This window comes from Erpetoichthys calabaricus, chromosome 5 (genome assembly GCF_900747795.2).
Source record: "Erpetoichthys calabaricus chromosome 5, fErpCal1.3, whole genome shotgun sequence".
Classification (NCBI taxonomy): domain Eukaryota; kingdom Metazoa; phylum Chordata; class Cladistia; order Polypteriformes; family Polypteridae; genus Erpetoichthys; species Erpetoichthys calabaricus.
The window spans coordinates 13,047,310-13,191,488 of NC_041398.2; the positions used below are offsets into that span (position 1 = coordinate 13,047,310).

The 144,179-nt window shown below is 41.6% G+C and overlaps 5 protein-coding genes across 5 annotated transcripts; 3 read left to right on the forward strand and 2 right to left on the reverse strand.

Moving 5' to 3' along the window:
- Positions 1–18,336: 18,336 nt before the first annotated feature.
- LOC114641715 (tripartite motif-containing protein 16-like) lies at positions 18,337–64,300 on the forward strand. Its single transcript, XM_051927939.1, has 7 exons — positions 18,337–18,948; positions 23,704–23,799; positions 28,639–28,872; positions 29,910–30,069; positions 32,698–32,763; positions 36,141–37,187; positions 63,976–64,300. The coding sequence occupies exons 1-6, from the start codon at positions 18,370–18,372 to the stop codon at positions 36,677–36,679; spliced, it is 1,674 nt and encodes a 557-aa protein (XP_051783899.1). The 5' UTR covers positions 18,337–18,369; the 3' UTR covers positions 36,680–37,187; positions 63,976–64,300.
- LOC127527818 (E3 ubiquitin/ISG15 ligase TRIM25-like) lies at positions 43,728–57,609 on the forward strand. The gene is made up of 4 exons (XM_051927706.1): positions 43,728–44,303; positions 49,237–49,332; positions 55,829–56,062; positions 57,348–57,609. Exons 1-4 carry the CDS (start codon positions 43,728–43,730, stop codon positions 57,549–57,551), a joined length of 1,110 nt encoding a protein of 369 aa, XP_051783666.1. The 3' UTR covers positions 57,552–57,609.
- A 15,759-nt stretch (positions 64,301–80,059) lies between the features above and the next one.
- LOC114641716 (uncharacterized protein F54H12.2-like) lies at positions 80,060–81,364 on the reverse strand. The gene has a single exon (XM_028790739.2). It carries the CDS (start codon positions 81,362–81,364, stop codon positions 80,060–80,062), a length of 1,305 nt encoding a protein of 434 aa, XP_028646572.1.
- An 8,419-nt stretch (positions 81,365–89,783) lies between these two features.
- Positions 89,784–117,527, reverse strand: LOC114641717 (E3 ubiquitin/ISG15 ligase TRIM25-like). The gene is made up of 6 exons (XM_051927664.1): positions 116,868–117,527; positions 108,849–108,944; positions 102,516–102,749; positions 96,645–96,804; positions 93,978–94,043; positions 89,784–90,412 (listed from the first exon to the last, which is right to left on the reverse strand). Exons 1-6 carry the CDS (start codon positions 117,444–117,446, stop codon positions 89,874–89,876), a joined length of 1,674 nt encoding a protein of 557 aa, XP_051783624.1. The 5' UTR covers positions 117,447–117,527; the 3' UTR covers positions 89,784–89,873.
- Positions 117,528–128,412: 10,885 nt separating this feature from the next.
- On the forward strand, positions 128,413–134,995 carry LOC114641718 (gastrula zinc finger protein XlCGF57.1-like). Its single transcript, XM_051927707.1, has 4 exons — positions 128,413–128,579; positions 128,748–128,887; positions 133,644–133,772; positions 133,890–134,995. Exons 1-4 carry the CDS (start codon positions 128,413–128,415, stop codon positions 134,993–134,995), a joined length of 1,542 nt encoding a protein of 513 aa, XP_051783667.1.
- Positions 134,996–144,179: the final 9,184 nt, after the last annotated feature.

The following is a 144,179-nucleotide window of genomic DNA, read 5'->3' on the forward strand; positions in this document are numbered from 1 at the left end:
AATATCTCACGGTCAATGGTGTCAAAGGCAGCGGACACGTCAAGGGGGACAAGGACTGCAGCGACACCTGAGTCAGTAATAAGAGAGATGTCATTGAATACTTTAAGGAGAGCTGTCTCAACACCATGATAACACCTAAAGCCAGATTGGTAGATCTCAAATAAATTATTGGAGTTAAGGTGATTGTCCAATTGATTATAAATAATTCTTTCTAATATTTTAGTCAGAAATGGCAATTAGGAAATAGGGCGAAAATTGGCTAAAACTCCAGGATCTAATTCTGCCTTTTTTAGACAGGGACGTACCGCAGCATGTTTAAAAAATGAGGGCACAACTCCATCACTAATAGAACCATTGATAATGGCGAGTAAAGATGGGCCCAGAACATCAAAGGCTTCCACTAAGAGGCGTGGTGGTACAACATCCAGAGGTCTGGGGTCTGGTTTAAGGGTCTCAATAGTACTTTTTAACTGTGAAAGTGAGATAAGACAGATCAAAAGATTCCAAGACAATGCCATGATTAACAGTAGGACCTTCATAACCAGTTTGAACAATACCACAGTGGATTGTATCAATTTTACTGACAAAGAATGAAAGAAACTGCTCACATGAAAGAATAGCACTATTTAATCCCATCATAGAATGAGGGTGAATGGCCGCATTAATTGAATGAAATAAGACCCTAGGATTCTTAAAATGACAGGATACTAAATCGGCAAAGAAATCATGTTTAGCTTTCTTAACTGCAGCCTGGAAGGTGAATAGAGAAGTCCTAAAAATCTGTTTAGAAACAATCAGACCATCTTTTTTCCAACGCCGTTCCGCAGTTCGACAGGCGCGGCACGGTGATCGTGTATCATTTGGCCAGGGACCAGGACTTCTCTTATTATAGCATATCTTGAGTGGGAATACTAAATCTAAAACTGTTTTAGAAGAAGAATTAAATTCTAAGACACAATCATCTATACAATCATATTGGACATGCACATCAAGACTACAGAATATGGTTTTAAAATTAGATATAATAGAAGAATTTAAAAAGCGCGAGCAGCGTGGAGCACAGCTAGCAGTAGGGACATCAACAGTAATATTCATATCCATCATTATAGAAAAGTAATCAGTAAAGAAACATCGCATAAATCAATATTATTAACTGAAATATCACGAGTAAGAACGAGATCAAGGGTGTGACCGAGAGAGAGCTGGCGTATTAATATGCTGGATAAAATCAAATGAGTCCAATAGTGATAAAAAGTCATTAACCAAAGGTTTCGATTGACAACAAACGTGAATGTTAAAATCACCAACAATAAATACTTGGTCATGGGAGAGGGTGATATCAGCCAGGAGATCAGAGAATTCAGAAATAAAGATGTCATTAATTACAGGAGGTCTATAAACCACAGCAAACAACAAAGAAGGGGAGCTGTACCCTTCGAAAAGTTGCAGTTCAAAGCTGCTAAACGGACCCTTTGTAAGGCTCCGACACGAGAACGTACTTTTAAAAACAGAGGCAATGCCCCTACCACGATGAGTCAGCCAAGGAGAGTTTAAAAATGAATAACCTGATGGTACCAAGTCAGTAAAACATGACGAGTCATCATTTACAATCCAGGGGCCTCATGTATAAACGATGCGTACGCACAGAAATGTTGTGTAAGAACGTTTCCACGTTCAAATCGCGATGTATAAAACCTAAACTTGCCGTAAAGCCACGCACATTTCCACGGTACCGCATACCCTGTCGTACGCAAGTTCTCCGCTCAGTTTTGCAAACTGGCGGCACCCAGCGTCAAGCAGTGCTACTGTTCCTGTGTGGTTACCCTTTCTTGCTTAGACCCACATTCCTGATGCGGCTTTATAAATACACTGAAATTAACCGCATAATGTTTATTAGTTTAATGCATTTGATTGTAATTAACCAGTAACAATATAATGGTCCACAGAATGGTCAAACTATTCCAAATACCATAACTGCTTTAACGTTGTTACTCTTACTGCACCTTGTTCTTCTTTCAGCTGCTCCCGTTAGAGGTTGCCACAGCGGATCATCTTTGTCCATATTACTCTAACTGGACCACTCGGAGCAGCTGATCGGAAAGAGAATTATTGGTATACAGCATCAAGCACATGCTGCCTCAGCCATGCTGTCTTATTGAACTGCTCTCATGTGGCAAACGCTTCACAGCCTTTCCTGTACGGACCTCGCAGTTCAGAAAGAGTTTCATCTCAAGAGCTCTAAGCGCACTCAATCAGTCCATCAAGTGCTCCTTGTAGAACTGTTTGGACTTATAAGTACAATCACCTCACTGGAAACTTGCACTACAGTTATAATATTGCACAACCTGAGCCATTTTATAAAGCGCGTATTTACATATGATGACTATATCATTTTTAAGATGAAATGCAGCAAAATATGTTGATTATATTATACAGATAAAACTTTAATTTCATTTAAATAATCTATATTGTTAATAATTAAAGGACACGGTGTTACTACGCTAGCAAGGATCTGGCGACCCGCTCACGAATTGTTCCTGCCTCGCACTGTATGCTTCACTGGGACTGGCGTGAAGGATAAAATAATTAAATACGTACTACAAAGATATTTCAATGTTCCTTAAAAGTTTTGAAGAATCAACGTTATAAGCTTACAGATGGCTTAACGTCTATTACAGAGCTGATTGTGTGGCGATCGGTTACTTGGAGAAAGAAAAGGAAGGACAGGAATTGGAGGTTAGTACGTTTGAAAGAGACAGAACTGCAGGGGCGGCCTTAGGCCTTTGTGCAAACTGTGCACCTGCACCGGGCCGCCAAGCCAATATATACTGAATATAAAACAGAAAGAGAGAATAATGACACAGCTAAAAACACAAAGTTAAACGCTTGTGTCATGAGCACGAGACGGCTATGCAGTGACCAAAACGGATGTGGCCATCTGCCGTGCATAAGATACCATATTGACATTGGCGGGCGAAGGGGCCACTGATTGTGTCTCTGCTGAGACAGTACTTGTATACCCACTTCGAGTACTGCTGAAATAAATTATTTCATCGATGGTCCAGCACAATCACTGCGCCACCTTGAAACCCATGTTTCATAACGTTTTTCAACTCCTATCATCATGAAAATGATATCACGTATACATCTCAGTATTTTAATTATTCAGAGAGCTCTAATACCACTAATGTAATGGATTCTGTGTCCTGTCGGAGGAAGAGAGCCGGTTTAAGAAACACGTAGTGATTCACACACAGAGCACATAGAAGATCAAATACAAAACAAAGCATTTAACGGCTACTTTACTTACAATGTGATTTGAGAAACTGGTTCATTAAACGATTTTAAGTTGAAGTTTATGATGTTCTACTTTAATGACAAAATAAACTACGTGATTAAAGTGGAAATTTTGAGATTGAAGTTGACATTTCGTGCTTTTTTCCCCACTGTGTGCCTATTTGTTTGTCTGTACCCTAATAAGCTTTCATATGACACTCAGACGGTGGGCTACGACTCGCCTTTTCACGGCGACTTTGATATGTGATTTCTTTTTTATTTCGGGCACTGTGCGACTTTGTGAACTTGAGCTTTCGAGTTTCTTCAACACGCTATGTCAGTTGATCAACTTCCTTTTGTTGTTTATTCCACTGTTTAAACCAACAAATAGTACGTTTTTCTTTGCCTCCAATTGGTATTCGCTGAAATTCTTCCATTTTCTCGCTTGCTTTTCCCATTGTCTTTTCACAGATAGATAGAACACTGCACTTAAGGGCTATTTATATTGATTTGCATATTCAAAGAGGTGTAATTCTGGGAGGAGTTGGGGCGGAACAGCAGGCGCGTGCACGAGCGTTACTTTTCACGCTGACCGGAATTTATGTAGTGAAAGAACGCGTAAGTTGGCGAACGCACAGATTTATGCATTTGGATTTTTCTGTGCGTACTCATATTTCGGCTTTTGTGCTTACATCATGTTATAGTGTGAGTTCCACGCATGGCGTTATGCATGAGGCCCCAGGTCGCAGTGATGAAAACGAAATCCAGATTATTTGAGGTAATAAAGTCTTGCAGAAAGTTTTATTAGACACTGATCTCACGTTCAAGAGAGCAGCCTTGATAGAAGTAGAAGAGCACGCTGCGGGATGAGCACGGGTGAGCGTGTGAAGATTAGCAGCATTTACTCCTCGAGAGTACACCGAGGAAGAGTGATGCCGCCTTGAGATGGAGAAATTTAATCCGGTATCCAGCGCCCATGGACCAGGGATGGAGTCCTGTGCAGGAGAAGATGGGTCATAGACGACTCGCAGGCATCGGGAAACAAAGCTCTGGGACTTGAGTTGGCGTTGTTTAACAGCAATACCGGCTCTTCTTCCACGGCGGGTGCGTTTATGTCTCCGAGAGGAATTCAGCTCACTGACACAGATGAACACCGGCGTCCAGGTGAAGAAGTCAGGGGATGAATAAAACAAAGGTGGAGGTTCACATAATATCCCAACAGGAGATGAAAATATGTTAAATAAAGAATCACGATCGTACGACAGTGGCTGCTGAGATAAACTAATACAAAAAAACAAAGTTAAAACAAAGATTAGCGAGACGATCAAAGGGCCAGCCACATCAGTTGGCGCCATCTTCCAAGAAGATATTAGTGAAACGTAGATGTAATAATGAGGTAGCAAGTCATATAATTATGAGATGATAAGTCATAATAATATAACTAGCAAAATACCTGCGCTTCACAGCGGCGAAGTACTGCTTTAAAATTTTAAATAATAAAGTGAGGGAAAATGTACCAATAATTATTTGTTAAGGATCTCTTTGTATACCATGTTGTCAGTTCGCCCCTCCGGTTGTAATATGACCAAGCTGTGCGCTGAGCTTACTCTTGAGCATGCAACATACAGTTGGCCATGTGAAAAGCAATCTTGCCTCAAATCAATGCCAACCTTTTGTAGGGTCTGTCCCTGAGACTTATTAATTGTCATTGTGAAGCAGAGCCTTACTGGAAATTGGAGGTGTTTGAAATGAAATGGGAGATCAGAGGGTATAACGGGGATGCGAGGAATAAAAACTCTCTCCCCTGAGCCACCGCCAGTAAAAATAGTTGCCTCAATTAGGTTCTTTTGCAGGCATGTGACCTAAAGTCTTGTGCCATTACAAAGTTTCGGTGGCTGTAAGTTTCTCAGTAACATTATTGGTGCCCCAACCTTCAAAATTAGATTATGCTCAGGAGTGCCTGGAGGATTCAGAGTGTGGACCGAGCTGCAGGCTATGGACGTATATATGTACGTAAGTATGATTCAGTTAGCGTTGGAAACCCGCCTACCAAATTTCTTGAAGATGGGCCCATTAACCCTTTAACCGCCAACTCCCTAAATATTCCCCATGCCAGGCGAAATCTGAACAATTTTCATTTTTTTACTTTTTTACATTTTTTTTACATTTTTTACATTTATTCAAGCAGTATTGACCACTAAATGTTGTGCAAGTTCTAGAAATGGGCAAACACATAATAAAACACAAAATGTACCTTTTCTCAGGCTTCTGGATTTATTGTCTACTACAAAACGGAACAATCAAAAGTAGTTCAGTCAATCATAGTTTCATTCCCAGTATTTGAGTTTGCTGTGCCACAGGCCAAAGCAGGGAACTGCACAAAGTCCTGGATTGCTGGGACACTTTGAGCAGAAGGTCTTGACGTCTCTACGCTGACCCTTCTTTGAACAGACACGACAGCGTTTTTCTGAAAGTCCAAAGTCCTTACATTCATCTGGCAACACTGCTGAAATACTACTCATAGGATCCTCTTTGCCAGTGTATACACGAAATCTATAAATGTAACCTGAATTCTCAGCTAAGCAAAACATCTTGATACCAAACCGTGCCCTTTTCAATGGTAGATACTGTCGAAACTGTAAGCGGCCCTTCCACAACAATAAACTTTCATCAACTGTAACTGACGGTCCTGGCATGTAGGGCAACTGAAATGCTTCAAATAAATGATCAATCAAAGGACGTAGCTTGAACAAGCGGTCGCGGTTTGGATCTTTCTTATCTGGCTCATTTCTGTTGTCATTCAAATGAAAGAATTTCAGCAGCAAAGAGAATCGGTTACGTGTCATGACAGCTGCAAAAATAGGTGTTGCATACATAGGATCTGTAGACCAGTACATCTCAATATCTGGTTTTCTGATTATTCCCATCAACATCAAAATCCCAATGAATTTTTTTCATTTCGTTTTCATCAGTGTCTACCCAAGCACGAACACGGGAATGTGGAGGTAAATTGGGATTTTTCTCAATAAACTGTGCTGCATACAGATTTGTCTGATGAACAAAATGTCTGATCAAATCAGGTGACACAAACAGCTCATAAAACTGCTCAGCAGTGTAATTGTTTACATCAACAGTAAAGCCACACGTTGCCTCAAACGGATGCAGAAAAGGTAGTTCACCTCGGGCAGCAGTCCAGTTGAGATGCTGGGGATACACCCACTCATTGCCGTCATCCGATGTGTCTTCATTTACAGTATCATGCAGCGCACGTTGCTCCTCATTATTGTCGCTAAAATCTTCTTCAGAACTGCTACAATCATGATCAGAACTGTCCAAAATCGCCTGCAAAGCCTCACTTGAAGTCAGTTTACGTTTCGCCATATTCACAGCTTTCACTTTCGAATCACATCACGTGATCGGCAAATACAAGCGCAGAGTTGTCGAAATACAACGTAGTAATAATACCCATGCCAACTGTCAGTTGTACTACGTGCCAGGCATTCACATAACCAAAGGCAAATGTGCCGGATAATTCCGGCAGTATGGCGTTAGCAATAAAACAACAGTGCCGGATATATCTGGCAGAGGGCGGTTAAGGGGTTAAGTAAGAAAGACCGTTGGAAAGTTTAATATGGTGGCCGAAAATAACCACCGAAATAACCATTGAAATAAGTACGTACTTCAGCTTTGGGTAGCGCAGAGAAGCCGCCTACCAAATTTCAAGAAGATGAGGCCATAAATATGAAAGTTTAACATGGCGGACTTTGTCGACTGTTATGACCGTTACGTGTAGAATTTCGAAATGATACCTGCTTAACTTTTGTAAGTAAGCTGTAAGGAATGAGCCTCCCAAATTCCTGCCTTCTACCTACACGGGAAGTTGGAGAGTTAGTGATGAGTGAGTCAGTGAGGGCTTTGCCTTTTATTAGTATAGATGTATATGTGTAAGTATGTGTGTGTGTATATATATATGTGTGTATATATATATATATATATGTGTGTATATATATATATATATGTGTGTATATTTATATATATATGTGTGTGTATATATATATATATATATATATGGTTGAAATAGTTTACTGTCAAATAAATGCAAAGAGTACACGACACGTGTTTCGCCCTCATTCTGGGCTCATCAGGCGTACACACTCCACTGCACTCCCTCTCGGGAATCGAACCTCGGACGTCAGCGGCGATGCCCTTAACGTTGCGCCACGGCGTGTGGTTCGTTTATTTGACAGCATGTAGATCAGGATAATTACATTCACGGCATTCGAAGTCTGTGTCACAATCTTGTACAACAACAACAACATTTATTTATATAGCACATTTTCATACAAAAAGTAGCTCAAAGTGCTTTACATAATGAAGAAAAGAAGAAAAAAAGACAAATAAGAAATTAAAATAAGACAACATTAGTTAACATAGAAAGGAGTAAGGTCCGATGGCCAGGGTGGACAGAAAAAAACAAAAAAAAACTCCAGAAGGCTGGAGAAAAAAATAAAATCTGTAGGGGTTCCAGGCCACGAGACCGCCCAGTCCCCTTTGGGCATTCTACCTAACATAAATGAAATAGTCCTCTTTGTAGTTAGGGTTCTCACGGAGTCACTTTATGCTGATGGTTATACAGACTTCTGGCTTTTAATCCATCCATCATTGTTGGAACATCATGGTGCTTTGGGTAGATGGTGGTGGCACAAGCCACCACCAATAGGACACCGGAAAAGAAAACAGAAGAGAGAGTAGGGGTTAGTACAAATTTTGAATGAATAGTTATTATAATGAATTGGATATACAGAGTGTCAGGATTAAATTACAGTGAAGTTATGAGAAGGCCATGTTAAAGTAATGTGTTTTCAGTAGTTTTTTAAAGTGCTCCACTGTATTAGCCTGGCGAATTCCTACTGGCAGGCTATTCCAGATTTTAGGTGCATAACAGCAGAAGGCCGCCTCACCACTTCTTTTAAGTTTTGCTCTTGGAATTCTAAGGAGACACTCAGTTGAGGATCTGAGGTTGCGATTTGGAATATAAGGTGTCAGACATTCCGATATATAAGACGGGGCGAGATTATTTAAAGCTTTATAAACCATAAGCAGAATTTTAAAGTCAATTCTGAATGACACAGGTAACCAGTGTAGTGACATCAAAACTGGAGAAATGTGTTCGGATTTTCTTTTCCTGGTAAGGATTCTAGCAGCTGCATTCTGCACTAACTGCAAACGATTGATGTCTTTTTTGGGTAGTCCTGAGAGGAGTGCATTACAGTAATCTAGCCGACTAAAGACAAACGCATGAACTAATTTCTCTGCATCTTTCGATGATATAAGAGGTCTAACTTTTGCTATGTTCCTTAGGTGAAAAATGCTGTCCTAGTGATTTTATTAATATGCGATTTAAAATTCAGATTACAATCAACGGTTACCCCTAAGCTTTTTACCTCCGATTTGACTTTTAATCCTAATGCATCCAGTTTATTTCTAATAGCCTCATTGTATCCATTATTGCCAATCACTAAGATTTCGGTTTTTTCTTTATTTAATTTGAGAAAGTTACTATTCATCCATTCTGAGATACAGGTTAGACATTGTGTTAGCGAATCAAGAGATTTGGGGTCATCAGGTGCTATTGATAAATACAGCTGTGTGTCATCAGCATAGCTGTGGTAGCTCACGTTATGTCCCGAGATAATCTGACCTAATGGAAGCATGTAGATTGAGAAGAGCAGCGGACCCAGGATAGAGCCTTGTGGAACACCATATAGAATATCATGTGTCTTTGAGTTATAATTACCACAAATAACAAAGAATTTTCTCCCTGCCAGGTAGGATTCAAACCAGTTTAAGACACTGCCAGAGAGGCCCACCCATTGACTAAGGCGATTCTTAAGAATATTATGATCAATAGTGTCAAATGCGGCACTCAAATCTAAGAGGATGAGAACAGATAAATGGCCTCTGTCTGCATTTACCCGCAAGTCATTTACTACTTTAACGAGTGCAGTTTCTGTGCTGTGATTTGTTCTAAAACCTGACTGAAATTTATCAAGAATAGCATGTTTATTGAGGTGCTCATTTAACTGCATAATGACTGCCTTCTCTAGAATTTTACTTAAGAAAGGCAGGTTAGAGATGGGTCTATAATTTTCAAGAGAAGAGGGGTCGAGATTATTTTTCTTAAGTAGGGGTTTAACTACCGCAGTCTTAAGACAGTCTGGGAAGACCCCCGTATCTAATGACGAATTTACTATGTCAAGAACATTATCAATAAGCACACCCGATACTTCTTTGAAAAAATTTGTTGGTATTGGGTCAAGGGCACAGGTGGATGGTTTCATTTGAGAAATTATTTTATGTAAATCAGGTAAATCTATCCTAGTGAAAGACTCTAATTTATTTATTATGGAGTACTGGGGTTTCGGGGGATCCTTAGTGTTGGGGAGATATACTATGTTATTTCTAATATCATTAATTTTTTGATTGAAACACCTGATGAGCCCAGAATGAGGGCGAAACACGTGTCGTGTACTCTTTGCATTTATTTGACAATAAACTATTTCAACCATTCTATGATATGCTCCTCACAAACTGAGGGCACCGTGGCGGATGTTAGCAGATTCCTGGTCAACCACAAGCGTTGCCTGGTAGGTAACCACCCATACAATCAGATTGTGACACAGACTTCGAATGCCGTGAATATATATATATATATATATATATATATATATATATATATATATATATATATATATATATATATATATATATATATATTCACGATATATATATATATATATATATATATATATATATATATATATATATATATATATATATATATATATATATACATATATATATATAGCTGTACCCGGCCACGCGTTGCTGTGGCTCAGTCTGGTTAAATGGAAAAGAAAGAAAAGAGAAAGCGCACGTTTCTAATATGTTTAATTTCACAATGCTTGTGGGTATACAATATTTTTTTTTGTTCATTGTCTGTGCAGAATGTTAGACTGAATAATATTGTTAAGTTCGTAGACGTCTTTGTTTTTGGCCGCAAGAACAGCTCGTTCACTCAGCCAATCGTGATTCTTATAATTGGTTTGAATATTGGGAAATACTTTTTCAACCAGTTCTTCTTTTGACGTCACTAAATTGCAGAAGTTATCAGGCAATGAAATTCGTCCTGAGGTCAGATCAACCGGCACCTTTCCGTTCCCAATTTCCAGATTTCTCCAACCCCGTTATTGACAGTTTGCATTATTTGATCGTAAATGCCTTTTTGCTGAAGCGTTAGCTTAGGAATATTTGATTGCACAGACAACAAAAGATCACCCGTGTTGTAATTTTGTTCACGACGCAATTCTACATCGAACGAAGCAGCAGCAGATCGATTCGGTGATGACATTCCTAATTGATTGAGAACTTTGTTCGCGATTTCTAAGCACAAATCTTCAATCATTATCAGTGCTTAGTTGTAGATTTCTGCTGTGAAATCCATGTTTATATTTGAATTTTACTTGCGTATTCGACTGAAAATATCTTCAGCCATGTGCGATTTATATTTCTCCCATAACTGTGTTGGAGATGAAGGAGAGCAGGCGGTCAATATGATTGCAAACAATAAACGAATTTGATTTGGATGTGACGTGTTGCAAGCGTCATTAATGTATATATCCCAGTGTCGGTCGTTCTCAAATAAATTCAGAACATGATATGTACTTCGGAAAGTGGCATGTGTAACACCATTGACAATTATCAATTGCTGGAAAGACGTTGGATCGTACATTTACCAACAGCATGTGAACAAATAATCATTCATCTTGATTGGGAGGCACGGTGAACAGTCTGACTGTCGTAGTTTCTTTGAATATGGCAGGTTGTCCGTTGACTCGCTCTCCTCGTTTGCATTGTTCAAATGATTTTCTACTCGCATTCCATGTGTAATACGTAGGCACTTCCGAATACAGCAGTGTTTTCGCAAACGCGTCATTTTGACATAACGTAAAGAAAGCAGTTAACGTTGTAGCCGGTGGATTCAGGGCTATGTGGTGCACATTTGCATTTCATCGATATGTATGACCGCATTCCTATCACTTCTTTCTGGTTGAACGCCAAAAACTGCCATGTCGCTGCCTTTATTCACGTACTTACAAATGTATTTGATCGAAGCATTGAAATGGAATCGTAAAATATTTAGTATGGCGTGTGTTGCTTTTACGTCCAACAGATGGCGCTGTGTTTTCAAAAAAGCATGTTTTTACCTGTCACAGGTGTGACATCTATATAATATGTACATAAAAACACGCGCGTATTCAAATGCAACGTTGTGTCAAAATTTCAAAGCAATCGGTGAAGAACTTTCGGATATTTAAGGTTTTGAACAAACGAACATTTACATTTGTATATAGATGTACCAGAATCTGTATGATTTAATTTTTGCTGTGCGTCTTCATAAACTATGGGAGGTTTGTAAAGAAACAAAGCACGAAGGAAACGAAGCTGCTCTTCAGTGAGGTTGAATTTTTTATCAGCGTTTAAACTGTCATAGACATGAATTACAGCACCATCATAATAGGTACACACCCAGTGAGTCACTCGTTCAGTAGCTGCAGAAGGTAATATTTGAATATGTTTTGCATTTTGTGGAATGGGCATTATAGGTATGTCAGGAGTCCACATTAGCAAAACCTCTTGAGGTTGGGAAATTGTATGCGCAGCTAAAATTTCGTTGAATTTGCTCATGTGATCTGTTGATAAATAATCATTATTTACCAACTCATTCATTGCAAAATCTGACAGTGGTAAGATCACTCCTTCCATAACACTAAACACAAACACTAAGTAGACACTAACACTAAAAAACGGCAACACCGCCGGGAAGAACACTAAATGAGATAAAGTAAAAGTCTACTAAACTTCTTTATTATAACTGCTTTATTATAGCAGGTGAGGGGACGGTGGCGCACGCTTCTTGTTGCCGCTCCTCCCTGTTAAAAACACTTTTCGCAAAATTCGCCTTAATTCTGCACTTTCTTACGCTTGTTTTATTTCGTTTATTGTACGTATAGTTCGTGGATACAGCAGACTCGAATTGCATGGATTTTGCTTAATATTTACAGATTTTATGAACTCCACTTTATTGGGAACAGCTGAGTTTGTGGATCACGGGACGAACATTTCTTTGTACCTGGAGATCTAGCACCTCGGGATGATCTGTCTCCGTGATTATATTCGCTATGCTGATCTGCTCCCATTTCATCTTACCCTACGACCGGGAATTGATCTGATGTTCATACTAACCTGGCTTATGGATCCGGGGCGATCACGCCTGAAATTACCAAGCGTTCCTGTTTATAGCTGTGTATTGGAACATCCAAATCCTGCTTCCTCCTCCTGCTGCTTGCTATCGCCGCTCACCTACGCTACCACACCCGCCTGTCCTACCGGCTCCGTTGTGCTGTGCTGCTTCTACACTGCTATCAGCTAAGTATCACTCACTATTTTAGCGCTTTGAGTACTGAGAAAAGCGCTATTTATAAGTAATGAATTATTATTATTTATTATTAAACACTAAAGTACAAAAACGAAGTAGAAAGTAACACTAAACCGAATTTCTTCAAGAAATTTGGTAAGCGGGTTCCCAACGCTAACTGAATCCTACTTACGTACATACGTCCATAGCCTGCACCTCGGTCCACACTCTGAATCCTCCAGGCACTCCTGAGCATAATCTAATTTTGAAGGTTGGGAAACCAATAATGCCACCAAAACTTTGTAATGGCACGAGACTTCAGGTCACATGCCTGCTAAAGAACCTAATTGAGGCAACTATTTTTACTGGCGGTACTCAGGTGACACAGTGTTTATTCCTCGCATTCCCGTTATTCCCTCTGATCTCCCATTTCAATTCAAACGCCTCCAATTTCTAGTAAGGCTCTGCTTCGCAATGACAATAAGTCTCAGGGACAGACCCTACAAAAGGTTGGCATTGATTTGAGGCAAGATTGCTTTTCACATGGCCAACTATACGTTACATGCTCAAGAGTAAGCTCAGAGCACAGCTTGGTCATATTAGAACCGGAGGGGCGAACTGACAATGAGGTATACAAAGAGATCCTTAACAAATAATTATTGGTACATTTTCCCTAAGTTTATTATTTAAAATTTTAAAGCAGTACTTCGCCGCTGCGAAGCGCGGGTATTTTGCTTGTCTAACATATATCTGTGTGCTCATATAAAAGCCTGCAAACGCACACAGCGGTGCTGTTCATTCTCGGCGCTCGGCTGCTCACTCGTCTGTCAGGGCTAAGCTGCTGCTAACTTCACGGACATCGATGTGCAGTGAAAGGTCCGTAACCTTGAATAATCAGCTCTTAACCCCTATATACAGTGGCACAGACTAGGTAGATATCACAATGCGTTTTATTTTACTGTTATTGCCCAAAGTATAACTGAGCCCTAATAAATGTAAATGCCTTTAAGTGCTTATATGTTTGATGTGCCAGCCTAAGAGCCTGCCCAGTACTCTCACAGCCAAAGGCGCTGCCTGCAGTTTGTTTGTCTTCTGTCAGTGAGCGGCTCAGCACCGGCGTTCACAAAACAAGATCTGCCTGTGAAGAGGCTGGCAGGCCAGGGCCCTTCTGCTGGAATAAATGGTGTCCTTTTAAAGTTACCTCAGGCCTACACTTTTCATAGCTAATAACAATAAAACTAATAATAAAGCATATGGATCCCTAATCAAAATTCTCAACATTATCCACCTTAATAAAAGGAAAAGTGTCTCTGTGTCTGCGTGTCAATTAGGTTTGTATGTCTCTCTCATTCCAACAGATGGCAGCACACAAACATTTGTAGTAATAATATTAATGTCACTCCAGCCAATGGTACATCACAAATACTAACACTGCTTTTACGAATCCAATACCAAATGGTGTGTAACAGAGACATCATGTTAAATTCGTCATTCCAACAGATGGCACATCTCAAACATTAACTTGGCTTTTACAAATCCCATCCTGAATTGTACAGTACACCCCCAAATTTCACGGGGGTTACATTCCTAGAGCACCCACGATTTGTGAAAAACCGCAAATTGTGGATGTGGTTAAAAAATTGCCTATTTATATAGTTTAAACCCTAAATATGCCCCCAAATGAGTTTACTTTAATTTCATATTCATCTTAATACATTACCTAAAAATAAAGAATGTAAAGGTAAACCTGCATACTGCACAGTACTGTACTGATATGTCACCTGCAGTGCTAGAATGTAAAATCCCGATGTTACCGCTATATGTACTGTAATTCACACAAGCGCGTTTTTTCATTGCCAGAAGACTTAGAAGGTGCCGGGCATTTCAACGGCATTTTGGGGCTTTAACTCTTAAACTGCCACATACTTGGGGGTTAATGCCTCCTTGGATGCCAAATACTTTTTTGCTGCTCTTTAAGTAAACGTCACAATTTACAATGAAAAAGTGAAATATTAATGGAACTCATTTTTTTTCATGCAAATATTATCACAATTACTGCAACACTGATCATTTCACACCCTGCTAATGAACTGTATAAACTATTTAATAAACTACGTGAACAATATGTACAAAGTGTAAGTGACGCCATGGATGAAATCACCGAGCCAGCGGCTCTTGAAGTGCTGCACTCGAGCACACAGAGGTAAGCGCTGACGCTGGCAGGCCAGTCTAGTGCAGCGGCTCAATGACAGGGACAGCGAGGCTGCAGTGCTGCAGGGTGTCACACTTGGGTCACAGAATTGCACAGAAACACAGGAGATTGTAGAGACAGGAACTTTATTCAAACACTTCAAACAAACAGGTCTCTTTCAGAAGTAAAACGAGCTCAGTATGCAGTTAGTTATCGATTAAAGAATAGACAAACATCATAGGGGAGCACAACGGGAGCAGAGGATGTCTGGAGGAGGAGAGAGAAACAAAGCAATCAGCCCAATAGGACAGGTGCTGTTCAGGCTTTTAAGTAAGCGTAGCGTCACACGAGAAGCATATCACGTGACAGACCAGCCACAAGTAAGCCCAGCAAGTAAGGGAGTAATGTGAAGGTAGTCTATCAGCGTTTTTTAAGACGGTTTTTTTGAGGAGCGTCCGTGTCTTCTAGGGGTGCGTTCAGCCCCCCTGCTCACAAGGGGCTAGCAGTGGTCATGAGCTGGCTGCTCAACAAATGTACTTCACTGACTGATCAGCTCCTGCGTGTTCACAAATGGCACTTTGAAACAACTATAGCTGGTTGTGGTGGTTTAAGGGTTAAGAGAAAAAAAACGGAAAACACGAGAACACTCAGCTGGAGATGCATCACAGCCAACCAGCAGCAAGGAGAAATGAATAACGCTGTAGCGGTCCGGTGCCGCTGAGATTCACACCGTCGAGAATACAGTGATTTATTTTTATGGTGGAGATTCCAGGGACACAGCCAGCCTTGGGCCGACCCTCACACACTCACAAACAGAGACAAAAACAAAGCAAAGCGGTAATCAAACAGCAAATAAAGAATGTAATGAAAACAAATGAAAACAGCGATACCACCCCTGTTCACCTTTAACGATGAAAACAGAAAGTCCAGAGATCCGCACGTTGAATGGGAATGTAAAGATAGTCCTACCGCTAGTTCCTGAAATGGTGAAGATGGGTGGACGGGTTCAGGAGCGCTCCTTTCTTCAAAGGATGGCCATGAATCCATTTACAGTCCTCATGTACAAAGGCAGATGGCAGATAATCCAGACGTTCGAAACGATCGAAGACAAAATGAATAAGTACAGGTAACCAACAGAAGGCAGACAGACAGACAGGAACTTAAAACACAAATTACAAAAAGGTTTTTTTTTTGCTTTTGGTCACCGGCCCCCTTTTTAAAAGCCACGCTGACATCATTTGACCCCAACAACCCCAGCAGCCTCAGCAGAAGACCAATCAGAGACACTGCAGAGACTGCTGGGAGTTGCAGTTTCAAATTCTATTGGCTACTTTCACCATCCCAAGCCACGTTTTACTCTACAGTTGCTCTCAGTTCTCTCTACAGCACAGGATTTCAACGAAAAAAGCCATAAAAATTGCGGTGTATATTTGCGGTTTCCCTAATAATTATTAGATTGGTTCTCAGGAAACATCCGCAAATGACTGACTCCACATTCTCTGAACCGCAACGTCGCAGGGATCTACTGTTTATAACAGAGACACACACATTGTATTTGTCATTTCAACATTCTATACATTATATCACTACAAATGTTTGTAATGTGCCATCTGTTGGAATTGAAAATATAATGCATTTTATGAATACATGACTTACATTCCAATAGGTAGTGCTCTGAATATGATAACGCTGAGGTCCATGCTGATCACTTATATTAAATCACAGATTATTAAATGACACATTCCTTTGACATTTCTATACTTTGTCTTTATTTCTTGAGTGACTAAAGTAAATATTAGGGCAACGGATGTTGGAAATGACTGCTTTGTTGCCCAGGGTGTTATCAACGCTGAGAGGTTGCACTTGAATAATAATAATAATTCTTTATATTTCTATTGTGCTTTTCTCACTACTCAAAGCTCTTCTACACAGTGAGTGGGGAGCCACTTCAACCACCACTAATGTGCAACATCCACCTGATGATGTGACGGCAGCCATTTTTGTGCCAGTATGCTCACCACACATGAGCTATTAGATGGTGAAGTGGTGAGAGAAACAGTTAGCTAATGAGAGACAGGGGACAATTAGGGGGCACAATGACAAGGCCTTGAAGGGGAATTTAGCCAAGACATCTTTATGGAGGACACAAAGGGATCTTTAATAACCACAGAGAGTCAAGACTTCAGTTTTATGTCTCATCTGAAGGACAGCACCATTTATACAGCACAGTGTCCTCGTCACTGCACAGGGGCATTGGGATCCTCATTCAGACCACCGGGTAAGCCCCCTACTGTCCTCACCAAATCCTCTTCCAGGAAACACCTAAGCTTTTCCTAGATGGTCTCCAATCCAAGTACTGGCCAGGCCTGAATATGCTTAGGGTGAGGTAGATGACCTGATCTGAAGTGCATGTGGTGTGTCTGCTGGCTGCAGAAGAGCAGGGGCGGCAGAAGAAAGACCACCTTGGCTGGGAACTGGCATAACAGCAAATGTTATATGAGCCTTCATGTGTCTCAGAGACATCTGTACATTTGTTAGTGCTGGTGACAACGAGTCCCAGTGTGGGACACTGAGAAGTGAAAGGCTGGAGGGGTCACTCTTATGTACTTAAATGGAATGAGTCTGAGGTGGGCTATAACAGAGGGACTGGCATCAGGGCATCACTTATACCCAATTGTGTGACTCGGATCTGTGTGTGTTAATTGTAGGGTGCAGGAGTAGACGAGCCTGTTCAACAGACTTGATGAAGTCTCACAAATCCTGAGATAAAACGACTTGAATAACCAAGAAAATCTAAAAAACTGTGAAGGAGCCGAGAGCGGCGAGCGCCTGCTGTGTGTTACATGTGTGTGTGTGTGTGTGTGTGTGTGTGTGTCTGTCTGTCTGCTATCAGTTTTTAAGATGTTTTCATATTTCTACTATCCTTGTGTTTATTAATGTATCATAGTATTCTGTTTCTTAAACTGAGTGGGCTTCAGTTGGGGTCTTTACTGAATAATCTAATAAATTCCTGGCATGGACAAATGAAAACACAAAAAATCATTACTGATAAGCAGGAAATGAGAACTTATTATGGGATGGATTATTTGTTTAATTAAGAGTACTAATGTGGAGTCTGATGTGGACTTCAGTGTGTAATAAATGAATAAGAAATACTGACATGAATGAAACTTTAGCAGACCCCCTGTGACAGGTCATCTCTTCTCTCACTTGGTGGTCTTCACTCTCTGAGCTCTTGTCTCACATTAACTTTTCACCCTCAGTGTCTCCTCAGATGTTCTCTCTGTCAGCTCTCAGCTTTCTCTTTAAATCTCCTCCTCCTCCTCCTCACTGAGCACAGTCAAACTTTCACTTTCGTTTCTTCACAAGTCACTTCCTTGTTCCTCTGACTGATTCTCTCTGCCTGCCTCTCCTCAGACTGACGATGGCTGATGCCCAGCTGTTTGTGTCACACGACGAGTTCACCTGCTCTGTGTGTCAGGACACCCTGACTGACCCCATCACCATCTCCTGTGGTCACAGTTTCTGTCTGAAGTGCCTCACAGACTGCTGGGATCAGAGCCAAGAGTACAGTTGTCCTCAGTGCCGACACACCTTCACCACAAGGCCTGAGCTGAACAGAAACACTCTGCTGAATGAAGTCATCAAGAAATTAAAGAAGATGGCACTCAGTCCTCCACCTCCTCAGAATTATGCCAGCTTTGGAGACGTGGAGTGTGACTTCTGTACTGGTGAGAAGTTCAGAGCGGTGAAGTCCTGTCTCACCTGCATGGCCTCCTACTGTCAGACTCACCTGCAGCCTCACTATGAAGGAGACGCCCTGAAGCACCACAAGCTGGTTGATCCTGATAGAAATCTAAAGGAGAAACTCTGTGAGAAACATCAGAAAAGTCTGGAGATATTCTGTAAAACTGATGATTCCTGTATCTGCACAATGTGTGTGGTGACTGAACATAACGGGCATAAAATGGTCGAGCTGGAGACGGAATGGGAAGAAAAGCAGGTGAGTGATGTTTAGTGTTTAATGGAAACTGTTTGAATAACTTTGAGTTAAGGAATTTGTACATTTAATGTGACAGAGAAATCTCTTCATCTCCAGTAAAACTCGATTATCTGTCACTTGATTAACTGTCAGGACTAAATAACAAAAACCCCACGTTGTGCACGCCAGCGTCTCCTGATTACTACTGCGAGTTCTGCACATTGGAACAACAGAAATCCCAGTGTCCGTTACGTACCTTCAGCTTTAATGGCGGTTTGTAGCTTTTCTCTTTTGTTATCCATATTACTAACCGAGAATGCTAAACCGGATGATGGACGCAGGGACATCCGGCAATGGGCCGTAGCTGCAAAAAGACGTACTGCGCAGGCGCAAAAAGAGTCCGCGAGAGTCGGCTGAGGAGCCGAGAAAGGCGGACAAAAGAGGGCGAGAGAGGCGGATGAGGGTCCGCGAGAGGCGGACAAGACCACAGAAAAAAGGAGTGAGCACATACAAAAAGGAGTCACAGAAATGAGGTGCAACAAGCACCGAAAAAAGGAAAAGGCACATAAAAAAGTAGTCAAACGCGGGCAAAGCACGAAACACATTGCACACGAAACTAAACACACCAAAAAAAAAGAACAGACGAGCGCACAACAGCAAGGCACGACCACACCCCCCCCCCCCCTCACCCTACAGGCACGGGACGGGACGGGACACACACCAAGAGGGGGATTCAACAAGCCCATGGAAGACAAAAAAAAAGAACACAATACCGCCCCACAGACCCTACAAGCAAGGGACGGGACACACACAAAGAGGGGGATTCAACGAGACACAGGAACACAAAAAGAAAGAAGACGCTCGCGCAACAACAATCCTCACCCCCCCCCCCCCACACACACACATCCATAAGAAGTGACACCCAAAGCCACATATTCTAAAGTGAACGTCAACACCTTCACACTAGGCAGCATAGGTGTCAGCATAGGTGGATCTCCTTACAATAAAGCACTATTAACCGTTCAACTGCAGAAAAGGAAACATATTAACAGTGAGTGCGATCCTCCTTATTACTTATCCATATTTCGCATGCTGAGAAAGAAACAAGTCATGAATACACGATCACGGGTACAAAACGATTCGGAAAGGATAACAGGAACAAACACATGAACACGAAAGAAACAACAAAATAGACGGCGGAGCATAAAACGCGCTTCTGAAACTCCTGCAGAAAAAATGTCGCGGATCAAAAAACGCAAAGCACAAGTAACACCGTTACAGAGACGTGCCCAAATGGACAGACACGATGAACGTAGGGTCATACAGCGCGCGTCTCAAAGTGCTGCATCGAAACAAGCACGATTTCAAAACGAAAGAGCTCGCGTCTCAGAAATACAAAAAAGAGAGCGAAGAGAAAAAATAAATGAACGCTGACGTGTACAAAGCGCAAATGAACTGCCAGAAAAAAAGAAAGCAAGACTCCAAAAGGAGAAAGCTCAAATGACCGACATACAAAAACGGACAAGGCTCGATACAAACAATGCAAGACGTAGACTGAAATGGTCTTTGCGCGAAGCGGAGGCGAATAAATTAAAAGAAAAAAATAGCGCGTCCCAAATACTGGACATGCAACAACGCGGCACTCAAACGCCAAAAGCAAAACATGCACGTAGCGGACATCAACGCCAGACACATATTAAACGCTTAAGCCAAATGGCTGAAAACGCCTTCAATAATGAATCCACTATTGAGGAAAATTCATTGGGATTAATGAATGTCTTTTGCAATCATTGTCATTCACTTAACCTCCCAGAAGAAACAACTGGCAATACAAATAATGAATTTACACGTTGTTGTCAAAAGGGGCAGATTAGACTGACTCCTTTACATTCTTATCCTGAATATCTACAGAGGCTTCTAACTAACGATGTGCCTGAAAGTAAAAACTTTATATGAACTGCATTAGATCCTACAATAGTTCATTTGCTTTTGCATCTACCGGAGTAAATATCAGGCCACCAAAAGGCAATGGCACATACTGCTTTCGCATATGTGGACAAATATGACATCACATTGGAACAGTGCACCCTGAAACAAATCAACAACGCAAATATGCACAAATCTACATCCTAGATTCAGATGAGGCAATCTATCAACGAATCAACCTTCCTGAAAACAAACAATGCACAAAGCTTATAATGAGAAACGTCTCTCATGTCATAAACAATCACCCATTGGCTAAGTCTATAAAAATGCTACATGAAGTTGAAAAGGAGGCCGATACAAAAGCAAATGCAGAAGGTATAGCGGCAACTACAATTGCTTTGGTCTTGATAAAGGACAAAGAACAAGATCCAAGACTAACCCGGCCGGATTATCACAACACAACCTTACCCTTAAAAACGGAACAATAATCATGCTATTAAGAAACCTTAACACTAAACAGGGTTTATGCAATGGCACACGTTTAGTCGTCAACACCATGACACACAATGTTATTCAAGCAACAGTTCTTAGAGGATCACATGCTAACAATACTGTTCTCATTCCTAGAATTGACCTTACGAGTTCTGACCTAGAATTACCTTTTACATTGAAACGCCGACAGTTCCCCATTAAACCTGCATTTGCAATGACCATCAACAAATCACAAGGACAAACCATGGACAAGGTTGGCATGTACCTCTCTGAACCCGTTTTTGGACATGGACAACTTTATGTTGCCTTCTCACGTGTTCGACGTTTATCTGACGTTAAAGTTAAAATTATAAATGATCCATGCCAAGGAAGACTCATTCAAGGACAAGACACCATCTTTACTACTAATGTTGTATACAAAGAAATATTCCAATAAAACATTACTCTATGCCAAACACTCTATTTTTTATTTCTATACGCATCATCCAAACCTGCACACTGTACTATATCTAAATCATACATCTCACTCTTTGTCATGCCCCAACGCCAGGGGTTGGCGAGCGAAGCGAGCAGGGGGCGAAGCCCCCTAGTAATTAAACTAAACTACTATACATTGTTATGGCCTATCAACATATGTGTGTGCTGTTTGAACTTATTAAACGTTTACAAAACAGCAACAGCTCTTCAAGTATCACTGCAATGACGGAGTAGGAAGGCCAACAGTGAACGATAGAAAGCGGGATTCTGAAATAATTGAAAATTGTGTTGAAAATGGAAACCAGTGACGGTAACGTTATTCTGTATTAATGTTAATGGTCGTCTGCATTGTCATTTTCTTTATATATTCTGTTATATCAGGTTGTGCTGCTCCAGTGTTGCTCACACGGTCCTTTAGTCTGCGTGACAGATAGTCCATCATCAGGACACCACAGGCTCACCGACCTGCACATCTCTGAGCTGACCCCTTAAAAGGGATGGCTGGGTGGTCTTGAAGGCTCTGGAGAAACCAAAACACATAAACATAATAAACATCTCTCTATTATAAGAGACGAGACGTGATCTTTCTGAAGAGACTTTTTGGAAATCCAGAGAGACGGAAGTATGATCCGTGAGATGGAGACTTTGGCCATTTCGAAAGATTACAAAAAATGATCATAAAGATCGCATTTGTGCAATCAAACTGAAAATACTTGTTGAAATAACAGAACAACGAAAAGAGATTCAATATATTGTTTGGATTTAAACTTTAAGTCTGAGACTTGTAGATCATCTAATTCGTGTTGCCATCACTGTAAAGTAGTGTTTTTTTCCCAATGAAGAGGCATCTCTGCGAGAATGAAAAGATTTGTGGTTTGATGAAAGTGAAATCCACATACGCGGTCACACTTGGGTCACAGAGTGGCACAGATACACAAGTGATTTTAGAGACAAACGTTATTCAGAAACTTCAAACAAACATAAGTCTCTCTCAGGAGTGAATCGAGCTCCGTGTGTAGTCGGAGGGGACAGTTCCGTCTCTCAATAAGAAGAAGAGCAAATCTTCCTGTTCATAGGGGTGCGCCTCGGGAGCGGGACCACCACAGGAGCAGAGGATATCTGGGGGAGAAGAGAGACAAGGCAGTGAGACAAAAGGACAGGTGCTGTACAGGCTTTTAAATGTTTGAAGTGCCACACGAACCAAACCTGTGGGTGGGCGAGCGACTCGAGCAGGGGGCGGAGCTGTCTAGTTTTATTAAAAATAATAATCTGTCACCTAAACAAAACACCAGAGGTAAGTAACATATAAAAATATAATTTCTGAGTTTAAGAATTCCTGTAAGTTGCCTTCTTCCTGAATTCAACAGAATCATTTGTGTATTTCGGTATCTTACTTGACTCAAGAAATTGACAACAGCAGACAACGTCCTCAGATGTCTGACTCAGGATATCAAATGGCATTGTAGATCCTATAATTACTGACATGACGTGTTTAAGTCCTCCTGGCCTTTCACCAGTTTCTTTACTTTACACTCCAGTTTGTTTTTATTATTTTTGGTGTTGTGTAAACTTCACATTTCCCAGTTTGTCATTGTGATGTCTTCTAAACGTCAAGAACTAACTCACACACCACTGTGCCTTCAAACTGTCTTCTGGATTTGATGCACTCTTCAAACCCAAACTCAATCTTATATCAATTAAATTAAACCTTTCTTTTCATCTTTATTGTCATTCCTGTTTGTTAAATCAAATCTAAGTTGTGTCATGAAATATGAAACAAATGTGTTGTGAAAATATCAGGACTCAGAAAGAGAAGAAGAAATCACAAAGTGAACCTGAATTCTGATCTGACCACGCGTGTCCTCTTGTGTGTCCAAACAGAAACAGCTGGGGGCGACACTGAGTGACATCAAGAGGGGGCTTGAGGATAGAGAGAAGACACTGAAGGAGACGAGGAGGACGATGGACAAGATGAAGGTGAGTGGAATATGAAGAGAACACTTCATATCAAAGAGAGGAGAAATAAATGAGAACTTGAAGAGCAGCAGAGCTTCACAAGTGATGATGAGTAGGGACACGAGAAGGGAGAGTTAGAGAAGATGTTGTGTGGTGTCCTTCATGGCCTTTCACTGTTGACAGAATCCCAGGTGTTACTCAGTGGAGACTCAGACAGCATCACCCTAAAGTCCTCTGATATTCCATCCGCTGCTTAAAGGGGACTTAACTCTAATGACAAAAACTCACACTGAAGATCGACGCTGATGTTCTGAATTAGATCAGCGGGCACAACGTCCATTAATGGTCTAAGTTGTTTTTATTTTAAAAATAGCATTGCATAGAATCAAGTTCAACTTATACAACAAATGACTTTCAATGTCAAAAAGAAAAATAATAAAAAGAAATCAGAAAGTTAGTGAGTTAGGAGTGATTGTGACACCAAGGCTGTCTGATAAAACAATCAAACATTTTGGATTTAAATGATGTTACTTTGTTGTCCTCCCTAAACATGAGGCCCAGTGAGGCTGGAGCTCGATTGCCACACTCGTATGTTGGATTCTTCCGAATTTTAAATGAGATAAATGTGATCGATGAAAGAATCGAATTCAGATGGTTGAATACTTCGGACATATGGAGCTGGAGATATTGTGAGATATTCATTAAAAGGTCCTTTTCCCGCTGTATCCTAGGACCCTTAAAGAGGAGATTCTTTAAAATGTTTTTAAATGTTTTCTGAGATGCTATCTCAGGAATGATCAGGATTTCTTCTGGAAAAGAAATGGATGAGAGGTGTGGAAAATTGGGTATGTTTTTTAGTTGAATTGTTGTTGTCTGTAGCTTCTGTAAACTTTGCTAATAATAGTGGAGCTAACTTTGTTGAAAACGTCTCTATAAAGTTCTACTGGTTGCCATCAGGGCCTGTTGTTTTCCCACTTTGGAGTGAGTTTACAGCATCCAGAAGTTCTGAGAGTGTCAGAGGTTTGTCCAGTTCCTCTTCACTAAGAGTGTCCAGCTGTTGTATGTGCAATACATCAAAGAACTCCTCAGATTGTGTCTCGTCTTCTTTAAACTGAGTAGAAAATAAAGACTTGTAGTACTTGCTAAATGTGTGACTTGTGTTTTTAGGCTTCATTACTTTATCTCCAGTTATGCTGGTAATTTCTGTTATTGCGTTGCAAACTTCCTGCCTGTGGATTGCTGAGCTAAGATCTTATTAGCCTTCTCTCCATGTTCACCGTAATGATGTTGTGATTTAAAGATGAGTTGTTCAGGTTCTTCTGTTATCAAGAGGTTATGTTCTGATTGGAAAGCCTGTCTTTTCTTGCAAAATACCTCATTTGGAGAGATGGGATATTCTTGATTTATTCTGGAGATCGTAATGGTCTTCTCTTCTTCTTTCTGTTTTTTCTCAGTTTTATTAGACTCCACAACTTAAGGATCTCCACTGTTTGACTTAATACATACTTTACATAACGAACACCTCCAAATGTTTTACTTAAGCTTTAATATTTTATCACAAAGGACAGTACAGTTGTCCAGTGGTGGCATCTGCTGAATCTCAGATCCACTGTGCTCCATTCACTTTCCATGTTGAGTTTACCCCTTCTTCCAGTATCTTAGTGGGTTTCTTCTAGTTATTCCAGATCTTGCACCAAATCCTCATATTTCAGTTTGGTTACTTGGCAGAAACTTCAGATTGGCTTCCATTGTGATCAGTAGTGTAGCTGTGACCCTGGAATGAGCTATCAGACTGTCTATGGTACCATGCTATTTGATGCCCAGTTTTTCCAGGATTCATTTATAGGACAGTTCTCATCCAGCAGACACAGAACTCTTCACACATATTTCTGTTGCCCAAACAGACCAAACTTATCCAACCTAATTTATTTAACACCCACTCACATTAAACAGACCAACACCATCCAGTGTACTAATGTACTAAACACAGCCGGTCCAGACCAGTGGGGTGTGTCTTTAGTTCAAAGAAAGTAGGCGGGCACAATCTGTCACTCAATGCTGTGTAGTCCAATCCAGACACAGAGGTGACAGCTGAAGAAGAAGAAGTGAAGGAGAGCCAACCTCACAGACCGACATTCACTTCGGTTTATGTTTCTACGCTCGTCTGCTTTTGTTGTTTCCTTCTAGAATTCCTGCTTATTACTGACGCATGAAATCCCCTCTCTACACCCATGATTACTGTGACATTTTTCAGCCAGGGTTCCTTCCACTAGATGTTGGTCAAAGTTTTGTTTCATGTCTTTTTTGTTTATTTACGAGGGGGGACCAAAAAATAACCGGAATTTGGAAATTGGAAAACCGCGAATTCTCCTCGAGCAAAAAAAGCTCGGCAGGTGAAATCAAAAGTGTAAACAATGTTGATTTCTTTTTTTTTGATGTCAAAGGTCTAGTGTTTTATGAATTTGTTCCAGCAGGTCAGACTGTAAACCAAGCATTCTACCTAGAAGTGTTAAGAAGGTTGCGCAACAGTGTGAGAAGGAAATGCCCTGATTTGTGGGAGTCAGGCGATTGGTTCTTTCATCATGACAACACTCCATCTCACACTGCTCTTAGCATTAGCCAATTTTTGGCAAGAAACGGTATGACAACCCTGAACCACCGACCCTACTCACCGGATTTAGCTCCGTGTGATTTCTTTTTGTTCTCTCAGATGAAAAAAGACTTTATATGAAGGCGTTTTGCTGACGTCGAAGACGTAAAACAAGAAATGACCAGAGCATTAATGGGCATTACTTCAGACGAATTTAAAAAATGTTTCGATCAATGGAACAAACGGTTAGATAAGTGTATTTCCGCCAATGGAGAGTACTTTGAAGGAGACTAATTGTAGTTTGTACAGAAAATTAAATTAAACACATTTTAAAAATATTTCCGGTTATTTTTGGGTCCCCCCTCACATTAATGTTAATGTTGATTTGGTTGAGTATCTGCTTTATTCTTTGTATTTGACCTTCCCTATAAGCTGACTTTCTTATGTTTCATGTGGTTTGTGTGTGGCTCACCAAGAGGTGGACCATCTGCCAGTCACCACCACGAGCTTTCCTTCCACCCTATAAACCCCGAGGATCTCCTACAGTTTAATTGTGAATGTGCTCTGCGAGTTTGATGAGTTCTTGTGTTCTTTCAGCTGTGCCTTATGCTTTTGTGATTTTTTGGATTTGTAAGTCCGTGCTTTGTATTTGAACAACTGTCTTTGGATTCTGTTTGGAAACTTTGTTTGTTTTGGATTGGCTTGTTTGGCTCCAAAGAGTGTCTGTGTATTTGGAATACAACTTTATGAAGAATAAATCATTAATTATATTAAGATTATATGAGGGCCATTATCTATCTATCTATCTATCTATCTATCTATCTATCTATCTATCTATCTATCTATCTATCTATCTATCTATCTATCTATCTATCTATCTATCTATCTATCTATCTATCTATCTATCTATCTATCTATCTATCTATCTATCTATCTATCTATCTATCTATCTAAGTCTTATGTGTGGCATAGGCTGAACTTCTGATCACTTTGTCACTTCTGCTCCTCAGCTTTGTACCAAAGTCTTTAAATTGTTCTGCAGTATTGGTGGTGTGATCCATCCTCTTATATTTGTTATCTTAGAACTGGACACATGACAACTGGATCTATCGTTTCCTGTTCCAGCCAGGAGCCTATCCCCCCAACTAGGGAGATTTTCTACATGTGTCCCAAAAGGCAAAACTCTCTGTATTTGGTGTAAAGCTTCATCTAAATTCCCTAATAAACAAATATCATGTTATCATTTCTTCCTCATTCTAGTGGCTGGTTAGGAGATGACCTTTTAGGTCTTCCCATCCTTAACTTCTATCACAGAGTTATGTGAGTCACTGTCCAGATGTGCAAAGTTCAGAGAACAGTAGAACACCTCCAGCTTTGGGATTGATGATCTTGGACAGCAGGCACCTTTTACCTCACATTTACTTCCCTCATAGAAAACCCCACCAGGTGTCATCATACAAGTATGAGTCATAGTCACAATAGCAAATTCATTAGTAATAATGCAACGTTCATAAATGAAGTAGAAATACATCAGACATGGAAGTAAAGATTCACAACTCTGAGCTTTACAATGAAAAAGAGATGGAAGAAGGTAAAAATGCAAAGAGTTCATGAAATTTAAGGAAATCTGAAGCCCCTTGACCAACAATTACACCGTCTTTTTAATATCTCCATCTCACAGGTCTGCATTGGTGACGACTAACACATCAAACTAGAATACGACTAATATACACAAGTCTCTGGTCCAGAAATACTTTTATTTTAACACAATTAACTTCTAATAATCAAATTAACTCCTCTTTACAAATACTTCTTCTTCTTCTACTTCTTCTTTATTCCTGGTTTGTGTTGTCCTACTCCACTCCTTACTTCAGGCAGAGCAGGAGATGCCATTTTTAAAGGTAGACTTTTATATAAACTATCAGGTCAAATGGAGTCCTCACAAGACAGTAGAGGTGTCCCCAGCAGCTCCTGCTAATGGCTCTCAAGATCCTTCACAAGGAAGCCTTTCATGACTGCGTATCTCATAAAGTCCTGCAGTTTCCTTAATTGCAGCATCACCATAGTGATGATGTTACTCTGCATAATGGAGGGAACATATTGTATGAGAGTCAGTCTGCAACTGACATTCCTTCTGCAAATAAAGTACCACCATTCACTCCAGCCAATTCAAACTGTCCTTCACAACATCAAAATAAGAACAAATGTGCCTCATGATTGGATATTCTTAACAGGTGACTCAATTCTAAATCTTTATCCTACTTATTCAGATGTCTGTGGTAAGAGAGGTGGAAGAAAATGAGAAGAGCTTCACTGCTCTGATACAGTGCATTGAGGAAGCCCACAGGAAACTGACTGAGAGGATCAGAGAACAAGAAAAGAGAGAAATGGAGAAGGCTGAAGGAGTCATGGAGCAACTGGAGAAGGAGATCGAGAAGTTGAAGAGGAGAGAAGCTGAGCTGAAGGAGCTTTCAGAGAGCCAGGACCATCTCCACTTCCTACAGGTGAGAGCGACACTTCACAGGGAGTCTGATCAGAGAGGGGTGTGTGGGACCTGAGAACATTTAGAGAGAAATTTAAAAGATCTGAGGAGTTTGTACAACATGACAAGAACAAGCCATTCAGTCCAACACAGATTGTCTTTTCATATTTCCTTAACATTTCAAATATTCTTTTTACAAATATGTCAAAGTTGGTAACTTCATGTGCATGACAGACAGATTAATCCACAGCTGTCTATGTGAAAAAGTGAATTTTTTATGAAGTGTAAAACATGACATCTAATAAAGGACGGTGCCAACTCTTCTACCAGGCCACCTCTTGATGTCTCCATTCTTAAATTGATGAGATTCAAATCCTTCAGCATTTCTTCACAGCTCAAACCCCACAGTTCAGTCTCAAATCTCATCTCTCATCTTTCTCATGTGCTTTTCTCTCACACTCCACACAATAGTCCTGATGTCAACTGTGTTTCACAGACGATAGTGAGATTCACTTCTTGATTTACATTCCACACATAGTGGTTGCTAAATAATTCAGGTTGTCTCTTTTGTATGGTTGATGATGTTGATGAAGACACAAAAGCTCCCAGGATTTCCTCACAAGTCACACTTCTGAGATGCAGACCTTCAATTGTATAATCAATTTAAAGAGCTTTCCCCTTACAGGTGTTAGTCTTTACATTTAATTTAAATAAGTTTGTCTCAGAACCATACAAAGTCCAACGTCTTGTTTTGTGTGCCAAGTCAATTCTGGACTCACCAGCCCCCTCATTCCCTTTATCTTGACTGTCCGCTCATGGAGTCCTGTGTGAAAAGCTCATTGATAGTTAAGGTTGATAATCTCTGATGCTCCACTACACTCCACCAAATATTCTATCATAAATAACCAACAAGTCAATGACAGGCGTTCTCACAATCTAAACTGACGCTGACTGCCCACCTCACTGATCCTTAATTCAGAAGAGCCCCCTCTTATTAGCATTACTTACTTTTTAATGTCTCCTTTCTGAAATCTCATCCCCTCTTCTCTCCTGATGCAGACTTTCTCATCTTGCTGTGTCCTTCCTGCTGATGGAGACTCGCTGAGCTTCACTGTCACTGCTGATTTCTCATCTGAGGACCTGAGAAAGGAGCTGTCAGGTCTGACAAAGAGTCTGGAGAAGATCAGCCAGTGGGTCATCATGACACGGACTCCATCAGGTACAGCGTCTGGTGACATTGTGTTTGTTATTGAGGAGGACCATAGTGACAATAAGAGGACACTGAAGAAGGCTTGCTCTTTAACATTTATCTGCCATCCTTTGCTGTTTATTATTTTTTTACTATATAGTGCCTTTCACTGTCATTAGCTGAGTGATAACAAACTCTCTAAATAATCAGCTGTTCTTAATCAGATGTTTTGGAATTTTAACTTGAAATGTTATACTCCTCATACTTATTCCACGTATTCTCCTAAAAGTCCTTTTTTCACTTAACTTTGAGATTCTTTTTATTTCCTTTGCTTTGCTCACCTTAACATTAATGAACAGAAATGTGTTTTAAATGGCTAAGCCGGCTCAGTGCACAAATGAATTGTTTATTTGAGAACAGAGAAGAAGTTAATGGAATCAAATTGAGCTCAGCGTCAGTGCTTTATAATATCAGAACATCTCAATCTGCTCCTGCTGTCTTCGCTGTCCATTACATTCTGCTGGATGGAGTCCACGTTAAAAGTTCACGTTCATCCATTTTCAGCTGTGCTCCCCCTGGGCTCTCGTGTTTTATATTCCTGCTGTTGTTTCCTCAGAAGTCGTGTCTCCCACCGACATTTAAAAGGATTTTACACACCAAAAGCATTTTATTTGATTTATTTTGGTGGTGAAGATAAGCAAATTGGAGGACTGCGTCAGATCTCTGACTACTTGAGGACCACGTGAACATTTCAGTGAGTGCAGTCTCAGAGTAAAACACACTTTATAAATTATAAATTACGTACGTTTACACATAAAGACAGTGATTTGTTTAAACACAAACTAAGGTCAAGTAGCCAAAAGCACAGGGTCCATCCCGGCCATCCACCACATTAGACATATACTGTATGTGTGTATTGTGAAAATAAGCAGAGCGAGTGGGCACAAAGAGCTGGGGTACCACCCTGAAATACCCCGTTTAATGATGAAGATGAAATAAAAAGCACAAAGACGGAGTTCAATGATGACATCTGCTGCAATCAAAGGCAGTCAAGTTAAAGTCACTTGTGAGTCGGAGCTCCGTCTTCCTCAGTCACATATCTGTAATGAACACCCACTTCTGGTGACATTTTATAGTGGTGTCACAGAAGAGGCGGAGCTTAATTAGCGGGCTGTGGAAGTGACGTCACTCGTCTTGTGGCCTGTGAACTCACTGAAGTGATGACATTAGCAGGAGCAGCACCCTCTCGACTCAGGGTGGGATTTCTTAACTAGATGGAGATCTGAAGATGTCCACAACTGTACCTGCTTGTCAATATTTATAAAATACAGTATTTTTATGACATTGTATGTCAGGGAAAACACCAAGACATGGACTTCAAGTACCCTCTGTAGACGTCTGTGAACAAATAGTCGTGAGGCAAATATCAGCAAAGATTTAAAGCCATTTGTAAAGTTTTGAGTGTTCCCAGGACCACAGCTGCCTCAAGAATTGGGAAACGGAAGAAGTTTGGAGCCACCAGGACACTTTCTAGAAAATGCCAGTCTGAGTAACTGGGAAGGAAGGGCCTAGGCCAGGGAGGTGACCAAAAACCTAACGGACACCACAACAGAACTTTAGATGTCCTCTGCTGAGATGAGAGAAACTGTAGGAGGGACGGCCATCTCAGCAGTGCTCCACAAATCAAGCGTTTATGGTGGAGTGGCCAGGCAGAAGATACTCTCAAGTAAAAGAGAAATGACAGACTGAGAGCATCAAGGGAAAGATTCAATGATCTGATGAGACAAACATTGAACTCTTTAGATAGAAGACCAAGCAGGATGTCTGGAGAGGACCAGGCACTGCTCACCACCTGCCTAATGCCATCTCTACAGTGAAGATGGTGGTGACAGCATCAGGCTATGGGGACAGAGTGACAGGTCAGAACTGAGGGGAGGAGAAGTGCAGTGAAATACAGAGAGGACCTTAAAGAAAACCTGTGACCTCAGACTGGGCTATGGATCAACGACCTGAAGACAACAGCCAAGACAACTATGGAGTGGCTTTGTGACAAATCTGAGAGTCCTTGAGTGAACAGACTGAGACCCCACAGAACAGGAGAGACCTGAAGATGGCAGTTCACAGACGATTACCTTGAAATCTAATGGAGTTTGAGAGGATCTGCCAGGAAGAATGGGATCAACTGGCGAAATACAGGAGTACAAAACTTGAAGTGACATTTAGTCATGAAGACCACCAAAGGGGCTTCCACAAAGACCTGAATGAAGTGTCTGAATACTTCTAGGAAGGAGACGTTTCAGTTTTGATTTGTAATAAATGTGCAGACCTTTCTGAAGACCTGCGCTCACTTTGTCATTATGGTTACTGAGTGTAGACTGATGAGCACAAAGGCACATTAATCCATTTAAAATTAAATCAATAACACGGTAAAGTGTGCAGAAAGTGAGGGGGTCTCAATACTCTCTGACTCCCTGTATATTTATTATTAATATCAATATTCAGATCGACATTTGGCCTAATTTGCCAGCCCTTGTATATTTTATAAATGTTTTATTTGAACTCCTCTGCATTTGTAGCACGTGTTTAAGAACTAAACTAAGATCCCACAATGCCATCTTCACAGTTTCCATTCTTCTTCTCATTTCTTTTTATTTTCAGATCATGAAGCTCCAGTTCTCATCCTCCAGCCTCCTGAACCTCAGAGCAGAGACGACTTTTTAAAATGTGAGTTTGTGCTTTGACTGAATGGATCATCACAATAAAAATCATTGAAGTTTTAATAGAGCAGGACAGGCTTAGGATATGAAAGTCTGAGTGTTGTGTGACTGAGGGGCTGAGAGTGATGGGGGTCCTGTGACTGGTGCATTATGGGATAGAGAGACTCAGGCAGGGAATCACCAAAGCCATCTGTTGAACCCGAGTCTTGATGTGTCCAGAAATGTTTAAAAAGGAAAAGAAAAAAATAAAATTCATGTCATGGGGTGCACTTACTTTATCACATGACTGTATATTCAGACACAGTATTAGTTTAAAAATGAAGCACAATTGTATGTGAAATAAGTTAAAGCTGACAAAAGTCCTCGTCATCCTCCATTCTTTACTCCACAGAGCAGACACTTTGCTTTGAGTTCTCGACTTCACAAATTTTAAACATTAAAACAAATGAAATGGCAGAGAAAATTATTGGGGGTCCTTAGAAATGCAAAGACCTCACTGGACTGTCATGACATATCAAGCTGACTGATTACTCTAATGAGTGTCACCGGGGTCTTCAGTCACTTAGTCAAGTCCTCACTCTGCTGTGTTGTGTCCTTGTGTGCCTCACACTGAACGAGGACAAGAGAAGAGGAGGAGATGAAGAAGGTCATAGCCAAGGGTGGTCAAGGTGAAGACTACAAGACCACCTCCACAGAGCTTCACGTTCCATTGAGCACAGCTACTAATAATCTCAAGATGTTTTGGGGTCCATAGAACTGTAGCCCACCTCCCTGATGAGACCACCAGAGTAAAGCTGACCTCTGACTGAACAGAAGGAGAGTTTAAATGGAGGAGAAAATGCAGTGTGGTGTGGTGGTGAAGACTTTGGAGTTCAAACTCTGAGGTTGTGGGTTCAAATCCCACTACTGACACCACTGTGTGACCTCAGCAAGTCACTTCACCTGTCTGGGCTCTGATTGGACAACGAAAAGAAAAGGAAACAATGGAATCTGAGATGATGGGAGTCACCTTGGATAAGAATGACAGTCAAAAAATAAAAAGAGATGACAGGAAACACACGAAAGAAAGAGAGAGAAAGACAATAACAGATGGGAAAGGCACTATATAATAGATAGATAGATAGATAGATAGATAGATAGATAGATAGATAGATAGATAGATAGATAGATAGATAGATAGATAGATAGATAGATAGATAGATAGATAGATAGATAGATAGATAGATTCTATCTATTTTCTTGTCCCCTTTCACTTCATTTCCTTTTTCTTTTCAGTCTCTTAGCTTTGAGCACACACACACAGTCTGTCACATTGCTAATTCACTGTCACCCGTCACCATTTCACCACCGTGACACTTTTTATTCCCCCCCCCCCCTTTTTATCCCCACCTTTAATTCTATTTTTGAGGTCTTTACCTTTTTTAAGGCCATTTGTTTCCTTGTCCTTCTTTATTCCTCCTTTCTTCCACTCCTTCCTTTTCACATTTCTGTACAATTTCTGTATTGTTATTTTCCTGTTATGAATCCCCAGTTCATTCCTCCACCACCACATATTTTCTTTTATTATTTTGATCATTTTCCATTCCCTTCTTGTCATTTTTACATTTAACTCCTTCCCTACTAACCATACAACACTCCTTCTTTTGTCATCCCCTCTTTTCTTGTCCTCCCTTTCCATTCCTTTAACCCCTCATTCCACACATCTTGTGTCTTTTTGCAGTTCCTAAACACATGCTCTGGTGTTTCCACATCTCAGCAGTTCTCCCTCAAACATATTGAACTTTTCGTGACTCTCCTTTTGTACATGGCCGCCTGCGTCGGTAGGATTTCATGTAATGTCACCCACCTGAGGTCTTTTTGTTTATTTGTTAATTTTTTGTCTCATTTTGCTGCCACACTTTTCTTGCTTGCTCTTCAGTGAGCTTTTGGATTTTTAGTACCGTTTTGTCTTTTCCTTTATATTTTTTTAGGTCTTTTTTCTTTTCCCAAATTTTGAGATCTCCTTCCTCCCATGAATATCTTTTAACAAATGTTACTATTGTTTTATAATTTTTTGGCATATTAAAGGCAATGGGTGTGCTATTTGTCATTTTTAATAATTTTTCTTTTCTCAGTTCTGTGTCTAGCAGATATCTGATCATGTCCGCTAATTTCCCCGTTTTATTTAACGCCATATTAACAACAGTTGCTGTGTGTCTTAAAGCCAACTCCCTTTCTATATTCAGATCCTCTTTCCCTCCATTTTCTCTCCTTTTCATTACCTTCCTCTTTGCCAGTTTTTCACATTTTGACCCCCATAGAAACACAAAACACGTTCTTATAATTCTTCTTAATATTTTCTTTGGTGTTAAAACCCTTTGCTAAGTATGATAGTTTTGGATTATAACTGCCTTCATCACCAATATCTTCCCTTCCATTGACAAGTTCCTTATCCTCCAAACTCTGTTTGTTTGTTGATCTTTTTTCCATTTCTTTCCACTCCATCCTCTCCGTACTCTCGTCTCCAAATCTTATCCCTAATACTTTCCCCACATTTCATCACCTTATTCTTCCTTGTGGTTTTTCTTTTCATTTCCCCCAAAGGACGCATTCCCTCTTGATTAGGTGTAAAGTTGAACCTGACCCCCTCCATAAACACTTCTGTATGTTCTGTTACTTTATTTATACTCCATGTATCTCTGACTATTATTGTTATGTCATCCATATATGGAAACACTTTTATTTGTTGTCCCCCCCTTCCTGGTACTTCAACTCCTCTTATATTTGTGTCCCTCCTAATTTTATTTAATAAGGGCTCTATACACAGAATAAACAGCACTGCTGACAATGGACACCCTTGCCTTACTCCACATTTCTCCTGTATCTCCTCTGTTAGTTTGTTATTTACTTTTATCTCACTTCGTATATCTTTATCGACTACTTTTATCCAGTCCAGTAAACCTTCATGAACTCCCATTTTTTGGAGTATCTTCCACATATATTTCTGTGCAATTCTATCAAATGCTTTCTCCAAATCTAAATGTAATATTGCGACATGCAGGTTTCTCTCTCCTGACATTAATACAGTCTCTTAAGACACACCGGTTATCTGCTGCACTTCTCCGCTGTACCACACATGTCTGCTCTTCTTTTATTACATTCTCAATATTTGTTTTCAATCTATTTGTCTAAACTCTTGTCGGTATCTTCTTGTCTGTTGTTGTCTTTTTGTGATTTAATTTTTAATCCCCACAGATTCTGTCCAATCAGATGAGCTCTTTAGTATTAGTGTCTGGTCAGCGCAGCTCCTGATTGGCTCTTGTTAATTGTCTGTGTTGTGCTCCGCCCCTAGTCCCGTTACACACTCCCAGATTTCTTCACTCGTTTTCTTTTCTCTCCTTTCAGACTTCTGTCCCCTCACACTGGACATCAACACGGCACACAGAGTCCTCCGTCTGTCTGAAGGGAACAAGAAGGTGACACATGAGATGACAAAGACTGAATATTCTGATCATCCTGACAGATTTGATTGCTTGCCTCAAGTTCTGTGCAGAGAGGCTCTGACTGGGACTCGCTGTTACTGGGAGGTGGAGTGCAGTGGAGACTTCATGAGGATTGGAGTCGCATATAAAGGACTGAGAAGGAAAGGAGGCAGGGAATGCGGCCTTGGAAACAACGACAAGTCCTGGTGTTTGGACTGGTCTTATTCCCAGTACTTTGTGTGGCACAATGACAAGAGGACTGTAATCAGCGCCCCCTACAGCCCCAGAATAGGTGTGTATCTGGACTGGCCTGCTGGCTCTCTGTCATTTTATAGCGTCTCACACACAATGACCCTCCTGCACAGGTTCAACACCTCCTTCACTGAGCCCCTCTATCCAGGGTTTTGTCTTGATCTTCACTGCAGTGTAACAATCAGCCATCTGACACCATGTGACCACTGACCAGTACCCTCCACTTGTCACTTGATGTCCCCACACAGTCAGGTGTCTTTGTGTTTGCAGTTTGGGGTCAAAATTAATTTTACACTGTACTTGGGGGGACAGCACCTCTGTGAGTGAATTTGTGGATGAGAATGCAGGGCAAGTGCGGCTGTCAGGGTCTCCATTATTATTGGGTCTGAGTAGCCAATCAGGTGTGTGTGTCATAATGAGGGGCGGTGACACCTCAGACCTACAAATACCAGTCTGACCAGCAGGGGTCACTGTTGATTCACAGCCACATATCCTTCAGGCTGACACCACAACTGCTGCGTCCTCTGAGTGTCACTGAATGTCACCTGTTAAGTCAGTCTATATAGCGCCTTTCAGTAGTGCTGCTCCAGCAGGACCACATGCCTGTCTCAGTATCCAGAGCCTCATTCCAGTGACTATTTAGGAGCACAGATTGACAGAAGTGACAGGAGTGCTGGCCTCTGTACATACATTGTCTGCCCCTCTATTAGTTACTCCGGTGGTCTGTCACCTCTGAATGAATTCACTGTGAATGTCTAAAGACGAGGACTCACCACTTAGTCACATGTCGGCCATACTGATGGAGTTTGGTGTTTTACTGAGTCACTTGGTGTCATGTTAGACATTAAACTGCACCTCCTCCTTGTTGTTCCCACTGTCACCCAACCTCAAGGAGACTAGTCAGCTGACTGACTTCACCGTCACTGTTGGTGTTCAAAGTGACAATCAAATGTGACACTTGGGGACACTTTTATGTTTCCACTGACACACACATTCCCAGGATTAATTTACAATTCCCTCAGGACCCCTCAATGAGCGGTGTGTAATCTGACATCAGTCCGTGTGAAGAAGCCAATGAAGGCCCAGGCTGACAGCCCCCCCACTGTGTATTACAGGCATCACCAGCAGATGGCGACTATGACTTCTAAATCTGTCATCTTCATGGAGCCTGAGGGGTTAAAAGGAAGAGGAGAAGGTGAATAAAGAGTGAGGGGTGAGGATGATAGAGAAGAGTGTCAGGGTGATAAAGGGTGAGATGAGTGACCTGAGACAGAGTGAGTCAGACGAGTGTGTCACTTGTGTGTTTGTGAGTTTTGTTCCTCCCTCCTGATTTTCTCCTTTTTGACTCGTCACACACTGATGGCCGTCCTGTGATCACAGATTGTATTCCTCATTAATCAAATCCGTATCTCGATGTGTGAATGACGTCTGATTCTTTAAGCACTCGCTCATCAGACAGGTTGTCATCCGACAGGTTGTCAAGCCCTGCTAACCTCTTCTCTCTCCTGTCACCTCAGCCATTGCTTCAGTCCCCGCTGTGTCACCTCATAAAGTCACTGGTCTGTCTGGTCACTCAGGTCCTCATCACAGCTGCACACTGGCAGTCGTTCAAACTCTACAGGCTGACAGCCATGTTGTCCTGTCGTCTGATGTTTGTGTTGGTTGAGGTCGTCTCCTGCTGACCTCGGGGGCTTTTAGAGCTCAGGATTAATGAAATGAAAATGTCTGTCAGCAGGGTGGACAGGTGGGCACATTCAGACCAAAATGTCACTTAAAAGTCGATGAGCACACTGGACACATCGCCAGTCACTGATAATCGACTCCACGTCACCTCCTGTGGCCCTCATCATGTGCTGTGAACTCAGACGCTGGTCCTGTGACTTGCACCTTAGTGACATTCCTGTGACTTTCAGGGCTGTGACATCAGCTGATTCTTCTGGAGCCAAACTGCTCCCTCTTGTGGCCTCTCTGCATATTAAACACATGAGAAGTTAGGATGTGAAGTGTTTGGTGAGATCTAAAAAATATTCAGAATATTGACATCACCTTGAAGGACAGTTTGGTTTAATAATAATCAATGTGTAAAAGAATACTTATTTTAGATTAATCTTTAGTTAATTATGATTAGGTGTTACTGGCTTGTTAATGCTTCACAGTTTGTAAAATTTGAATTGCTTATTAATCTAAAAAAATCAAAACACACACACAAAAAAAATATGGACGACTGTTATTTGTCAAATCTGTTCATTTGTTAACTTTTGATTTGTAAATTTTTCTGATCATATCTCATATTTTGAATGTTCTGATGATATTAGGACTTCTTGTTTATGATTAATCCTCTTTAATAAAAGGACAAGTGTCTGTGTGTGTGTGTGTGTGAGCATGTTTACCATACAATGAGGGACTGGTCCAGCCTTGTGCCAGATGCTGTCTGGGATAGGCTCCAGGTTCCATATAGCCCTGCTTCAGATAAGTTGGTGAAGAAGATGGAAATATCGTTATTGTTATTGTTGTGCCTTTGGCAGAGAAAATATATGAATAGATCAAAGGATGGAAGATACTAAAGACAGACAATTATTATTATTATTATTATGATTATTATGATTGGACAGCACAATGGCTGTATTGCTGTGTCTCAGTGAAGGATAATTGATCGATGCCTATAATGTCTGCTCTTGTCACTTGATTGTGTGCTGTGCGTGCGCAATATTCTCAGGGTCATGTACTTCTACTCACTAATGATGGAGCTTGAGAGGAGGGATTAATATGGGCAAGGAAGAACTTCACTGGACACTGTACACAAGGCAGTGATGACACAATAAACCTACAACAGATGCATATGAAAGGCACTATACTGCTGAAGATTTCCAGGTAAGGAAGACTGACATTTTCAGGTGAGGTTAATTAGACTCAGTAGGCACAGTGCCATAGGGGTAGAGATTGGCAAATGCAAATAAAATACAATTACACTGGAGTCTGTACAATGTGACAGTAGGGACCCTACAAACATAGATAGATAGATAGATAGATAGATAGATAGATAGATAGATAGATAGATAGATAGATAGATAGATAGATAGATAGATAGATAGATAGATAGATAGATAGATAGATAGATAGATAGATAGATAGATAGATAGATATTAATTTTAGTATAGTCAACAGGATCACAAAATTACTTGCATGCATACTGCAGATATATATATAGATAGACATGAAAGGCACTATATAATAGATCAATATGTGAAAGGCTTTAAGTCTCAAAGCCAGCATTTCTTAAACTACATGTTTGTAATGTTTCGCACCACGGATGTGTGGTAAAATTGAATATATTGTTGTGAGTGATACAGCGTCCTCTATTCACTCCCCTTTTACTGACAGCCCATAGTGTGCTGCTTGACGGAGCCAGTGCTGTACGAAGGGTTAACAGCTGCAGGTGGTTCAACAGCAATCTCTGTTGTTAAGAATTAGTTTAGCTAAAAGTATAAGATTGGTTGAAATCTAAATAATCAACTTAGACCCCAGTGTTAACATTTGCAGTGCACCATCTACGTATTTTGTATTTTGCATTGCATTTGTCAATCCAACAGATGGCTCATCACAAATATTTGTGGTAATAAAATGGATTGCCATTCTCATTCTAATATGTGGCGGATTATAGACATCTTTGTTATTAAAATGCATTGCCTTTGTCATTTTAACAGATGGCATATCACAAACATTAGTGGTAAGAAATTTCATTGCATTTGTCATTCCATCATATAGTACATTAAAAGCATTTGTAGTCCTAAAATACATTGCATTTGACATTTCAAGAGATGGTGCATTAAAAAAATTATTACAGTGGGTATAGAAAAGAATCCCCCCTTTGAAATATTCCCATTTATTTGCTTTACAGCCTTAAACAAGAACTGAACAGAACAGCAATACAACTTCACCAGCCTGCCGTTTAGGGTCGCTAGGCACACCTATAAAACAACACAATGTCACTATGTGTTTTGTCTTTACCCGTTTACCATTCACTGTTGACTCTTTAGACTTTCTTTCTCTCTCCTTACCCATACTCACATATCCCACACCCCCTTCCTTCCTGCCTCCTCCCTTCCCCTGGGTACGCACTTTCTGTCTTTCTATGTCGTTGTAAAAATGCAGAGCCTGCTCTAAAGAGAGTAAACAGAAAACATTAATTACAGTACGTCACAATAGCTTCTTCTTCGAGTTCCATTTTTTCTTCGCGACCGCCTTGTAGATATCTCGCCCCACAAGTTGAGCCACACTGCTGTAAGGCTAAAATAATTGGCAACTGTGCCAGTAAGCGGCAGCGCGCAGCTTCACTGATGAGGGCCAAACTGCGGACAGCCTCGACATGGAGCTTCATGCTTGAAAGAAGGAAAAAAGACAAGCCTTTAACAACTGATTAAATAAGCTAACTAAAATGTTCTGCTGTAACTTTATTTATAATCGTTAGGACATACAAAGAAGCACTGGCATATAAACCTAAATGCTAATCTAACATATATCTGTGTGCTCATATAAAAGCCTGCAAACGCACACAGCGCTGCTGTTCATTCTCGGCGCTCGGCTGCTCACTCGTCTGTCAGGGCTAAGCTGCTGCTAACTTCATGGACATCGATGTGCAGTGAAAGGTCCGTAACCTTCAATAATCAGCTCTTAACCCCTATATACAGTGGCTCAGACTAGGTAGATATCACAATGTGTTTTATTTTAACATTATTGCCCAAAGTATTACTGAGCCCTAATAAATGTAAATGATATTAAGTGCTCATATGTTTGATGCGCCAGCCTAAGAGCCTGCCCAGTACTCACACAGCCAAAGGCCCTGCCTGCAGTTTGTTTGTCTTCTGTCAGTGAGCGGCTCAGCACCGGCGTTCACAAAACAAGATCTGCCTGTGAAAAGGCTGGCAGGTCAGGGCCCTTCTGCTAAAATAAATGGTGTCCTTTTAAAGTTACCTCAGGCCTACACTTTACATAGCTAATAGCACTAAAACTAATAATAAAGCATATTGATCCCTAATCAAAATTCTCAACATTATCCACCTTAATAAAAGGAAAAGTGTCACTGTGTCTGTGTATCTGCGTGTCAATTCGGTTCGTATGTCTCTCTCATTTCAACAGATGGCACAACACAAACATTTGTAACAATAAAATTAATGGCATTTGTCACTCCAGCAAATGGTACATCACAAATACTAACACTGCTTTTACAAATCCAACACCAAATGGTGTGTAACAGAGACATCATGTTAAATTTGTAATTACAACAGATGGCACATTTAAAACATTAACATGGCTTTTACAAATATCATACTAAATTGTATATAACAGAGACATACACATTTATTTGTCATTCCAACATTCTATACATTAGATTACTACAAATGTTTGTAATGTGCCAACTGTTGGAATGGTAAATATATTGCATTTTATGAATACATGACTTACATTCCAGTAGGTGGTGCTCTGCATATGATAACGCTGAGGTCCACGCTGATCACTTATATTTCATCACAGATTATTAAATGCCACATTCTTTTGACATTTCTATACTTTGTTTTTATTTCTTGAGTGACTGAAATAAATATTAGGGCGACAGAAGCTGGAAATGACAGCTTTCTTGCCGAGGGGGTTATCAACGCTGAGAGTTTGCACTTAAATAATAATAATAATTCTTTATATTTTTATTGTGCTTTTCTCACTACTCAGAGCTCTTCTACACAGTGAATGGGGAGCCACTTCAACCAGAACTAATGTGCAGCATCCACCTGATGATGTGACGGCAGACATTTTTGTGCCAGTATGCTCACCACACATGAGCTATTAGAAGGTGAAGTGGTGAGAGAAACAGTTAGCTAATGAGAGACAGGGGACGATTAGGGGGCACAATGACAAGGCCTTGGAGGGCAATTTAGTCAAAACATCTTCATGGAGGACACACAGGGATCTTTAATAACCACAGAGAGTCAGGACTTCAGTTTTACACCTCATCTGAAGGACAACACCATTTATACAGCACAGTGTCCTCGTCACTGCACTGGGGCATTGGGATCCACATTCAGACCACCGGTTAAGCCCCCTATTGGCCTCACCAACACCTCATCCAGCTAGACACCTAAGCTTTTCCTAGATGGTCTCCAATCCAAGTACTGGCCAGGCCTGAATATGCTTAGGTTGAGGTAGATGACCTGATCTGAAGTGCATGTGGTGTGTCTGCTGGCTGCAGAAGAGCAAGAGTGGCAGAAGTAAGACCCCCTTGGTTGGTAACTGGCATAAAACCAAATGTTATACGAGCCTTCATGTGTCTCAGAGACATCTGTACATTTGTTAGTGTTGGTGACAGCGAGTCCCAGTGTGGGGCACAGAGAAGTGACAGGCTGGAGGGGTCACTCTTATGTACTTAAGAGGAATGAATCTGAGGTGGGCTATTACAGAGGGACTGGCATCAGGGCATCACTGATACCCAATTGTGTGACTCGGATCTGTGTGTGTTTATCGTAGGGTGCAGGAGTAGACGAGCTTGTTCAACAGACTTGATTAAGTCTCACAAATCCTGAGATAAAACGACTTGAATAACCAAGAAAATCTAAAAAACTGTGAAGGAGCCGAGAGCGGCGAGCGCCTGCTGTGTGTTACGTGTGTGTGTGTGTGTGTGTGTGTGTGTGTGTGTCTGTCTGTCTGTCTGTCTGTCTGTTTTCAGTTTTTAAGATGTTTTCATATTTCTACTATCCTTGTGTTTATTAATGTATCATATTATTCTGTTTATTAAACTGAGTGGACTTCAGTTGGGGTCTTTACTGAATAATCTGATAAATTCCTGGCATGGAAAAAGAAAAACACAAACATTCATTATTGATAAGCAGGAGACGAGAACTTATTATGGGGTGGTTAATTTGTTTAATAAAGAGGACTAATGTGGAGTCTGATGTGGACTTCAGTGTGTAATAAATGAATAAGAAATACTGACGTGAATGACACTTTAGCAGACCCCCTGTGACAGGTCATCTCTTCTCTCACTTGGTGGTCTTCACTCTCTGAGCTCCTGTCTCACATTAACTGTTCACCCTCAGTGTCTCCTCAGATGTTCTCTCTGTGAGCTCTCAGCTTTCTCTTTCAATATCCTCCTCCTCCTCCTCCTCCTCTTCCTCACTGAGCTCAGACAAACTTTCACTTTGGTTTCTTCACAAGTCACTTCCTTGTTCCTCTGACTGATTCTCTCTGCCTGCCTCTCCTCATACTAACGATGGCTGAAGCCCAGCTGTGTGGATTACAGGACGAGTTCACCTGCTCGTTGTGTCTCGACACCCTGACTGACCCCGTCACCATCCTCTGTGGTCACAGTTTCTGTCTGAAGTGCCTCACAGACTGCTGGGATCAGAGCCAAAAGTACAGCTGCCCTCATTGCAGACACACCTTCACCACAAGGCCTGAGCTGAACAGAAACACTCTGCTGAATATAGTCATCAAGAAATTAAAGAAGATGACTATCAGTTCTCCTCCTCAGAATTATGCCTGCCATGGAAACGTGGAGTGTGACTTCTGTGCTGGTAAGAAGTTCAGAGCGGTGAAGTCCTGTCTCACCTACCCGGCCTCCTACTGTCAGACTCACCTGCAGCCTCACTATGAAGGAGACGCCCTGAAGCACCACAAGCTGGTTGATCCTGATAGAAATCTGAAGGAGAAACTCTGTGAGAAACATCAGGAAAGTCTGGAGATATTCTGTAAAACTGATGATTCCTCTATCTGCACAATGTGTGTGGTGACTGGACATAAAAATCATGAAATGGTCGAGATGGAGACAGAAAGAGAAGAAAAGCAGGTGAGTGAAGTTTAGTGTTTAATGAAAACTGTTTGAATAACTTTGAGTTAAGGCAGTTGTACATTTAATGTGACAGAGAAATCTCTTCATCTCCAGTAAAACTCGATTATCTGTCACTTGATTAACTGTCAGGACTAAATAATAAAAACCCCACCTTGTGTACGCCAGCGTCTCCTGATTACTACTGCGAGTTCTGCACATTGGAACAACAGAAATCCCAGTGTCCGTTACGTACCTTCAGCTGTAATGGTGGTTTGTAGCTTTTCTCTTTTGTTATAATTAAACTAAACGACTATACATTGTTATGGCCTATCAACATATGTGTGTGCTGTTTGAACTTATTAAACGTTTACTAAACAGTAACAGCTCTTCAAGTATTGCTTCAATGACGGAGTAGGAAGGCCAACAGTGAACGATAGAAAGCGGGATGCTGAAATAATTGAAAAATGTGTTGACAATGGAAACCAGTGATGGTAACGTTATTCTGTATTAATGTTAATGGTCTTCTGCATTGTCATTTTCTTTATATATTCTGTTATATCAGGTTGTGTTAATATATTGTGGTGTGCAGGCAGCTTGTGATACTCTGTATGGGGGCAGAAAGGGCGGAAAGCTGTAAGTGATGGGACTGGCTGAGGGGCTTCTGTTCTGTGAGGGGCGGACAGGAGAAGTGTGGAGAGAAGTGAAGGTGTGGAGCAGGGAGTCAGGAGACAATAAGCAGGAGTGTTTGTGTATCAAAAAGACACAACGAGAGTGGCAGGAGATCAACTGATCAGTAGGGAAAGCTTTCTGTGATTGTTTAGGAGGTGAGCTCAGTAACCAAATAACGGAGTGTAAGACAGGACACCGCTTGTGAGGGAACAAAGACTCCACGTGAAACATAGAAAACTCCAGGACCTCTGAGTTGTATTTGCGTTTTATGCTGGTCATTACAATATTATATAAATTAATTCATTTTGCTAATATAGTTTTTTACAACTGTTCGCTACATTAATCTACTGCATGTCATTTTTAAAGTAGCTGCTCTGTTATCCGTCTTTTCTCTTATCCGTCACAGCCTCGGTCCTGACCCCTGACTGATAATCGAGGTTTTACTGGACCTTATAAACCTGATGTTTCAAGTTCAGAGCATTGGCTGCTGGAGTCCATCCTGGTGAGACTGGTGCAAGTCATGAAACAGCTCAGGATGAGATCCCCAAGATGGCCCACAAACAACTGAGTTCTCTCAAAGCGTCACCTCACCTGAGTGACCATAAACCAAGTCAGGAGTTCACCTGCTCAGAGTCTGAGAACTTCTGACTGTGACTTGGTAGTTAAGATAAAGTCAGAGGGTGAATTCTGGGAGTTGACGTCACCATAACTGTGTGAAGGAGAAGGCTGTAGCTGTTGTGAGGGTCTCTTCATAAATTCAGTAAGAAAACTAAAGTGGACTTGAATCAGTTCAGAGCAGCGTCTCACACACACAGAGGAGCTGTAAGGGAGTGCAGGCAACCTGTGAGGAAAACCAAACTGCCATCACAGTGCTGACTATAGAAACTTCATAAGTAACTAAGGACTGCAGCAGAACTGACAGGAGAACATTTTAAAGCTGAATGATGTTTCTTGGAACATTTTTTGGATAAAAATTATCAGAAATAAAATCACAAGTTAAGTGCCTTTCCTAAATGAGCAAGAGAAAGAACCAACTAAAGTAACTCAGACTCATGTTTGGTGTTGTCTGTTGATGTCGTCTGTCTGTATACACTTGAATACGTACATCTTCAGTTGTCTTTTTATTAGAAATACATTTTATTTTTCGACTGTGACTTGTCCCTGGTGGAGTTTGCATGTTCTCATTGTCTTCATGTGGGTTTCCTCCTACAATCGAAAGACATGCAGTTTACATGGACTGGGACTTTGGCACATTAGCTCTATTGTGTGTGTATTCAACCTCGACTTTCTTGTTTTTCCTCTGTTCTTAGGGAATCTGGAGTAGGTGGCTCTCAAAAACATGGCCTATTAAAGCCCACTGAGACACTCCTTGGGTGATTTGTGGATATACAAGAAAAGAGAAATTGTGTTCTTTCCAGTGTGAGGTGCGCAGAGTGAAGAGTAAAGCAGACAGGCCTGTTCCTTGTGCTGCTCCAGTGTTGCTCACACAGTCCTTGAGTCTGCCTGACAGGTAGTCCATCATCAGGAAACCACAGGCTCACCCGCCTGCAAATCTCTGAGCTGAACCCTTAACAGGGATGCCTGGATGGTCTTGAAGGCTCTGGTGAAACCAAAACACATAAACATAATAAACATCTCTCTATTAAAAGAGACGAGACTTGATCTTCTGTTGCTTCACCATCTGAGGCCACAGGTTCAACACGCCCTCGACCCTCTGCAGTTTGCATTTCAGGAGAAGGTGGGAGCGGAGGTTGCCATCATCTACATGCTACACCGATCCCTCTCCCACTTGGACAGAGGAGTGGTGCTGTAAGAATTATGTTTCTAGACTTCTCTAGCGCCTTCAACACCATCCAACCTCTGCTCCTTAGGGAGAAGCTGACAGAGATGGGAGTAGATTCATACCTGGTGGCATGGATCGTGGACTATCTTAAAGACAGACCTCAGTATGTGCGTCTTGGGAACTGCACATCTGACATTGTGGTCAGCAACACAGGAGCGCCACAGGGGACTGAACTTTCTCCAGTCCTGTTCAGCCTTGATACATCGAAATTCCAATACAACTCGGAGTCCTGCCACGTGCAAAAGTTCACTGACGACACTGCTATCATGGGCTGCATCAGGAGTGGGCAGGAGGAGGAGTATAGGGACCTAGTCAAGGACTATGTTAAATGGTGAGACTCAAACCAACTACACCTGAACACCAGCAAAACCAAGGAGCTGGTGGTGGATTTTAGGAGGCCCAGACACCTCGTGGACCCCGTGATCATCAGAGGTGACTATGTGCAGATGATGCAGACCTATAAATACCTGGGAGTGCAGCTGGATGATAAATTAGACTGGACTGCCAATAATGATGCTCTGTGTAAGAAAGGACAGAGCTGGTTATACTTCCTTAGAAGGCTGGCGTCCTTCAACATCTGCAATAAGATGCTGCAGATGTTCTATCAGACGGTTGTGTCGAGCGCCCTCTTCTACGTGGTGGTGTGCTGGGGAGGCAGCATTAAGAAGAGGGATGCCTCATGCCTGGACAAACTGGTGAGGAAGGCAGGCTCTATTGTACGCATGGAGCTGGCCAGCTTGACATCTGTGGGAGAGCGACGGGCGCTGAGCAGACTCCTGTCAATCATGGAGAATCCACTGCATCCACTGAACAGGATCATCTCCAGACAGAGGAGCAGCTTCAGCGACAGACTGCTGTCACCGTCCTGCTCCACTGACAGACTGAGGAGATCGTTCCTCCCCCAAACTATGCAACTCTTCAATTCCACCTGGGGGGAGTAAACGTTAACATTATACAAAGTTATTGTCTGTTTTTTTCCTGCATTATTATCAATCTTTAATTTAATATTGTTTATTGTATCAGTACGCTGCTGCTGGAGTATGTGAATTTACCCTTGGGATTAATAAAGTATCTATCTATCTATCTATCTATCTATCTATCTATCTATCTATCTATCTATCTATCTATCTATCTATCTATCTATCTATCTATCTATCTATCTATCTATCTATCTATCTATCTATCTATCTATCTTTCTGAAAAGACTTTTTGGAAGTCCAGAGAGTTGGACTCAAAATCTGCAAGATGGAGACTTTGGCCATTTCTAAAGAATGGAAATTATTACTCGGTGAAATAACAAAACAGCAAAAAGAGATTGAATATATTGTTTGGATTGAAACTTGAAGTCAGACTGGTAGATCGTCAAATTCATGTTGCCATCAGGGAAAAGTAATGTTTCTTCCCAATGAAGAGGCCTCTCTGTGCGAATTAAAAGATTTGCGGTTTTGGTAAAAGTGAAATCCACGTACGCGGTCACGTTTGGGTCACAGAGTGGCACAGATACACAGGAGATTTTAGAGACAAACGTTATTCAGACACTTCAAACAAACATAAGTCTCTTTCAGCTCCATGTGTAGTCGGCAGGGACAGTTCCGTTTCCTAATTAGAAGAATAGAAAATCTTCCTCTTCATAGGGGTGCGCCTCGGGAGCGGGACCACCACAGGAGCAGAGGATGTCTGGGGGAGAAGAGAGACAAGGCAGTGAGAGAAAAGGACAGGTGCTGTACAGGCTTTTAAATGTTTGAAGTGCCACACGAACCAAACCTGCGGGTGAGCGAGCGAAGTGAGCAGGGGGCAGAGCTCGCTAGTTTTATTAAAAATAATAATCCGTCACCTAAACAAATCACCTGTGGAAAGTAACATATAAAAATATCATTTGTGAGTTTTAGAATTTCTTTAATTGTCTTCTTCCTGAATTCAACAGAATCGTTTGTGTATTTCGGTATCTTACTTGACTCCAGAAAATGACAACGGCAGACAACGTCCTCATATGTCTGACTCAGGATTTCAAATGGCCTTGTAGATCCTATAATTACAGACATGACGTGTTTAAGTCCTCCTGGCCTTTCACCAGTTTCTTTACTTACACACTCCAGTTTGTTTTTATTATTTTTGGTGTTGTGTGAACTTCTCATTTCCCAGTTTGTCGATGTGATGTCTTCTAAATGTCAAGAACTAACTCACACACCAGTGTGCCTTCAAACTGTCTTCTGTATTTGATGCAGTCTTCAAGCCCAAACTCAATCTTACATCAATTAAATTAAACCTTTCTTTTCATCTTTATTGTCATCCCTGTTTGTTAAACCAAATCTACGTTGTGTCATGAAATGTCAAACAAATGTGTTGTGAAAATATCAGGAGTCAGAAAGAGAAGAAGAAATCACAAAGTGAACGTGAATTCTGATCTGACCACGCGTGTCCTCTTGTGTGTCCAAACAGAAACAGCTGGGAGTGACACTGAGTGACATCAAGAGGGGACTTGAGGAGAGAGAGAAGACACTGAAGGAGACGAGGAGGGCGATGGAGGAGATGAAGGTGAGTGGAATAGGAAGAAAACACTTCATATCAAAGAGAGGAGAAATAAATGAGAACTTGAAGAGCAGCAGAGCTTCACTGGTGATGATGAGTAGGGACAGGAGAAGGGAGAGTTAGAGAAGACGTTGTGTGGTGTCCTTCATGGCCTTTCACTGTTGACAGAATCCCAGGTGTTACTCAGTGGAGACTCAGACAACATCACCCTAAAGTCCTCTGATATTCCATCAGCTGCTTAAAGAGAACGTAACTCTACTAACAGAAACTCACAATGAAGGTCGACGCTGATGTTCTGAATTAGATCAGCGGGCTAAACGTCCATTAATGGTCTAAGTTCTTTGTATTTTAAAAATAGCATTGCATACAATCAAGTTCAACTTATACAACAAATGACTTTCAAAGTCAAAATAAAAAATAATAAAAAAGAAACAGAAAGTTAAAGCAGAAATCTAAACAAACAAAAAAAAAATAAGAAACTACCAAACAAGATTCACGCTGCAGCCCAGAAAAAGAGAGAATAGCCAAGAGCGGAGCCAAAATTCATAATAATATAGGAAAATAAATACATAAATAAATAAATAAATTAATTAATTAATTAATTAATTAGGGGCGGCATGGTGGCGCAGTGGTAGCGCTGCTGCCTCGCAGTTAGGAGACCCGGGTTCGCTTCCAGGGTCTTCCCTGCGTGGTGTTTGCATGTTCTTCCCGTGTCTGCGTGGGTTTCCTCCGGGCGCTTCGGTTTCCTCCCACTGTCTAAAGACATGCAGGTTAGGTGGACTGGTGACTCTAAATTGGCCCTAGTGTGTGCTTGGTGTATGGGTGTGTTTGTGTGTGTCCTGTGGTGGGTTGGCACCCTGCCCAGGATTGGTTCCCTGCCTTGTGCCCTGTGTTGGCTGGGATTGGCTCCAGTAGACCCCTGTGACCCTGTGTTCGGATTCTGCGGGTTGGAATATGGATGGATGGATTAATTAAAAGGCAGAATTTCCTTTTCCCCTGCTATGAATGCTTATTTTAAAGTTTTATTAATTTGAACTTGCTATATTTTATAAAGGTTTTGAACTGATCTTCTAAGTGAGAATTTGTTTTTTTTAAATGTCAAACATCAGTGACCCAGTAACTTATCACAGGTGGGCTGGGGGTCTTCAAGTTCAGCAGGACAAGTCCACAAGCTCCCAATGTGGTAAAGACAGTTACAGTAAATGTGTTCTCCTCCACTTTAGGCCCCTGTGGTAGCTCACCAATCACAGCTGTTAGTGAGTTAGAAGTGATTGTGACCCCACGGCTGTCTGATAAAACATTCAAACATTTTGTCCCTAAATGATGTTACTTTGTGTCCTCCCAAAACATGTGGCCCAGTGAGGCTGGAGCTCGATTGCTGTGCTCGCAGGTTTGATTCTTCCCAATTTTATGAGAGATAAATGTGATCGATGAAAGAGTCGAAGTGGAGATTCTTTGCAATGTTTTTATATGTTGCTGAGATGCTGTCTGTCTCTTCAGGACTGATCAGGATTTCTTCTGGAAAAGGAAATGGGTGGGAGGTGTGGAAAATTGGGTAGGTTATTTGGGTAGATTTTTGTTGTCTTTAGCTTCTGTAAACGTTGCTAATAATTGTGGAGATAACTTAGTTGAAAATGTCTTTGTAAAATTCCACTGGTTGCCGTCAGAGCCTGTTGTTTTCCCACTTTGGAGTGAGTTTACAACATCCAGTATTTCTGAGAGTGTCAGAGGTTTGTCCATATCCTCTTCATTAAGAGTGTCCAGCTGTTGTATTTGCATTACATCAAAGAACTCCTCAGATTGTGTTTCGTCTTCTTTAAACTGAGCAGAATATAAAGACTTATAGTTCTTGTTAAATGTGTGACTTTTATTTTTAGGCTGCATTACTTTATCTCCAGTTGCACTGGTAATTTCTGTTATTGAATTACAAACTTCCTGCTTGTTGATTGCTGAGCTAAGATCTTATTAGCCTTCTCTCCATGTTTACCTTAACCCTTTAACCGCCAACTCCCCAACTCCCTAAATATTCCCCACGCCAGGCGAAATCTGAACAATTTTCGTTTTTTTACTTTTTTACATTTTTTTTACATTTTTTACATTTATTCAAGCAATATTGACCACTAAATGTTGTGCAAGTTCTAGAAATGGGCAAACACATATTAAAACACAAAATGTACCTTTTCTCAGGCTTCTGGATTTATTGTCTACTACAAAACGGAACAGTCAAAAGTAATTCAAAAGTCAAAAGTAGTTCAGTCAATCATAGTTTCATTCCCAGTATTTGAGTTTGCTGTGCCACAGGCCAAAGCAGGGAACTGCACAAAGTCCTGGATTGCTGGGACACTTTGAGCAGAAGGTCTTGACATCTCTACACTGACCCTTCTTTGAACAGACACAACAGCGTTTTTCTGAAAGTCCAAAGACCTTACACTCATCTGGCAACACTGCTGAAATACTACTCATAGGATCCTCTTTGCCAGTGTATACACGAAATCTGTAAATGTAACCTGAATTCTCAGCTAAGCAAAACATCTTGATACCAAACCGTGCCCTTTTCAATGGTAGATACTGTCGAAACTGTAAGCGGCCCTTCCACAACAATAAACTTTCATCAACTGCAACTGACGGTCCTGGCATGTAGGGCAACTGAAATGTTTCAAATAAATGGTCAATCAAAGGACGTAGCTTGAACAAGCGGTCGCGGTTTGGATCTTTCTTATCTGGCTCATTTCTGTTGTCATTCAAATGAAAGAATTTCAGCAGCAAAGAGAATCGGTTACGTGTCATGACAGCTGCAAAAATAGGTGTTGCATACATAGGATCTGTAGACCAGTACATCTCAATATCTGGTTTTCTGATTATTCCCATCAACATCAAAATCCCAATGAATTTTTTCATTTCGTTTACATCAGTGTCAAACCAAGCACGAACACGGGAATGTGGAGGTAAATTGGGATTTTTCTCAATAAACTGTGCTGCATACAGATTTGTCTGATGAACAAAATGTCTGATCAAATCAGGTGACACAAACAGCTCATAAAACTGCTCAGCAGTGTAATTGTTTACATCAACAGTAAAGCCACACGTTGCCTCAAACGGATGCAGAAAAGGTAGTTCACTTCGGGCAGCAGTCCAGTTGAGATGCTGGGGATACACCCACTCATCGCCGTCATCCGATGTGTCTTCATTCACAGTATCATGCAGCGCACGTTGCTGCTCATTATTGTCGCTAAAATCTTCTTCAGAACTGCTACAATCATGATCACAACTGTCCAAAATCGCCTGCAAAGCCTCACTTGAAGTCAGTTTACGTTTCGCCATATTCACAGCTTTCACTTTCGAATCACATCACGTGATCGGCCAATACAAGCGCAGAGTTGTCGAAATACAACGTAGTAATAATACCCACGCCAAACTGTCAGTTGTACTACGTGCCAGGCATTTACATAACCACAGGCAAATGTGCCGGATATATCCGGCAGAGGGCGGTTAAGGGGTTAATGATGTTGTGATTTAAAGATAAGTTGTTCAGGTTCTTTTGTTATCAAGAGGTTACATTCTTTTTGCAGAGCCTGTCTTTTTCCTACAAAATACCTCATTTGGAGAGATGGGATATTCTTGATTTATTCTGGAGATCGTAATGGTCTTCTCTTGTTAAAACTGAGAATTACCAGAATGATTACACTCCACAACTTAAGGGTATCCACTGTTTGACTGAGTTCAAACTTAACATAACGTACACCTAAAATGTTTAACTTAAGATTTAATATTTTATTACAAAGGACCGTAAGGTTGTCCAGTGGTGGCATCTGCTGAATCTTAGATCCACTGTCCTCCATTGCACTTTCCATGTGGAGTTTACCCCTTCTTCCAGTATCTCAGTGGGTATTTTCCAATTATTTCAGATCTTCCACCACATCCTCATATTTCAGTTTGGTTAATTTGCAGAAACCCCAAATTGGCTTCCATTGTGTTCACTAGTGTAGCTCTGACCCTATATTGAGTTGGCAGACTGTCTATGGTAGCACACTCTCCGATGCCCAGTTCTGCCAGGATTCATTTATGTGAAAGTTCTCATCCAGCAGACACAGAACTCATCACACACATTTCTGTGCCCAGACACACCAAACTTATCCAACCTAATTTATTTAACTCAGGCTGCACATTAAACAGACCAACACCATCGAGTGTACTAAAGTACTAAACACAGCCGGTCCAAACCAGTGGGGTGTGTCATTACTTCAAAGAAAGTAGGCAGGCACAATGTGTCACTCAACACTGTGTAGTCCAATCCAGACGCAGAGGTGACAGCTGAAGAAGTAGAAGTGAAGGAGAGACAACCTCACAGACCGACCTTCACTTTGGTTTATGTTTCTACACTCGTCTGCTTTTGTTGTTTCCTCCTAGAATTCCTGCTTATTACTGATGCATGAAATCCCCTCTCTACACCCATGATGACGGTGACATTTTTTTTCCCGGATTCCTTCCACTAGATGTTGTTCAAAGTCCTTTTTCATGTCTTTTTTGTTTATTGATTACTGATAATGTTGATTTGGTTGAGTATGTGCTTAATTCTTTGTATTTAATTTGTTCAATAAGCAGTCTTTGTTATGTTCCATGTGGTTTGTGTGTGGCTCACCAAGAGGTGGACCATCTGCCACTCACCACCAGGAGCTTCCCTTAAGCCCTATAAACCTCGAGGGTCTCCCACAGTTTCATTGTGAATGTGCTCAGTGAGTTTGTCAAGTTCTTGTGTTCTTTTACCTGTGTCTTATGCTTTTGTGATTTTCTGGATTTTTCACCCCATGCTTTGTTTTTCAACAAGTGTCTTTGGATTCTGTTTGTAAACTTTGTTTGTTTTGGATTGGCTTGTTTGGCTCAAAAGAGTGTCTGTGTATTTGGAATACAACTTTATGAAGAATAAATCTTTAATTATTTAAAAATTCTATGAGGACCATTTTCTATCTATCTATCTATCTATCTATCTATCTATCTATCTATCTATCTATCTATCTATCTATCTATCTATCTATCTATCTATCTATCTATCTATCTATCTATCTATCTATCTATCTATCTATCTATCTATCTATCTATCTATCTATCTATCTATCTATCTATCTATCTATCTATCTATCTATCTATCTATCTAATTTCCTCAGTCTTATGTGTGGCATAGGCTGAACTTCTGATCACTTTGTCACTACTGCTCCTCGGCTTTTTACCGAAGTCTTTAAATTGTCCTGCTGAACTGATGGTCTGATTCAAATTCTTATAATTGTTCATTTACAAATGGACACATGTGATAATGACAACTGGATCCTTCCTTCCCTACTCCAGCCAGGATCCAATCCACCCAACCAGGGAGGTTTTCCACATGTGCAGCAAAAGCCAAAACACCATATGAGACTCTCTGTATCTGGAGGAAAGCTTCATTTAAATTCCCTAATCATAAATCCCATATTATCATTTCTTCCTCATTCTAGTGGCTGGTTAGGAGGTGACGTTTTAGGTCTTCTCATCCTCACCTTCTATCACTGAGTTATGTGAGTCACTGTCCAAATGTGCAAAGTTCTGAAAACTGCAAAACACCTCCAGCTTTGGTGTTGGTGATCCTGGAGAGCAGGCACCTTTTACTTAACATTTACTTCCCACATAGAACACCACACCAGGTGTCATCGTATAAGTATGTGTCATAGTTACAATAGAAAACTCATGAGTAATAATGCAAAGTTAATAAATGAAGTAGAAATACATCAGACATGGAAATAAAGACACAACTCTGAACTTTACAATGAAAAAGAACTTGCATGAGGTAAATATGCAAAGAGTTCATGAAATTTAAGGAAATCTGAAGCCCCTTGACCAACACCTAGACCCTCTTGCTTAATATGTCCATCTCACAGGTCTGACATGGTGATGTCTGACACCCCAAATTAGAATACAACTAATATACATAAGTCTCTGGTCCAGAAATACTTTTATTTTAACACAATTACCTTCTCACACACAAATTATATCCTCTTTACAAATACTTCTTCTTGTTCTTGTTCTTTTTCTTCATTATTCCTGGTGTGTGTTGTCCACCTGCACTCCTAACCTCCGGCTGAACAGGAGATGCCATTTTTAAAGGCAGACTTTTATACAAACTCATAGGTCAAATGAAGTACTCACAAGACAGTAGAGGTGTCCCCAGCAGCTCCTACCAATAGCTCTCAAGATGCTTCACAAGGAAGCCTTTCATAACTGCATATCTCATAAAGTGCTGCAGTTTCCTTAATTGCAGCATTAGCAGAGTGATGATGTTACTCAGCATAGTGAGGTGAACATATTGTCATGGAGTCAGTCTGCAACTGACCTTCCTTCTCCAAATAAAGAACCACCAGTCACTCCAGCCAATCCAAACAGTCCTTCACAACATCAAAATAGTAACAAATGTGCTCTCATGATCGGTTATTCTTATCAGATGACTCAATTCTAAATCTTTATCCTATTTATTCAGATGTCTGTGGTAAGAGAGGTGGAAGAAAATGAGAAGAGCTTCACTGCTCTGATGCGGTGCATTGAGGAAGCCCACAGGAAACTGACTGAGAGGATCAGAGAACAAGAAAAGAGAGAAATGGAGAAGGCTGAAGAAGTCATGGAGCAACTGGAGAAGGAGATCGAGGAGCTGAAGAGGAGAGAAGCTGAGCTGAAGGAGCTTTCAGAGACCAAGGACCATCTGCACTTCCTGCAGGTGAGAGTGACACTTCACAGGGAGTTTGATCGGACTGGGGTGTGTGGGACCTGATAACATTTAGGGGGAAATTTAAAAGATCGGAGGAGTTTGTACAACATGACAAAAGCCAAGCAAAATGACACCTTTTATTGGCTAACTAGAAAGATTACAATATGCAAGCTTTCGAGGCAACTCAGGCCCCTTCTTCAGGCAAGCTTGCATATTGTAATCTTTCTAGTTAGCCAATAAAAGGTGTCATTTTGCTTGGCTTTTCTCTACATTCATAATGGCTAACACGGTACAACACCCTAGTACTACAACATGACAAGAACAGGCCATTCAGCCCAACACAGATCGTCTTTTCATGTTTCATTAACATTTCAAATTTTCTTTTTACAAATATCTCAAAGTTGTTAACTTTGTGTACATGACAGACAAATGAATCTACAGCTGTCTGTGTGAAAAAGTGAATTTTTTATAAAGTGTAAAAGATGACATCTAATAAAGGATGGTGCCAACTCTTCTGCAAGGATACCTCCTGATGTTTCCATCCTTAAACTGATGAGATTCAAATCCTTCAGCATTTCCTTACAGCTCAGACCCCACAGTCCAGTCTCGTCTCTCACTTCTCATCTTTCTCATGTGCTTTTCTCTCGCACTCCACACAATAGTCCTGATGTCGACTGTGTTTCAGAGATGTTAGTGAGATTCTCTTCTTGATTTAAACTCCACAAATGATGGTCCCTAAATAACTCAGCTTGCTCTAGCTTTCTCTCTTTTGTATGGTTGATGATGATGATGATGATGATGATGATGATGATGATGATGATGATGAAGACACAAAGGCTTTCAGGATTTCCTCACAAGTCACACTTCTGAGATGTAGACCTTCAATTCTATAATCATATTAAAGAGCTTTCTCCCTACATGTGTTAGTATTTACATTTAATTTAATTAAGTTTGTCTCAGAACCATCAAAAGCCAAACGCCTTGTTTTGTGTGCAAAGTCAATTCTGGACCCACCTGCCGCCTCGATCCCTTTATCTTGACTTTCCTCTCATGGTGTCCTGTGTGAAAAGCTCATTGATAGTTAAGGCTGATAATCTCTGATGCTCCACTACACTCCACCAAATATTCTCTCATAAATAACCAACAAGTCAATGACAGGCATTCTCACCATCTAAACTCATACTGACTGCCCACCACACTGATCTTTAATTCAGAAGAGGCCCCTCTTATCAGCATTACTTACTTTTTAATGTCTACCTTCTGAAATCTCATCCCCTCTTCTCTCCTGATTCAGACTTTCTCCTCTCGCTGTGTCCTTCCTGCTGATGGAGACTCGCTGAGCTTCACTGTCACCGCTGATTTCTCATCTGAGGACCTAAGAAAGGAGCTGTCAGGTCTGACAAAGAGTCTGGAGAAGATCAGCCAGTGGGACATCATGACAAGGACTCCACTAGGTACAGCATCTGGTGACATTGTGTTTGTTATTGAAGTCCATTAGGTGGACCAGAGTGACAATAAGAGGACACTGAAGAAGGCCTGCTCTTTAACATTTATCTGTAATCCTTTACTGTTTATTATTTTTACTATATAGTGCCTTTCACAGTCATTAGCTGAGTGATAACAAACTCTCTAAATAATCAGTTGTTCTTAATCAGATGTTTTGGAATTTTAACTTGAAATGTTATACTCCTTATACTTATTCCACATATTCTCTTAAAAAGTCAATTTTTCATATAACTTTGAGATTCTTTTTATTTCCTTTGCTTTGCTCACCTTAAGATTAATGAACAGAAATATGTTTTAAATGGCTAAGCCGGCTCAGTGCACAAATGAATTGTTTATTTGAGAACAGAGAAGACGTTAATGGAATCAAATTGAGCTCAGTGTTAGTGCTTTATAATATCAGAACATCTCAATCTGCTCCTGATGTCTTCAGTGTCCATTACATTCTGCTGGATGGAGTCCACGTTAAAAGTTCACGTTCATCCATTTTCTGCTGTGCTCCCCATGGGCTCTCATGTTTTATATTCCTGCTGTTGTTTGTTCAGAAGTCGTGTCTCCCACCGACATTTAAAAGGATTTTACTCACCAAAAGCATTTTATTTGATTTATTTTGGTTGTGAAGATAAGCAAATTGGAGGACTGCGTCAGAACTCTGACTACTTGAGGACCACCTGAACATTTCAGTGAGTGCAGCCTCAGAGTAAAACACACTTTATAAATTATGAATTATGTACGTTTACACATAAAGACAGCGATTTGTTTAAACACAAACTAAGGTCCAGTAGCCAAGAGGACAGGGTCCATCCCGTCCGTCCACCATATTAGACATATACTGTATGTGTGTATTATGAAAATAAGCAGAGAGAGTGGGCACAAAGAGCTGGGGTCCCACCCTGAAATACCCCGTTTAATGATGAAGATGAAATAAAAAGCACAAAGACGGAGCACAATGATGACGTCTGCTGCAATCAAAGGCTGTCAAGTTAAAGTCACTTGTGAGTCGGAGCTCCGTCTTCCTCAGTCACAGACCTGTCATGAACACCCACTTCTGGTGACATTTTATAGTGGTGTCACATAAGAGGCGGAGCTTAATTAGCGGGCTGTGGAAGTGACGTCAGTCATCTTTTGGCCTGTGAACTCATTGAAGTGATGACATTAGCAGGAGGAGCACCCTCTCGACTCAGGATGGGATTTCTTAACTAGATGGAGCTCTGAAGATGTCCACAACTGTACCTGCTTGGCAAAATTTACAAAATACAGTATATTTATGACATTGTATGTCAGCTTTGTAAAGCTCTGAGTGGTCCCAGGAGCACAGAGGCCTCAGGAATTGTGAAGTTGGAGAAGTTTAGAGCCACCAGGACACTTTCTAGAGATGGCCAGTCTGAGTAATTGGGAAGGAAGGGCCCTGGCCAGGGAGGTGAACAAAAACCTAATGGTCACTACAACAGAACTTCAGTAGTTCTCTGCTGACATGAGAGAAACTGTAGGAAGGACAGCCATCTCAGCAGTGCTCCACAAATCAAGCGTTTATGGTAGAGTGGCCAGGCAGAAGATAATCTTGAGTAAAAGACAAATGACAGCCTGAGAGCATCAAGGGAAAGATTCAACGATCTGATGAGACAAACATTGAACTCTTTAGACAGAAGAACTAGCAGGATGTCTGGAGAGGACCAGGCACTGCTCACCACCTGCCTAATGCCATCTCTACACATGGTGGTGACAGCATCAGGCTATGGGGACAGAGTGACAGGTCAGAACTGAGAGGAGGAGAAGTGCAGTCAAATACTGAGAGGACCTTAAAGAAAACCTGTGACCTCAGACTGGGTGATGGATCAACGACCTGAAGACTACAGCCAAGACAACTATGGAGTGGCTTTGTGACAAGTCTGAGTGTCCTTGAGTGACCAGACTGAGACCCCACAGAACAGGAGAGACCTGAAGATGGCAGTTCACAGACGCTTACCTTGAAATCTAACAGAGTTTGAGAGGATCTGCCAGGAAGAATGGAATCAATTTGCCAAATACAGGAGTACGAAACTTGAAGAGACAATTAGTCATGAAGAACACCAAAAGGGCTTCCACAAGGACCTGAACTAAGTGTCTGAATACTTCTATGAAGGAGACGTTTCAGTTTTGATTTGTAATAAATGTGCAGACCTTTCTGAAGACCTGCGCTCACTTTGTCATTATGGTTACTGAGTGTAGACTGATGAGCACAAAGGCACATTAATCCATTTAAAATGAAATCAACAACACGGTAAAGTGTGCAGAAAGTGAGGGGGTCTCAATACTCTCTGACTCCCTGTATATTTATTATTATTATGAATATTCAAATCGACATTTGGCCTAATTTGCCAGCCCTTGTATATTTTATAAATGTTTTATTTGAACTCCTCTGCATTTGTAATACGTGTTTAAGAACTAAACTAAGATCCCACAATGCCATCTTCACAGTTTCCATTCTTCTTCTCTTCTCTTTTTATTTTCAGCTCATGAAGCTTCAGTTTTCACCCTCCAGCTTCCTGAACCTCAGAGCAGAGACGACTTTTTAAAATGTGAGTTTGTGCTTTGACTGAATGGATCATCACAATAAAAATCATTGAAGTTTTAATAGAGCAGGACAGGCTTAGGATATGAAAGTCTGAGTGTTGTGTGACTGAGGGGCTGAGAGTGATGGGGGTCCTGTGACTGGTGCATTATGGGATAGAGAGACTCAGGCAGTGAATCACCAAAGCCGTCTGTCAAACCCGAGTATTAATGTGTCCAAAAATATTTAAAAAGGGAAAAGTAAAATCCACGTCCTGGGGTGCACTTACGTTTTCACACGACTGTATATACAGACACAGTATTAGTTTTTAAAATGAAGCACAATTGTATGTGAAATAAGTTAAAGCTGACAAAAGTCCTCGTCATCCTCCATTCTTTACTCCAAAGAGCAGACACTTTGCTTTTAGTTCTCGACTTCACAAATTTTAAACATTAAAACAAATGAAATGGCAAAGACAACTATTGGGGGTCCTTAGAAGTTCAAAGACCTCAATGGACTGTCGTGACATCTCAAGCTGACTGATTCCTTTAATGAGTGTCACCGGAGTCTTCAGTCACTCAGTCAAGTCCTCACTCTGCTGTGTTGTGTCCTTGTGTGCCTCACACTGAACGAGTACAAGAGAAGAGGAGGAGATGAAGAAGGTCACAGCCAAGGGTGGTAAAGGTGAAGACTACAAGACCACCTCCACAGAGCTTCATGTTCGAGTGAGCATAGCTGATAATATTCTCAAGATGTTTGAGGGTCTGCAGGGGCCTCATGTATAACGCAGTACGTAGAACTCACACTATAATATAATAATAATATAATTCATTACATTTATACATAACATGGCGTAAGCACAAAAGCGGGAATGTGCGTACGCACAGAAAATTTCAGATGCAGAAATCTGTACGTACGCAAACTTCCACGTTCTTCCGCTACATAAATCCTGATCAGTGTGAAAAGTAACGCACGTGCACGCGCCTTCTGTTCCGCCCCAACTCCTCCCAGAATTTCGCCTCTTTGAATATGCAAATCAATATAAATAGCCTTCTGTGAAAAGACAATGGGAAAACGTGCTGCTACTTTGCAGTAAGGAGACTTTGGAAAATTGTGGGTTCGCTTCCCGGTTCCTCCCTGTGTGGATAGCGCTTTGAGTACTGAGAAAAGCGCTATATATATGTAATGAATTATTATTATTATTATTAAAAAACGGGGAGAAATATAAGAATTTCAGCGAATACCAAGTGGAGGCAAATGAAAAACATACTATTTGTTGGTTTAAACAGTGATATAATCAACAAAATGAAGTTGATCGAGTGACAGAGTGTCAGAGAAACTGGAAAGCTCAAGTTCACAAAGTTGCACAGTGCCCGAAATAAAAAAGAAATCACATATCAAAGTCGCCGTGAAAAGGCGAGTCGTAGCCCACTGTCTGAGTGTCATATGAAAGCTTTTTAGGGTACAGACAAAAAAAATAGACACACATTGAGAATAAAGCTTGAAATGTCAACTTCAAACTCAAAATTTCCACTTTAATCACGTAGTTTATTTTGTCATTAAAGTAGAACATTCATAAACTTTATCTTAAAATCGTTTAACTATTTTCTCAAATCACATTGTAAGTAAAGTAGCACTTTAAATGCTTTGTTCTGTATTTGATCTTCTATGTGCTCTGTGTGTGAATCACTACCTGCTTCTTAAACCGGCTTTCTCTTTCTCTGACAGGACACAGAATCCATTACATTTGTGATATTACAGCTCTCTGAATAATTAAAATACTGAGATGTATACGTGATTTCCTTTTCATGATGATAAGAATGAAAGCATGTTATTAAACATGGGAACACGGTGGTGCAGTGCTTGTTCATGTCACACGCAAGAGGCTTGCTACGCCATGCGCAACCTTCAATGAAATAATTTATTACAGCAGTACTGTCTTTCAAACGTACTAACCTCCAATTCCTGTCCTTACTTTTCTTTCTCTAAATACCCAATCGCCACACAATCAGCTCTGTAATAGACATGAAGCCATCTGTAGGCTTAGAATGCCGATTCTTCAAAACTTTTAAGGAGCATTGAAATATCTTCGTAGTACGTCTTTAATTATTCTATCCGTCTGTCCTTCCAGTGTCACGTCAGCACCAGCAAGAATAGATAGATAGATAGATAGATAGATAGATAGATAGATAGATAGATAGATAGATAGATAGATAGATAGATAGATAGATAGATAGATAGATAGATAGATAGATAGATAGATAGATAGATAGATAGATAGATAGATTAAAAATAGTAAAAACAGATTGCAGCTTTTATTCAAATAATTTTAGTGGTTGTGAAGTGTGACATTGGATTGATTGTAAATTTAAGAGGTGGACTGTGACAATAAAACATGTCATTTAATAAAACCAGCGGTCAGTGTGGACAGTCCATTAGAACTTTGACCTCAATGGTGACCTTATGTTGTTTATCATAATTTCTGAAGACTCAGATGACTTTCAAATGACTGACTTCCCTGCCTTTCACTTTGTTGCCTGTTGACATCTTTTTATGATTTAATTTTTAATCCCCACAGGTTCTGTCCAATCAAATGAGCTCTTTACTATTAGTGTCTAGTCAGCACAGCTCCTGATTGGCTCTTGTTAATTGTCTGTGTTGTGCTCCACCCCCAGTCCCGTTACACACTCCCAGATTTCCTCACTCGTTTTCTTTTCTCTCCTTTCAGACTTCTGTCCCCTCACACTGGACATCAACACGGCACACAGATGGCTCCGTCTGTCTGAAAGGAACAAGAAGGTGACACGTGAGAGGACAGAAGCCAAATATCCTAATCATCCTGACAGATTTGACTGCTATGCCCAAGTTCTGTGCAGAGAGGCTCAGACTGGGATTCGCTGTTACTGGGAGGTGGAGTGCAGTGGACACTTCATGACGATTGGAGTCGCATGTAAAGGACTGAGAAGGAAAGGAGGGAGCGTGGAGTGCATCCTTGGAAACAACGACAAGTCCTGGTGTTTGCTGTGGTCTCATTCCAAGTACTCTGTGTGTCACAATAACCAGGAGACTGAAATCAGAGCCCCCTACAGCCCCAGAATAGGTGTGTATCTGGACTGGCCCGCTGGCTCTCTGTCATTTTATAGCGTCTCACACACAATGACCCTCCTGCACAGGTTCAAAACCTCCTTCACTGAGCCCCTCTATCCAGGGTTTTGTCTTTATTTAAAATCCAGTGTAACAATCTGCCATCTGACAGCATGTGACCATTGACCAGTACCCTCCACTGGTCACTTGATGTCCCCAAAAGCTCAGTTGTCTTTGTGTTTGTAGTTTGGGGTTGCCTCGAAACCTTGCATATTGTAATCTTTTTAGTTAGCCAATAAAAGGTGTCATTTTGCTTGGCTTTTCCCTAGTTTGGGCTCAAAATTTAATTTACACTATAGGTGTGAGTTGGGGAGGGGATGGGGGGGGGGGGGGGGGCAGCACCTCTGTGAGTGAATTTGTGGATGAGAATGCGGGGCGAGTGCGGCTGTCAGGGTCTCCATTATTATTGGGTCTGAGTAGCCAATCAGGTGTGTGTGTCATAGTGAGGGGCGGTGACACCTCAGACCTACATATACCAGTCTGACCAGCAGGGGCCACTGTTGATTCACAGCCACATGTCCTTCAGGCTGACACCCCAACTGCTGTGTCCTCTGAGTGTCACTGAATGTCACCTGTTAAGTCAGTCTATATAGTGCTTTTCATTAGTGCTGCTCCAGCAGGACCACTTGCCTGTCTCAGTATCCAGAGTCTCATTCCAGTGACTATTTAGGAGCACAGAGTGACAGAAGTGACAGGAGTGCTGGCCTCTGAACAGACATTGTCTGCCCCTCTATTAGTTACTAAGGTGGTCTGTCACCTCTGAATGAATTCACTGTGAATGTCTAAAGACGAGGACTCACCACTCAGTCACATGTCGGCCATACTGATGGAGTTTGGTGTTTTACTGAGTCACTTGGTGTCACGTTAGACATTAGACTTCACCTCCTCCTTGTTGTTCCCACTGTCACCCAACCTCAAGGAGATGAGTCAGCTGACTGACTTCTCCATCACTATCGCTGTTCAATGTGACAATCAGATGTGACACTTGGGGACACTTTTATCTTTCCACTGACAAACACATTCCCAGAATTAATTTACAATTCTCTCAGGACCCCTCAAGGACCAGATTGTCACCTGACATCAGTGTGTGTGAAGAAGCCAATTAAGGCCCAGGCTGACAGCCCCCCCACTGTGTATTACAGGCCTCACCAGCAGATGGCGACTATGACTTCTAAATCTGTCATCTTCATGGAGCCTGAGGGGTTAAAAGGAAGAGGAGAAGGTGAATAAAGAGTGAGGGGTGAGGATGATAGAGAAGAGTGTCTGGGTGATAAAGGGTGAGATGAGTGACCTGAGACAGAGTGAGTCAGACGAGTGTGTCACTTGTGTGTTTGTCAGTTTTGTTCCTCCCTCCTGATTTTCTCCTCTTTGACTCGTCACACACTGATGGCCGTCCTGAGATCACAGATTGTGTTCCTCGTTGATCAAATCTGTATCTCGATGTGTGACTGACATCTGATTCTTTAAGCACTCGCTCATCAGACAGGTTGTCACCCGATGAGCTCTTCATTGCTGACCTAAGCCCTGCTGCCCTCTTCTCTCTCCTGTCACCTCAGCCATTGCTTCAGTCCCCGCTGTGTCACCTCATAAAGCCACTGGTCTGTCTGGTCACTCAGGTCCTCATCACAGCTGCACACTGGCAGTCGTTCAAACTCTACAGGCTGACAGCCATGTTGTCCTGTCGTCTGATGTTTGTGTTGGTTGAGGTTGTCTCCTGCTGACCTTGGGGGCTTTTAGAGCTCAGGATTAATGAAATGGAAATGTCAGTCAGCAGGGTGGGTAGGTGGGCACATTCAGGGCAAAATGTCATTTAAAAGTTGATGAGCACACTGGACACATCTCCAGTCACTGATAATCGACTCCACGTCAGCTCCTGTGGCCCTCATCATGTGCTGTCAACTCAGACGCTGGTCATGTGACTTGCACCTTAGTGACATTCCTGTGACTTTCAGGGCTGTGACATCAGCTGATTCTTCTGGAGCCAAACTGCTCCCTCTTGTGGCCTCTCTGCATATTAAACACACGAGAAGTTAGGATGTGAAGTGTTTGGTGAGATCTGAAAAATATTCAGAATATTGACATCACCTTGAAGGACAGTTTGGTTTAATAATAATTAATGTGTAAAAGAATACTTATTTTAGATTAATCTTTAACTAATTATGATTAGGTGTTACATTCACAGAGATAAATGGGCTGTTAATGCTTCACAGTTTGTATAATTTGAATTGGTTATTAATCTAAAAAGATCAAAACACACAAAAAAATAAAATATGGACGACTGTTATTTGTCAAATCTTTTAATTTGGTCATTTTTAATTTGTAAATTCCTCTGATCAAATCTCATATTTTGAATGTTCTGATGATATTAGGAATTCTTGTTTATGATTAATCCTCTATAATAAAAGGACAAGCGTCAGTGTGTCTGTCTGTGTATCTGTCCAGTCACTTTGTCTTTGTCTTTCCAACAGATGGCGCTTCACAAACATTAGCTCTGCTTTTATGACTCCCATGCTAATCAATATCATCCAGTTACAGAGCCGCAGCACCAGACGTCACCACTGATATCTGCCAGCAGTTTAATGACAGAATGTGTGTTAGTGTGAGTGTGATTAGTGGGCACCATACCAGCCTGTAAACCTCCCTGCTGGCACACAACTGCTGGTCCTGAACTGCAACAGTTTGTTGTGCTTCAGCTCTGCAAACAGAATGGCATATAACAGAGACATAAGAATTGGGTTTGTCATTCCAACAGATGGCACATCACAAACATTTGTATTAATGCACTGTACTACTACAGACATTTGTGATACACCATCTGTTGGAATGATAATTGTAATTCATTTTATTACTAAATGCATTTCATAATACATTCCCACAAATGGTGCACTGCAAACATTAGCACTGAGATCTACGTTGATTACTTAGCATTCAACCCATCTTAGACATGTAGCACAGCTAGTTTTGTAATAAAGAACAAAAAAGTTATTAAAAAAATATAAAATTTTAAAGAAAATGGAGAATGCAGCAAAAAATATGGTGATGCCATATGAATGTTTTATTTTTCCATTCACAGCAATGCAGCTAATTATTGACGCAGATGAGCGTTGCTCCCCAGACCGAGTGTTTGTGTCCTGCTGTGTGTGTTTGTCCCCGTGTGTGTCCATGTGACACAAGATAGTCTGTTGTGACGAGGCGAGTGGTCCCTGTGACTCCAGTCTGACCCCACACTTTCAGTATCAGCTGCTAATAAATCCTGACATTAAACTTTATTAGGTACACTTCTTAAACACTTTTAGTTTTATCCCACCATAATATTCAAGTGATGGCTCCTTGCATTCTGTACACACTGCTGATATTATATGAGAAGTCAAAGCTGCTGTAGTTCTGCTCAGATGTGGATTAGCAATAAGAAGAGACGGCTACTTCAGTCACCTCTCAAAGGGCAGCAGCTGATATTCAGACTTGCTTCAATCGACACCAAGTGTGCATCTCTGCAGCCCGGAGCCTCCACCCTGGAGCTCCAAGTAGGTGGCGTTGACTCCACTGGGCGCCAACTGGGAAGAACTTGGAGTTCAAAACACTAAAAAGGCCTGCAATTCTCTACTATGCCCACTAGAGGGGGGTGTATCTTCATATTAGTAAAACTTTGTCGTAATAATGAGGTAGCAAGTCATATAATTATGAGATATAATAATAACGATCAAGTGCCAGTGACCTGCTATTACTATTAACAGACTTGCATTTAATTTGGTTCTGCTTCTTTAGCAACGTGAGACTCGCAGTCAGATTAACTGGATTCAATTAATAAATTTGGGGGTTTTGTTAAGTAGTGAGAAGTCAAATAAAATGACCCCTTTATTGTATAACTAAAAAAATTACAATATGCAAGCTTTCGAGGCAACTCAGGCCCCTTCATCATGCAAGATGTAATAAAAAAAATGTATCGCAGATATTTTAACGCGACATCGTCGATTATTCAGCAGCTCAAGTTCTTACAGATTTGCGCCACTCGTCCAGCTCAAGTGCTCCCTATTGCTCAGCCCGGCTTTCTCTTCCCAGGTCATCCCATAATAGTCACAGACACTCCCTCTGTAGATGTCGCTCTCTCCTCGGGGTTCCCATCACTAATGTTCTCCTTTATCATTTCCCGTAGTGATGGGCCGCTCGATACTCAGGTTTCGACGGCTCATTACCTCACATGGTGTCGTAACACCCCAAAGCCAACTACGGTTGTCCAGAAGTGCAGTGCGCAAAAATAAATAAAATAGAAAGAAAACAAACAAATTGAATCATGGAAATGGTGGCGGCGCAGTCACACTCTGAAGTTGATGTCGCGTGTTTGTATTTGTGTCTTTCAAACTGAAGTCAAAGTCACCTGCGATCTCATAATTGTAATAACCTGAAGGTGCCGTTCAACGTGCTGACCAAACCTGCGCTCCGCCTTAAACCCCCCACCTCCCCGCAGTGCGCGCTCCCGCTGATCTCAAAGCGCAGCACCGGACTAAACCAGTCGGGCATTCCGTGAAGCGCGCGTGTCACACTGAGACTTAGCGGAGTGAGCCTCACGGGAATAGCCGTCTGCTTACAGTCGAGGCTCAGTCGGTGCTGCGATCTCAAAGTGTCCGCCATTAACACAAGACGGGCTGAGACAGTCCACGGTTATGTGCGCACACTCGGGAGATTTAAGGAGTGCCGGGAAACGATTAAGGAGAACATCAGTGATGGAGACACCGAGGAGAGAGCGACATCTACAGAGGGAGTGTCGGTGACTATTATGGGATGGCTTGGGAAGAGAAAGTCAGCTGAGCAAGAAGGAGCACTTGAGCTGGACAAGTAAGAACTTGAACTGCTGAATAGTCAGCGATAACGCGTTAAAATATCTGCGATCAAAATTTGTTTTTTTGATTACATCTCGCCTGAAGAAGGGGCCTGAGTTGCCTCGAAAGCTTGCATATTGTAATATTTTTATTTAGCCAATAAACGGTGTAATTTTACTTGACTTCTTACTACTTAACACAACCCCCAAAATTTGTTAATTGAATCCAGTTAATCTGACTGCTAGTCTCACGTTGCCAAAGAAGCAGAACCAAATTCAATGCAAGTCTGTTAATAGTAATAGCAGGTCACTGGCACTTGATCGTTATTATTATATTATTATGACTTATCATCTCATAATTATATGACTTGCTACCTCATTATTACGACTAAGTTTGACTAATATGACGGTACACCCCCCTCTAGTGGTCATCGTGGAGAATTGCAGGCCTCATTAGTGTTTTGAACTCCAAGTTCCTCCCAGTTGGCCCCCAGTGGAGTCAACGCCACCTCCTTGGAGCTCCAGGGTGGAGGCTCCGGGCTGCAGAGATGCACACTTGGTGTCGATTGAAGCAAGTCTGAATATCAGCTGCTGCCCTTCGAGAGGTGACTGAAGTAGCCGTCTCTTCTTATTGCTAATCCACATCTGAGCAGAACTACAGCAGCTTTAACTCCTCATATAATATCAGCAGTGCGTACAGAATGCAAGTAGCTGTCACTTGACTATTATGGTGGAATAAAACTAAAAGTGTTTAAGAAGCGTACCTTGCACGCCCAACCTACCTGGAAAGGTGTCTCCCTTTGAACTGCCTTTCCCAAGGTTTCTTCCATTTTTTTCCTACTGGGTTTTTTTTGGGAGTTTTTCCTTGTCTTCTTAAAGAGTCAATGTTGGGGAGGCTGTCAAAAGGCAGGGCCTGTTAAAGACCATGTTGGCACTTCCTGTGTGATTTTAGGCTATACAAAAATAAACTGTATGTAAACTGTACCTAATAAAGTTTAATGTCAGGATTTATTAGCAGCTGATATTGAAAGTGTGGGGTCAGACTGGAGTCACAGGGACCACTCACCTTGTCACAGTGGACTTTCATGTGTCACATGGACACACACGGGGACAAACACACACAGCAGGACACAAACACTCAGACTGGGGAGCAACGCTCATCTGCCTCAATAATTAGCTTCATTGCTGCAAATGGAAGAATGAAACATTAATATGGCATCACCAGATTTTTGCTGTATTCTCCATTTTCTTTAAAATTATATATATTTTTTATAACTTTTTGCTCTTTATTACAAAACTAGCAAAATACCCGCGCTTCGCAACGGCGAAGTACTGCTTTAAATTTTTAAATAATAAACTGAGGGATAATGTACCAATAATTATTTGTTAAGGATCTCTTTGTATACCACGTTGTCAGTTCGCCCCTCCGGTTGTAATATGACCAAGCTGTGCGCTGAGCTTACTCTTGAGCATGTAACGTATAGGTGGCCATGTGAAATGCAATCTTACCTCAAATCAATGCCAACCTTTTGTAGGGTCTGTCCCTGAGACTAATTAATTGTCATTGCGAAGCAGAGTCTTACTGGAAATTGGAGGTGTTTGAATTGAAATGGGAGATCAGAGGGTATAACGGGGATGTGAGGAATAAAAACTCTCTCCCCTGAGCCACCGCCAGTACAAATAGTTGCCTCAATTAGGTTCTTTTGCAGGCATGTGACCTGAAGTCTCGTGCCGGAAAATATCTTCAGCCATGTGCGATTTATATTTCTCCCATAACTGTGTTGGAGATGAAGGAGAGCAGGCGGTCAATAATATTGCAAACAATGCACGAATTTGATTTGGATGTGACTTGTTGCACGCGTCATTAATGTATACATCCCAGTGTCGGTCGTTCTCTAATAAATTCAGAGCTTGACATGTACTTCCGAAAGTGGCATGTGTAACGCCGTTGACAATTCTCAATTGCTGGGAAGACGTTGGACCGGCACATTTACCAACAGCATGTGAACAAAGAAGCATTCATCTTGATTGGGATGCACGGTGTACAGTCTGCCTATCGTAGTTTCTTTGAATATGCCAGGTTGTCCGTTGACTCGCTCTCCTCGTTTGCATTGTTCAAATGATTTTCTCCTCGCATTCCATGTGTAATACGTAGGCACTTCCGAATACAGCAGTGTTTTCATAAACGCGTCATTTTGACATAACGTAAAGAAAGCAGTTAACGTTGTAGCCGGTGGATTCAGGGCTATTTGTTGCACATTTGCAGCTGTGAAATAAATGCGTTGTCCATTTTCTAGATGTACTGCTAAGTGAACAACATCTGGACTTCGTTCATGTATGTGAAATGAAAGAATTCGCCCATACAGCTTCATTGCTGCTTATGTATCTTCCAGCCTAATACTGTGCGATTTCATCGATATGTATGACCGCATTCCTGTCACTTCATTCTGGTTGCACGCCAAAAACTGCCATGTCGCTGCCTTTATTCACGTACTTACAAATGTATTTGATCGAAACATTGAAATAGAATCGTAAAATATTTAGATTAGCGTGTGTTGCTTTTACGTCTAACAGATGGCGCTGTGTTTTCAAAAAAAGCATGTTTTTACCTGTCACAGGTGTGACATCTATATAATATGTATATAAAACCACGCGCGTATTCGAATGCAATGTTGTGTCAAAATTTCAAAGCAATCGGTGAAGAACTTTCGGAGATTTAAGGTTTTGAACAAACGAACATTTATATTTTTATTTATATAGATGTATATATTTATGTATATATATGGTTTTGGCAGCCAAGCGCTTTTTTTCCAACCTAGAAGACGTCTCTTGAGATCCGTTTAATCGCCTCGTTGATTGCATGTCCTCCAAGGTAGTTTCAATCCCCATCTCCCCTTTTATGAGTGACTGTGTTAGTCGCCGTACTTCGTACAGGTCTTTGAACGCACTGAATACTTGTAACTGGTGTCGCCCGTCAGTAGTATAATGCATGCACCATCTGTCAAAAATGATTGATGAGTTAAGCCCCGCCCCTTTTGGATTGACGTCATAGACTCCCGCCCCCTTCCGGTTTTCCCGGCCGGAAGTCCATCACTTCCGTGACCTTCGCCCATTCTGTTTTTTACCCCAGGAAACGGCCAATATCCGTTTGGCAGATGTCCGGTCCTTCCTTGAACCCTCTCATCCTGTTTTTACCCCAGGAAACACCTGTCCCTTCCTTGAACCCTCCCATCCTGTTTTTACCCCAGGAAATGGCCAAGATTTTATTTGATGGATGGGTGCCCCCTCCTTGAACCCGCCCCCACCTCTCCCGAGGACAAGTTCAGGCAAGTCTGTAGCAGACCCTGCCGTCCGCACCTCTTGGTGGTCGCAGGCCTTCAGACTTAGAGTTTCCTGCCCACGGTCGGTTAACCCTGAGGACGCCCCCTTCCGATCCCAGCCCCTAGAGGAAGAGACCGCCCACACACACACACCGGATGGCCGTCATAGTCATTTTGACTCTGAGTCCAGCCCCAGGCCAGTCCTTGATCATTTCTCCCCGAGGAGAGACAACCACACACATGTTTCAGGCTCTCCATTCTGCCTTATAGCCATTCCTGACTCTATTGCTTTGGGTAATAAAATCTCTGTATCTATTATTTAAAATATCTAACCTTTTATCTAAGTCAAAAATGATTTTCTTCAGCTCACAGACGCTCTCTAAGCTGAAAAAGCCATTACTTCACCCCAGCCGGGTGCTGTCTGGCTCTCTGTCTCGGAGCAGGAGGCCTCTGCCTGTAGCCCGAGGAGAGATCGCCTCCACACACACACGCACACACCCACACAGACACCAACATGTTAAGGAAGGGCCCCTACCATCCAAGCCTCTTGGGGACCATTCCTGTCTCTACTGCTTTGGGCAAGAAACTCTATGATTTAAAATATCTATTCCTTTATCTAAGTAAATGATTTCTTCAACTCACAGATAGGCTCTAAGCTGAAAAAGCCTTTACTTCACCCCGCAGGGTGCTGTCCGGCTCTCTGTCTCGGAGCAGGCTGCCTGTAGTTTCCAAACACAAGCTGCCCGGTTCTCTCCGTCTACTGTTGGAGCAGACCGCTGCGCGTGCACGCAGAACAGGCAAACTTTCTGAACGTGCAGCCCCAGGAAGCTGACAGACCCACAGGATGCGTCCTTCGCGCAGAGTGCTTTAGCCCCTACCCCCAAGGCTACGAGCCTCAGGCGCTGCGTTCTCAGCGCATGCGTATCAGGAGCTAAACCCCACGAGATGTAAAAGTTTTTTAATGATAACGAGATCGATATAAGATCTGTAAAATAATAGGCAACAGGATCCTTTTAAAGAACGTTCGAGACGTATAAATTCAAACCTGGAGTTATATATTTAAAAAAAAAAAATAAATCCCAGCCAAGTGAAAGAGTCTTAAACCTTTGGGAGCTCACAAGCTCCTGTTGGGTACCCTGATCTTTAAGCCCGTATCAGATCGTTCGGGGCAGTGTGAAAATGGTCTCACTTTGTGATATTAAAAGACTTCGAATGCTTACAAAGATGACTTTTAAAATACGGATGTAAACCCGAACAATACACGGATGTCCACGGTCATCAGCTCTGACAACCTGAAGCTAAGGGGGTGGGGGTTTAGCTATTAGGCAGGCTCAATCCTTATGCAGACACAAAAGATGTTCACACATAATTACTTTAACATAAGGTTCAGTTTGAAACACACTTAAAGTGAGGCCAGACATTTGCTAAAATAAATCTACGAATAACAGAGGTTCCTTTTTAAAAAATATAGGACTTTTCGGGGTCCGGCCAAAGGTTTAAATGTAAGTAATTGTTTCAGACTATTCTGCACAGACAGTCAATATAATGGTAAGACCTACTCATGCTTATTATAAGTGTTAAACAAGCATGTTTTAAAACGGAGGGATGAATCCTTATATTTTATACTTAATATTTCCAAGTTGACTCTCCGGTAATTCCCTTTTAAAAATATTTGTTTACAGTGTGCAGGAATTATCAGCATGTTAATTACACACAGCGCATGTGTAGGAGCGTGAGCGCGCTCGTGTGTATATAAATTGTAGCATTTTATATTTCTATCTCTCTATCTACGTGTACGACGACGATTAATGTTCATAGGACTGAAGCAAGCAATCTTAGTTTTTTCTCTTACCGAAACGGGCTTTACAATCAGTTAAGTTTTGTCTCGGCGTCTGAAATTCAAACAGGTCCTCTCCTCTGAGAATATTCAGGCCTGGTTTAAAAGAGCAGGCCGGGTGTGTAATAGCTCGGACATAAGACGTCAGTATTCTGAACTATGTACTCGGTTATTTTTTGTACGGAGCCGCCTGTTTTAAAAGTCTGATAACGAAACATTTATGCTTCATAAAAATTCTCATTTGGACAGCCGGCTGGAGACAGATTGACTGAACCCTGAACACGGACCCAAGAATTTATTTCTTAATACACAGGGGCTCTGAGATCAGGCTGTCTGTTTTTATTTATGTCTTTAGATTTTAAAAAGTTTGCTTGCGAGTGTATTCATATTTATACCCGCGATCCTATTAAACTAGTAATGAAAGGAATGGACGCGTTTAATTGGGGTCCGAGAAAACCCTCCTTTCTGATTTAACGGTAATTTTCTATCGCAGAGTTTTTAAACGGTGCAACGAGCCATCTTCAGCAGAGGGTTGAGTGCGGGTGTTACTGGGGTGTGTTTTACCAGGCACAGAGTATCCAATATACTGTATTAACACGGTACTAGTCAGGATTTCACTTTGTTCTTTAAATCCGGTACCTCCTTTTTCCATCTTGTGCATTGTTCAGTAAACCTTATTTTGGTGGATCAGAACATTTTTTGGTGGATCAGAACATTTTGCTTACACCCCAATCATTATTCTCTTTAGGTTTTTAACTGTTATACCTACATTTTATAAGTTTCAGAAGTCCTTGTTTCTGTGACAGTAACTTAATCATATGGTGTAAAAATCCAGACTACTCACTTTTTAAAAGCTCTGAATTTACCAATTCAACCAATATGTCAGCTTTGGATCCATTTCACCAAGGCAATTGGGGGCTTCCTCTTTGTAGATTTTAGTTTGAAGGGACAGCATTTCTCAGCCTTTAAAACTGTGTTATGAAAACTTGGGTCGCAAATACGTAATCGTGTCCCCTAAGTCGTTTTCTTTTTAAGTAATGATATAACATAGAGGCACGTTTTATTATACCTACTTAACTTTTAGCGACATTTATCTAACTCTATATTTATTTTTCTAGTATCAGAATGTAGTTTGAGTTAATTTGTTATGGTTTCAATAGATGTATTTTTCATATTTTCGATTCTTGTTTTCTTTTTGTTACGTCGCGCCCCCCTAGGGGGGACAGCCCCACAGTTTGAGAACCACCGTGTAGGGGATGATTTGTAAAACACTCTGCTTCACTTCAAGTTAAAGTAGATTTGCTCGGTTATTCAGCTGTCCATTTTTGTTATAAATTGTATTTAGTCTCTCTTTATTTACTAAATGTTTTATATGTTGAATAGAAAACAGTTATCTTGTTCAGGTTTTAACTTAAAACAGCATTTTCATCATCAGGCTATGAACACTTTGATACTCAGGGTGCTTTGTATAATACCCAGTTTTAGAAATTCTGTTACTGCTTGGTAATAGCCTTCCATTTTACCGCAGTTATAAGCCCCTGAAAAATAAGAATGGCTGTAGTACGTTATATAAGCCTATACACTACAGGGCTTATTTTGGACATGTTAGGCAAATCAGGAAGGAAAATGTTTTAGTGAATAGTTACATAATATCTATTACCAGTAACGGCGTACTGCACGATAACGTGCAGTGAATACACTTGACTTGAGTATTCATATTATTCCTCCTCTTTCTCTGGACGTGTAGCATTCGTCTGCTCAGAGGATGAGGGGTTTGCTGCTTCCTGAGCAGCTCTTTTTTTTTTCTCTCCACCCTAGCGGCCCCCTGCTTCTCACGCATGCGCAGCATGGCCGCCCTACTGCGCGGTGCCGAGAGTTGATTCAACAATAAAAAGAGTAATACAATCATCACCCGAAAGCGGATAGTAGCTGTCACGTAGTACATGTGTAACAAATTTCAAGTCAATAGGTTTGCGAGCTACAGGTGATTTAAAATCCTGGACAGACAAACGAACAGCCACGTTAGCTTATTATAGAAGAAGATATGTGTTAGCACAAGGATTACAAGTTTACTAAAACTGTGAGGTTTATTCTTTCTTTTAGGTAGTCCAAGTTACATAGGACATCTAGCCTTGAAAACGGCTTTTTCCCCCATCTGTTTGTGAAAAAAAACATCCTTTGTTTGAGTCGCATTCAGGGTGAAGGGGATGTAAGTTTGAACTGTGATTCCAAGAGTCAAGAAGTGGTTGCATTCTTCTTGATTATGAGTCAAAGGCCCTGGGGTTTGTGTGGTGATCATGGTCAAGGGCAGAGTTAAGCTAGACATTATTATTATTATTCCAAAATGAAACATTGACTCGCCCATATCCACATCAAGCAAGTATCACAAATACAAGACAGTAAAAAACTAAATTTACAAACAATAAGTCGCAGAGGAAATTAAAAAACATATTAAGAACGGATCAACAGGGGATCAATCCAAACTCACAGCACACTGCAACTGAACCTACGTGTTTTGCAGTATATGTTTAGCTAAACGGTCATCTGTTTAGCCCGTTCCTCGGTGTTGCAATGATTTGGGCAAAACATTATTTAACATCTGAGAGTATGAGGCTAATTAACATTAGACTGGTATTGTTAGGACCTTATCCGGCACTAAAAGTTGGGTTTGTGTTCCTCCAGAGTCAGGAAGAACATGAAAAAGTGGAGTTATAAAGGAGTTATAACAATTTGAAAAATTGTCATAAGGTATAAAAAACATTGATATGTGGACAAAACCAGCATGAAAAGAAACCTTTTTGAAATAAATAATAAGCTTTTTTGACGTGAACAGTCTGGAATAGTCTGAAGATGTCTTAAAGAGTTAATTTTTAAATAAAGCTTGCAAAAGTAATATTAAAAATATTAAAACTAAATAAAAACATAGAAGTACCATTTAATGATATCAACTAGTGTTAAGTATATTATCAAGCACTGGGCGCTGTTTATAAGGTTTATTTAATTTAGTTATAAGCAAAATGGTTGGATGCATTTTGCTTTGAAATTAACCATAGTTTGATACAGCTTTAAGAATGAGAATGCAAGACAAACCTATATATACATTAGAACACTCTAGACGAGAACAGGCCATTCAGCCCAACAAAGCTCGCCAGTACTATCCACTTATTTGCACTTATTAACAAATGTTGCCGTTTCAATTAGGGATATCTTGGATCTGTGTTTTATTTTAACCTTTTGACGAGAAACCCCTGGTCAGCGAAATATACCCCATATACTGAAAATGAACCGCGCCGACATGCTAACTAAATAGATATAAGATATTTTAGAATATGGACCTGGGCTCTACCCAGATGATTCTGACAAACTATGGGGTCTCCACTTAATTGCCAAACTTTCTGCGGGTGCTATGGATCTTGTAATGGAGAATGCAAAAGATTCTATAATCTTTAAGGGGCATGTGTCCACAGTGTTAACCAACCATAGTACGTGATGTTCAAAATTCAACTAGTGTTTTTCAGAAGAGATAGGGCAAGTGTGGCGTGTGTTCTGTATTCTCTTTTCTGTATTAACAATTCACAATGACCAGACTCCCGAGACCTTAGGTTTTTTTTTTTTATGTAGAAGTACATTTCACAAACATGAATAAGAGACAATCCATCAAACCACTCTTGAGCCAAAACAGGACCAAGCAGGGGGGGTTGGGACCGACATCCCTCAAAATGCTTTTGACACAAAGAAGGGCCAATCAGGCGGGTGGGGTGGGACACTCTTTTCAAAGAGTCTTTGGCCGCCCCCAAGCGGACAGGATTTGCCGGGCTATAAAACAACTTTTTCAATGACACTCCATCCTCGACGGTGAAAGAAATTAGGGTTAAGGTTTAAAAATCAAATGTTACTTTATTGGTCATTTTCAAAAACAATACTAAAATTCAGAGAGGTTTTACCAACCACTTCAAAACAATATTACAACTGAGCAGCCTGTGATATCACCGGTACATTCTGTTCAGACACTTCATCTGATTTTCCATGTCATTTACCCCATAAAACCCTAAAGGTCCATCAGACCTATCCGGTACAGAAAAAATGTTGTTTAGAGAAAGCATCGGCTATTTACCGTATTTTTGAGTAAGAGGCTTCTTCCGTGTTATAAAAGTCTTGTACGTTGTACAATCGACTCCTTAATAAAATGTTCATTTTTCAGTTCGTCAGCAGCATTTCGTAAAAAGGCATGAATCTGGTGAAACGGCCGAAAGATGTTGAAACAGTCCAGAGTCTTGATGACCAGGCTCCTGAGCCACGGTTTGCGGAAAACAGACAGCAGCTGCTGAACCGGTCAGTCTCAAACAGACACGTAGTCCGTGTCTGGCCGGATTGGTCTATTCAACATCCTTGACAGGTACTTTTAGGTACTGATCCATTTTTATATCCGGCAGAGCCGCCATCCAACTCTGGCCCAGCTTCAGAGCCTTTGGAAATGTTTCACCCAGGGGCCGTCAGTTTTTCAAGGGTCATGCCCGCATAATCCGCATCCTTGTTTGATATTTTCCAAGAGGCAGGAGCCTCTACTAGGTTATACAAAAACTCTTGGAGCACGCGGACCATGTGCTTTCTCGTCGCCCCGACAATATAGTCTGGTTTTACAGCTGCTGGCAGCCTCTGTATGACGAGCTACTACCTCGATTTCCCAAAATCAAATTTTTGGAGGGATTACCCGTCTCCTTAAGCGACGATGAACTACTGCCCCCTGACCGTGTCAACCTGGTGATCGTCGACGATTTGATGGAACAGGCGAGTCATAGCGAAGAGATAGAGCGGGCCTTCACAAAATATACTCACCACAGGAATTTGTCCATCATTTACTTGGTCCAAAATTTATTTTTTCAAGGCAAGAAAAGTAGAACTATAAATCTGAATGCCAATTACATTACCCTCTTTAAAAACCCCCGAGATAAACTGCAAATTACCAGTTTAGCGCGTCAAATGTATCCTGGGAGGGTTAAATTTTTCTTGGAGGCCTTTGAGGACGCTACAAGGCAACCTTACGGTTATCTTCTGGTGGACCTGAAAGCCCATACGCCTGACGAATTTCGATTACGTACCGGTTTGTTTCCTCCCGACTGGCCTGCCTTGTACGTCGTGAAAAGATAAAGACGGACAACTTTTCAAGTATTTGAGAAAGAGTCGGCATGTCGTGCAGAATAAAAAGAAATTTCCCTCTGCTCAAGACCCTACATAAGGGTTCCTGTCGCCAAAGAAAAGCGGTGCTGAGCAAGGCTCCGGACGATTTAATTTACGCTCTGTCGGAAATAGCTCTCAATACTTTAAAAGGCCGCGTTCCTCTGACGTCCAGACAGTTCAAGTTGCTGAAGAAGCATCGTTGCGCCATTAAAAAACTCGGCGATAAAAAACTCAAAGTTAAAAAGAAAAAAACCCTTTTAAATCAAAAAGGAGGGTTTCTCGGTGCCCTATTAAGCGCAGCCATTCCTTTCATTACTAGTTTAATAGGATCGAGAGTATAAATATGGAATACACACGCAAGATGTACCTGGTCCCTCAACAACAAATGGCTCAATGGCAGCAGAAAGCCCCAGCTTCCAACGACCTTTTAAGCGCTACGGAAAGTGAGCTGGATAAACAAATGAAACTCATACTCTAACGTAGTGACTTGACCGCCGAGGCAAAAGTTAAACTTTATACGAACGTTTTGCAAAGATACTTGACCTTTGTGAAAAAAGCGGATAAAGAAACCGGGTCTCTGACATTATTACTGCCTGCCGAGAGCAAAGAGGAACCGCCGGGGGCTCTCAAAGAGGCTCCTAGTAACCCCGAAGACCGTGTGTACGATGAGATTTTGAAAAGTGCGCCGGATAAATCAAAGAAATACACAGAAATAATTTTACAGAAAATGTCGTATAACCCTAATACAACCTACTGGAATGGCTTGGGAGAGTTTGTGCTTCGTGGAGAACCTTTACCCGGGACGAATATGGTCGATCTAATGCGGAACTTGACAGCCCGACACAACATTCCGTCCTATCGGAGACCTAGGGGGTGGAAAGAATTTGTTAAGGCCCTGGCCGATTTGAATATCCCGTCCTCTGCTGTGCCAAATGCCGACACGAGAGAACTTTTAGAGAGTTTCAAAGCTTCCTCCCCAGAGGGGGCCGCTGCCTCTATCACTGCCTCTGCTGCTGCTTCCGCTACACCTGTTGGCAAGAAAATCAAATCTCGTAAAAAGAATGAATGGATTCCTTATTGAAATGTAATTATTTTTGTTTAATAAAATATTACATTTGATTATACAGAATGTCTATTCTTTATTAAGATAATTACAAATCATAGAGCTTTGCATACAGGGGTACTCCTGAAAACTTCTTGAAATATTCTTAGACAAGGTAGTGACAAAATTTTGAACCATATAATCGTTTTTGGTGTCCTCATTAAAATACAGGTTCATGATCTCTTTATAAGAGCGTCCTTTTCCTCTGTGATGCAGGAAAAAAATACAGTGCTGTCCGCAAACGTTGGAGAACCAGCTTTGAAGCTGTCGGGTATGGTGAATAATTTCTTTACAGTTTCTGTTTAAAAAGTTGTATATTTCCTCAGGAAAATAGATAAAGTCTGGTGGGGCTCCACAGGAGTCAAAAAATTCTCCAGTTCCGTCTTCTCTGAGGTATATCGCCAACCAGTGTTCTCCGGGTTGATGTTGATGGTGAGTGTTGACTATGATCATGGCCGGTAGATCCGTAAGTATTTTTTTAGGCAGCTCATCGCACGCCAACACTCCGTAAAACAGTTTTTCTGTGTACGGGTTGCTGCCCATGAGTTCCTCGATCAGCAGGGTGTTCATGCTTTTTTAGTAATCATAAAGGATGTTTCTTCTCTGGTTTATTTCAATAATGTTGTCAAAGACTGCGTACACTATTAGATTCACAGTGTGGGGTAGAGGCTGTCGAAAGCGTATTTCACATCTCATGTTCCCTGTTTTCACCAAGGAGAAATGATCCCCGCATTCTTGATCAGGTGTCAAGTCAAAGGCAAACAGGGTGTATCCCCGGGAGAAGTCAGAACGGCTGATGGCTAGAAGCTGGTCTTTCAAATGCTTTCCGGAGGCCAACACGAGGTTGTAATATTCTCGAGCTGTGTTGTCATTAGCAAAATTGGGTTGAAAGGGCTTGGCTGGAATCTGTTCTCCGTCCAAATACAAGGCCAGGAACTCCACTTGGTTATGCTTGAAATTGAAGGGATTTCTAGCGTAATCCCCCGAAAAGGCCTCATTGTCCACCATGCCTATGACCACGTACTTGGGCAGCTGTCCCAAGAACAAGTTCTCCTGATTGCTCACACGTATCCCAGCAGGCATACTGAGAACTTTCATATTCACTCTTTCCATGGGGTACTTGGCATTGGCATTTGTGAGAGCGTGAGCGTGTCCCAATTTCACAGCCGCTGAAACTTTCACTTTCTTGACAAAAAGAGAGGCGGATAAAATGTTTACTTTGTAGCGCTCGGCATCTCCGGACTTCAGACAGAATTCATTTTTGCTCCGCACCATTTTAATTCTGACGTCCACACCGTTTACAATTAATTTTTCTTGAAAAAATAGGTCAGAATGAATAGGACCGAGGAGTTCTACTGTTTTACCCTGGGATGTATAGCCGTTTCTTTTTTTGAATCCCTCATTCGGACCGTCCAAGGCTGTGTTTTCATGTTCGTTGGCCGTGTCTTTGTAAAAAAGACCCGACGCAAATTGGAACCTGAGAGTTTCATTGCTGTAATTTAGCAGTCCGTCAAAAAGGGCCCTGTACGGGTAAAGGCTGGAACTCTGGGATATTAAGCGGTCTCCCAGGGTCACATCCACTTGTGAAAATAAAGAGGCTATCGGATAATTAACAAAGGCTACCTCGGCCACGGGTGGCGGGTTAGTTCCGTCGGCATTGACGATTTGGCATTGGATGTGAAGAAGCGTATTATTCAGGTCCAAGTAGTCTTCACCGTTCCCAGTAATCAGAAACTCTAGCGGAGCGACTTCAGATAGAGCTGAGAGAGGGGGCACCTCGACGTAGATGCTTTTTTCTACGCTAGTCTGAGTATAGGGTACCGTAAACAAGTCCAGTCCGGATTTCACACACTCTTGAGACATGCGATGAACGAAAGGCATTTTGAGTTAAAAAATGTTTTTCGATTTCTTTTTTCTGCGGATGCGGGACTTATCCTTGTGGCGGAGAGAAGAAAATGATGTAAAAGCTGAACGGCGTGTCTTTTTGAGGATGGGTCCTGCGCGTGACCCGGGAGGTCTCTTACGTTTAGTTTTCCTCATGACCATCAGACCCGACCCCCCTTGATTTTCTTCACTTCCTCGAGTCATAGCTCCGGACATGGCCCCCGCCACCACGTCTTTGACAATATTCTTGGCGGCTGATTTAATGTGTGGTTTGACAATTTCTAATCCTCTTTTCAAGAGAGGTAAAGCTCTTCTAAACAGACCTCAAAATATTCCTCCAATCCCCGACCCGTACATCACTGGAGCCCCAGAGAACCCGGGGAGCCCACTACCCGCTTGGGATTCGTAATAATGCACATAAGGGCTAGGGTCCTGGTAAGATCTCATCTCTGTATTAATCGTGCACGCACCTCTTAGAGGGTCTGAAATGTAACTTGACTATGACCTTGCCAAACTGAAATGGTACAGCTTTGTTCTGATCCGTCTTTATTTCAATGGTCAAAGTATCAAACTGAGTCTTGCTGACCGGAGCGTAGTGCAGCTTGTCGTAGGTGATTGTGGTAATCTTATTTATCTCATCCTCAATATGTACGCATCTCAAGAGAGGGACATAGCTATGGTCATGTCTGAATGGGCTCCTAGAATTCTCCCCAACTGACCCCTGACGTGAAGAGTTTCATCCTTCGCGGCGTTTAAGATGTAGAATCTTCGCTCCAGAGCGTTGTAGCGGAATCTCACGGTGTTTTCTGGTATCGGTAAGCCTGAAGAACCTGCCTCAATGGCTTTGGGCTCTCTCGTCACCGCTTCATTCATCTTAGAGGTCACTTTCTCGACGCTAGAGTAATAGCCCGCGGGAATACTATAAAACCTGGTTAAGAGCGATGACACTACAATAAAGTCATTATCCGGTTTGTCTAGGGTGTTCCAGGTGTGAGGATACTGGATTTCGGCCAAACCGACTTCCCAGGGACCCTGTAGTTCGATGGGTGCGGCTAATTTGACTGTAAACTCGGCGATGGTGTTGTTAGGGAAAACATCTCGGGAAGAATTGCTGGGGAGGACGACGTAAAAGCTTTTTCTCTCTATTGTAAACCCCGTGAATGAAATACTAATTTTTTGCTTCTCAGTATTTAACGTCTTGCGCGTAGCTTTCAGGGATCCAACTATTAAACTTTTCGGGCCATCCGAGCCATTTCACCAATATATGCTTTTTTCTATTGATATTTTTTTTCGCCAAAATCTTTTCAATCCTGAAGACGTCCGTTCCTCGAATCTTTTGTAACTCTGCATCGTAAAAAGAACCTATAATGTCTTCCCCGTCATAATCTTTCAGCTTGTAGACCGGCGGTTCCCTCGGGACTAGTTCAGAAACGGTAAATACCTCGTCTGAAAAGGTTTGTTCGTATCCTTTGGTAAAAGGATTCTGGGATTTCGACACTCTCACCGACTTTAAACTTATATTTTGAGTTTCTTTGGGGCTTAGTTAGACCGTATAAGTTTTTAAAGACTTTCCAAGAATTGGAACTATTCACCTCGGCAGGGGCCATTTTTATACCTCGGTGATGGCTGAAATTATTAGATTTCACCAAGTTCTGACGCCCTTCCACATAGGACCGGGTATTCCGGGAGCTGAAATAACGCCACATTTTGGTCTTCAGAGTTCTGTTGAATCTCTCCACCACCGACGCTTTTAATTCACTAGCGGTGGTAAAATGTTTAATACCGTGTTTATTGAGCAGGCTTTGAAATTCCCGATTGAGAAACTCTTTACCGCTATCGGTTTGAAGTTTGACGGGAACTCTTCCTTCCTCCAAAATTTCTCGAAAAAACCCTCGTTACTTCTTTACCCGTTTTGTTTTTCAGTACCCTGACCCAGGCATATTTAGAAAGAATATCTATACAAGTCAGTAGATACTTGTAACCTTGGTTATATTCGGCTAGGTTTGTCATATCCACCAGGTCGATCTGCCATTGTCCGTCTATTTTGGAAACATACACCTTATTCCTTTTAAAATGGATTCTGGCCGGTTTATGGATCGTATATGTATATTGCCCCGATAACCATTCGGATACCTCTCGGTCCCCAATATGGAGCCCCGCGTGCCTGAGAGCTCTTTTCAAGGAGTCTTTACCCCCCAAGGCCCCCGCGTTCTCAGAATATAATATGTTTTTTCCAAGACCTGTTCCATCGTTGATGATAAAACAGACACTGACAACACTTAACCTATAGAAAACATTTTATTTAGGAGTCTGAATTGTTCACAGTGCTTCAGGTACAGAATTACCACTCAGTTCTATCATATCATTAAACTCCAAATCATATTTAGTCCACAGGTTCATATAACCCTCATGATTAATATTCCGCTTACAAAACTCATTTGCCACACGGCGGACTATAGAATAGGAGTATTCATCCATTTCATAAAATGACTGCATTACAGTATCATGAATAGAGCTAGTATTTTCAAACTCACCCACAGTCTTTTCAACCACAGCATTTATTTTGTGAATCGGCAATAGAAAGTTAAAATACCCCAGAATTTTCACAGCCAGTCGTTTCAGCCAAGACTTGCGGAAAATATTCAGAATCCTCAGAAAGCGTCCATCTCGGTAGGTGATTTCAGGTTCAGAGAGACAGGTATGTCTCCTCTGACTGGGATGATCAACCGTGCAGCCTTGACACTCTTTTTGCTGATCGTAGTAGACGATAATATCCAGCAGACATGTCATCAGACCTTTAATAATCTGCTGGGCCTTTTTCCAGGCTTCAGGCAGCACACCGTCTGGGCAATCCATCTCTGTCTCAGATAGGCCGATCGACATCGGCTCCTGGGGAACTTGGTTGTTCACCCACGGCTGTCCTGGAGCTAGGTAAGAGAGATCCGTCTGAGTAGCCTTATCGGAGACAGGGCTATCCGTCTGATCATCAGCGGAGACGGGGGAAGAACACCGAGGATCTGGAGAATGGAAGCCGCTGTCTGGCTCAAGGTCTCTTGACCAGAGAGTGTAATCGGGGAGTATACTGAAATAGCGTGGATCCCGAAGTCTGTCCGTCCGGAATGAGTTATAGACTTGGCAAGATTCAGGCCTTGGTGCTTCAGACGGGATCCCTGAGTTTGTCACTCCGAGCCCGGTCATTTCAGAGTCTGTAGAGACCGACATGCTGGGGATCTTAAATGTTCACGTCCTCCTTTTGGGTCCGTTGAGTAACAGTCTGAGTATTTATGGTAAAAGGGTAAGGGGCGTGGTGTAAAATAAATGTGGTATTTCCGTTACATCATCAGCCTGATCCTCCCCTTCAATATGCAGAAATCAATCCATGACTACTAAAGGCGGAGATCTGTTTTCCTCGTTGTCCTCCGAGGCCTCCTGTGTTTCGCACAAGAAGTCGGCGGCGGAGGCCGAGGACAGTTTTCCTTGTTGTCCTCTGAGACCTCCTGTGTATAGCGCAACATAGCCCCCGCATCGTCTTCCGTTTTAGCTGCACGAAACTCGGGCATTAAACATCTTTTAATCTTTCTCAAAAGCTCCATCAATTGGACCCTGTGGATCGGATGCTTCAGTGGGGTGCTGGTCATAGATTCCATTTTTCTTCACAGAGTCTTTAGAAACAAAAATGTGCCGCTTTTTATATATCAGTTACTGAAGGGTCAGGATGCTGCTGTGTGTGTGTGTGTGTGTGTGTGTGTGTGTGTGGGCGGTCTCTTCCTCTAGGGGCGGCGAAGAGGAAGGGGGCGTCCTCAGGGTTAACCGACCATGGGCAGGAAACTCTAAGTCAGAAGACCTGCGACCACCAAGAGGTGCGGACGGCAGGGTCTGCTACAGACTTGCCTGAACTTGTCCTCGGGAGAGGTGGGGGCTGGTTCAATCGGGAGAGGTGGGGGCTGGTTCAAGGAGGGGGCACCCATCCATCAAATAAAGTCTTGGCCATTTCCCGGGGTAAAAACAGGATGGGAGGGTTCAAGGAAGGACCGGACATCCGCCAAACGGATCTTGGCCGTTTCCTGGGGTAAAAAAAAACAGGATGGGCGAGGGTCACGGAAGTTACGGACTTCCGGCCGGGAAAACCGGAAGGGGGCGGGAGTTTATGACGTCAATCCAAAAGGGGCGGGGCTTAACTCATCAATCATTTTGACAGATGCCGCAGTCATATAACTACTCCCGTCGGCTACTTTCGACAGGGAATGGAAGCAACTGTCGAGTAACAAAAATTATTTGTAAGTGATTTCGCATTGAAGAAATAGTAAACACTTGATCACTTGGGTCAATACCTAAAGAAATACACAAAGCAAATGCAATTGCGAATACACCAGAATCTGTATGATTTAATTGTTGCTGTGCGTCTTCATAAACTATGGGAGGTTTGTAAGGAAACAAAGCACAAAGGAAACAAAGCTGCTCTTCGGTGAGGTTGAATTTTTTATTAGCGTTTAAACTGTCATAGACATGAATTACTGCACCATCATCATAGGTACACACCCAGTGAGTCACTCGTTCAGTAGCTGCAGAAGGTTATATTTAAATATGTTTTGCATTTTGTGGAATGGGCATTATAGGTATGTCAGGAAAATGCTCATGTGATCTGTTGATAAATAATTATTATTTACCAACTCATTCATTGCAAAATCTGACAGTGGTAAGATCACTCCTTCCATAACACTAAACACAAACACTAAGTAGACACTAACACTGAAAAATGGCAAAACCGCCGGAAAGAACACTAAATGAGATAAAGTAAAAGTCTACTAAACTTCTTTATTATAACTGCTTTATTATAGCAGGTGAGGGGACGCTGGCGCACGCTTCTTGTTGCCGCTCCTCCCTGTTAACAATACTTTTCGCATAATTCGCCTTAATTCTGCACTTTCCTATGCTTGTTTTATTTCGTTTATTGTACGTATAGTTCGTAGATACAGCTGAATCGAATTGCATGGATTTGGCTTAATATTTATAGATTTTATGGACTCCACTTTACTGGGAACAGCTGAGTCTGTGGATAACGGGACGAGACCTACGAACATTTCTTTGTACCTGGTGATCTAGCACCTCTGGATGATCTGTCTCCGTGATTATATTCGCTATGCTGATCTGCTCCCGTTTCATCTTACAGTACCCTACGACCGGGAACTGATCTGATGTCATACTAACCTGGTTTATGACTTATGGCTCCGGGGCGATCACGCCTGAAATTACCAAGCGTTACTGTTTATAGCTGTGTATTGGAACATCCAAATCCTGCTTCCTCCTCCTATTGTGCTTTCTGCTGCTTGCTATCGCCGCTCACCTACGCTACCACACCCGCCTGTGCTACCGGCTCCGTTGTGCTGTGCTGCTTCTACACTGCGATCAGCTAAGTATCACTCACTATTTTAGCGCTTTGAGTACTGAGAAAAACGCTATATAAATGTAGTGAATTATTATTATGTATTATTAAACACTAAAGTACAAAAACGAAGTAGAAAGTAACACTAAACCGCAAAACCGCCGGGAACACTGGCACACCGCGTCTACTAAACACTAAGAAACACTAAAGGAAAAAATACTATTCAGTAAGTACCGCGTCTACTAAACAGTAAAGGAGATAGGACTAAACACTATGGAAAAAGAACGGCAAGACCACGTCAGCTGCGGAGCTCAGCTCGGAGCGAAATGAAGTGAATGAAATGAGGTGAATGGGAGGGGAGATGATCACGTGACTCTCCACTAGCTGTGCCACACGTCTAAGATGTGTTGAATTCTAAGTAATCAACGTAGATCTCAGTGTTAATGTTTGCAGTGCACCATCTGTGGGAATGTATTTTAAAATGCATGAAGTAATAAAAGAAATTGCAATTATCATTTCAACAGATGGTGTATCACAAATATTTGTAGTAGTACAGTGCATTAATACAAATGTTTGTGATGTGCCATCTGTTGGAATGACAAATCCAATGCTTATGTCTCTGTTATATGCCATTCTGTTTGCAGAGCTGAAGCACAACAAACTGTCGCAGGTCTGGACCAGCAGTTGTGTGCCAGTAGGGAGGTTTACAGGCTGGTATGGTGCCCACTATTCACACTCACACTAACACACATTCTGTCATTAAACTGCTGGCCGATATCAGTGGTAACGTCTGGTGCTGCGGCTCTGTAACTGGATGATGTTGATTAGCATGGGAGTCATAAAAGCAGAGCTAATGTTTGTGAGGCGCCACCTGTTGGAAAGACAGAGACAAAGTGACTGGACAGATACACAGACAGACACACAGACACTTGTCCTTTTATTAAAGAGGATTAATCATAAACAAGAAGTGCTAATATCATCAGAACATTCAAAATATGAGATATGATCAGAAGAATTTACAAATCAAAAATTACCAAATGAACAGATTTGACAAATAACAGTCGTCCATATTTTTTTTGTGTGTGTTTTGATCTTTTTCGATTAAAAAGCTATTCAAATATTACAAACTGTGAAGCATTAGCAGGCCATTTATCTCTGTGATTGTAACACCTAATCATAATTAACTAATGATTAATCTAAAATAAGTATTCTTTTACACATTAATTATTATTAAACCAAGCTGTCCTTCAAGGTGATGTCAATATTCTGAATTTTTTTTAGATCTCACCAAACACTTCACATCCTAACTTCTCATGTTTTTAATATGCAGAAAGTCCACAAGAGGGAGCAGTTTGGCTCCAGAAGAATCAGCTGATGTCACAGCCCAGAAAGTCACAGGAATGTCACTAAGGTGCAAGTCACATGACCAGCGTCTGAGTTGACAGCACATGATGAGGGTCACAGGAGCTGACGTGGAGTCGATTATCAGTGACTGGCGATGTGTCCAGTGTGCTTATCAACTTTTAAATGACATTTTGCCCTGAATGTGCCCACCTGCCCACCCTGCTGACTGACATTTCCATTTCATTAATCCTGAGCTCTAAAAGCCCCCAAGGTCAGGAGGAGACGACCTCAACCAACACAAACATCAGAGGACAGGACAACATGGCTGTCAGCCTGTAGAGTTTGAACAACTGCCAGTGTGCAGCTGTGACGAGGACCAGAGTGACTAGACAGACCAGTGGCTTTATGAGGTCACACAGCGGGGACTGAAGCAATGGCCGAGGTGACAGGAAAGAGAAGAGGGCAGCAGGGCTTAGGTCAGCAGTGAAGAGCTCATCGGGTGACAACCTGTCTGATGAGTGAGTGCTTAAAGAATCAGACGTCAGTCACACATCGAGATACGGATTTGATCAACGAGGAATACAATTTCTCTGATCACAGGACGGCCATCAGCGTGTGACGAGTCAAAGAGGAGAAAATCAGGAGGGAGGAACAAAACTCACAAACACACAAGTGACACACTCGTCTGACTCACTCTGTGTCAGGTCACTTATCTCACCCTTTATCACCCTGACACTCTTCTCTATCATCCTCACCCCTCACTCTTTATTCACCTTCTCCTCTTCCTTTTAACCCCTCAGGCTCCATGACGATGACAGATTTAGAAGTCATAGTCGCCATTTGCTGGTGAGGCCTGTAATACACAGTGGGGGGGGCCTGTCAGCCTCGACCTTCATTGGCTTCTTCACACAGACTGATGTCAGGTGACACGCTGCTCCTTGAGGGGTCCTAAGGGAATTTTAAATTATTCCTGGGAATGTGTGTGTCAGTGGAAAGATAAAAGTGTCCCCAAGTGTCACATCTGATTGTCACTATGAACACAAACAGTGATGGTGAAGTCAGTCAGCTGACTCGTCTCCTTGAGTTTGGATGACAGTGGGAACAACAAGGAGGAGGTGCAGTTTAATGTCTAACGTGACACCAAGTGACTCAGTAAAACACCAAACTCCATCAGTATGGCCGACATGTGACTGAGCGGTGAGTCCTCGTCTTTAGACATTCACAGTGAATTCATTCAGAGGTGACAGACCACCGGAGTAACTAATAGAGGGGCAGACAATGTCTGTTCAGAGGCCAGCACTTCAGTCAATTCTGTCACTCTGTCACTAAATAGTCACTGGAATGAGGCTCTGGATACTGAGACAGACATGTGGTCCTGCTGGAGCAGCACTACTGAAAGGCGCTATATAGACTGACTTAACAGGTGACATTCAGTGACACTCAGAGGACACAGCAGTTGGGGTGTCAGCCTGAAGGACATGTGGCTGTGAATCAACAGTGACCCCTGCTGGTCAGACTGGCATTTGTAGGTCTGAGGTGTCACCGCCCCTCATTATGACACACACATCCTGATTGGCTACTCAGACCCAATAATAATGGAGACCCTGACAACCGCACTCGCCCCTCATTATCATCCACAAATTCACTCACAGAAGTGCATCCCCCCACCCCCCACCCCCCCCCACACACCTATAGTGTAAAATTAATTTTGACCCCAAACTGCAAACACAAAGACACCTGAGTTTGTGGGGACATCAAGTGACCGGTGGAGGGTACTGGTCAGTGGTCACATGGTGTCAGATGGCTGATTGTTACACTGGATTGAAGATCAAGATAAAACCCTGGATAGAGGGGCTCAGTGAAGGAGATGTTGAACCTGTGCAGGAGGGTCATTGTGTGTGAGACGCTATAAAATGACAGAGAGCCAGCAGGCCAGTCCAGATACACACCTATTCTGGGGCTGTAGGGGGCGCTGATTACAGTCCTCTTGTCATTGTGCCACACAGAGTACTGGGAATGATAACACCACAAACACCAGGACATGTCGTTGTTTCCAATACGGCACTCCCAGCCTCCTTTCCTTCTCAGTCCTTTATATGCGACTCCAATCGCTATGAAGTCTCCACTGCACTCCACCTCCCAGTAACAGCGAGTCCCAGTCAGAGCCTCTCTGCACAGAACTTGAGGACACCAGTGAAATCTGTCAGGATGATCAGGATATTCAGTCACTGTCCCCTCACGTGTCACCTTCTTGTTCCATTTAGACAGACGGAGGACTCTGTGTGCCGAGTTGATGTCCAGTGTGAGGGGACAGAAGTCTGAAAGGAGAGAAAAGAAAACGAGTGAAGAAATCTGGGAGTGTGTAACGGGACTGGGGGCGGAGCACAACACAGACAATTAACAAGAGCCAATCAGGAGCTGCGCTGATAAGACACTAATAGTAAAGAGCTCATCTGATTGGACAGAATCTGTGGGGATTAAAAATTAAATCATAAAAAGACGACAACAGACAAGAAGATATTGACAAGAGTTTTGACAAACAGATTGAAAACAAATATTGAGAATGTAATAAAAGAAGAGCAGACATGTGTGGTACAGCGGAGAAGTGCAGCAGATAACCGGTGTGTCTTAAGAGACTGTATTAATGTCAGGAGAGAGAAACCTGCATGTCGCAATATTACATTTAGATTTGGAGAAAGCATTTGATAGAATTGCACATAAATATATGTGGAAGATACTCCAAAAAATGGGAGTTCATGAAGGTTTTCTGGACTGGATAAAAGTAGTCGATAAAGATATACGAAGTCAGATAAAAGTAAATAACAAACTAACAGAGGAGATACAGGAGAAATGTGGAGTAAGACAAGGGTGTCCATTGTCAGCAGTGCTGTTTATTCTGTGTATAGAGCTCTTATTAAATAAAATTAGGAGGGACACAAATATATGAGGAGTTGAAGTACCAGGAAGGGGGGACAACAAATAAAAGTGTTTCCATATATGGATGACATAACAATAATAGTCAGAGATACATGGAGTATAAATAAAGTAACAGAACATACAGAAGTGTTTATGGATGGGGTCAGGTTCAACTTTACACCTCAATAAGAGGGAATGCGTCCTTTGGGGGAAATGGAAAGAAAAACCACAAGGAAGAATAAGGTTATGAAATGTGGAGAAAGTATTAGGGATAAGATTTGGAGACGAGAGTACGGAGAGGATGGAGTGGAAAGAAATGGAAAAAAGATCAACAAACAAACAGAGTTTGGAGGATAAGGAACTTGTGAATGGAAGGGAAGATATTGGTGATGAAGGCAGTTATAATCCAAAACTATCATACTTAGCAAAGGGTTTTTAACACCAAAGAAAATATTAAGAAGAATTATAAGAACGTGTTTTGTGTTTCTATGAGCGTCAAAATGTGAAAAATTGGCATAGAGGAAGGTAAAGAAAAGGAGAGAAAATGGAGGGAAAGAGGATCTGAATATAGAAAGGGAGTTGGCTTTAAGACACACAGCAACTGTTGTTAATATGGCGTTAAATAAAACGGGGAGATTAGCGGACATGATCAGATATCTGCTAGGCACAGAACTGAGAAAAGCAAAATTATTAAAAATGACAAATAGCAGACCTATTGCCTTTAATATGGCAAAAAATTATAAAACAATAGTAACATTTGTTAAAAGATATTCATGGGAGGAAGGAGATCTCAAAATTTGGGAAAAGAAAAAAGACCTAAAAAAATATAAAGGAAAGACGAAACGGTACTAAAAATCCAAAAGCTCACTGAACAGCAAGCAAGAAAAGTGTGGCAGCAAAATGAGACAAAGAATTAACAAATAAACAAAAAGACCTCAGGTGGGTGACATTACATGAAATCCTACTGACGCAGGCGGCCATGTACAAAAGGAGAGTCACGAAAAGTTCAATATGTCTGAGGGAGAACTGCTGAGAGGTGGAAACACCAGAGCATGTGTTTAGGAACTGCAAAAAGACACAAGATGTGTGGAATGAGGGGTTAAAGGAATGGAAAGGGAGGACAGGAAAAGAGGGGATGACAAAAGAAGGAGTGTTGTATGGTTAGTAGGGAAGGAGTTAAATGTAAAAATGACAATAAGGGAATGGAAAATGATCAAAATAATAAAAGAAAATATGTGGTGGTGGAGGAATGAACTGGGGATTCATAACAGGAAAATAACAATACAGAAATTGTACAGAAATGTGAAAAGGAAGGAGTGGAAGAAAGGAGGATTAAAGAAGGACAAGGAAACAAATGGCCTTAAAAAAGGTAAAGACCTCAAAAATAGAATTAAAGGTGGGGATAAAAAGGGGGAAAAAAAAAAAAAGTGTCACGGTGGTGAAATGGTGACGGGTGACAGTGAATTAGCAATGTGACAGACTGTGTGTGTGTGCTCAAAGCTAAGAGACTGAAAAGAAAAAGGAAATGAAGTGAAAGGGGACAAGAAAATAATGTTAGTGGTAAGTAATGGAATTTAGACAACGTAAAAAACAAAAATAACAACAGACAACAAAGAGAAAGGCAGGCAAGTCAGTCATCTGAAAGTCATCTGAGTCGTCAGAAATGATAAGAAACAACATAAGGTCACCACTGAGGTCAAAGGTCTAATGGACTGTCCACACTGACCGCTGGCTTATTAAATGACAGTTTTATTGTCACAGTCCACCTCTTAAATTTAAAATCAATCCACTGTCACACTTCACAACCACATCAATTATTTGTGTAAAAGCTGCAATCAGTATTTACTATTTATAATCTATCTATCTATCTATCTATCTATCTATCTATCTATCTATCTATCTATCTATCTATCTATCTATCTATCTATCTATCTATCTATTATATAGTGCCTTTCCCATCTGTCATTGTCTTATCCAAGGTGACTCCCATCATCTCAGATTCCATTGTTTCTTTTTCTTTTTGTTGTCCATTCAGAGCCCAGGCAGGTGAAGTGACTTGCTGAGGTCACACAGTGGTGTCAGTAGTGGGATTTGAACCCACATCTTCAGGGTTTGAAATCCAAAGTCTTCACCACCACACCACACTGCATTTTCTATTCCATTTAAACTCTCCTTCTGTTCAGTCAGAGGTCAGCTTTACTCTGGTGGTCTCATCAGGGAGGAAGGCTACAGTTCTATGTACCCCCAAACATCTTGAGAATATTAGCAGCTGTGCTCACTGGAACATGAATCTCTGTGGTGGTAGTCTTGTAGTCTTCACCTTGACCACCCTTAACTGTGACCTTCTTCATCTCCTCCTCTTCTCTTTTCCTCATTCAGTATGAGTCACACAACACAGCAGACTGAGGACTTAACTGAGTGACTGAAGACCCCGGTGACACTCATTACAGAAATCAGTCAGCTTGAGATGTCACCACAGTCCAGTGAGGTCTTTGAACTTCTAAGGACCCCCAATAATTTTCTCTGCCATTTCTTTTGTTTTAATGTTTAAAATTTGTGAAGTCGAGAACTCTAAGCAAAGTGTCTGCTCTGTGGAGTAAAGAATGGAGGATGACGAGGACTTTTGTCAGCTTTAACTTATTTCACATACAATTGTCCTTCATTTTTAAACTAATACTGTGTCTGGATATACAGTCGTGTTAAAAAGTAAGTACACCCCATGACATGGATTTTACTTTTCCCTTTTTAAACATTTCTGGACACATCAAGACTCAGGTTCAACAGATGGCTTTGGTGATTCACTGTCTGAGTCTCTCAGTCCCATAATGCACCTGTCACAGGACCCCCATCACTCTCAGCCCCTCAGTCACACAACACTCAGACTTTCATATCCTAAGCCTGTCCTGCTCTATTAAAACTTCAATGATTTTTATTGTAATGATCCATTCAGTCAAAGCACAAACTCACATTTTAAAAAGTCGTCTCTGCTCTGAGGTTCAGGAGGCTGGAGGGCGAGAACTGGAGCTTCATGAGCTGAAAATAAAAAGAAAAGACAAGAAGAATGGAAACTGTGAAGATGGCATTGTGGGATCTTAGTTTAGTTCTTAAACACGTATTACAAATGCAGAGGAGTTCAAATAAAACATTTATAAAATATACAAGGGCTGGCAAATTAGGCCAAATGTCGATTTGAATATTGATATTAATAATAAATATACAGGGAGTCAGAGAGTATTGAGACCCCCTCACTTTCTGCACACTTTACCGTGTTGTTGATTTAATTTTAAATGGATTAATGTGCCTTTGTGCTCATCAGTCTACACTCAGTAACCATAATGACAAAGTGAGCGCAGCTCTTCAGAAAGGTCTTCACATTTATTACAAATCAAAACTGAAACGTCTCCTTCATAGAAGTATTCAGACACTTAATTCAGGTCTTTGTGGAAGCCCCTTTGGTGGTCTTCATGACTAAGTGTCTCTTAAAGTTTTGCCCGCCAGTATTTGGTCAATTGATCCAATTTCTCCTGGCAGATCCTCTCAAACTCCGTTAGATTTCAAGGTAAGTGTCTGTGAACTGCCATCTTCAGGTCTCTCCTGTTCTGTGGGGTCTCAGTCTGATCATTCAAGGACACTCAGACTTGTCACAAAGCCACTCCAGAGATGTCTTGGCTGTGGTCTTCTCGTCGTTGATCCATCGCCCAGTCTGAGGTCACAGGTTTTCTTTACGGTCCTCTCTGTATTTGACTGCACTTCTCCTCCCCTCAATTCTGACCTGTCACTCTGTCCCCATAGCCTGATGCCATCACCACCATCTTCACTGTAGAGATGGCATGAGGCGGGTGGTGAGCAGTGCCTGGTCCTCTCCAGACATCCTGCTTGGTCTTCTGTCTATAGAGTTGAATGTTTGTCTCATCAGATCACTGAATCTTTCCCTTGATGCTCTCAGGCTGTCATCTGTCTTTTACTCGAGAGTATCTTCTGCCTGGCCACTCCACAATAAACGCTTGATTTGTGGAGAGATGTTGAGATGGCCATCCCTCCTACAGTTTCTCTCATTTCAGCAGAGGACTTCTGAAGTTCTGTTGAACTGACTTTTAGGTTTTTGGTATCCTCCCTGGCCAGGGCCCTTCTTTCCTAATTACTCAGTCCTGGAGGCTACAAACTTTTTCCATTTCCCAATGTTTGACGTTGCTGTGCTGCTGTGACCTCTCAGATCTTTACAAATGGCTCTTTGTGCTGCTCTACTCCTCACCAAAATTTGTTCACAGAGGTCTACAGAAGGTTCGTGAACCCCATGTCTTGGTTTTTGTCCTGACATACAATGTCATAAATATACTGTATTTTATACATATTGACAAGCAGGTACAGATGTGGACATTTTCAGAGCTCCATCTATTTAAGAAATCCCACCCTGAGTCGAGAGGGTGCTGCTCCTGTTAATGTCATCACGTCAATGAGTTCACAGGCCACAAGACAAGTGACGTCACTTGCACAGCCCGCTAATTAAGCTCCATCTCTTCTGTGACACCACTATAAAATGTCACCAGAAGTGGGTGTTCATCACAGATCTGTGACTGAGGAAGACGGAGCTCTGACTCACAAGTGACTTTAACTTGACAGCCTTTGATTGCAGCAGACGTCATCATTGTGCGCCGTCTTTGTGCTTTTTATTTCATCTTCATCATTAAACGGGGTATTTCAGGGTGGTACCCCAACTCTTTGTGCCCACTCTCTCTGCTTATTTTCACAATACACACATACAGTATATGTCTAATGTGGTGGACGGCCGGGATGGACCCTGTGCTCTTGGCTGCTTGACCTTAGTTTGTGTTTAAACAAATCACTGTCTTAATGTGTAAACGTACGTAATTCATAATTTATAAAGTTTGTTTTAGTCTGAGGCTACGCTCACTGAAATGTTCAGGTGGTTCTCAATTAGTCAGAGTTCTGACTCATTCCTCCAATTTTCTTATCTTCACCACCAAAATGAATCAAATAAAATGCTTTTGTTCTGTAAAATCCTTTTAAATGTCGGTGGGAGACACGACTTCTGAGCAAACAACAGCAGGAATATAAAACACGAGAGCCCAGGGGGAGCACAGCTGAAAATGGATGAACGTGAACTTTTAACGTGAACTCCATCCAGCAGAATGTAATGGACAGCGAAGACAGCAGGAGCAGATTGAGATGTTCTGATATTATAAAGCACTGACGCTGAGCTCAATTTGATTCCATTAACGTCTTCTCTGTTCTGAAATAAACAATTCATTTGTGCTCTGAGTCGGCTTAGCCATTTAAAACACATTTCTGTTCATTAATCTTAAGGTGAGGAAAGAAATGAAATAAAAAGAATCCCAAAGTTAAATGAAAAAGGACTTTTAAAGAGAATAACTGGAATAAGAATAAGGAGTATAACATTTCAAGTTAAAATTCCAAAACATCTGATTAAGAACAACTGATTATTTAGAGAGTTTGTTATCATTCAGCTAATGACTGTGAAAGGCACTATATAGTAAAAAATAATAAACAGCAAAGGATGGCAGATAAATGTTAAATAGCAGGCCTTCTTCAGTGTCCTCTTATTGTCACTCTGGTCCTCCTCAATAACAAACACAATGTCACCAGACTCTGTACCTGATGGAGTCTTTATCATGATGTCCCCCTGGCTGATCTTCTCCAGACTCTTTGTCAGACCTGACAGCTCCTTTCTCAGGTCCTCAGATGAGAAATCAGCGGTGACAGTGAAGCTCAGCGAGTCTCCATCAGCAGGAAGGACACAGCAAGATGAGAAAGTCTGAATCAGGAGAGAAGAGGGGACGAGAGTTCAGAAAGGAGACATTAAAAAGTAAGTAGTGCTGAAAAGATGGGGCTCTTCTGAATTAAGGATCAGTGTGGTGGGCAGTCAGCGTGGGTTTAGATGGTGAGAATGCCTGTCATTGACTTGTTGGTTATTTATCTATATCTATAAAGGAGAGTTAGGATCCGTGTGGCTGTGTTTGTGTGTCTGTGGAGGGACGGAGAGTTAAGGCGGGTGCTGGAGTCACGTGATCATCTCCCCTCCCATTCACTTCATTTCGTTCCGAGCTGAGCTCCACAGATGACGCGGTTAGTCCTTTCTCCTTTACTGATTTACTGTTTAGAAGGTGCGGTACTTACTGAATAGTATTTTTTCCTTTAGTGTTTAGTAGACGCAGTGTGCCGGTGTTCCTGACAGTGTTGCGGTTTAGTGTTACTTTCTACTTCGTTTTTGTACTTTAGTGTTTAATAATAAATAATAATAATTCATTACATTTATATAGCGCTTTTCTCAGTACTCAAAGCACTAAAACAGTGAGTGATACTTAGCTGATAGCAGTGTAGAAGCAGCACAGCATAACGGAGCCGGTAGGACAGGCGGGTGTGGTAGCTTAGGTGAGCGGCGATAGCAAACAGCCGTACGAGGGGAAAGCAGGATTTGGATGTTCCAATACACAGCTATAAACAGTAACGCTTGGTAATTTCAGGTGTGATTGCCCCGGAGCCATATGCCATAAACCAGGTTAGTATGAACATCAGATCAATTCCCGGTCGTAGGGTACTGTAAGATGAAATGAGAGCAGATCAGCATAGCGAATATAATCACGGAGACAGATCATCCCGAGGTGCTAGATCGCCAGGTACAGAGAAATGTTCGTAGGTCCCGTCCTGTGATCCACAGACTCAGCTGTTCCCAGTAAAGTGGAGTCCATAAAATCTGTAAATATTAAGCCAAATCCATGCAGTTCGAGTCAGCTGTATCCACGAACTATACGTACAATAAACGAAATAAAATAAGCATAAGAAAATGCAGAATTAAGGTGAATTTTGCGAAAAGTGTTCTTAACAGGGAGGAGCGGCAACAACAAGCGTGAGCCAGCGTCCCCTCACCTGCTATAATAAAGCAGTTATAATAAAGAAGTTTAGTAGACTTTTACTTTATCTCATTTAGTGTTCTTCCTGGCGGTGTTACCGTTTTTTAGTGTTAGTGTCTACTTAGTGTTTGTGTTTAGTGTTATTGAAGGAGTGATCTTACCACTGTCAGATTTTGCAATGAATGAGTTGGTAAATAATGATTATTTATCAACAGATCACACGAGCAAATTCAACGAAATTTTAGCTGCGCATACAATTTTCCAATCTCAAGAGGTTTTGCTAATGTGGACTCCTGACATACCTATAATGCCCATTCCACAAAATGCAAAACATATTTAAATATTACCTTCTGCAGCTACTGAACGAGTGACTCACTGGGTGTGTACCTATTATGATGGTACTGTAATTCATGTCTGTGACAGTTTAAACGCTGATTAAAAATTCAACCTCACCAAAGAGCAGCTTCGTTTCCTTCGTGCTTTGTTTCCTTACAAACCTCCCATAGTTTATGAAGACGCACAGCAACAATTAAATCTTACAGATTCTGGTGTATTCTCAATTGCATTTGCTGTGTGTATTTCTTTAGGTATTGACCCAAGTGATCAAGTTTTTACTATTTCTTCAATGCAAAATCACTTACAAATAATTTTTGTTACTCGACAATTGCTTCCATTCCCTGTCGAAAGTAGCCGACGGGCGACACCAGTTACAAGTATTCAGTGAGTTCAAAGACCTGTACGAAGTACGGCGACTAACACAGTCACTCATAAAAGGGGAGATGACTCGGTGCGGGAAATGGGGATTGAAACTACCTGGGAGGACATGCAATCAACGAGGCGATTAAATGGATCTCAAGAGACGTCTTCTAGGTTGGAAAAAAGAGCTTGGCTGCCAAAATCATATATATACATATATATACATCTATATAAATAAAAATGTAAATGTTCGTTTGTTCAAAACCTTAAATCTCTGAAAGTTCTTCACCGATTGCTTTGAAATTTTGACACAACGTTGCACTCGATTACGCACGTGTTTTTATATACATATTATACTGATGTCACACCTGTGACAGGTAAAAACATCCTTTTTTTGAAAACACAGCGCCATCTGTTGGACGTAAAAGCAGCACACGCCATACTAAATATTTTACGATTCTATTTCAATGTTTCGATCAAATACATTTGTAAGTACGTGAATAAAGGCAGCGACATGGCAGTTTTTGGCGTGCAACCAGAAAGAAGTGATAGGAATGCGGTCATACATATCGATGAAATCGCACAGTATTAGGGTGGAAGATACATAAGCAGCAATGAAGCTGTATGGCGAATTCTTTCATTTCCCATACATGAACGAAGTCCAGATGTTGTTCACTTAGCAGTACATCTAGAAAATGGACAACCCGTTTATTTCACAGCTGCAAATGTGCAACAAATAGCCCTGAATCCACCGGCTACAACGTTAACTGCTTTCTTTACGTTATGTCAAAATGACGCGTTTGCGAAAACACTGCTGTATTCGGAAGTGCCTACGTATTACACATGGAATGCGAGGAGAAAATCATTTGAACAACGCAAACGAGGAGAGCGAGTCAACGGACAACCTGCCATATTCAAAGAAACTACGATAGGCAGACTGTACACCGTGCATCCCAATCAAGATGAATGCTTCTTTGTTCACATGCTGTTGGTAAATGTGCCGGTCCAACGTCTTTCCAGCAATTGAGAATTGTCAATGGTGTTACACATGACACTTTCCGAAGTACATGTCAAGCTCTGAATTTATTGGATAACGACCGACACTGGGATGTATACATTAATGACGCGTGCAACACGTCACATCCAAATCAAATTCGTGCATTGTTTGCAATCATATTGACCGCCTGCTCTCCTTCATCTCCAACACAGTTATGGGAGAAATATAAATCGCACATGGCTGAAGATATTTTCCGTCGAATACGCAAGTAAAGTTCAAATATAAACATGGATTTCACAGCAGACATCTACAACTAAGCGTTGATAATGATTGAAGATTTGTGCTTAGAAATCACGAACAAAGTTCTCAATCAATTGGGAATGCCATCACCAAATCGATCTGCTGCTGCTTCGTTCGATGTAGAATTGCGTCGTGAACAAAATTACAACACGGGTGATCTTTTGTCGTATGTGCAATCAAATATTCCTAAACTAACGCTTCAGTAAAAAGGCATTTACGATCAAATAATGCAAACTGTCAATAACGGAGTTGGAGAAATCTGGAAATTGGGAACGGAAAGGTGCCGGTTGATCTGACCTCAGGACGAATTTCATTTAACTCGTTGAAAAAGTATTTCCCAATATTCAAACCAATTATAAGAATAACGATTGGCTGAGTGAACGAGCTATTCTTGCGGCCAAAAACAAAGACGTCTACGAACTTAACAATATTATTCAGTCTAACGTTCTGCACAGACAATGGAACAACAAAAAATATTGTATACCCACAAGCATTGTGAAATTAAACATATTAGAAACGTGCGCTTTCTCTTTTCTTTCTTTTCCGTTTAACCAGACTGAGCCACAGCAACGCGTGGCCAGGTAAAGCTATCTATATATATATATATATATATATATATATATATATATATATATATATATATATATATATATATATATATATATATAGATAGATAGATAGATAGATAGATAGATAGATAGATAGATAGATAGATAGATAGATAGATAGATAGATAGATATATTATATATACACACACATATACAGTATACATACACATATACATCTATACTAATAAAAGGCAAAGCCCTCACTGACTCACTCATCATTATCTCTCCAACTTCCCGTCTAGGTAGAATGCTGAAATTTGTCAGGCTCATTCCTTACAGTTTACTTACAAAAGTTAAGCAGGTTGCATTTCGAAATTCTACACGTAACGGTCGACAACATCCGCCATGTTAAACTTTCTTATTTATGGCCCCATCTTCACGAAATTTGGTAGGCGGCTTCAATGCGCTAACCGAAACCAATGTACGTACTTATTCCGGTGCTATGACACCTCTGTCGGCCGCCATATTGAACTTTCCAATGGTCTTTGTTACTTAATGGGCCCATCTTCAAGAAATTTGGTACGCGGGTTCCCAGCGCTAACTGAATCCTACTTACGTACATATATACGTCCATAGCCTGCAGCTCGGTCCACACTCTGAATCCTCCAGGCACTCCTGAGCATAATCTAATTTTGAAGGTTGGGGCACCAATAATGTTACTGGGAAACTTACAGCCACCGAAACTTTATAATGGCACTAGAGTTCAGGTCACATGCCTGCAAAAGAACATAATTGAGGCAACTATTTTTACTGGCGGTGGCCCAGGGGAGAGAGTTTTTATTCCTCGCATCCCTGTTATACCATCTGCTTTCCCATTTCAATTCAAACACCTCCAATTTCCAGTAAGGCTCTGCTTCACAGTGACAATTAATAAGTCTCAGGGACAGACCCTACAAAAGGTTGGCATTGATTTGAGGCAAGATTGCTTTTCACATGGCCATCTATACGTTGCATGCTCAAGAGTAAGCTCAGCACACAGCTTGGTCATATTACAACCGGAGGGGCGAACTGACAACGTGGTATACAAAGAGATCCTTAACAAATAATTATTGGTACATTTTCCCTCAGTTTATTATTTAAAATTTTAAAGCAATACTTCACCGCTGCGAAGCGCGGGTATTTTGCTAGTGAGAGAATATTTGGTGGAGTGTAGTGGAGCATCAGAGATTATCAACCTTAACTATCAGTGAGCTTTTCACACAGAACTCCATGAGAGGCGAGTCACGATAAAGGGATTGAGGGGGCAGGTTGTTCCAGAATTGACTTGGCACACAAAAAAAGGCGTTGGGCTTTTTATGGTTCTGAGACAAAGTTAATTAAATGAAATGAAATGTAAAGACTAACACAAAAAGCTTTTTAATATGATTATACAATTGAAGGTGTCCAGCTCAGAAGTGTAACTTGTGAGGAAATCCTGGGAGCCTTTGTGTTATCATCATCATCATCAACAACAACCATATAAAAGAGACAAAGCTTCGGCAAGATGAATTGTTTAGCAACCACCGTGTGGAGTGTAAATCAAGAAGAGAATCACACTAATGTCTGTGAATCACAGTTGACATCAGGACTATTGTGTGGAGTGTGAGAGAAAAACACATGAGAAAGATGAGAGATGAGAGACGAGACTGGACTGTGGGGTCTGAGCTGTGAGGAAATGATGAAGGATTTGAATCTCATCAGTTTAAGGATGGAGACATCAGGAGGTGGCCTGGCAGAAGAGTTGGCACCATCTTTATTAGATGTCATCTTTTACACTTTGTAAAAAATGCACTTTTTCACACAGAGCTGAGGATTCATCTGTCTGTCATGTACATGAAGTAAACAACTTTGAGATATTTGTAAAAGGAGTATTTGAAATGTTATGGAAATATGAAAAGATGATCTGTGCTTGGCTGAATGGCCTGTTCTTGTCATGTTGTACAAACTCCTCAGATCTTTTCAGTTTCTCTCTAAATGTTCTCCGGTCCCACACACCCCAGTCTGATCAGACTCCCTTTGAAGTGTCGTTCTCACCTGCAGGAAGTGCAGATGGTCCTTGTTCTCTGAAAGCTCTTTCAGCTCAGCTTCTCTCCTCTTCAAATCCTTGATCTCCTTCTCCAGTTTCTCCATGACTCCTTCAGCCTTCTCCGTTTCTCTCTTTTCTTGTTCTCTGATCTTCTCAGTCAGTTTCCTGTGGACTTCCTCAATGCATCGTAACAGAGCAGTGAAGGTCTTCTCATTTTCTTCCACCTCTCTTACCACAGACATCTAAATAAATAGGATAAAGATTTAGAATTGAGTCACCTGATAAGAATAACCAATCATGAGGCACATTTGTTGTTATTTTAATATTGTGAAGGACAGTTTAAATTGGCTGGAGTGACTGGTGGTACTTTATTTTCAGAAGTAAGGTCAGTTGCAGACTGACTCCCATACAATATATTACCTCCATTATGCCGAGTAAAATCATCTTGTGATGCTGCTAATAAGAAAACTGCAGGACTTTATGAGATACGCAGTCATGAAAGGCTTCCTTGTGAAGGATCTTGAGAGCCATTGGCAGAAGCTGTTGGGGACACCTCTACTGTCTTGTGAGGACTCCATTTGACCTAATAGTTTGTATAAAAGTCTGCCTTTAAAAATGGCATCTCCTGCTCAGCCTGAGGTTAGGAGTGGAGCAGGATAACACACACCAGGAATAAAGAAGAAGAAGAAGAAGAAGAAGAAGAATTTGTAAAGAGGAGTTAACTTGTGTGTGAGAAGGTACTTGTGTTAAAATAAAAGTATTTCTGGACCAGATACTTGTGTTTATTAGTTGTATTCTAGTTTTGGGTGTGAGACGTCACCATGTCAGACCTGTGAGATGAAGATATTAAACAAGAGGGTCTAGGAGTTGGTCAAGGGGCTTCAGATTTCCTTTAATTTAAAAAAAAACTCATTGCATATTTACTTTCTTCCATCTCTTCTTCATTGTAAAGCTCAGAGTTGTGTCTTTATTTCCGAGTTTAATGTATTTCTACTTCATTTATTAAATTTGATTTATTACTAACTATTATTACTATGGCTCATACTTTTATGATGACACGTAGCTGTGTGTTACTATGTGGGAAGTAAATGTGAGGTAAAAGGTGCCTTCTGTCCAGGATCACCATCCAAAAGCTGGAGGTGTTCTGCTGTTTTAAGATGTTTGCACATCTGGACAGTGACTCACATAACTCTGTGATAGAAGGAAAGGATGAGAAACCCTATAAGGTCACCTCCTAACCAGCCCCTAGAAAGAGGAAGAAATGATAATATGGGATTTACAGTATTTATTAGGGAATTTAGATGAAGCTTTACACCAAATATAGAGAGTCTCATAAGGTGTTTAGCCTTTTGGTACAGATGTGGAAAACCTCCCTTGTTGGGTGGATAGGCTCCTGGCTGGAATAGGGAAGGGAGGATCCAGTTGTCATGTCACATGTGTCCAGTTCTAAGTCAACAATTATAAGAGGATGGATCAGACCACCAGTACTGCAGAACAATTTAAAGACTTTGGTAAAAAGCTGAGGAGCAGAAATGACAAGGTGATCAAAAGTTCAGCCTATGTCACACATAAGACTGAGGAAAATAGATAGATAGATAGATAGATAGATAGATAGATAGATAGATAGATAGATAGATAGATAGATAGATAGATAGATAGATAGATAGATAGATAGATAGATAGATAGATAGATAGATAGATAGATAGATAGATAGATAGATAGATAGATAGATAGATAGATAGATAGATAGATAGATAGATAGATAGATAGATAGATACAAAATGACCTTCATAGATCTTAATATAATTAAAGATTTACTCTTCATAAAGTTGTATTCCAAATACACAGACACTCTTTTCAGACAAACAAGTCAATCCAAAACAAACAAAGTTTACAAACAGAATCCAAAGAGAGAAGCTGAAAAATAAAGCACAGGCTGAACAATCCAGACAATCACCAAATCATAAGGCACAGCTAAAAGAACAAAAGAACTTGACAAACTTGAAGAGCACATTCACAATGAAACTGTGGGAGACCCACTGGGTTTATAGGGAGGAAGGGAAGCTCCAGGTTGTGATTGGCAGATGGTCCACCTCTTGGTGATCAACACACAAACCACATGGAACATAACAAAGACAGCTTAAAGACAAAATCAAATACAAAAGATAAAGCAGATACTCAACCAAATCAACATTAACATAAATAAACAAACAAAAAGACATGAAACAAGACTTTGAACAACATCTAGTGGAAGGAATCCTGGCTGAAAATGTCACAGTCATCATGGGTGTAGAGAGGGGATTTCATGTATCAGTAATAAGCAGGAATTCTAGGAGGAAACAACAAAAGCAGATGAGCGTAGAAACATAAACCGAAGTGAAGGTCGGTCTGCGAGGTTGGCTCTCCTTCACTTCTACTTCTTCAGATGTCACCTCTCTGTCTGGATTGGACTACACAGTGCTGAGTGACACATTGTGTCCCGCCTTCATTCTTTGAACTAAAGACACACCCCACTGGTCTGGACCGGCTGTGTTTAGTACTTTAGTACACTCGATGGTGTTGGACTGTTTAATGTGAGTCTGTGTTAAATAAATTAGGTTGGACTAGGGGGCTCTGCCCCCTGCTCGTTTCGCTCGCCAACCCCTGGCGTTGGGGCATGACAAAGAGTGAGATGTATGAATTAGATATAGAATAGTGTGCAGATTTGGATGATGCGTATAGAAATAAAAAATAGAGTGTTTGGCATAGAGTAATGTTTTATTGGAATATTTCTTTGTATACAACATTAGTAGTAAAGATGGTGTCTTGTCCTTGAATGAGTCTTCCTTGGCATGGATCATTTATAACTTTAACTTTAACGTCAGATGAACATCGAACACGTGAGAAGGCAACATAAAGTTGTCCATGTCCAAAAACGGGTTCAGAGAGGTAGATGCCAACCTTGTCCATGGTTTGTCCTTGTGATTTGTTGATGGTCATGGCAAATGCAGGTTTAATGGGGAACTGTCGGCGTTTCAATGTAAAAGGTAATTCTAGGTCAGAACTCGTAAGGTCAATTCTAGGAATGAGAACAGTATTGTTAGCATGTGATCCTGTAAGAACTGTTGCTTGAATAACATTGTGTGTCATGGTGTTGACGACTAACCGTGTGTCTCTTCGCTCCCTTTTTTGTATGTCTGAGACGCGAGCTCTTTCGGTTTGAAATCGTGCTTGTTTCGATGCAGCACTTTGACACGCGCACTGTATGCGTCTACGTTCATTGTGTCTGTCCATTTGGGCACGTCTCTGTAACGGGGTTACTTGAGCTTTGCATTTTTTGATCCGAGACATTTTTTCTCCCGGAGTTTCCGTAGCGCCTTGTATGCGCCGCCGTGTATTTTTGTTCGTCTGTTTTGTCCCGTTATCCGATCCGAATCGTTGTGTACCCGTGACCGTGTATTCATGACTTGTTTGTTCCTCAGCGTGCGAAATATGGATAAGTAATAAGGAGGATCGCACTCACTGTTAATATGTAGCCTTTTCTGCAGTTGAACGGTTAATAGTACTTTATTGTAAGGAGATCCACCTTTGCTGACACCTATGCTGCCTAGTGTGAAGGTGTTGAGATGACGTATGTTTAATATGGACGTTTCCTTTATAAATGTGGCTTTGGGTGTCACTTCTTATTGATGTTGGGGGGGGGGGGGGTGAGGATTGTTGTTGCGCGAGCGTCTTCTTTCTTTTTGTGTTCCAGGGGCTTGTTGAATCCCCCTCTTTGTATGTGTCCCGTCCGTTGCTTGTAGGGTGTGTGGGGTGGTTTTGTGTTCTTTTTTTTTGTGTTCCAGGGGCTTGTTGAATCCCCCTCTTGGTGTGTGTCCCGTCCGGTGCCTGTATGGGGGGGGGGGGGGGTGCCTTGCTGTTGTGCTCGAGCGTCTTCTTTTTTTTTGTGTGCTAGTTTCGTGTGCAATGGGTTTCGTGCGGCGCCTGAGTTTGACTACTTTTTTCTGTGCCTTTTCCTTTTTTCTGTGCTCGCGGCGCCTCATTTCTTTGATTCCTTTTTTCTGTGCTCGCTCCTTTTTTCTGTGGTCTTGTCCGCCTCTCGCGGCCCCTCATCTGCCTCTCGCGGCCCCTCATTTCTTGGGGCGCCTGCGCAGTACGCCGCATTTCTTGGGGCGCCTGCGCAGTACGTCTTTTTGCGGCTACGGCCCATGGCCGGATGTCCCTGCGTCCATCCGGTTTAGCATTCTCGGTTAGTAATATGGATAAGTTTGGTCTGTCTAGGCACAGAAATGTGTGTGAAGAGTTCTGTGTCTACTGGATGTGAACTTTCACATAAATGAATCCTGGCAGAACTGGGCATCGGAGAGTGTGCTACCATAGACAGTCTGCCAGCTCATTACAGGGTCAGAGCTATACTAGTGATCACAATGGAAGCCAATTTGGGGTTTCTGCCAATTAACAAAACTGAAATGTGTGGATGTGGTGGAAGATCTGAAATAACTGGAAGAAACCCACTGAGATACTGGAAGAAGTGAATGGAGGACAGTGGATCTGCGATTCAGCAGATGCCACCAATGGACACCTTACATTACTTTGTGATAAAATATTAAAGCTTAAGTAAAACATTTGGAGGTGTACGTTATGTAAAGTCTATGCTCAGTCAGACAGTGGAGATCCTTAAGCTGTGGAGTCTAATAAAGTAAAATACCAGAATGAACAACAGAAGACCATTACAATGTCCAGAATAAATCAAGAATATCCCATCTCTCTAAATGAGGTATTGTACAGGATAAGACAGACTCGGCAATCAGAATGTAACCTCTTGATAACAAAAGAACCTGAACAACTCATCTTTAAATCACAACATCATTATGGTGAACGTGTAGAGAGGGATAATAAGATCTTAGCTCAGCAATCCACAAGCAGGAAGATTGCAACACAATAACAGAAATTACCAGCACAACTGGAGATAAAGTAATGAAGCCTAAAAATATAACTCACACATTTAGCAAGTACTCTAAGTCTTTATATTCTACTCAGTTTAAAGAAGACGAGACACAATCTGAGGAGTTCTTTGATGTAATACAAAGACAACAGATGAGGAACTGAACAATCCTCTGACACTCTCAGAACTACTGGATGATGTAAACTCATTCCAAAGTGGGAAAACAACAGGCCCCGATGGCAACCAGTGGAATTTTATAAAGACATTTTCAACTAAGTCAGATCCACTATTATTAGCAAAGTTTACAGAAGCTACAGACAACAAAAACCTACCCAAAAAACTTACCCAACTTTCCAAACCTCCCATCCATTTCTTTTCCAGAAGAAATCCAGAACAGTCTTGAGGAGTCAGACAGCATCTCAGCAACATATAAAAACATTTCAAAGAATCTCCCCTTTAAGGGTCCTAAGATACGGTGGGAAAAGGACCTTTTAATGAATATCTCAGAAAAGGAGTGGAAGTCAGTCATGTATAGAATACACTCCAGCTCCATATGTGCGAAGTATTCAACCATCTGACATCGACTCATTCATTGATCACATTTATCTCATTTAAAATTGGGAAGAATCCAACCTGCGAGTGTGGCAACCAAGCTCACTGGGTCACATGTTTAAAGTGGACAACAAAGTAACATCATTTAGGGCCAAAATGTTTGAATGTTTTATCAGACAGCCTTGGGGTCACAATAACTTCTTACTCACTAACAGCTGTGGTTGGTGAGCTACCAGAGGGGCCTAGGAAAGGAAATTCTGCCTTTTTATTTATTTATTTATGTATTTATTTATTTTTCTAAATTATCAGGAATTTTGGCCCAGCTCTTGGCTGTTCTCTCTTTTTCTGAGTTGCAGCGTGAATCCTGTTTGTTATTTTTTAATTTTTTTGCATTTTTTTGTTTGTTTGTTTGTTTAAATTTCTGTTTCAACTTTCTGATTTTTTTTAAATTATTTTTTATTTTGACTTTGAATGTCATTTATTGTATAAGTTGAACTTGATTGTATGCAATGCTATTTTTAAAATAAAAACAACTTAGACCATTAATGGACGTTGTGCCCGCTGATCTAATTCAGAACATCAGCGTCGACCTTCAGTGTGAGTTTCTGTCAGTAGAGTTAAGTCCCCTTTAAGCAGCTGATGGAATATCAGAGGACTTTAGGGTGATGCTGTCTGAGTCTCCACTGAGTAACACCTGGGATTCTGTCAACAGTGAAAGGCCATGAAGGACACCACACAACGACTTCTCTAACTCTCCCTTCTCGTGTACCTACTCATCATCACCAGTGAAGCTCTGCTGCTCTTCAAGTTCTCATTTATTTCTCCTCTCTTTGATATGAAGTGTTGTCTTCCTATTCCACTCACCTTCATCTCCTCCATCGCCCTCCTCGTCTCCTTCAGTGTCTTCTCTCTCTCCACAAGTCCCCTCTTGATGTCACTCAGTGTCTCCCCCAGCTGTTTCTGTTTGGACACACAAGAGGACACGCGTGGTAAGACCAGAATTCACGTTCACTTTGTGATTTCTTCTTCTCTTTCTGACTCCTGATATTATCACATCACATTTCATGACACAACTTAGATTTGATTTAAAAAACAGGAATGACAATAAAAGATTAAATGAAAAGTTTAATTTATTTGACGCAAGATAGAGTTTGGGTTTGAAGACTGCATCAAATACAGAAGACAGTTTGAAGGCAGACTGGTGTGTGAGTTAGTTCTTTCCATTTAGAAGACATCACATCGACAAACTGGGAAATGTGAAGTTCACACAACACCAAAAATAATAAAAACAAACTGGAGTGTAAAGTAAAGAAACTGGTGAAAGGCCAGGAGGACTTAAACACGTCATGTCAGTAATTATAGGATCTACAAGGCCATTTGATATCCTGAGTCAGACATGTGAGGACGTTGTCTGCTGTTGTCATTTTCTGGAGTCAAGTAAGATACTGAAATACACAAACGATTCTGTTGAATTCAGGAAGAAGGCAACTTAAAGGAATTCTTAAACTCAGAAATTATATTTTTTTATGTTACTTACCTCATGTGTTTTGTTTATGTGACGGATTATTATTTTTAATTAAACTATTGAGCTCTGCCCCCTGGTCACTTCGCTCGCCCACCCGCAGGTTTGGTTTGTGCGGCGCTTCAAATATTTAAAAGCCTGTACAGCACCTGTCCTTTTGTCTCACTGCCTTTTCTTTCTTCTCCCCCAGACATCCTCTGCTCCTGTGGTGGTCCTGCTCCCAAGGCGCACCCCTATGAACAGGAAGATTTTCTATTCTTGTAATTAAGAGACAGAACTGTCCACTCTGACTACACACAGAGCTCAATTCACTCCTCAAAGAGACTTATGTTTGTTTGAAGTGTCTGAATAACGTTTGTCTCTAAAATCTCCTGTGTATCTGTGCTACTCTGTGACCCAAGCGTGACTGCGTACGTGGATTTCACTTTCACCAAACCACAAATCTTTTTATTCTCTTGGTGAGGCCTCTTCATTGGGAAGAAACACTACGTTTCCCTGATGGCAACACAATTTAGATGATCTACAAGTCTCTGACTTAAAGTTTCAATCCAAACAATATATTCAGCCTCTTTTTGCTGTTCTGTTATTTCACTGAGTAATAATTTCAGTTTGTTTTTGTGAATGCAATCTTTACTATCATTTTTCTAGACGTTCGAAATGGCCAAAGTCTCCATCTCGTGGATCTTGCTTCTGTCTCTCTGGACTTCCAAAAAGCCTCTTCAGAAAGATCATGTCTCATCTCTTATAACAGAGAGATGTTTGTTATGTTTATGTGTTTTGGTTACACCAGAACCTTCAAGACCACCCAGCTATCCCTGTTAAGGGGTCAGCTCAGAGATGTGCAGGTGGGTGAGATGTGTTGTCCTGATGATGGACTCTCTGTCAGGCAGACTCAAGGACTGTGTGAGCAACACTGGAGCAGCACAAGGAACAGGCCTGTCTGCTTTACTATTCACTCTGTGTACAAAAGTCTGAGCACGCTGTCTGTTGCGTCATCACTCTCACAGGTTAATAGAGCATGCGCACTATCATTTCTGTATCTGATACACGGAAAACGCTGTACTGCATGCACCCGCATTTATTCAATTGTTTGTTGACTTTGTGCGCGTCTGTTTGATGTAAGTTACGCTCTGCTGTTTATTTTATTAGAAATAATTTTCTAAAAGTAATGATAAAGCTCGTAACGTTGTTTCACCAATAAGTTCAGACAATCCTTTATGTTAAAGTGTGTTCAGTTTAACATTCCAAACTGCATAAGTACATTCATAAATGTTGCTTCTTTAGTAATATATAAGTTCTTGAAGAAATCAGACTTGGAAATAGTTGCTTAAATAGTGATTTGTTCGAGTCTGTACAGAGCTAACGTATTTGGTACGTTTTATTTAGTGCCTTTTGTCAACGACAGCACGTCACAGCGCTCTGTTAATTTCTGCTGCCATCTACTGGCCCTTTTGGGCATTACCTGTTTTAGCATTCTCTGAGCCTATAATTTGCGAGTTATTTATGTTATTGTATTTGTTCTGTTTCAGAAACCACACATAAATATTTGTCTGCAAAAAAACATTTAGTTCTACAAAGCCATTGCAACTATTCCTTCCTTTGTAACGTTCAGCAGTTAGTTGAGATCTTTCTACCTTAATTCTGGTCTGCCTCATCCTTCTTATCGAGGATTAGGATTTGGTGCCACAGACACTCACCAGTTTGACGCACGCACTGTTTAACATTCTGCGCACCTCACACTGGAAAGAACACAATTTCTCTTTTCTTGTATATCCACAAATCACCCAAGGAGTGTCTCAGTGGGCTTTAACAGGCAGTGTTTATGAGAGCCCCCCACTCCAGATTCCCAAAGAAGACAATAAAAAACAAGAAAATCGAGGTTGAATACACACACGATAGAGCTAATGTGCCAAAGCCCCAGTCCACCTAAACTGCATGTCTTTCGATTGTAGGAGGAAACCAACATGAAGACAATGAGAACATGCAAACTCCACCAGGGACAAGTCACAGTCGAAAAATAAAATGTATTTCTAATATAAGGACAACTGAAGATGTGCGTATTCAAGTGTATACAGACAGACGACATCAGCAGACAACATCAAACATGAATCTGTGTTACCTTAGTTGGTTCTTTCTCTTGCTCTTATAGGAACGGCACATAACTTGTGATTTCATTTCTCATAATTTTTATCCAAAATGTTTCCCAGTAAACATCATTCATTCAGAAGCAGCTTTTAAATGTTCTCGTCTCAGTTCTGATTCAGTTCTTAGTTACTTATTAAGTTTCTAGAGTCAGCACTGTGATGGCAGTTTGGTTTTCCTCACAGGTTGCCTGCACTCCCTGACAGCTCCTCTGTGTGTGTGAGACGCTGCTCTGAACTGATTCAAGTCCACTTTAGTCTTCTTACTGAATTTATGAAGAGACCCTCTCAACAGCTACAGCCTTCTCCTTCACACAGTTATGGTGATGTCAACTCCCAGAATTCACCCCCTGGTTTTATCTTAACTACCGAGTCCCAGTCAGACGTTCTCAGACTCCGAGCAGGTGAACTCCTGACTTGGTTTATGGTCACTCAGGTGGAGGTGATGCTTTGTCCAGATTGTTGTGTCCATGAAGATCTTCCTCTGTCACACATTTAAGAACATTCAGTTGTCTTTGTCTTTCTTCTAACAGATTCTTTTCTCTCTCTTGGCCTTTTCTCCTTGTGACTGTGAGTTGTACTTCAGTTTAAAGTCTTTGAGGTTTCACACTTACTGGTTATCTTTTAGTGGCAAACAAATATACAACTGCTGGTTGATGTCCTCCCTTCAGTAATTCTACAGATTTTATATGTGGTCTCTCTTACTTGTGCACCTTGCTTTCCTTCATCAAGTCAGGACTGAATGAGACCCCCACATTCAACTCCATTACAGGGGTCTTCAGCTCTTACTGTCTGGCACTACGTTTCCCTTTGGAGCAGAAGAGATCATTGAGCCTTTGTGATGGCCACAATAAGGGTCTTACTACAGGGCAGAAGCTAATCCAGGGGCAGAGATCAGAGTTCTAGTGCTTACAAAGGGTTATAAAGGACAGAGTGGACTTGCTGCTGAAGGTGTCTTGGATGAACAGAAATCCAACCTTTTTACTGTTAATTCCTGCTAAGTGTTGTCCATCAAGTTGAGTTTTGGCTCCTTCTTCAGTCACAAAGTGATAAAGAGTGACACACTGAGACATCTCTGGGTGACATTTGCTGTGGTTGATCAGACTGATCAGATGACACCTAAAACTGTCAGGAGAGTCCTGGTGAAGTGAGCTGACATCTGAGCTGAAGGTAGGAGTCAATAAAAGAGGGGCAGGCGGTGGCAGCTTAAGAAAAAGACTTCTGACCAAGCAGTGCGTCTGTCCTACAATTACATGTCTGCTTTCAGGGACATCTGAAGAACTGATTTATGTAAATCAATCCAAATCAAGTGATAGCCAAACAACAGAAAACAGAAAGAGATCAAAAATTAGATGCTGATATTAGTGACATGATTCACATTAAACTGACAAATATCAGGCCACGTCATAGACTTCATTGTTGTTTAAGATGTTGGTTTCTAAACGTGTGTTCACCTGTGAGCCGAGCTCTTTAATATTCCAGCGAGGACTCAGCCACATTTGTGTCACTTACTGAGACCTGGCAGAGCCGATGTGACACTTGTCCTTTATTTAAGAAACACCAAATGGTGGACTGAAGTTAAGTGTCTTTACCTGAACTTACTGTACATTGAGGTTGTGTGGTAGTGATGGGGGATTTGAAATTGGCTTAAATGGTCAGACTTACACTTCTAGTAAGTTCTTTACACTCCTGCTGGACTTGTTAGGGTTTTACCAAATATGAAAGCTCAGAGTCTTTGTCATAATCATACATTAGGTTGGATTATCACTCAGGGGTTTGACATTCAAAATGTCCTTACTGCTCCTCCAAATAACATGATGTCTAATCACTGATGAAGAGCCTGATGAGTTATATCATTAAAAACAGAAAATCTACACAGGAATAGTATATTGACATTACTGAGCTGAACTTATTGTAAGAATCGTAGACTTAACTCTGGAGTACAATACAGACTGACATGTGACAATAATGTGTCTCTTAAACAGCCCTGAGATCAGACAAATGCAAACTCCGATTCTTTAAAAATGGACAAACACCACAAAGGCAGACAAGCAGCTAAGCACACTCAGCGTGTAAGTGTCAGCAGTACAGAGTGTGTCTATCGATGTGTCAGACCTTCTATTGAATTACGTTTAGGATGACATTGTGTGCTCACTTACTACGCTGACATCAGCCAACTGTAACATCATCTTGTTAACAACACCTCAGGAGGGTCCGAATGTCAGACATTTCTACGCGTAGCCCACGTGACGCTCGCACCACTGCCAGTGGACATTTCTAGACAGCAGGCTATAGTTGGCCTCCCACTGCCTTAGAAACTCAAAAGAGAAACTGATCAGAGCAGAAAGAAACTCAGCTGGCTGTGAGGAGAGAACTCAGTTGTTTGTGGGCCATCTTGGGGATCTCATCCTGAGCTGTTTCATGACTTGCACCAGTCTCACCAGGATGGACTCCAATGCTCTGAACTTGAAACATCAGGTTTATAAGGTCCAGTAAAACCTCGATTATCAGTCAGGGGTCAGCACCGAGGCAGTGACGGATAAGAGAAAAGACGGATAACAGAGCAGCTACTTTAGAAATGACATACAGTAGATTAGTTTAGCGAACAGTCGTAAAACACTATACTAACAAAATGAAATAATTTATACTAGCTAATCCGCGGTGTAACATACACCGCATAATTATGTATTGATGGGTGAACACTTCCTGAAAGACACAGTTGTCCAAATGGGGTGGGTTTGAGGATACGACTGTAAGTGAATGAAAAGATGGAATTCTGGAGAGAGCAACATATAATTGTCCATGACTGAAAACTGGAGGATCGCCGCCGCGCCCCCCCACCTCCCAGAGTGAGGGACGGGGCTGGACAGCCTTCGGGCGTGGAGGGCGGAACAGGGGAGAGGGGAAGGACACCCTTTCCGCACCCCACGCCTCTCCGGAAAGAGGGCGGGGAAGCGGACCCGAGAAGTTTCGGGTCCTAACCGTCCAATGACGGGTCGGCACAACCGGTAATGATCCTTCCGCAGGTTCACCTACAGAAACCTTGTTATGACTTGTACTTCCTCTAGATAGTCAAGTTCGATTGTCTTCTCGGTGCTCTGCCAGAGGCCGCGAGCGACTGCAGCAGGACCTATCTGAGGACCTCACTAAACCGTCCAATCAGTAGTAGCGACAGGGGGGGCGGGGGTGTACAAAGGGCAGGGACTCAATCAGTGCGAGCTTATGACCCGCACTTACTGAGAATTCCTCATTCATGGGGAACAATTGCAAGCCCCGGTCCCCAGCACGAATAGGGTTCAACGGCTTACCCACGCCTCTCGGTGCCAGGTAGACACACATTGATCCATTCAGTGTAGTGCGTGTGCAGCACCGGACATCTAAGGGCATCGCAGACCTGTTAATGCTCAAGCTCACGTGGCTGAAAGCCACTTGTCCCTTTAAGAAGTTGGACGCCGACCACTCGGGGGTCATGTAACTATTTAGCAGGAGGGAGTCTCGTTCGTTATCGGAATTAACGAGACAAATCGCTCCACCAACTAAGAACGGCCATGCACCACCCCCCACAGAATCGAGAAAGACCTAGCAATCTGACAATCCTCTCCGTGTCTGGGCTGTGTGATGTTTCCCGTGTTGAGTCAAATTAAGCCGCAGGCTCCACTCCTGGTGGTGCCGTTCCGTCAATTCCTTTAAGTTTCAGCTTTGCAACCATACTTGCCCCGGAACCCAAAGACTTTAGTTTCTCGGTTGGCTGCCCAGCGGGTCATAGGAATAACACCGCCGGATCGCCAGTTGCCATCGTTTATGGTCGTAACTATGACGGTATCTGATCGTCTTCGAACCTCCGACTTTTGTTCTTGATTAATGAAAACACTCTTGGCAAATGCCTTCAATCTCGCTCGAATTGTTGGTGGGCGGGGCTCTGTCGTGCGTATCCCATAGTTGTCTTGTGTGCCCTGGTCGGCTGCTTAGTGAATTATATATATTGAGTCTTGCGTGCTACTTCTTGCGTGCCCTGGTTGACTGCTTGTCGCGGATGGGAATTGCTGTATGCAGCGTGTAAAACAGTTTGCGAGGGTGGACGCGGTCGTATGTATCTCATGACGCGGGAGGAGGGTTAGAGTTGGTGGGCCGGGCTCTTTCATTGTATCCCATGGTCTTAGAGTTGGTGGGCAGAGCTCTGTGAGTTGGCGGACGTGGTTCTGTCGTGCGTATCACATGGTCTGTCTTGCATGCTGCTTCTTGCGTGCCCTGGTCAGCTGCTTATTGAATTATATATATAGATAATATTGTAATGACCAGCGTAATAAACAAATACAACTCAGAGGTCCTGGAGTTTTCTATGTTTTACGTGGAGTCTTCGTTCCCTCACAAGTGATGTCCTGTCTTACACTCCGTTATTTGGTTACTGAGCTCACCTCCTAAACAATCACAGAAAGCTTTCCCTACCGATCAGTTGATCTCCTGCCACTCTCGTTGTGTCTTTTTGATACACAAACACTCCTGCTTATTGTCTCCTGACTCCCTGCTCCACACCTTCACTTCTCTCCTCACTTCTCCTGTCCGCCCCTCACAGAACAGAAGCCCCTCAGCCAGTCCCATCACTTACAGCTTTCTACCCTTTCTGCCCCATACAGAGCATTACAAGCTGCCTGCACACCACAATATATTAACACAACCTGATATAACAGAACATATAAAGAAAATGACAATGCAGAAGACCATTAACATTAATACAGAATAACGTTACCGTCACTGGTTTCCATTTTCAACACATTTTTCAATTATTTCATCATCCCGCTTTCTATCGTTCACTGTTGGCCTTCCTACTCCGTCATTGAAGTAATACTTGAAGAGCTGTTGCTGTATCGTAAACGTTTAATAAGTTCAAACAGCACACACATATGTTGATAGGCCATAACAATGTATAGTAGTTTAGTTTAATTATAACAAAAGAGAAAAGCTACAAACCGCAATTAAAGCTGAAGGTACGTAACGGACACTGGGATTTCTGTTGTTCCAATGTGCAGAACTCGCAGTAGAAATCAGGAGACCCTAGCGTGCACAAGGTTGGGTTTTTGTTATTTAGTCCTGACAGTTAATCAAGTGACAGATAATCGAGTTTTACTGGAGATGAAAAGATTTCTCTATCACATTAAATATACAAATTCCTTAACTCAAAGTTATTCAAACAGTTTCCATTAAACACTAAACATCACTCACCTGCTTTTCTTCTCTTTCTGTCTCCAGCTCGACCATTTTATGCCCATTATGTTCAATCACCACACACATCATGCAGATACAGGAATCATCAGTTTTACAGAATATCTCCAGACTTTTCTGATGTTTCTCACAGAGTTTCTCCTTCAGATTTCTATCAGGATCAACCAGCTTGTGGTGCTTCAGGGCGTCTCCTTCATAGTGAGGCTGCAGGTGAGTCTGACAGTAGGAGGCCGGGCAGGTGAGACAGGACTTCACGGCTCTGAACTTCTTACCAGTACAGAAGTCACACTCCACATCACCAGGGCCAACATAATTCTGATGAGGAGGAAAACTGAGAGTAGTCTTCTTTAATTTCTTGAAGACTTCATTCAGCATAGTGTTTCTGTTCAGCTCATGCCTTGTGGTGAAGGTGTGTCTGCACTGAGGACAGCTGCACTCTTGGCTCTGATCCCAGCAGTCCATTAGGCACTTCAGACAGAAACTGTGACCACAGGGGATAGAGATGGGGTCAGTCAAGGTGTCCAGACACATCGAGCAAGTGAACTCGTCCTGTGACACAAACAGCGGGGCTTCAGCCATCGTCAGTCTGAGGAGAGGCAGGCAGAGAGAATCAGTCAGACACACAAGGAAGTGACTTGTGAAGAAACTAAAGTGAAAGTTTGTCTGAGCTCAGTGAGGAGGAGGAGGAGGAAGAGGAGGAGATTTAAAGAGAAAGCTGAGAGCTCACAGAGAGAACATCTGAGGAGACACTGAGGGTGAACACTTAATGTGAGACAGGAGCTCAGAGAGTGAAGACCACCAAGTGAGAGAAGAGATGACCTGTCACAGGGGGTCTGCTAAAGTGTCATTCACGTCAGTATTTCATATTCATTTATTACACACTGAAGTCCACATTAGACTCTACATTAGTCCTCTTTATTAAACAAATTATCCATCCCATAATAAGTTCTTGTCTCCTGCTTATCAATAATGAATGTTTATGTTTTTCTTTGTCCATGCCAGGAATTTATCAGATTATTCAGAAAAGACCCCAACTGAAGCCCACTCAGTTTAAGAAACAGAATAATATGATACATTAATAAACACAAGGATAGTAGAAATATGAAAACATCTTCAAAACTGAAAACAGACAGACAGACACACACACACACACACACACACACACACACACACACACACACACACACGTAACACACAGCAGGTGCTCGTCGCTCTCGACTCCTTCACAGTTTTTTAGATTTTCTTGGTTATTCAAGTCGTTTTATCTCAGGATTTGTGAGACTGAATCAAGTCTGTTGAACAGGCTCGTCTACTCCTGCACCCTACGATTAACACACACAGATCTGAGTCACACAATTGGGTATAAGTGATGCCCTGATGCCAGTCCCTCTGTAATCACCCACCTCAGAGTCATTCCACTTAAGTACATAAAAGTGAACCCTCCAGCCTGTCACTTCTCAGTGTCCCACACTGGGACTCGTTGTCACCAACACTAACAAATGTACATCTGCCGCCCTTGCTCTTCTGTATCCAGCAGACACACCACATGCACTTCAGATCAGGTCATCTACCTCAACATAAACATATTCAGGCCTGGCCAGTACTTGGATTGGAGACCATCTAGTAAAAGCTTTGGTGTTTGCTGGAAGAGGTGTTGGCGAAGTCAATAGGGGGCTTAACCGGTGGTCTGAATGTGGATCCCAATGCCCCAGTGCAGTGACGAGGACACTGCTATATAAATGGTGTTGTCCTTCAGATGAGACGTAAAACTGAAGTTCTGACTCTCTGTTGTTATTAAAGATCCCTTTGTGTCCTCCATAAAGCTGTTTTGGCTAAATTGCCCTCCAAGGCCTTGTCATTGTGCGCCCCTAATCGTCCCCTGTCTCTCATTAGCTAACTGTTTCTCTCTCTACTTCACCATCTAATAGCTCATGTGTGGTGAGCATACTGGCACAAAAATGTCTGCCGTCACATCATCAGGTGGATGCTGCACATTACTTCTGGTTGAAGTGGCTCCCCACTCACTGTGTAGAAGGACTTTGAGTAGTGAGAAAAGCACAATAAAATATAAAGAATTATTATTATTATTATTATTCAAGTGCAACCTCTCAGCGTTGATAACATCCTGTGCATGAATGCAGTCATTTCCAACATCCGTTGCTCTAATATTTACTTCAGTCACTCAAGAAATAAAGACAAAGTATAGAAATGTCAAAGGAATGTGTCATTTAATAATCTGTGATGTAATATAAGTGATCAGCGTGGACCTCAGTGTTATCATATGCAGAGCACCACCTATTGGAATGTAAGTCATGTATTAATAAAATGTATTATATTTGCCATTCCAACAGATGGCACATTACAAACATTTGTAGTAATATAATGTATAGAATGTTTGAATGACAAATACAATGTGTATGTCTCTGTTATATACAGTAGACCCCTGTGAAGTCGCGGTTCAGAGTACGCGGCCTCAGTCATTCGCGGATGTTTCCTTAGAACCTATCTAATAATTGTTAGCGGAATCCGCAAATAACCACCGCAATTTTTATGGCTTTTTTCGTGGAAATCCTGTGCTGTAGAGAGAAGAGGAAGCAACTGTAGAGGAAAATGCAGATTGGGATGGTGAAAGTAGCCAATAGAATTTGATACTGCGACTCCCAGCAGTCCCTGCAGTGTCTCTGATTGGTCTTCTGCTGAGGCTGCTGGGGCTGTTGGGCTCAAAGGATGTCAGCGCGGCTTTTTAAAAGGGGGCCGGTGACCAAAAGCAAAAAAAAAGTTTTTGTAATTTGTGTTTCAAGTTCCTGTCTGTCTGCCTGCCTTCTGTTGGTTACCTGTACTTATTCTTTTTGTTCTCGATCGTTTCGTACATCTGGATTGTCTGCCGTCTGCCTGTGTACATGAGGGCTGTAAATGCATTCATGGCCAACCTGTGAAGATAGGAGCGCTCCTGAACCCGTCCACCCATCTTCACCATTTCACGAACTAGCGGTAGGACTATCTTTACATTCCCATTCAACGTGCGGATCTCTGGACTTTTTATTTTCATCATTTCATTTCATCTGTTATCGTTTTTTATGATTTACTGTGTGTGTTTTGTTGGTGCTTTGTTGTATGTAATGTGTAATCACCGTAAGGTGAACAGTGGTGGTATCGCTGTTTTCATTTGTTTTCATTACATTCTTTATTTGCTGTTTGATTTCCACTTTGCTTTGTTTTTGTCTCTGTTTGTGAGTGTGTGAGGGTCGGCCCAAGGCTGGCTGTGTCTCTGGAATCTCCACCATAAAAATAAATCGCCGTCTTCTCAACGGTGTGAATCTTAGTGGCACCGGACCGCTGCAGCGTTATTCATTTCTCCTTGCTGCTGATTGGCTGTGATGTGTCTCCAGCTGAGTGTTCTTGTGTTTTCCGTTTTGTTCCTCTTAACCCTTAAACCACCACAACTGGCTATAGTCGTTTCAAAGTGCCATTTGTGAACACGCAGGAGCTGATCAGTCAGTGCTGTACATTCATTGAGCAGCCAGCTCATGACCACTGCCAGCCTCTTGTGAGTTGGGGGGCTGAATGCACCCCTAGAAGACACAGATGCTCCTCAAAAAAACCCTCTTAAAAAACGCTGATAGACTACCTTCACATTGCTCCATTACTTGCTGGGTTTACTTGTGGCTGCTCTGTCACGTGATTTGCTTCTTGTGTGACACTACGCTTACTTAAAAGCCTGAACAGCACCTGTCCTATTGGGCTGATTGCTTTGTTTCTCTCTCCTCCCCCAGACATCCTCTGCTCCCGTTGTGCTCCCCTAAGATGTTTGTCTATTCTTTAATCGATAACTAACTGCATAATGAACTCGTTTTACTTCTAAAGAGACCTGTTTGTTTGAAGTGTTTGAATAAAGTTCCTGTCTCTACAATCTCCTGTGTTTCTGTACAATTCTGTGACCCAAGTGTGACACCCGGCAGCACTGCAGCCTCGCTGTCCCTGATTGAGCCGCTGCACTAGACTGGCCTGCCAGCGTCAGCGCTTACCTCTGTGTGCTCGAGTGCAGCACCTCAAGAGCAGTTGGCTCGGTGATTTCATCCATGGCGTCACTTGCACTTTGTACATATTGTTCACGTAGTTTATTAAATAGTTTTTACAGTTCATTAGCAGGGTGTAAAATGATCAGTGTTGCAGTAATTGTGATGATCTTTGCATGAAAAAAAAATGAGTTCCATTAAAATTTCACTTTTTCTTTGTAAATTGTGACGTTTACTTAAAGTGCAGCAAAAAAGTATTTGGCACCCAGGGATGCATTAACCCCCAAGTATGTGGCAGTTTAAGAGTTAAAGCCCCAAAATGTCGTTGAAACGCCCGGCACCTTCTAAGGCTTCTGGCAATGAAAACACGCTTGTGTGAATTACAGTACATATAGCGGTAACATCGGGATTTTACATTCTAGCACTGCGGGTGACATATCAGTACAGTACTGTGCAGTATGCAGGTTTACCTTTACATTCTTTATTTTTAGGTAATGTATTAAGCTGAGTATGAAATTAAATTAAAGTCATTTGGGGGCATATTTAGGGTTTAAACTGAAAAAATAGGCATGTTTTTAACCACATCCAAAATTTGCTATTTTTCACAATTCGCTCTAGGAACGTAACCCCCACGAAATTTGGGGGTGTACTCTACAATTTAGTATGGGATTTGAAAAAGCCATGTTAATGTTTGAGATGTGCCATCTATTGGAATGACAAATTTAACACAGATGTCTCTGTTACACACCATTTGGTACTGGATTCGTAAAAGCAGTGCTAGTATTTGTGATGTACCATTGGCTGGAGTGACAAATGACATTAGTTTTATTACTACAAATGTTTGTGTTGTGCCATCTGTTGGAATGAGAGAGACATACGAACCGAATTGACACGCAGATACACAGACACAGAGACACTTTTCCTTTTATTAAGGTGGAGAATGTTGAGAATTTTGATTAGGGATCAATATACTTTATTATTAGTTTTAGTGCTATTAGCTATGAAAAGTGTAGGCCTGAGGTAACTTTAAAAGGACACCATTTATTCCAGCAGAAGGGCCCTTTTTTACAGGCAGATCTTGTTTTGCAATACAGTTGGAGAATTGAGCCTGTCACCTGGTGACTTTTCATATAGCGCCTTTCATCGTGCACACAATTCAGGGTGTTTTAGATTTACAATAAGGACATTTCCAGATTGTGAGCATTCACAGATGATGAGACTTCATAGAAACAGACAGTGGTGGGATTGAGCCTGTCACTCTGTGACTTTATATATAGCGCCTTTCATCAGCAATGTAATGCAGGGCTCATTAATTCTTACAGTACAGATATTTCCTGTTTTATATAAAGTGAGCACTCACAGGTGATGAGACTTCATTCAGGGGGCAGGTGGTGGGGTTGAGCCATTAGGCCTGTGACTTTATATAGTGCCTTTATAGTGAACCCCATTATAGGCTAGTTATACTTACAATAGTGACATCTGGTGATTTTATTTATTTATTTATTATATTTATTTATTTATATAACAATATGAGTCCTCACAGGTGAGTGGTGGGACAGAGCCTGTCACCCTGTGACTTTGTATAGTGCCTTTTTACTGGTACAGTGCTCCTCTGCCTATCATGGAATTTATGTTCCAGACCCACCCGCGATAGGTGAAAATACAGAAAGACCAGACTAAAGATATGAGTAACATAATAGTCATCATCGTCATCATCATCATTATAATAAGTGATGTATATATACACATCTCTCTCTCTCTCTGTTTACTGTCACACATGTGCACATGGGATGCAGCTAAAGGGCTTGAGTCAGGGCAGTTCCCAGGCATGCCGGGATGTGGCAGAGTGCACTGACTCTTTCTCTCCCTTTCCTGTAGACCATTCATGGGAGATTCCACCTGGCTCTCTTGACGTCACTTCCAGGACCGAGCCTATGGAAGAAGACCTTGTCGGCTCCGGCCCCTGTGATGTCACGTCCGGGCTCGAACCAATGGCTGAAGACCATGAGCCTGATCCCTATGATCTCACTTCCTGTCTTTTCCTTAAAAACCTGCACCTTTTCCCTATTCCCTCAGTTCTGTCTTGGACTCGGTTGTGTGCACATCAGTGGAGTATTCATTTAAAAACGACTTTTGCAGCCAGGAAATCAATAACACGGGTGGCTGCCCCAAAACTATCTATGACTCTGTGTCGAGTTTGTGACAATACGTAATGAAACATGTAAAAATAAGAACATTTTAAGCTCAGTATGGGTACTCACCAGTGATGATAAACTCCATAACTTGAATGATAAAGATGAATTATCTACAGCAATGTACAGCTCTTCTGAAGGCTCACCTTCAGGTGGTATAGGAGGGTATCTTTCTGCTGCTGGATGGCAACTTCTTCTGAAGGCGTAGGCATGTCTTCTTTGTTTCTTAGGGTAAGGAACTTCGTTATAGGCAGTTGCTGGTGTTGGTTCTTCTTCTGGGCAAGGAGTATTTTATAGACTTCAATGGCTGAATCAATTGCATTGTGAAACTGCAATTCTCAAAGCATTTTGGAATCCCAATCATCTATCATTGTCTGCAGTTGTTTGGCTGTTCTCACAACTACTGCCAGCCGTTCAAGTGATAGGCCTTCATCTTCTTCGTTTCCTGGACCCTCTTCTTCCTCCTTCTCACTTGAAGACTTTGCAAGTTCCATCAAATCCTCATCTGTTAGAGGATCTCAGTGTTTATCAATGAGGTCATTAACGTCATCGTGCATCATGTCATTGAAGTCTTCTCCTCCTAGCAACTTAGCCAGCTTGACTGCCTTGTCCACTGCTCAGTTATGAATTTCATCAGGAGAGAACCCTTTGTAGTCGTGGACACATTCTGGCCACACATTTTTCCAACAGGCATTTAAAGTTCCTTTTTCATCTCTCTCAGCGCAATTTGGAAATTTTGGAGACACGTTGCTATCGTATACTGATGCCAGTATGCCTTCAGTGTGAAGTTGTCGTCGGAATCCATTGCCTCAACGAGGTGGCGTAGGGTGTTGCGCGTGTGCAGAGCCTTGAATACACGTATGATGCCTTGGTCCATAAGCTGAATCAGCAATGTTGTGTTTGACGGGAGGAATTCTACCTGCACGCCTTCATAAAATAAATCCAATGTGTGGCCTCCTGCGTTGTCCATCAGCAACAGCACCTTGAAGTCGAGGCCAAGATCAGTGAGGTACACTTTCACTGCTGAAATGAAGCACTGGTGGAACCAGTCAGTTTGTGAATTTCCCCTTGGGATCTATCTATCTATCTATCTATCTAGGGATTTTGTAATCCAAGCCTTCGAGTTATGCATCCAATAAACTGTCAGCAGGTGCTTGTTCTTTTTCTTCAGGGCCTTATAAATTACCTCTGACTTTATCATGTGGCCAGTAGCACTGCCACGCATTATCACAGTCAATCTTGTCTTTGTGTGCTTTGATTCCAGGGGCTCAGGCTTCGTCACGCATGATGAAGGTACGAGAAGGCATCCTCTTCCAAAACAAGCCAGTTTCATCCATGTTAAACACTTGTTCTGGCCTGTAACCTCCCTCCTCGATGATTGCCTTGAATGTCACCTTCATGTATTCCTCGGCGGCTGCTTTATGTGCAGATGCAGCCTCGCCATACAGGGAAACGTCCTTCAGATTAAAGTGTTTCTGGAATCTGTCGAACCACCCCTTGCTGGCATTAAATTCAGTAGGTTTGGCTGCAGATTTCATTGTCGATGGTCCTTCTTGAGGATCTTCGGAAGCATTGGGGTCATCAGCCTGGTCGTCACCTCCTTTAGGAAACATAGCATAGAGCTGTCTGGCCTTCTCTCTAATGATGTTTGTGTCCAAAGGAATTTTTGCAGCTATTGAGCCAAACAGCCAATGAAGATGCCATTTTAATGATGGCTTTATACCGAGGAGTTGCCACCCTTTTTGCTGTTTGACTAAAGGAAAGTGTAGCATTCCGTCGATTCATTCAAGCCGTAATGACGAGCAACATCCGCGTATCGCTTTCCTTCCTGAAGCATATCCTGGAGTTTGACCTTCTCCTGTATGGTCAAGGTCTTCCTCTGGCACTTAGGCTCACTGCTACCATAAGGCCTTCAAGATTCAGGATGTTTGGGATCCATCGTAGGGCTTAAAACAAATGAAAAGCTCACAAAAGTTTGCTCACAAAAGTCGGACCACAAACAAGGTACGCAGTACGCGATTCGTCGGGGACCCACACTCGCTGTTCTTACAAGATTACACCACGTTAGCAGCAGCTAATCAGAGCCCGAGAGAATAAAATCCACTCTGATTGGTTGAGTCTCCTCTTTCAGCCAATAAATGGCTTTGTAAGAAATCATCTGTGTGCTGTAACATGAAACTCTTTGTCTGCTGAAAACCGAATGCTTTGTTATGAATTGGCTACAAAGTACACTACAGGTAGGATGGACTTATTGAATTTTTCCACGATATAGTGGGGGCGCGACAGCTGAACCGCAATAGTGCGGGGGATTAATGTAACACTATTATAGGCTAGTTATACTTACAGTAGGTATATTTGGTGATTTTATTTTTTATTTTTTTTAAATAATGTGAACACTCCCAGGTGGGGAGACATCTTACAGAGATAGGGTGGTGGGATTGAGCCACCTCCTGACTTTATATAGTGCCTTTTAGAGTTACTTATTCAACTCTGAGTGGTTTCTGCTGTGTGATTCCTCACTGGTGATGAAACTTCCTACTGGCACTTTGATCTCTCGATGGTGGGATGGTTGATTTCCAGTTAGTCCATTCTCTCAGACTTCTCGGCCTCTAGCACTTTTTTTGTTAAGGCCTCAGAGAGCTCTTTTGGGTCTTGACGTGGTGATAACACACACACACACACACCCACACACACACACTTCGGTCCAAACTTAAGGCCTGTGTTAGTTTAAATATCAGGAGAGGGTCAGGTGAGATCCTCTCTAGTGATGTTCTGTAGCTGATTCAGATATGAGGTCTTGCTGTTCGCTTGACCCTCGCGTGAATCTTGCTTTTCTGTTTTATTTCAATGATACAACGGCCTGAATGTGTAAATGTGGCCTGATGTTTGTTATATTCGTTCACCTTTATCTATAGATGCTGTATAAGTGAAGATTGAATCTTCACGTGTCCACTTAGGTTTAAACAAGGGAAAGCTTGTCATGGGGTGCACTTACTTTTTCACAAAGAAATGAAAACAATAACTGACCCCAAAATAAATCACAGAGAGTTAAAAAAAAAAGAAATGGAACCCACACATCAGCCCACCAAGCACCACTCAGTGCTCCAATGGTTTCTCTCTCTGAATGTTGCAGACCTCGTTTATTTCCATTTTTATCATTTATTTATTTATGTCATTTTCCATTCCGTGGTCCTTACTGAATTCTTCTTTTCTTTCAGCATCCGCATTTCCTGCCTTGGACACCAAAGTTGACGATCAAAGGCCCAACGCTACACATTCGATCCTCAAAAGGCTCATCAGAACTGGCGCCATAACAGAATCAAAGACCATCAGATCAGAGGAGGAGCTTGAAGAGGAAGAGGAGGAGGAAGAAGAAGAGGAGTATGAACAAGTGATCATCAAAGTGAAAGAGGATCCCATTGACAAGATGTCACTGCACCTCGATGACAATAAGGAAGAGGAGGATGACGACGGTGAGCTGGGGGAGCAGACTGAGCAAATGAAAGAGGAGGCCTGTAACGTGTGGGTGGTCCGCGTCAAAGAAGAAGAGTGTGAGAGGCCTGTCGTGGAAGAGGGAGGCCCACTGATTGTGAAGGAGGAGGATTTCAAGTCCAAGTCTATCCACGCAAACGCTTCTCCCTGTGCGGTGGGGACGGGTGGATCAAATGACCCTCTGAGGAGACGGGAGGAGCAACCTTCATCTTCTGCATGCAAGTGAGGAGATATTATCGTCCTGGTCTGCACTTAGTATTTTGTATTTCAACGACTTTATTTTTTTATGATCTCTTCCATGGCTTCCAAACATAATGGCGGTAGCATTTTGGGGTGTGTTAGGGAGTTCAATGGTCAGGGCTCATCAAGGTAGGAATCATGCTGAAAGTCTGATCAGGATACCAACTGGTTTTACCACAGAGAAGAATTTACAAATGGCCAGTCCCAGTGAGGAGTAAGGGGCCACTTCCGACAACGAGCAACGTCACGATTTTAGGCCACCCCCTGCCATAAACTGCCACTCAATAAGACGTTTTGTAGTTTTCTGATACTTAAGCTGGAATAATAATAACATTGTTCAAAGTAGAAGAATATCTTTTCTGCGCAGTGAAGCCGCTGTCCTTACTTCCTCCTTGCTAATCCGTTGCACTTCCTGATTCACAATCTCAACATCATCCAACCTCTTCTCTCTCTCATTCTCTTCATTCATCAGCCTATCAAAGTCCTCTTTCCATCTTCTCACCACACTCTCCTGGCTTGTTTCCATCTTTATCACCCTAACCTGCTGCACATCTTTCCCAGCTCGCTCCCTCTGTCTAGCCAATTTGTATAGATCTTTATCTCCGTCCTTAGTGTCTGTAATGGTTTTGAATATTCAAATCAATTCAAATAGCCCCCTTCCATTCAGTGCTTTGTTAAAAGACAATGGCAAAAGCCTGTGGAAAAAAGAATTTCAGTGAATGTGAAGTGGAGGCCAGGAAAAAACATAATATCTATTGGCTTAAGTAGTGGTATAAGTAACAAAAGTAAGTTCTGGAGGGATACAGTGTGGTGGAGACACTCGAAAGTTCAAGTTCAGAAAGTCACCACACTGTGCCTGAAATAAAAACGAGATGGTCAGACAGCAAAGTCGCTGTGAAAAGGCGAGTCAGAGTCCACCATCTGTTTATTCTGTTTCAGACAATATTACTAAGGGTGACCCCCGTGCCAAGGACGCGACCCCAGGTGGTGATGGTGCTGCTGTGCCCAGGATATCAGCAGATGCTGGCTATGCACACATCGCCACCTCAGACACCGCTCGGCGACCATCTGGCTGTGTGCTGACAGTCACAGTTTGGCCAATGAACTAAGGGCTGTACTGTGTGATATTGACCACAAATTAAATTAATTAGATAAAAAATGCATTTGATTACCTGTTTTTACATTCTGCTAATTACATTCAAATAAAGTTGTAATGCTGTCCGATTTGAATTTTTATTCTATGTTAATTAGTGTTCCCCTATTTTAATTCTTATTTATTTTGTCTTTTTTCTCTTTCTTCATCATGTAAAGCACTTTGAGCTCCATTGTCTGTAAGAAAATGTGTTCTAGAAATAAATGTTGTTGTTCTACTGGTATCAGAACCAAGAGAGCAGCTGTCCTCAATGCAGAGAGAACTTCACCACGAGGCCTGCTCTGTGAAGAAATAATCTGCTGAATGAAGTCATCAAGAAATTAAAGAAGACAACAATCAGTCCTCCTCTTCCTCCTCCTTCTCCATCTCAAAATTATGCTGGCCCTGGAGACGTGGAGTGTGACTTCTGTACTGGTAAGAAGTTCAGAGCGGTGAAGTCCTGTCTCACCTGTATGGCCTCCTACTGTCAGACTCACCTGCAGCCTCACTATGAAGGAGACGCCTGGAAGGGACACAAGCTGACTGATCCTGATAGACATCTGAAGGAGAAACTCTGTGAGAAACATCAGAAAAGTCTGGAGATATATTGCAATGCTGATGAATCCTGTATCTGCATGATGTGTGTGGTGACTGGACATAATGGGCATAAAATGGTCGAGCTGGAGACATAGAGGGAAGAAAAAGAGGTGAATGGAGTTTAGTATTTAATTAAATCTTTATGAATAGCTTTGGATAAAGGAATTTCTGGAAGCTTATTTTGCAGCTTCAGGTGATGATCCGAGGAAAGATCACAGGAGGAGCTTGAAGAGGAAGAGGAGGAGGAAGAAGAAGAGGAGTATGAACAAGTGATCATCAAAGTGAAAGAGGAGCCCATTGACAAGATGTTACCGTACCTCGATGACGACAAGGAAGAGGAGGATGACTACGGTGAGCTGGGGGAGGAGCCTGAGCAAATGAAATAGGATGCCTGTAACGTGTGGGTGGTCCGCGTCAAAGAAGAAGAGCGTGAGAGGCCTGTCGCGGAAGAGGGAGGCCTGCTGATGGTGAAGGAAGTGGATTTCCAAGTCCAAGTCTATCCACGAAAACGCTTCTCCCTGTGCGGTGGGGACGGGTGGCTCAAATGACCCTCTGAGGAGACGGGAGGAGCAACCTTCATCTTCTGCATGTAAGTGGGGAGATGTTATCATCCTGGTCTGCACTTTGTATTTTGTATTTCAACGACTTTATTTTTTATGACCTCTTCCATGGCTTCCAAACATAATGGCGGTAGCATTTTGGGGTGTGTTAGGGAGTTCAAGGGTCAGGGCTCATCAAGGTAGGAATCATGCTGAAAGTGTGACCAGGATACCAACTGGTCTTACCACAGAGAAGTATTTACAAACAGCCAGTCCCAGTGAGGTGTGGGGGGCCACATCTGAAAATGATCAACGACACAATTTTAGGCCACCCCCTGCCATAAATTGCCACTCAATAAGACATTTTGTAGTTTTCTTATATTTAAGCTGGAATAATAATAACATTGTTCAAAGTAGAAGAATATCTTTTCTGCGCAGTGAAGCCGCTGTCCTTACTTCCTCCTTGCTAATCCGTTGCACTTCCTGATTCACAATCTCAACATCATCCAACCTCTTCTTTCTCTCGTTCTCTTCATTCATCAGCCTCTCAAAGTCCTCTTTCCATCTTCTCACCACACTCTCCTGGTTTGTTTCCATCTTTATCACCCTAACCTGCTGTACATCTTTCCCAGCTCGCTCCCTCTGTCTAGCCAATTTGTATAGATCTTTATCTCCCTCCGTAGTGTCCGTAATGGTTTTGAATATGTAAATCAATTCAAATAGCCCCCTTCCATTCAGTGCTTTGTTAAAAGACAATGGCAAAAGCCTGTGGAAAAAAGAATTTCAGCGAATGCGAAGTGGAAGAAAGGAAAAAACGTAAAAAATGATTGATTAATGGTACTGATTACTGTTTTTACATTCTGCTAATTACATTCGAATGAAGTTGTAATGCTGTCCAATTTTACTGATTATTTGTTGGGTCAGGGTCATCATACTGCATCTCTTCAGGTACAGGCAAGCCAGAATTGTGCCACATTATGCAGTACGCTACATGCTTGAACAATACAACACACTTTAAGAATTGAGTGGAAATGCTTTCTATTTACATACAGTCATATGAAAAAGTTTGGGAACCCATCTTAATCCTGTGGATTTTTGTTTCTCATTGGCTGAGCTTTCAAAGTAGCAACTTCCTTTTAATATGACATGCCTTATGGAAACAGTAGAATTTCAGCCATGACATTAAGTTTACTGGATTAGCAGAAAATATGCAATATGCATTGTAACAAAATTAGACAGGTGCATAAATGTGGGCACCCAACAGAGATATAACATCATTGAGCTTCCTCTTGTAAATCTAACAGCCTCTAGAAGCTGTCCTCCTATAGCATCTGATGAGTGTCTGGATTCTGGATGGAGGTATTTCTGGCCATTCTTCATACAAAATCTCTCCAGTTCAGTTAAATTTGATGGCTGATGAGCATGGACAGCCTGCTTCAAATCATCCCATAAATTGTCGATGATATTCAAGTCGGGACTGTGACGGCCATTCCAGAACATTGTACATTGTACTCCTTCTGTATGAATGCCTTTCTAGATTTCCAACTGTGTTTTGGGTCATTGTCTTGTTGGAATATCCAACCCCTGAGTAACTTCATCTTTGTGACTGATGCTTGAGCATTTCCCTGAAGAATTTGTTGATATTGGGTTGAATTCATCTGACCCTCAACTTTAACAAGGACCCCAGTCCCTGAACTAGCCACACAGCCCCACAGCATGATGGAACCGTCAACAAATTTGACAGGAGGTAGCAGGTGTTTTTCTTGGAATGCAGTGTTCTTCTTCTGCCATGCAAAGCACTTTTTGTTGTGACCAAATAACTCAATTTTTGTCTCATCGGTCCAAAGCACTTTGTTCCAAAATGAATCTGGCTAGTCTAAATGAGCATTGGCATACAACAAGTGACTCTGTTTGTGGCGCGAGTGCAGAAAGGGCTTCTTTCTCATCACCCTGCCATACAGATGTTCTTGGTGCAAATTGTGCTGTATTGTAGAACGATGTATAGATACACCATCTGCAGCAAGATGTTCTTGCAGGTCTTTGGAGGTGATCTGTGGGTTGTCTGTAACCATTCTCACAATCCTGCCCATATGCCTCTCCTGTATTTTTTTTTGGCCTGCCAGACCTGCTTTATATAATAGCAACTGTGCCTGTGGCCTTCCATTTCCTGATTCCATTCCTTACAGTTGAAACTGACAGTTTAAACCTCTGAGATAGCTTTTTGTAGCCTTCCCCTAAACCATGAGACTGAACAATCTTTGTTTTCAGATCTTTGGAGAGATGCTTTGAGGATCCCATGCTGTCTGTCACTCTTCAGAGGAGAGTCAAAGGGAAGGAAGCACAACTTGTAATTGACCTCCTTAATTACCTTTATATCTCATGATTGGACACACCTGTCTATGAAGTTCAAGGCTTAACAAGCTCATCCAACCAATTTGGTGTTGTAAGTAATCAGCATTGAGCAGGGACAGGCATTCAAATCAGCACAATGACAAGGGGACCCACATTTTTGCACAGCGTGTTTTTCACATTTGATTTAATTTCATACAACTAAATACTGCATCACTGAAAATCTTTGTTGTTCGGAAAACACCCCAGTACTCAGATGTTCCTAGGAAATGAAAGACATACCACTGCTATCTTTTTTATTGAAAGTAAATTATTATGCAGGCTGAGAGGGGGTCCCAAACTTTTTCATATGACTGTAAGTAAATTCATTCTCTGAAGGTGCCTTTATATTGTAGCATCAATGCCTAGTGCCACAATGGATCGATTCTCTGCTCTTTACATGGCCCTTTGAGGTGACTCACTATCCTTTAAAGGACTGCTTGGCTTTTACCACACTAGTTATAAAAAGCACCTGCGACTGTGTGGAGTTACGGTTTTTATAGGTTCTTCAGCTATAGATGATGTAATGTCAGCTCATTCTTTTGGTGATTCATTCCTGGCTGATGTAACTTGTCTAGCGACCCGTCCAATTATATTTGGAAAAGCGGACGTTGCTGCTAATTGCATTTTGATGTTTGCCAGTTCAACCACAGTGTAAAGAAATTTTACCTATCTGGAAGACAAGCAGATAATGCCACCCAATACAGCTGGCATGGCGTGAGTTGATGATGTTTGTGAAATACCCAATCAGTCAGCAGGTTCACATTGGAAAACTCCTATGGTTAAAAACCTGAGAGTGGACAGAACTTGCAAAGGAGCAGATAGAGCACAAGTCCTCAAGTCTGTCTTTGTAAAGCTGGCACTAGTTCACCACACAGCTCCAAGAGGAGAAATCTGGGAAATCGAAATCGACTTAGAAGCCAGTCATCATCATCATCTATAAATACTCACTCTCTTCTAACTCTTCTATTTGCAATGTCTTCTAACAATGCTAAATCAGCCGTGATAGTTGGAATAGTTTGGCCATTCCATGAACCATTATATTGTTACAGAATGACTACAATCAAGTGAATTAAGTTTGTAAACGATGTGCAATTAATTTTGGTGTATGTGATAAAAGACCACATCAGGGATGCACATATGAAAAAGAAAGGTGAAAGACACAGAAACAGTAGCACCTCTTTGACACTGGCTACTGCCCATTTGGAAAACCAAGCAGAAATATGTGTGTGCACGGTGTGAGGCTGCTGTGAAAATGTTTAGATTTGAATACATGACAAAGTGATTTTGGAAACAGACAGGCAAACGCAACATTCTTGTGTGTACGCCTTGTTTATACATTAGGTCAAAGGAAAGACCAGGTGATGCAAATTTTAAAACTGTATAAATTCTCAGGACACCTCCAACAAGCAGGCAGTAGAATCTTAGTAACTGGCTAAAGAACTTCTCGATATTAACCACATGAATTGAAAGATCAAAATTCATAAGCAATGTGCCTTTTTATATATTAGAGAAAAAGTTCATTTAAGTTATCGTCATTTTGTTTACTATCTATCATTTACAGTAGTGCCTTTCACTCTATCTATAAATTATTGCTACATTACTAATAAATTGTATTACTTATTATTTTATTTTTTTTATTGCAAGTTATTTATGATAGTAAGTCCATCTCCAAATTCAGATCACAACAGAGAAAGTGAATGTATTAATGTAGACTTTTTCCGATTTATGAATCTCCTTCATGAATTGTGCAGATCTCTTCATATTGCTGGGTCATTGGCCAGGATTTGAACCCGAGATCTCCAACTCGAAGTTACATTAACTCGCAATCTCCTTTTGGGGGTTTGGGGAAAAGTGGAACAGAAGAAAAAAATCCTTAATAAGATGAGTTTTAAAGGCTAGGTGCATTTTTTAAGAATGTCGGACTAATCAGAACTTCTGCATTGTCCCCGATGCCAGACCCCCATTAGTTTAGCTGTATTTTTTCCTACTTAGAGTTGCAACTTTTGTTATTTTAATTTTTTTTTTAATACCGGGAGGCTGTGGTTGTAGAGGGTCATATTCCAGAGTTTTGTATGTGCTCATTTTTTAATTTTTTTTCATAGTGAGGCGATAGACAGGTGAAGTTCCTGAAAGTCCAGATGACATCATCGTCATGGTGATTCCCACTGAATTTCCAGAAAGTGAGGAGGCCTATTTTGATTCAGGACCAGAGACTCCTTACCAGCGCGACAACTTTCAAAATAGCAGGAATCGAGACACCACAGCCAATAACGAGTTTAACGATGACACCAAGAATTTGTATGAGTGTGCGGACTGCGAAAAGAAGTTCTTGCAAATGCGTTACCTCAGCATACACGAGAGAAGTCACACCACGGAGAAGCCGTACCACTGCAAGGATTGAGGAAAGTCATTTGCATGTAAAGCGTATCTTCAGACGCGCCAGAAGATTCATGCCGGAGTGAAGCCATACTGCTGTAGTGAGTGCAGCAAAACATTCACACACAAGAGTTACCTTCGGCAGTATCAGCGCATTCACACTGGCGAGAAGCCGTACTGCTGCACCGATTGTGGAAAAGCGTTTGTGTGTAAGGTGTACCTCCAGACTCACCAGAAGACTCATTCCAGAGAGAAGCCGCACTGCTGCACAGAATGCGGGAAGCGTTTTATTCACAAGCGCCACTTCCTGCAGCACCTGAAGACACACAGAGAAGACAAGCCATTTAGCTGCAGTGAGTGCGGGAAAAGTTTCACAGACAAAAGAGCCCTTCAGCACCACCAGAGGTGTCACAACGGAGAAAAGGCCTTCTTTTGCAAGGAGTGTGGACAGGTGATTGCCTACAAGAACAGCCTGAAATTCCACAAGCGAATTCACACTGGGAAATGGCCGCACTGCTGTACGGAGTGTGGGAAGAGCTTCATTCGTAAAATCGACCTTCAGCGACATCATCTGTCACACACCGGCGAGAGACCCTACGGCTGCGTCAAATGCAGAAAGAGGTTCACCAAGAAAAGAACCCTTCAACACCATCAGCGGCTTCACAGCGGAGACCAGATATTCAGCTGCAAGGAGTGTGGGAAGACCTTTGCCTACAAGTACAGCCTGAAGGGCCACCAGCAGATTCACAACGGTGACAAACCCCATTCTTGTAGCAATTGTGGAAAGAGGTTCATACGTAAAAACGACCTCCTGCAGCATCAGAGAATCCACACTGGAGAGAAGCCACACAGTTGCCCTGTGTGTGGGAAATGTTTCCAAGTGGTCGGCGGACTGCAAGAGCATTTGGTGATTCACACCGGGGAGTATCCATATTTCTGCAACCAGTGTGGGAAAAGGTTCAAACTAAAGGGGAAACTTCAGCAGCATCAGAGGATTCACAGTGGGGAGCGGCCATTTTGTTGTCAAGATTGCGGGAAGACCTTCATCTACAGCCGGGACCTTCAACACCACATGAAAATTCACACTGGGGAGAAGCCGTACTCCTGCGTTCACTGTGGGAAGAAATTTACACACAAGTGTAATCTTCGGTGACATCAAGGCTGCTGTGAGCAAATCTGTTCATGTAACAACCAGATTACTATGGCATCATGCAGGCAAGAAACCCTGAAGCTGTGTGGGCTCACATCCCACTGCTGTCACCACTTTGTGACCATGGGTAATTGGAGCCTGAGCTCCAATTGGAAAATAATTCCCTTTGTGACATTAAAGTGATCATCACTAGCTCTCGCACGTGTTATGTGCTTTGTAATGATGGGACAATGAAGCCTCGTGAAGCTTTGAGGATTTCTTTCTATTTGTGCCGAAAAAGATTCGAAGCTTTGAAGCCTCAGCTCCTGTATAAACAGCGACATCTGGTGGTTAACTGAGGTCAATGCAAGAAATAAAGAACGCAAGTGAAAAAGTACTCGCTGTTTCAGGCACTTTCAGCCTCACGTCACCGGGAAAAGGTCAGAAAAGTCTGTGTTCATTTAATCCCGCTAAGGGCCGAATCCATCAATATAACTTTTGAACGCTGTTAGTCGCTATCTGTTACCAAATCTTTCACAACCCAAATAGTTGAATGAGAATGACACATTTTATATAAATTGGCTACCTGTTCATTTTGTTCATCAACGAAGCGTGCTGTGAAGCACTGATGACGGTCGAAGGTTTAAACGTCACAGGTCACGTGACAGCGGTGTATTGAAACAGGGTTTCGACTCACTACGCTTCAGATTGACTGGCACAAGCTTCGACGCTTCCATATTTTCCCATCTCTAGCATGTTTCCATACTCTTGCTAATACTGAGTTACTGTTGGCCCCCATCAACAATCAGCAAATTAGCACGCGTTATAACTGAGGTATGCAGATGAGCATCACGGAATGCTTGAAGCAGGTGGGCTACAGCAGAAGGAGACCATGCCATGTGCCACTCCTGTCATCTAAGAACAGGCCACTGAGGCTACAAATGACAACACCAAAATTGGACAACAGATGACTGGAGACACGTCACCTAGTCTGGCGAGTCTCGATTTCTGCTGTGGCATTTTGATGGTCTGATAAACAACATGAAAGCAGCAATCCATCCTGCTTTGAATCAACGCTTCAGACTAGTGTTGGTGTGGGGGAATATTTTCTTGGCACACTTTGGAGCCCCTTCAGTATGCTGTGGCATTTAAACGGTGCCCCGTTGGTACCGAGTGTTGTTGCTGACCATGTCCATCCCTTTCTGACAACCATCTTCTGATGGCTATGTCCAGATGCCATTTCACAAAGCTCCAATCATCTCCAACTGGTTTCCTGAACATGACAAGGACTTCACGTGACTCAAATGGCATCCACAGTCACCAGATCTCAGTCCAGTAGACCACCTTTGGGGTGAGGAGGAACAAAAGATTCGCATCGTGGATGTGCAGCCGACTAATCCACAGCACTAAGTGATGTCAATATGGAGGGGAATCCCTGAGGAATGTTTGCAGCACCTTGTTGAATCCACGCCATGAAGAATTACAGCAGTTCTGAAGGAAAAAGGGGGTCCAACCAGCTATTAGCAAGGTTTATTTATTTATAAAGCACTTTAAAATGAACATCAAGGCTGACCCAAGTGCTGTAGAATAAAAACCCAACACATCAGACACACAATAACCAAAGGGGAACAGAAACCGAAACACAAGAACTGAAGAGATTCCTAATAAAAAGTACACAGTCAACATATCATACTGGGTTAAAGGCCAGGGAGTAAAAGTGTGTTTTGAAATAAGATTTAAAGACAGCAAGTGAAGGAGCCTGCCTAGTGTGCAATGGGAAATCGTTCCAGAGTTTTGGAGCTGCAACTGACAAAGCCCGATCACCTCGGAGTTTGCATCGTGCCTTATGAACACGTAAAAGCATCTGGTCTGCTGACCTGAGAGAGCGAGACAGACGGTACATAAGGGTGCAGAAGTTCTGACGAATAAAATGGGGCAGAACCATTAAAGGATTTAAAAACAAATACGAGGATCTAAAAATGGATTTGAAAATGAACTAAAGAAACAGAACTCCTTTTCAAATCAAGACATCATTACTATGAACACGGAGAGAAATCTAATAAGCTCCACAAGCAAGAAGTTCGCAATGCAATCTCAGCAATTGCCAACACAAACAGAGACAAAATCATTGACCATAAAAATATAATGCATACATTTAGATACTACTATAAATCCTTATATTCTACTGAGTTTAAAGAAGACAAGACACAATCTAATGCATTTCTGGATAAATTACAGATACCACAAATAGATTCTCTTAGTGCCAAAGGTTTATCCAATTCCTCTGCACTATGAAGTGACTTTATAGCATCTAGTAATTCTCAGAATGGGAAAGCAGCAGGCCCTGATGGCTACCCTGTCAAATTTTATAAGAAATTCTCCACTCAGGTGGTTCCCCTCTTATTAGCAATATTAATAGAAGCTAGAGACAATCAAATTCTACCTCAAACTTTTTACCAAGCTGTTTTAGTTTGGGAAAATGGTTCAAAGGTTTTAACAGAAAATAAGCAGGCAAGAATCAGAGAGGAAAGGTCCAATACTTCAATTGTTTACTTGTTCAAATATAGTATCAGTTACATACAATATAATAGCAATATACATGCAGATATAGGAATTGTACTATTGACTTACAGTAATACAGATATATGAATTATACTATTGACTTACAGTAATATCAAAAGACCCAGAGCCATCATCCTAGACCAGTAGACTGAGGGAGCTCGCATGTCAGTCTCGTCAGAGGATCAACTCGTGAGCCTGGTCCAATACCGGGCGGTGTGCACGTTCCCCACAGTTGAGCTTCCGAAGAAACTGAGGGCGGAACCTTCCCTTATATACTAATTGAGTGTCCTTGCCCAAAATGGCTTACGTGTAAGTAGTGTATACAGAAGTGATCAGTTTCAGCACACACCCTTCCACGGGACGCGGTATTGTTTTTCTTCTACTTGGCCCTCACTGAGACGGTGCCTAGTATCAGAAGACACACAATAACAAGCGTTGCTTGCAATGAAGCCCCTCGAAGTGAAAAACAAGTACATAGCCTTGACTGTATTCCCATAACATTCTGAAACTCTTTATGAGAAACAAGTTTTTGCACATTCTTTCGCTATCATCCCAGACATTCCAATCTTTGTAGCTGGTTTTGCACTGAAGCGACCAACCCCCTCTTATTCCTTTATTTCATCCCTTCTCCTGTTACAGAGAAAACCTTTTTTATTACACAAGCATTACTCACCATGTTTCCTAAACAAAATAAGGACTTATTACAATGTGCATCATACAGACCAATCTCACTTCTGAATAACGATATTAAGATACTCTCCAAAGTCCTAGCTAGAGGGATGGAGAAAGTGCTGCCTTCGGTAATATCACAGGATGAGACAGGATTTATTACAGGCCGACACTTAGACTTTTTGTGTGAATATATTACATTAAACAGGCATTGATGATTGGAAGCTATAACCCTGGATATATTATTATCGGTGGATGCAGAAAAAGTATTTGACATGATTAAATGGAAATACCTTTTCACTACATTGGAGAAATTTGGGTTTGGCCAAAACATTTGTGCATGGATCAAACTACTGTATACCGATCCAGAAGCTTCACTTTGTATTAACATTTGTTCAGACTACTTTAAACTAAAACATGGTACTAGACAAGGATGTCCCTTGTCACCACTGCTATTTGCAATCACAATTGAACCACTGGCAGTAACTTTAGAAATGCATACCAGATAAAGGGAACTATCAGAGAAGGACTTGAACAGAAAATTTCTCTCTATGCAGATGATATGGTACTGTATATATCAGACCCACAAAATCCTGTGCCCGGAGTCTTAGCAGCACTTACAGAATATCAAAAGATCTCTGGTTTCAGAATTAATTTGAATAAAAGTGTGCTCTTTCCAGTGAATTCTCAAGCACACAATATTAGATTGGACACCTTCACTTTTATCATCGCAGATCAGTTTAAATACCGAGGGGTAAACATCACAAGTAAACATAAAGCTGTTCATCAACAAAATTTTGCCGTCTGTATGGAAAAAATTAAGCAAGACTTGCATAGATGGTAAACCCTTCATCTCACTCTAGCTGGAAGAGTTAACATTGTCAAGATGAAGCTTCTCTTTTTATTTCAAAATATTCCAATATACATCAATAAATCATTTTTTAAGCAATTAGATTCAACCATAACCTCATTTATTTAGAACTTAAAACATCCACATATCCAAAGAGCGACCCTACAAAGACTTAAGGCAGAAGGTGGCATGGCTCTACCTAACATTTAGTTTTATTACTGGGCAGCAAACATACAAACTATAAAAACCTGGACACAAATAGATGAACATACACAGGCTTGGTGCCTAATAGAAATAAAATCCTGCAGTACTTCTTTATATTCCTTGCTTTGTACCACAATAAATATATCGGCGATAACTTGTATTAACAACCCAATGGTGCTTCACTCACTCAGAATATAAAACCAATGTAGAAAGCATTTCAAGATAAACAATCTTATCTGTGGCACCTCTGCACAAGAACCAACTTTTTTAACCCTAGTAAATATATGCAGTTTTTAATATCTGGAAAACATTTGGGATTAAATCACTTAGAAATCAGTACCTAAACGACGTCTTTGCATCCTACAAACAATTACATTCGAAATGTAACTTTCCAGCAACACATTTCTTTCACTTCCTTCAAATTGGAAACTTTGTTAAACAGAACCTGCCTTATTTTCCACATCTCTCACCTCCCTCTATGCTGGAAAAAATTATTGATCAGTTTCAAGGACTTGGAAAGGGATGGACTGTAAAATGGTTTTGTAAATTGCAGAGATGCTGTCTAAGATCCCAGAGGACAATGGGAAAAGGATCTCTCACTCAACATCTCAGAAAAGGAGTGGAAGGCAGCAATGCAGAGAGTTCACTTGAGCTCCATATGTGCAAAGCATACAATAGATTAACTCAAAAGTATATATTGAGAGCATCTCTAACATTTAAAATTGTCTAAAAGGTTCCCAGGGCAAGATCCAACCTGTGAACATTGCAATCAAGCTCCAGCCTCACTGGTCACATGTTTTAGGTCTGCGCCAAATTAACATCATTCTGGACCAACATCTTTAAATGCCTGTCAGACAGCCTCGGTGTCACAATCCCTCCTAACCCATTAACAGCTGTGTTTGGTGGGATCACAGAGGGGCTTAACATGGAGAAGGACACACAAACTGTCATCGCCTTTACTACACTATTGGCATGTAGACTTATTTTGCTAAACTGGAAGAATCCTAACACTCCTCTTCCAAGTCAGTTGTTAACTAATGTTTTAAATTATTTGAAATTGGAAAAAATCAAATTCTAACTTAGAGGATCTGTGCAGAACATTTTTAAAACCTGGCAGGATCTGATCAATAACATTTTAGATTAAGCTCTTAAAGCACTGAGGAAGCAGATTCCCTTCCCATATTTTTTTCTTCTCCATTATTTTATCCGCTTTTTAAACCCATCGATTTACTTATTTTTAGTAGCTTTAACATTTACTCTGTTGGCCATGCTCTCTTTCTCAGGGATGGGATTTGATTGGTTTTCAATCCTATTTTTCTAATAATTGATCTATTTTTATGGAATGATTACAATAAAATCAATAAAATTATATAAAAAAAAAGAAAAAAAAAATGGAAACCAGTGAAGGAAAGCCAAAAATCAGGGTAACGTGCTCATGCTTTCTTGTGCCAGTTAAAAATTGAGCAGTGGCATTTTGCACCAGCTGTAGGCGAGCAATGGCAATCTGGCTAATTCCAAAAAGAAGTGCATTGCAGTCATCTAGACGAGAGGTTATAAAAGCAGGTATCACTGTTTCAAGGCTGTGTTTAGACAAAACCGGCTTGATTTTTGACATCCACCTCAACTGGAAAAAGCAAGAGTTTACCACTGCGTTCAAATGGCTATCGAGTTTTAAACTGGAATCTATTTTCACACCTAAATTTGTGATCATAAATTTCTCAAATTAAGCCACAATGGAAAGGTCAATGCAGGGGGTCCCGCTGGTGCCATTGGGTCTAAATAGCATGACTTCTGTCTTGTTCTCATTAAAATAAAAAAAAAAAAATGTAATGCCATCCAACTCCTTATGTCAATAAGGCAAACAAGCAGGGGCTTGACAGAACATGGACATGTGAGCTTCAGAGGGAAATAAACCTGACAGTCGTCTGCATAAAGATGGAAGCAAGTACCGTGTTTCCAGAAAATACCGCCAAGTGGCAGCAAGTACATGGAGAACAGAAGAGGTCCCAGGATGGAGCCCTGTGGTACCTCCAGGGGAGGGCAACAGAGATGGAAGTAAAATCATCAATGCGGACACAAAAACTTCTGAGAGATAGGACCTAAGCCATTGGAGAGCTGAACATGTGATGTCCACCCACTGCTAGACCATGAGATCCTCATCTTCAGTGGGTAGATTGTGTCAAAGGCAGGAGCACAGTCACTAGAGTCCACTATTAAAAAGAATATCATTAAAAACCCTTAAGAGGACTCAGTGCTGTGGTGAGTTTTAAACCCAGACTGGAACACTTCCAGAATGGCGTGTTCATCTAGGAAGGACTTCAGTTGGGTGTAGATGACTTTTTCCAAGAGTTTTGGACAAAAAAGGTAACTTTGGAAATAAGCCTAAAATCTGACATAACAGAATGGTCCAAACCCGGTTTTTCTAGCAGAAGTTGCACAACAGCATATTTGAAATTTTTAGACACCACATTAGAGATTAAACTACTGTTAATAACAGTAAGAATTGAAGGACCCACAATAGAAAAGACCTCCTTAATAAGTCGAGGAGGGACAACATCAAGGAGGTAACCAGATGGTGTCATACTGGAAACCAGCAGCTTTGACAACTTCGAACCTGTCACTTTAAAACAGGGTATTAAAACGGACAGATCAAGAGAAGGTGTTGAAATGAGGGCCCTATAGTGCTTACAACCTTCTTCCAAAAAAAAAAAAAAAAAAAGTCAAGAAATTTGTCACAAGTATCCCTTGAAGCTTCCAGATTGAGTTCTGTTCTTAATGTTCATAATAATAATACATTTTATTTATATAGCGCCTTTCACATGCTCAAGGCAACCTGTCTATGTGTTAACTCTTTGTGAGTCCACTATGTGAACCTGTCTATGTGTTAAAAAGTACACGGGGGTTTTGAGAGTTAGAGCCAATTACTTGATCTAGCAGCTTTCTAAACTTTCTGATAACACAACCAACTATCACTCAAAATTTCAAAAGAAACCTGCAACCTGTCCTTCTTCCACCTCCGTTCAGCTCCCCGGCACTCCCGTCTATAGGCACTGGTATTAACCACGGCTCGGAGCTGGGCTTTAGTTGCCTGCTTTTAATGGAGCCACAGAGTCCAGAGCAGTTTGGCGAGCAGAGTTAAACTGAAGTGTTGGCTCCTCAGTATTAGAAGACACCGAGGGCTGTGAGGTCACTTCATAATTGAAAACAGCGGAGAACCGAACTGCAATAGAAGATTTAAGAGTATATGGCAGCGCCGCGCCGCGCAGGTGCGTACGGTTTAGTAAATTATCAGAGAGGAACAAAATCAAATAAAACAGGCATATGGTCTGAAAACACTGCATCACCAACTTCCAGATTAAGAACTGATACACCACGAGAGAAGACAAGATCCATGCCCGCGTTCCTGAGTGGGACCATTTACAGTCTGAATTAGACTAAAAGTCCATTAAATCTAAAACGTCCTTCACCAAAGACTTCTCAGTACAACAAACATAAATATTAAAATCCCCAACAATTAAAACCTTGTCATATATTAGCATATATTCAGCCAAGAAATCAGAAATGTCACATATGAAATCCTTATCGTACTTTGGTGGATGTTGCACCGCACAGAAGAACGACCCAACTCGAAAAGACTCCGTTCAAAGCTGGAGAAAAGAAACAGCCAGAAACCGCAGGTTTACAATCGAAGTTGGATTTGACGACAATCGCTAAACCTCCACCACGACCTGAGAACCGCGGGCAATTAAAATACGAGCAGCCAACCAGCAACAATTCAGATATGGCGCTGGACTCATCGGGAGACAACCAGGTTACATTTATAGGAAGTCCAATCCATGAGAGGCAAAGAAATCCTTTCAGATTAAAGTTCTGTTCAGTAAAGATCTAGCGTTCACTAGACCCATCTGATGCGGGAGCCGGGTCCGAAGCCGTAATAGCGAGTGGAGCGCGCAGCAGAGGACACAAATTCTTGAGATTCGCTCCTGGCCAGCGTAGGTGAAGTGGGCAGGGGCGCGGAGGCGGAATCGCCTGATCCGAGCCAAAAACAGGTACCAGCCAGGAGTCCACAAGGTCCCGGGAGCCCCATGATGCAAAATGGTGAGGAGCCGTTCTGTGTCGAGCCAGAAAAACTTTGGGAGATCGAGCAAAACAAGCTTTTAACTTCACCAACCGCCCGTCGCATTTACCTCGCCGTCTGTGACGCTTCCTCCAGCGAAGTGAACCTGGAGCAAGGTAGAGGAATGCCGGCATTCCAGATAGGAGCTGGGGATGAGGAAAATCACGTCCTCCGTTGTCCAACTATACAATTTTAACAGAAGACAAACGAAGCTCCAGTAGTGCTTGGCTATTATACGCCAGTAGTGAGTTGACATTTTGCATGACACACACAAAAATAACAACAAAGACATAAGCAAAATAGAGAGCGGTAGAGGGGCCTGAACACCATCTTAAGTTAAATAAATCTAAAAAAAAATCTCCTTTATCCCCCTCAGCTAATGAAAATATCTTAATAACTGGATTCACAGCACGGTGATGCACTGGTGAGCGACTGCATACGTTAACGAGGTGCATCATACATTTGCCCGTTAATACGATTCGCCATTGTCGGGAAACTCATCTCCAATACTAAAGCGCTAAAATATGAAGAGAGAAAGCGGAAAATGGGAAATAATGGTTAAAAAAAAGTTGAACCAAAGCAATGTATGAGCAGGATACATTTATTTATTTATTGTCAAAAGGCGCTATATGGAGGAATTTGTTTTCTTCTACATCGTTTCCGCAAGGAATTTCAATTAAAACAATACGGTTGATCTAATTTCCACTCATTTAGTTTCGAAAACTCAAAAATATTAACACGATTTTTTTAAAGACCTTCAGCATTACCCCCTTTCTTTTGATTTATTTATTAGTACTTACTTAACG

Bases quoted from the DNA above. Each gene is read 5' to 3' on its own strand.
- LOC114641717 (XM_051927664.1), bottom strand. From the start codon at position 117,446: ATGGCTGAAGCCCCGCTGTTTGTGTCACAGGACGAGTTCACTTGCTCG. The intron at 102,750-108,848 runs GTGAGTGGAATA...CTATTTATTTAG, and splicing joins GGGCGATGGAGGAGATGAAG to ATGTCTGTGGTAAGAGAGGT. The intron at 96,805-102,515 runs GTGAGAACGACA...CTCCTGATTCAG, and splicing joins ACCATCTGCACTTCCTGCAG to ACTTTCTCATCTTGCTGTGT.
- LOC127527818 (XM_051927706.1), top strand. From the start codon at position 43,728: ATGGCTGAAGCCCAGCTGTGTGGATTACAGGACGAGTTCACCTGCTCG. The intron at 44,304-49,236 runs GTGAGTGAAGTT...GTGTCCAAACAG, and splicing joins CAGAAAGAGAAGAAAAGCAG to AAACAGCTGGGAGTGACACT. The intron at 49,333-55,828 runs GTGAGTGGAATA...CTATTTATTCAG, and splicing joins GGGCGATGGAGGAGATGAAG to ATGTCTGTGGTAAGAGAGGT.
- LOC114641718 (XM_051927707.1), top strand. From the start codon at position 128,413: ATGGCCTCCTACTGTCAGACTCACCTGCAGCCTCACTATGAAGGAGAC. The intron at 128,580-128,747 runs GTGTGTGGTGAC...ATCCGAGGAAAG, and splicing joins GAATCCTGTATCTGCATGAT to ATCACAGGAGGAGCTTGAAG. The intron at 128,888-133,643 runs GTGAGCTGGGGG...CTGAATTTCCAG, and splicing joins GGAAGAGGAGGATGACTACG to AAAGTGAGGAGGCCTATTTT.
- LOC114641716 (XM_028790739.2), bottom strand. From the start codon at position 81,364: ATGCCTTTCGTTCATCGCATGTCTCAAGAGTGTGTGAAATCCGGACTG.
- LOC114641715 (XM_051927939.1), top strand. From the start codon at position 18,370: ATGGCTGATGCCCAGCTGTTTGTGTCACACGACGAGTTCACCTGCTCT. The intron at 23,800-28,638 runs GTGAGTGGAATA...CTACTTATTCAG, and splicing joins GGACGATGGACAAGATGAAG to ATGTCTGTGGTAAGAGAGGT. The intron at 30,070-32,697 runs GTACAGCGTCTG...TTTTATTTTCAG, and splicing joins CATGACACGGACTCCATCAG to ATCATGAAGCTCCAGTTCTC.